At 45.0% G+C, this 144,179-nt stretch overlaps 1 protein-coding gene across 4 annotated transcripts; it reads right to left on the reverse strand.

The window, feature by feature from the left end:
- Positions 1-17,333: 17,333 nt before the first annotated feature.
- On the reverse strand, positions 17,334-93,643 carry LOC130295631 (ETS translocation variant 3-like protein). 4 transcript variants are annotated; one of them, XM_056546547.1, is made up of 7 exons: positions 93,523-93,643; positions 66,710-66,938; positions 64,822-64,870; positions 44,386-44,623; positions 19,533-19,689; positions 19,249-19,369; positions 17,334-18,380 (listed from the first exon to the last, which is right to left on the reverse strand). In XM_056546547.1, exons 3-7 carry the CDS (start codon positions 64,868-64,870, stop codon positions 17,911-17,913), a joined length of 1,035 nt encoding a protein of 344 aa, XP_056402522.1. In that variant the 5' UTR covers positions 66,710-66,938; positions 93,523-93,643; the 3' UTR covers positions 17,334-17,910. The 4 variants fall into 4 exon arrangements, with proteins under 4 accessions (XP_056402522.1, XP_056402521.1, XP_056402524.1 ...); XM_056546546.1 differs by having other exon boundaries at positions 66,700-66,938; XM_056546549.1 differs by lacking the exon at positions 66,710-66,938 and having other exon boundaries at positions 93,523-93,535.
- Positions 93,644-144,179: the final 50,536 nt, after the last annotated feature.

Consider the following 144,179-nt stretch of genomic DNA (forward strand, 5'->3'; position numbering starts at 1 on the left):
CTCCAGATTTTCCCTGGAAATATGATAAAAGGACGTGATTGTGTTACACCTGTAGGTAATAATAAGTTAAAAAGTTAAATTCTAGAAAGTAAAAAGTGTTGTTTACTTTTAAACAATCCCTTTTTATTTGGTTCTTCAAAAAAACTGACCTGTTCTAATCGGTGGGGAAACCAGGCATTAAAGGTGTATTCCAGGATTTTTTTTATTTGGCTATGCTGCAGGGGCTGTAAAGTTAGTGTACTTCAAAATATAGTGTCTGCATTGTCAGGATCCGGATACTGTGAGGATACTGGTGGTGGATCCTCTGTGTCAGTGGGGTGATGACGTGGGCCGTACCAGGGGAATGGAGTCTAAGGGGTTACTGGTTTTCACCAGAGCCCGCCGCAAAGCGGGATGGACTTGCAGCGGCAGGTAACCCCCAGGTCGTTCCACCCGATAGGGACTCAACCCCAACTGACGGCAGAGACAGGCACGATACAAGGGATTAGGCAAGAGCAAGGTCGGACGTAGCAGAAGGTCGGGGCAGGCAGCAAGGATCATAGTCAGGGGCAACGGCAGAGGGTCTGGAACACTGGCTTGGGACATACACAGGAACGCTTTCACTGGCACTGAGGCAACAAGATCCGGCAATGCTGGGAAGGGGAAGTGAGGTTTTATAGAGAGGGCACAGGTCTGAGCACTGATTGAGCCAGGCGCCAATCAGTGGCGCACTTGCCCTTTAAATCTCAGAGAGCCGGCACGCACGCGCCATAGGGAGCGGGGCCGCGCGCCGGGACTGAGCCGTCAGGGAACAGGATGGGTGAGGTGACCGCAATGCGAGCCGCGAGCGGGCGCATCCCGCTACGCGGGTCGCATCCCAGCCGGTAACATTAATGCAGCGCTCCCGGTCAGCGGGTCTGACCGGGGCGCTGCAAGAAGGTGAACGCCGCGAGCGCTCCGGGGAGGAGCAGGGACCCGGAGCGCTCGGCGTAACAGTACCTCCCCCTTGGGTCTCCCCCTCTTTTTGGAACCCAAAAACTTGCGAATGAGCTCCTTGTCGAGGATATTATCCTCGGGTTCCCAAGACCTCTCTTCGGGGCCACAATTCTCCCAATCTACGAGAATTTTTTTTTTTACCTCTGACCATTTTGGACGCGAGGATTTCCTTAACAGCGAAGACATCGGAGGAGCCAGAGACAGGAGCTGGAGCAGCAACCTTGGGAGAGAAGTGGTTAAGAACAAGAGGTTTGAGAAGAGAAACATGAAAAGAGTTAGGAATACGGAGAGAAGGGGGAAGAAGAAGTTTGTAGGAGACAGGATTGATTTGACTCTTGATTTTAAAAGGTCCAAGATAACGTGGTCCCAGCTTATAGCTGGGAACACGGAAGCGGATATACTTGGCAGAGAGCCACACTTTGTCCCCAGGAGCGAATACAGGAGGAGTTCTTCTCTTCTTATCAACAAAAACTTTAATGCCCAGGGCGGGAAAAGGGGTTAAATAAACCAAGAAAAACCTCCAAACCCCAGTCACCAAGGTGACGGGGTAAAAAACCCTTATTGAAAATTCCCTCCCTAACTGTAAATATAAAACTTCACTTTTATTTCACTATTATTAAAAAAGTCCCCTGTAGTGAATAAAATTAGCAGGCTATTCCCTCAACTAGTGTAACTTCTCCTATCTGGATTTCACAGTAATATGTACTTGACAGTGGCTGCAGACCACTGTCGATTGGGGAAAGTGCTGCAAATAAAATATAATCAATCTGTCTCCCCTACATGTTTCGTGGTATGACCCACGTCCTCAGGGGTTAAGAGACAAATGGCCATTTGTCTCTTAACCCCTGAGGACGTGGGTCATACCACGAAACATGTAGGGGAGACAGATTGATTATATTTTATTTGCAGCACTTTCCCCAATCGACAGTGGTCTGCAGCCACTGTCAAGTACATATTACTGTGAACTCCAGATAGGAGAAGTTACACTAGTTGAGGGAATAGCCTGCTAATTTTATTCACTACAGGGGACTTTTTTAATAATAGTGAAATAAAAGTGAAGTTTTATATTTACAGTTAGGGAGGGAATTTTCAATAAGGGTTTTTTACCCCGTCACCTTGGTGACTGGGGTTTGGAGGTTTTTCTTCTCTTCTTATCGGCATGTTTCTTCATACGAGACAAGGCCAGTAGGAGAGACTTTTGAGTTTCCTTCCAGATGATAGAGAAGTCCCGGGTAACTTCATCAACGACAGGCAATCCAGAAGAAGTGGGAATGGGGAGGGGGGGCAGAGGGTGATGGCTGTACACCACAAAGAACGGGGATTTGGCGGAGGATTCAGAGTTTTTGAAATTGTACGAGAATTGAGCCCAGGGTAGAAAGTCAACCCAATCGTCTTGTCGGGAGGGAACAAAATGTCGCAAATAGTAACCATGGATCTGGTTAACTCTCTTTACTTGCCCATTGGATTGGGGATGATAGGTGGATGAGAAATTTAATTTGATTTTTAATTGATTACAGAGAGCTCTCCAAAATTACGATACAAATTGGACGCCTCTATCCGAGACGATATGCGTGGGTAGCCCGTGAAGGCAAAAAATATGCATTAAAAATTGCTTCGCCAACTGTGGAGCAGAAGGAAGACCTGGAAGCGGAATGAAATGTGCCATTTTGGAGAAACGATCAACAACCACCCAGATGACGGAGTTGCCATGGGATACAGGAAGATCTGCTCAGGAACAGGTAAAGGAAGGAGGAGTCCAGCAGGCTTCTGGCGAGGGGTCTTGTCCCGGGCACAAACTGTACAGGCCCGAATGAAATCAGCGACATCACCCTCCAGCGTAGGCCACCAATATAAACGAGAAATAAGTTGGATGGACTTCTTGACGCCAGCGTGGCCAGCGACGTGAGAGGAATGTCCCCACTTGAGGATCTTGAGGCGCTGGCGTGGAGGGACAAAGGTCTTTCCAGGACGAGTTTGTCTAATAGAAGCTGGAGCAGAGGAGACCAGGCACTCAGGAGGTACTATGTGTTGTAGAGGGGCTTCAGATTCGGTAGCATCAGAGGAACGTGAAAGGACGTCAGCCCTGGCGTTTTTGTCAGCAGGACGAAAGTGAATCTCGAAGTTAAAGCGGGCAAAAAGCAACGACCACCAAGCCTGGCGAGGGTTCAGACGTTGGGCAGACTGGAGATACGAGAGATTCTTGTGATCAGTGTAGATGACAATGGGGTGTTTGGAACCCTCCAGTAGATGCCTCCATTCTTGGAGAGCTAACTTGATGGCCAGAAGTTCACGATCACCAATGGAGTAATATTTTTCCGCCGGAGAGAAGGCTTTAGAAAAGAAACCACAAGTAATATTATGTCCGGTAGAGTTTTTTTGGAGGAGTACGGCTCCGGCTCCGGCTCCGACTGAGGAGGTGTCCACTTCCAGCAAGAAGGGTTTCGATGGATCAGGTCTGGACAGCACTGGAGCAGAAGCGAAGGCAGTTTTGAGGCGATTGAAGGCCTCATCCGCTTGAGGAGGCCAGGATTAAGGGTTGGCATTCTTCCTGGTTAGGGCCACAATCGGAGCCACAATGGTGGAAAAATGGGGAATAAACTGTCGGTAGTAGTTGGCAAATCCCAAGAAGCATTGGATAGCACGGAGTCCAGAAGGGCGTGGCCAATCTTAAACCGCTGACAGTTTGTCTGGGTCCATTTGAAGTCCCCGGCCAGAGACTAGGTAACCTAGGAAGGGAAGAGATTGGCATTCAAAGAGACATTTCTCCATTTTGGCATACAGTTGATTTTCGCGGAGTCTCTGGAGCACTAGGCGGACATGACGACGGTGTTCCTCTAGACTAGAGGAGAAAATCAAGATGTCGTCCAGGTAAACCACAACACAGGTATATAACAAGTCCCGAAATATTTCTTTATCGAAGTCCTGGAAGACTGCAGGGGCGTTGCAGAGCCCCAAAGGGCATAACAAGATATTCAAATTGTCCGTCTCTGGTATTGAATGCGGTTTTCCACTCATCCCCTTTCCTGATGCGAATGAGATTATATGCGCCTCTTAAGTCCAATTTAGTGAAGATGTTGGCGCCACGAAGGCGGTCAAAGAGTTCCGAGATTAGAGGCAGGGGATTGCGGATTTTGATGGTGATTTTATTTAAACCGCGGTAGTCAATACATGGCCGTAGGGTACCGTCTTTTTTCGAAACAAAGAAGAACCCAGCTCCGGCAGGGGATGAGGACTTGCGAATGAATCCCCTCTTTAAATTTTCCTGGATGTAGTCAAACATGGCTTGAGTCTCAGGGGCGGACAGAGGGTAGATCCTGCCCCGGGGTGGAGTAGTACCAGGAAGGAGGTCAATAGGGCAGTCACAAGGCCTATGAGGTGGCAAAGTCTCTGCTTGTTTTTTACAGAAAACATCAGCATAGTCCTGGTAGGCCTTGGGAAGTCCTGTTATAGGTGGAGCCACAGGGGTTTGACTGACGGGAGCAGACATGAGGCATTGTTTGAGACAAGAAGAACCCCAGTTCTTGATCTCCCCGGTGGTCCAGTCAAGGGTGGGAGAATGACGTTGGAGCCATGGCAAGCCGAGGTGAATTTCAGAGGTGCAGTTGGGTAGGACAAGAAATTAAATTTTTTCGTGATGCAGTCCAATGTACATTAGCAGGGGCTCTGTGCGGTAACGCACAGTGCAGTCCAATTTTTCTCCATTGACTGAAGAGATGTAGAGTGGTCTGACGAGACTGGTCACTGGGATGTTGAACCTATTAACGAAAGAGGCCAAAATAAAATTTCCAGCAGAACCAGAATCCAAGAAGGCCACAGCTGAGAAGGAGGAGTTAGCAGAAGGAGAAATCCGCACAGGCACAGTAAGACGTGGAGAAGCAGAATTCACACCTAGAGCTGTCTCACCTTTGTGAGGAATCGGAGTGCGTTTTTCCTGACGCGGAGGGCGGATAGGACAGTCTTTTAGGAAGTGTTCGGTACTAGCACAGTACAGGCATAGATTCTCGTTACGGCGGCGAGTCCTCTCTTGTAGGGTCAGGCGGAACCGGTCCACTTGCATAGCCTCCTCGGCAGAAGGCACAGGAACAGATTGCAGTGGACTTGAGAAGAGAGGAGCCGGGGAGAGAAATCGCCTGATGCGAACAAAGTCCTTCTCCTGTCGGAGCTCCTGGCGTCTTTCAGAAAAACGCATGTCAATGCGGGTGGCCAAATGGATAAGTTCAGACAGGTTAGCAGGAATTTCTCGTGCGGCCAGTACATCCTTGATGTTGCTGGATAGGCCTTTCTTGAAGGTCGCGCAGAGGGCCTCATTGTTCCAGAATAATTCAGAGGCGAGAGTACGAAATTGGATGGCGTATTCGCCCACAGAAGAACTTCGTTGGACTAGGTTCAGCAAAGCAGTCTCGGCAGAAGAGGCCCGGGCTGGTTCCTCGAAGACACTACGAACCTCAGCGAAGAAGGACTGGACAGTGGCAGTGACAGGATCATTGCAGTCCCAGAGCGGTGTGGCCCATGACAAGGCCTTTCCAGACAGGAGACTAACCACGAAAGCCACCTTAGATCGTTCTGTGGTAAATTGGTCCGACATCATCTCCAAGTGTAGGGAACATTGAGACAGGAAACCACGGCATAGTTTAGAGTTCCCATCAAATTTGTCCGGCAGGGACAAGCGGAGGCTGGGAGCGGACACTCGCTGCGGAGGAGGTGCAGGAGCTGGCGGAGGAGATGGTTGCTGAAGCTGTGGCAGGAGTTGTTACAGCATGACAGTCAGTTGGGTCAGCTGTTGTCCTTGTTGCGCTATCTGTTGAGATTGCTGGGCGACCACCGTGGTAAGGTCAGTGACAACTGGCAGCGGGACCTCAGCGGGATCCATGGCCGGATCTACTGTCAGGATCCGGATACTGTGAGGATACTGGTGGTGGATCCTCTGTGTCAGTGGGGTGATGACGTGGGCCGTACCAGGGGAACGGAGTCTAAGGGGTTACTGGTTTTCGCCAGAGCCCGCCACAAAGCGGGATGGACTTGGAGCAGCAGGTAACCCCCAGGTCATTCCACCCGATAGCGACTCAACCCCAACTGACGGCTGAGACAGGCGCGGTACAAGGGATTAGGCAAGAGCAAGGTCGGACGTAGCAGAAGGTCAGGGCAGGCAGCAAGTATCGTAGTCAGGGGCAACGGCAGAGGGTCTGGAACACTGGCTTGGGACATACACTGGCACAAAGGCAACAAGATCCGGCAATGCTGGGAAGGGGAACTGAGGTTTTATAGAGAGGGCACAGGTGTGAGCACTGATTGAGCCAGGCGCCAATCAGTGGTGCACTGGCCCTTTAAATCGCAGAGAGCCGGCGCGCGCGCGCCCTAGGGAGCGCCGGGACTGAGCCGTCGGGGAACAGGACGGGTGAGGTGACCGGGATGCGAGCCGCGAGCGGGCGCGTCCTGCTACGCGGGTCGCATCCCCGCCGGTAACATTAATGCAGCGCTCCCGGTCAGCGGGTCAGACCGGGGCGCTGCAAGAAGGTGAACGCCGCGAGCGCTTCGGGGAGGAGCAGGGACCCGGAGCGCTCGGTGTAACATGCATCCATGTTTCATGGTAGTCTCCCAATACTTCTGTGATTTTAGCCTAATTTTAAACAGCATTCAAAATGACTGTTTCAGTCTCAGGCTTTCCCTGGTTGCAGTGCAGCCCAAGACATTACATAACTAGTCAGGTGATCAGAGAGAGCCTGTCTTTGTCTCAATAGGAGGAGTGACCGCTGAGTGGGAGGAAGATCATTCTGTTTTTGCAACAGCTGGAGGCACCCTGGTCAGAAAACACTGGTCTATAACATGGAAAGGATCACAGGTGTGACATAATAACATAGTTCATAAGGTTGAAAGAAGACCAGAGTCCAACGAGTTCAACCAATATCCCTAATGAGTCCCTACTGAGTTGATCCAGAGGAAGGCAAAAAAAAAAAAAATTACTAGAGGTAAAAATTCTTTCCCGACTCCAAATATGGCAATTAGAATGAATCCCTGGATCGATGTTCTGTCCCTATAAATCTAGTATCCATAACCTGTAATGTTATCACTCTCCAAAAATGCATCCAGGCCCCTTTTGAACTCTTTTTACCGACTTCACCATGACCACCTCCTCCGGCAAAAAGTACCACAGTCTCACTGCTCTTACAGTAAAGAACCCCTGTCTGTGCTGGTGTAGAAACCTTCTTTCCTCTAAACCAAGAGGATGCCCCCTTGTTATTGATACAACTCTGTACTGCCCCCTGATATACCATATTTATCGGCGTATAACACGTATTTTTTTGGCTAAAATTTTTAGCCTAAAGTCTATCTGCATGTTATATGCCGATAAGCCGCTGCAGTTCAATGATTTAAAGAATCAATGAACTGCAGCGGCTTTTGCAGGTCCAGAGACCTGCTGTTGCTGCCCGCTTCTCTGCCCCTGCCTATCCTGGGGTCCAGAGACTGCCGGCACCGCTGTCCCATTACCTCCCCATCACCCCCGGTTTTTCTGACCCCGCAGAAGCCCCTAGGTAAGGCATGGGGAGAGAGGCCGTCGCTGCCTGCTTCTCTCCCCCTGCCTTTCCTGGGGTCTATAGCCCTGCTGCCACCGTTCTCTCCACCTGGCTATCGGCGCCGCTGCCTTATTGCCGGCGCCGCTACCCCATTGCCTCCCCCATCCCCGGTTTTATGATTAACTATTGCCGGGGTCGGGTCCGCGCTGCTTCTGGCTCCGGTGTGGCGTCTATGCATCGTTGCAATGAGCTGCGAGGTGCAATGACGAGTGACCCAAATATCCTTAATAAAATGAGGGTGCATGTTATAGGCCGGTGCGTGGTATACCCCTATAAATACGGTATCTATACATAGTTATTAGGTCGCCCCTAAGCCTTCTTTTTTGTAAACTTAATAACCCTAATTCTGATAATCTTTCTGAGTACTGTAATCCTCCCATTCCCCATATTAGGCTGCATTCACATCTCGTTTTTGCAATATGGTTCCCTTATCAGGTTTTATGTAGAAAAAAAAATGCATGTCTCAAAACCGGACCGAACTGTATACAACCGTGTACAATCGTATATAGCTCTGTACAGTTTTAAATTGTATACGGTTTGAAAACGGATGTCCGATTGCATACGGCTTAATACATTTTTTTAAATAAAAATAACGGATACTGTTTTATGTTTGTCCTTAATTAAAGAAAGTTCTTCTTGTTCTATTTGTGGGAAGAACTTTCGGCGTGCACTACGCATGTGTAAACTGCAAAACCACATGGTGCCGACCGGATGGAACCGTACGCACATACGGTTCTGTACGGTTCCCATTGACCACCATTTAAAAAAAAACGTATGTGGGTTGTATATCCGGTTTTTCACCCGGACATAAAAACGTAGTAGACTATGGTTTTGTGTACGGGAAAAAAACCTGATAAAACCATAAATGATGCAAAATCTACACAATGGATGCTACGGTTGGCATACGGTTTTCAATGACATGTCTATACATACGGTTTGCAATACAGTTCCATATGGTTTTTACACTGAAACCGGATACGGGAACTGTATTGCAAAAACGAGATGTGAATGCAGCTTTACCCTGAACTCTATTACCGTCTTTGAACTCTCTCCAACTCCACTATATCTTTCTTGTACACTGGTGCCCAGTACTGTGCACAGTATTCTATGTGTGGTCTGACTAGTGATTTGTACAGCGGTAGAATTATTTCCTTGTCATGGGCATCTATGCCCCTATTGATGCACCACATGATTTTATTAGCCTTAGCAGCAGCTGCCCGACACTGGTCACTACAGCTAAATTTACTGTTAACTAAGACACCCAAGTCCTTTTCCACGTTAATCGTCCCAAGTGTTCTCCCATTTAATACATATTCCCAGCCCAGATTTTTCCTCCCCATGTGCATTACCTTACATTTGTGGTCGTTGCTACATGACTGAAATGCGTAAAACCCTAATACTAACCTAACAACCAACTGTAACCAATAATCTATCAACCTCAACTAAGCAGTTTGGAGTGTGCCATAACTGCGGCGTAAAGAATATGCCTGGAAAAGAGGGCATACCCTGTGGTAAGTGTGATGGAATGAAAAGAAGGGGGGGCGGGTGGGAGCGAAGAACCCACGGCGTCATTGAAGGGGGGAGAGCCGTGAGTTTTATAGTCATCCCGCTCCTCCCACAATTACAGGCCAGCTGCGCAGGCCTTTCCATTTGTGGTCGTTGCTACATGACTGAAATGCGTAAAACCCTAATACTAACCTAACAACCAACTGTAACCAATAATCTATCAACCTCAACTAAGCAGTTTGGAGTGTGCCATAACTGCGGCGTAAAGAATATGCCTGGAAAAGAGGGCATACCCTGTGGTAAGTGTGATGGAATGAAAAGAAGGGGGGGGCGGGTGGGAGCGAAGAACCCACGGCGTCATTGAAGGGGGGAGAGCCGTGAGTTTTATAGTCATCCCGCTCCTCCCACAATTACAGGCCAGCTGCGCAGGCCTTTCCATTTGTGGTCGTTGCTACATGACTGAAATGCATAAAACCCTAATACTAACCTAACAACCAACTGTAACCAATAATCTATCAACCTCAACTAAGCAGTTTGGAGTGTGCCATAACTGCGGCGTAAAGAATATGCCTGGAAAAGAGGGCAAAACCCGGATTTAAACAAACATTTGTTTATTGCGGATTACAACACAAGAGACTGGAATGCGCTAGCCATTTCTTTGCGAGGGTTAGGGAAATACTGCATGTAGCATCCGCATTTCCAACATCCTAATTTCATGATTACGTGGGCTGGGACCCCGTGCTTAGAATTGGCTGTAGCTGCGCCAATACGGAAGGAGTGACCGGATAATGAAGTCGGGACTCCTCCCAGCGACCCGACCGAAATGCGTAAATGTTTGATGAACTGAGAAGTAGTTAGCGGGTTGGACCTGAAATGGAGTAAAAGGTCGTCAGCTGATAGGTTAACACAGGCATTCAACAATTCACGGAGGACTGTGGCAGGACACCCTTTGTGCATGGTGGGGAAAACCGAACAACCACAGTTTGACCCGGTGACGAGGTCTTGGTCTGACTGGGGGACAGCTGGAAATGATCAGAGACATGTGACAGCTGACTGACCTTAGGATAGGGCGCGTTAATGGTCCGAGTAATACACTCACCCGGTCTGAGAAACCCATAACAGGCAAGGTACATGGCCGCTTTTAATGTGAGGCTATCATGGATACCCAATGGTGTGGAGTCTAACAAGTCGGACAACTGCCTGAACATGTTGCCTGTGATTGGTTGTCTGACTGGGCTGCGAGGGACTTCCTTCTCAAGGATGCCCTTCAGAGCGGACTTCACCAAGCGAGAAGAGAGTATAGAGTAACTACGGGAATTGGTCAAGGATAAATGGTGTTGGATACCGGCTAGATAACTCTTAATAGTATTGTGGGATAAATGCAGTGTGGAATGGCAAAACCCGACATATGCTAATAGGAAGGGAACTGAAATCTTGTCGCCCTCGGCGTGCTTGGATCTGGATTTGGAAAACGAGTTCCACGCTGTACCATAAATTTTTGCGTATTTGCGGACAAGGCATCTGCTGCAATATTCTGGACTCCTTCAACGTGAGCACATGTGAAAGTAAATGTATGTAGTAGGGACAGCCAAACTAACCGTCTAGCCAAGCTCATTTATCTATAACATAGCTGACCGTCTAACACCAGGACAGAGAGAGAGTATCCGAAGACGTGACGGATGAGAATTGTATACGTGACTGGACCTAGACAAGTATGTGCCCGGTGACAAGAGCCAAACGTTATACAAGTACCTTAACAACCTAGAACACCCTGAAGAGCATCTTTAGGAACGAGACTACACAGAGAAAGGAGCGCATCGACAACGCAAGCAATCACAACCTGAAAGCGTATCAGGTTCATGAGGTGATTACTTGGACAACAATAATCAACTCTTTAAACCAGGACAGAGGGAAAGTATCCGAAGACGTGTTGGACGAGAATCGTATGCGTAACCGGGCCTAGACGAGTATGCGCCCGGTGACAAGTGCGAAACGTTATACGAGTATCATATCAACCTAGAACACCGTGAAGCACATTTTTGGGACATGACTACACATAGAAAGGAGCGCATCGACAACGCAAGCAATCACAACCTGAAAGCGTGTCAAGTTCATGAGGTGATTACTTGGAGAACAATGTACGACACTTTAAACCAGAACAGAGGGAAAGTATGCGAAGACGTGTCGGACGAGAATCGTATGCGTAACCGGGTCTAAACGAGTATGCGCCCGGTGACAAATGCGAAACGTTAAACGAGTACCATATCAACCTAGAACACCATGAGGTACATTTTTGGGACATGACTACACGGAGAAAGGAGCGCATCGACAACGCAAGCAATCACGACCTGAAAGCGTGTCAGGTTCATGAGGTGATTACTTGGACAACAATAAGAAACTCTTTAAACCAGGAGAGAGGGAAAGTATGCGAAGACGTGTCGGACGAGAATTATATGCGTAACTGAGTCTAGATAAGTGTGTGCCCAGTGGTAAGTGCGAAAGTTCATACGAGTACCATTACAACCCAAAACATCGTGAATTCCGTTTTTTAGAACGTGACTATATCGTAAAAGAGGTGCACCGACGACACAAGTAAACACAACCTGAAGACGTGTCAGGTTCATGAGGTGATTACTTGGATAATAAAACAAATCTTATCACCTATGTGTGGCGTTATTGCTGTTCTGAAGGCGTGTCAGTAACAACCGTGCAACGTACTCCCTGCAGGCGTGGGAGGCATGATGGGTATACATCACCTATGTGTGGCGTGTCAGTCATAACAATTATGCGACGTACCCTTTCTGTAACACGACAGGCTTAACAGGTAAATACCACCTATGCGTAGTGTCAGTGTCGTTCAGAAGGCATGTCAGTACCAACGATAATGAGACATACCCCGTCTGCAACGGTTTACTGGGTAAGCCCCGCCTGTGCGTCGTGTAATTGTCGTTCTGAATATGTGTCAGCAGCGACAACTGCTATGTATCACCCTGCCTATATAAAGATGCGTGCAGAACGACTACGTGTGAAACTGTCGTGAACCGCTATGCATGGCTATACCACCAACTTGATGAACCTATACTCGGGCCAACCATATACGCGTATAGACCACCAGTGAATGCCTGAAGCTAACCACGACCTGATGGCAGAGAATATGCCGGCAAGTAGTAACTATTATAACCACATACCTGCGTACAGGGCCACACCCCATGTGCTGTATGAGCATGTGCGCTGCACAAAACTGCGGGCGTATGAACTTCACAAATAGCGTAAGTGCATGTACAGAACACATGCCACGAGTGCACACGCAGCCTGATTCCCGCGTGCACCCGAGTAATATAACCCTACAAACACGCGTGATACAGGTCCTGCGAGCGGGTGTGCAGCACGAACCTTATGAGTGCATGCTCAGTAGTAATTCTATGAGCGTGGGCCATGTAATACTATAAACGTGCGTACAGTGAGACTCGTATGAGCGTGTACAAAGTATGAATCCTATGAGTGTGTACCACATGACTCCTACAAGAGTGTGTGTAGTATGAACCCTGCAGGCGAGTACAAGCGTGTATACCACGTAAACCTACGAGCAAGTGTACAGAATGGATGCTACATTGGTATGCACCGCATGAACTTTATGAATTATGCAAGCGAGTGTACCGTATGAAAGCTACCGCGAATGTACTGCATAATCCTAACGCGTGTAAAGTAAGAATCCAACGAGCGTGTGTACAGTGTGTACTGTGTACAGCATGAATCTTATAAGTGTGTACGCAGCATAATGCTACAAGTATGTACAAGCGTGTGTATAGAGTAAATGCTACAAGCATGCACCCCCCAACTATGCGCAAGTGTGAGTGCAGTATGAATGCTACAAGCAAGCGTACAGCATGAACCCTAAGGGTGAATGTACAATATAATCCTACAAGCGAGTGTACAGTATGAAACCTGTAGGCAAGTAAACGGTATAAACACTACAAGTGTGTACTGTATGAATCTTACAAGCGTGTGTGCAGTATAAACCTTACAAAGGGGGTGTACAGTATGACCCTAAAAGCGTGTGTACGGTATAAAACTACAAGTGCGTAGAGAACGAATGAACCCTAAATGCGTGTGTGGCGTATAAATGTTACCGGCATGAATCCTACCAACGTGCATGGGTACCAGGATGTGTACAGCATGAACCCTACGGCATGATTCCTATAAGTGAGAATCGTAGCTTCACAACAGCTGGAGGCACACCGCCCAGAAACACAGAAATATAAAATAAATGAAAAGAAAACTGTGAGGAAGTTAGTTAAGAGACAAAGGTTGGAAGTGAGCGCAGCTGTTGGTGTAGCGTACCTTAGACTGACCAGATTGGCAGCTGTGGGGGTGAAGCATAAGCCCACAGGGTGGGGCGGAGCGGTGAGACCGATTGAGTGTAAAGGTGTGCGAGTCTTAGTATACCGGAGACACATATAGATCCTCCCAGCAGCACCGAACTACAAAATGTGATAATGATATATATGTGCAGGAGACTGTTCACATAGAGCGGTAATGATATACATGTGCAGGAGACTGTTTACATAGAGCGGCAATGTTATACATGTGCAGGAGACTGATCACATAGTGCGGTAATGTTATACATGTGCAGGAGACTGTTCACATAGTGCGGTAATGATAAACATGTGCAAGAAGCCTAACACATAGTGCGGTAATCATATACATGTGCAAGAAGCCTAACACATAGTGCGGTAATGATATGCATGAGCAAGAAGCCTATCACGTAGTGCGGTAATGATATGCATGAGCAAGAAGCCTAACACATAGCGCGGTAATGATATGCATGTGCAAGAAGCCTATCACATAGTGCAGTAATGATATACATGTGCAGGAGACTGTTCACACAATGCAGCAATCAAATACATATGCAAGAAGCCTAACACATAATGCGGTAATGATATGCATGTGCAGGAGACTGTTCACACAATGCAGTAATCATATACATGCGCAGCAAGCCGTTCACATGGCGCGGCAATGATATGCACGTGCAGGAGGCTGTTCACATAACAAAGTAATCGTATGCATGCGCAGCAAGCCGTTCACATAGTGCGGTAATGATATGCACGTGCAGGAGGCTGTTCACATAACAAAGTAATCGTATGCATGCGCAGCAAGCCGTTCACATAGTGCGGTAATGATATGCACGTGCAGGAGGCTGTTCACATAGTGCGGTAATGATATGCACGTGCAGGAGGCTGTTCACATAGTGCGGTAATGATATGCACGTGCAGGAGGCTGTTCACATAACAAAGTAATCGTATACATGTGCAGCAAGCCGTTCAAATAGTGCGGTAATGATATGCACGAGCAGGAGGCTGAACACATAATAAAGCAAGCCATAAGAAAACACATACATGCGCAGCAAGCCGTTCACCTAGTGCGGTAATGATATGCTCGTGCAGGAGGCTGTTCGCATAACAGAGTAATCATATACAGCTGAAAACCGTAAAATGCTACCGGCGAATGCCGGAGTCCGGAGTCCGGGAACCGCCAGCGTTACCCCCGGTCAGCCACAGCCACTTACCCCCACCATGCCGGCTGAAGCGAGGTTCCTGTCAGCTGACTCGTGCAGTCAGCTGACCGGTGGGAACGTGACTCCACCTCCTGCCGACATCACGTGACAACCCTCAAGCGAAGAACCCACGGCGTCATTGAAGGGGGGAGAGCCGTGAGTTTTATAGTCATCCCGCTCCTCCCACAATTACAGGCCAGCTGCGCAGGCCTTTCCATTTATCAGTGTTGAACCTCATCTGCCACTTTTCAGCCCAAATTTCCAACCTATCCAGATCCATTTGTAACAGTGCACTGTCCTCTATTGTGTTGACCACTTTACAGAGTTTAGTATCATCTGCAAAGAGTGCTACTTTACTATTCAACCCTTCTACAAGGTCATTCATAAATATATTAAATAGAACAGGACCCAAGACGGACCCCTCTGGTACCCCACTAGTAAAAGTCACCCAATCAGAATAAGTACCATTAATAACCACCCTCAGTTTCCTGTCACTGAGCCAAATACTTACCCACTTACACACATTCTCCCCCAGCCCAATCCTTCTCATTTTATGCACTAAACTTTTATGTGGCACCGTATCAAATGCTTTGGAAAAATCAAGATACCGTATTTATCGGCGTATAACACGCACTTTTTAGGCTAAAATTTTTAGCCTAAAGTCTATGTGCGTGTTATACGCCGATACACCCCCAGGAAAGGCAGGGGGAGAGAGGCCGTTGCTGCCCGCTTCTCTCCCCCTGCCTTTCCTGGGGTCTCCCCCTGCTGCCAGCCCTTCTCTCCCCCTGGCTATCGGCGCCGCTGCCCGTTCTGTCCCCCTGACTATCGGTCGGGTACGCGCTGCTGCAGGCCTCCGGCGTGCGTCCCCTGCGTCGTTGCTATGCACGGCGCGGCGCACTGACGTCATGCGCCACGCAGCGCATAGCAACGACGCAGGGGACGCACGCCGGAGGCCTGCAGCAGCGCGGACCCGACCCCGGAAACAGGTAATTATGCCACCGGGGATGGGGGGAGGCAACGGGGCAGCGGCGCCGGCAATGGGTGCCGCTGCCCCTTCTCTCCCCCTGGCTGTCGGCGCCGCTTCTCTCCCCCTGGCTATCGGCGCCGGCAATGGGGCGCCGGCACCGATAGTCAGGGGGACAGAATGGGCAGCGGCGCCGATAGCCAGGGGGAGAGAAGGGCCGGCAGCAGGGCTCTAGACCCCAGGAAAGGCAGGGGGAGAGAAGCGGGCAGCGACGGCCTCTCTCCCCCTGCCTTTCCTGGGGGTGTATCGGGGTATACACGTGCACACACGCACCCTCATTTTACCATGGATATTTGGGTAAAAAACTTTTTTCACCCAAATATCCTTGGTAAAATGAGGGTGCGTGTTATAGGCCGGTGCGTGGTATACCCCGATAAATACGGTATATATAACATCCAGCGATTCCCCCTGGTCCAATCTGGAGTTTACCTCCTCATAAAAGCTGATCAGGTTAGTTTGACAGGACCGATCCCTCATAAAACCATGCTGATATTGGGTCATACATTTATTTTTATCAAGATACTCTAAAATAGCCTCTCTTAGAAAACCCCCAAACAATTTACATACAACGGAGGTTAAACTAACAGGCCTGTAATTCCTGGGGTCACCTTTTGACCCCTTTTTAAATATTGGCACCACATTTGCTATGCGCCAGTCCTGGGGAACAGTCCCTGTCACTATAGAGTCCTTGAATATAAAAAATAGGTCTCTGTCTATTACATTATTTAATTCCTTTAGAACACGGGGTGAATGCCATCTGGACCTGGTGATTTGTCTATTTAGATTTTTTGTAGGCGGCACTGTACTCTCAGGCTGGGGGCACTGAAGATCCGGCAGGGAAGTGGGGGAGGAGCGGTCCCAGCGGGTGCGGGAGACGGCGGGCGCTCATGGTTGGGGTGCGCTTACACTTTCATTTTTAACCTTTTTGCTATTTTTATAGTTAAAGAACATTTTGGGGTTAGTTTTACGCTCCTTGGCAATGAGTCTTTCTGTCTCTACTTTTGTGGCTTTTATCTGTTTTTTACATATTCTCCATTTTTCTCTATAGCTTTTTAATGCCTATTCACTGTTGTCCTGTTTTAGTAGTTTAAATGCTTTAGTTTTGTCATTTATTGCCCCTTAACATTTTTTTCATCCACATTGGTTTTCTTCTATTTCTGACCCTTTTATTCCCCTAAGGTATATACATTTTACAGTGGAATTTAAAGGGGTACTCCGGCACTAAACATATTATGCCCTATCAAAAGGATAGGGGATAAGATGTTAGATCACGGGGATCCCGCCGCTGTGGACCCCTGCGATCTCTCCTGCAGCACCCCTGTTTTTCAGCTGCACAGAGCGAGGATCGATCTGTGGCTGATGACGGGTGGAGCAGGGGACGGAGTATTGTGATGTCACGGCCCCACCCCTCATGACATCACGTCCCCCCCTCAATGCAAGTCTATAGGAGGGGGTGTGACGGTCTCAGTCTCCCAGTTTATATCAGGATAGTTTAAGTCCCTCATTATTATCACCTCATTGTGATTTGCTGCCTTGTTTATTTACCTCAGTAATTGATCTTCCATTATATTTGGTGGCTTAGAGTAAAAGTGACCTCACACTTACAAAAAAGGAATCATGGGATTTGTAGTTTAAGGGAACAAACTCCAACAAGAAATAGGAAAAAAACTCAGCTTTATGGTAATCTCACAACACATTTAGCCCCAAGACAAGCACAGATCCTTCCTAAGCATAGCTATTACATTCTGGCAGGTACATACTAAAATCACCTAATGGTGGATAACCTTTAAGTATTCAATTTCCCAGCAGTGCCACTTGAGAAAAAGGGCCTTACCTGATGTCCATTAAAATCAAATGGTCTCACATTAATGTACAAACCAGCTGGGTCATCCAAGGCAAGAGATTGGGTTGTCCTGAATGACAGCCCCTGTGGAAGCCATATTAGTTCTCTTTCATGGTCGACACCTTTGTAGTCTTTTTTACTTACTGACAATTCCCATTTTACCTTTTAACATCAAATGCATGAAATTCATGGAATGCAGATTTTTATTATTACAGATTATTAAGTGTAAATGATATAAATATACATACAACCTATATACAGGCAGTGGAAAACTGCAACCCGATGTACATTTTAATTAAAGCTCCATCTCTGGGGCCACATTAGCCATACACATTTTGCACTTTTGGCTGAAGTGTTACTTCAGGGAATTGCTGGTTCAGCATTACTTGTTGTTAACTACATTCTAAAAACCAGGTGGTGCTTTTAGTCTGAGGATTTAGGCTGGTTCCAGTAACCAGGTCTTCCTGCTGAGGTTTATGTGCTCAATGTCAGGAGGAGAATACAGCTTACTGCTCACATTGTGGCTTTCAGAGAGACTTAGGCATGTTTTTGGAGACTCAATGAGGTCTTCGAACTTGTTCCTCGCTTCTAAACCTCCAGTCATGGAATAGGATGTCAACACAGGTAAGTTGTCTATGGAGGACACAGTCGTATGCCCCAGATAGGGGTTAGAAACAATTCCTCCAGTTATCCTGTTATGTAGTCCTTGATGGATCAGGCGGTTTGCACATAGCTGCCATTCGGTTGTGCCCGATAGAACTTGAGCAGGTAAGTAGAGAGATCGACTAGGTTGAAGAGGTAACTCAGTACTGTGCTGAGAGGGTGAGGCTGATAAATATAAGCGCCTACTGCTTTCAAAATTACAGCAAGTTCCAGGAAAGCATGAAGTAGACATGATGCTATGCCCTAGGAAAAAAAGAACTCCTTTAATACCTAATTATAGGATTACATCACTGATCTTTTAACCACTAAGTTGCTTCTGATGCTGCCGTTTAGTTAATCAGCAGGCACATAACTGTAGCAATAAACAGCTGCTATGAGGCACATAAGTTGGGAAAAGGGTCCCACTCAGGTTCAGATGAACATTGCACCTTTTTGTAGGGAATAAAAAGTTGGTGGTGACCTTTTGCTATCTAGCACTATACACTATGGCCCTGATTTACTATTGTTAACCCGACATGCACCGGGTTGTGTGCCACATTCTGGCGCATTGCGCCAGAAATTCTGTCTGCGCCAGAATGTGCGCCAGAACTGAAAAAAAAACATGACTCTCCATTTTACTGAGAAAACCCGAAAAAGGGGTGTGGCTGCCGAAAAGGGGTCGTGTCCCTGGCATTTTCACAAAAAAACACCATATTTACTAAGGTTTCCACAGAAAATGTGGTAGATTTGAGCTGAGGAATACCAGACAGATTGGAGCATGTGTAAAAAATGCAAAGTGTAGGGAAAAGTGCTAAATGTAGGGAACCCTTAGTAAATACCGTGGAAAAAAAATTGTAGGGAATTAAATCCCACAAAGAAAACTACACTTCACTCTTGGTAAATCTCCCCCTATGTGTTTTTTTCTCATACATGCATGCCACTGTTATCCAAACCATTATTATAACTACTTTATGCTGCTATTTAAGTGACCTATCATTAGGTGGGGCAGGCCCATCTCATTTTACTATGGGTTCCTATGTTCATTTCATCTCTGTGATTCACACCTTCCAAATTTCTATGCTGCCTTCTGTTCTAATAAATTAAATACAAGCCTAAGCCTGTCCAGACTTACTGCTTATTCCCAATGGGTTCCTGTTTGAGTTGCTGTCATATTCCACTGGATTGTGGAGCAGCCTGCGGCAGGCAAGTTGGTTGGCCACGAGCTTGTGCGCAAGGATGGTATTATGCAACACCTAAACAGATTTGAAAAATCTAAACATTTTACAGAAATATCAGAGACCCCTGTCCTGATGCCCCACATCAACCTCTCCCCCACCTATGAATCTCTCATATGATTATTGTTCCTTTAATTCCTTTTTGTACAATTGAACAGACTGTATAATAAAATTGTATTACCTCTCTCTGAACACCTGATGGCAGCGCAGCTGTATGGCACATGCTGCTCCCCAGCATTGCCGCAGGATAGTTAACAAACACCAGTTTACCGAAGTTAAATTTATAAGTAAATCTCTTCCCTTTTGTCTTGTGCAGAATTCGTTTGTTGTAATAATATCTAAAAAAAAAAAAAAATGCAACAAGTACAGGTCATTAAATCTCAAAACTATTGTATAATCAAATATATTGTATACATCTTTCACCAAGATGCCAACAAAGCAATATTAGTAGTACTAGTTTGGTTGGTCATTTTTATATGAATTACAGTTGCTCCAGTATCCAGTGGCGTCTCTAGGGGGGTGGGCCAGAGCGGGCCACGGCCTCACCTACATCAAGATTGGCCACCCCTTGTGCCCCCCCTAGCAGCAGTAGGTCACTAGCAGCTCTCATGGCCCTCAGGGGGGTACAGCTAGTTCACCAGTAAGGGGCCCGAGCCCCCGCTGCACCCCCCGCCCCACGGAGCCATCTACTCCGGCATCCTTTTTTTAAAATAAATCTTCAGCCAGCAGCCCTGTCACCACGCAGGGGCCGCGCTATGCAGACTGGGAAGAGCAGACAGGAAGCTCCTCCCCCTCTCTCACTCCCCTGTATACTGGACCTTGTGGAGCAGGCCCGCTGTGTGTATACAGGCCCGGACACCACCAGTATGGAAGACTTACCTGCCCAGTGCCCACTGCTGATGCTGCCCTTTTAAAGTAAGTAACTTGCTTGGGGGAGAGGGGGAAAGTTGTCGTTCGGGAGACAGTGGGAGGTAGTTCAGTGTTTCCCAACCAGGGGGCCTTCAGCTGTTGCAAAACTACAACTCCCAGCATTCCTTTGGCTTTATGAGCATACTGGGAGTTGTAGTTTTGCAATAGCTGGAGGCCCCCAGGTTGGGAAACACTGATCTATCTATCTATCAATCTCCTATCTATCTATTTCCTATCTATCTATCTATCTATCTATCTATCTATTTCCTATCTATCTATCTATCTCATATCTATCTAGCCATATATCTCATATCTATCTCCTATCTATCTATCTATCTATCTATCTCATATCTATCTATCTATCTATCTATCTATCTATCTCATATCTATCTATCTCATATCTATCTATCATCTATCTATCTATCTATCTATCTATCTATCTCATATCTATCTATCTCATATCTATCCATCCACCCATCCATGCATCTAACTTTCTATCTATCTGTCTATCTATCTATCTATCTATCTATCTATCTATCTTTCTCATATCTATCTATCTAACTCAGATAGATGAGAGATAGATAGATGAAACATAGATATGAGAGATAGATAGGTAGATAGATGATATATAGATAGATAGATACATAAATATATATAGATAGATAGATATGAGATAGATTAATAGATGATATATAGATAGAGAGATGATATATAGAAAGATACAAAAATAGATGGATAGATAGATGATAGACAGATCGATAGATAGATGATAGATACATAGATATGATATAGATAGATGATGGATAGATATGATATAGACAGATAGATAGATGATAGATAGATTAGATAGATAGATAGATAGATAGATAGATAGGAGATAGATGGATATGATATAGATAGATGGATATGATATAGATACATTTATATGATATAGATAGATAGGAGAAAGATAGATAGATAGATAGATAGATAGATCAGTTTCCCAACCAGGGGGCATCCAGCTGTTGCAAAACTACAACTCCCAGCAGTCCTTTGGCTTTATGAGCATACTGGGAGTTGTAGTTTTGCAACAGCTGGAGGCCCCCCTAGTTGGGAAACTCTGATCTATCTATCTATCAATCAATCAATCCTCTATCTATTATCTATCTATCTATCTATCTATCCATCTATCTCCTATCTATCTATCTATCTCATATCTATCTCATGTCTATCTATCTATATCATATCTATCTATCTCATATCTATCTATCTATCCATCTATTTATGTATCTATCTTTCTATTTATCTATCTATCTATCTATTTATCTCATATCTATCTCAGATAGATGAGAGATAGATGAATGATAGATAGATATGATAGATAGACAGATAGATGATATATAGATAGATAAATGCATAAATAGATGGATATATAGATAGATATGAGATAGATAGATAAATAGATGATAGATAGATGATAGATAGATATGATATAGATAGATAGATAGATATATAGATAGATAGGAGATAGATGGATATGATATAGATTGATATGATATAGATAGATAGGATATAGAAAGATAGATAGATGATATATAGATAGATAGATACATAAATAGATGGATATATAGATAGATATGAGATAGATAAATAGATGATATTGTTCTTTGTCTGGATTGAGGAACCAGTGGACCCAGGTTCCAAGTATGCGGGCATCCCGACTTCTCTCTAATCTCTGGATTTTGGTTGTGCCGTTTTTATTTGTTTTAGATAGATAGATAGAAAGAGATAGTATCTATCTATCTATCTATCATCTATTTATCTATCTTTCTATCTATCTATATATCAATCTATTTATGTATCTATCTGTCTATATTTCATCTATCTATCTATCTCTCATATCTATCTATCTTTCATCTATCTATCTATATCCATAGGCGTGTGCAGCCTATTGCATTAGGGTGTGCACCCTAAAGCACAAACTCACGCAGCGCACGCGTGTGTGTGATATATATACACACATACACACTCTTGCTTGCATGCACACATACATAAACATACCTACACTCATAAATATCAATACAAACAAAATGAAAAACTTTATTAAAACTTTTTTTTGGATTGGAGGCTTTTTTTTGGATTGGAGGCTCCATTATACATACACTGTACAGCAATCATACCTCCATTATACATACACTGTGACTGTACAGCAATCATACATCCAATCCATTAATAATGGATTGGATGTATGATTGCTGTACAGTCACAGACAGTGTATGTATAATGGAGGTATGATTGCTGTACAGTGTATGTATAATGGTGGTATGCTTGCTGTACAGTGTATGTATAATGGCGGTATGATTGCTGTACAATGTATGTATAATGGCGGTATGATTGCTGTACAGTGTATGTATAATGGCGGTATGATTGCTGTACAGTCTATGTATAATGGCGGTATGATTGCTGTACAGTGTATGTATATTGGATGTATGCTTGCTGTACAGTGTATGTATAATGGTGGTATGCTTGCTGTACAGTGTATGTATAATGGCGGTATGATTGCTGTACAGTGTATGTATAATGGATGTATGATTGCTGTACAGTGTATGTATAATGGAGGTATGCTTGCTGTACAGTGTATGTATAATGGATGTATGCTTGCTGTACAGTGTATGTATAATGGCGGTATGATTGCTGTACAGTGTATGTATAATGGCGGTATGATTGCTGTACAGTGTATGTATAATGGTGGTATGATTGCTGTACAGTGTATGTATAATGGCGGTATGCTTGCTGTACAGTGTATGTATAATGGTGGTATGCTTGCTGTACAGTGTATGTATAATGGTGGTATGCTTGCTGTACAGTGTATGTATAATGGTGGTATGCTTGCTGTACAGTGTATGTATAATGGAGGTATGATTGCTGTACAGTGTATGTATAATGGATGTATGCTTGCTGTACAGTGTATGTATAATGGCGGTATGCTTGCTGTACAGTGTATGTATAATGGCGTTATGATTGCTGTACAGTGTATGTATAATGGCGGTATGCTTGCTGTACAGTATGTATAATGGATGTATGATTGCTGTACAGTGTATGTATAATGGCGGTATGCTTGCTGTACAGTGTATGTATAATGGTGGTATGCTTGCTGTACAGTGTATGTATAATGGATGTATGATTGCTGTACAGTGTATGTATAATGGCGGTATGCTTGCTGTACAGTGTATGTATAATGGTGGTATGCTTGCTGTACAGTGTATGTATAATGGATGTATGATTGCTGTACAGTGTATGTATAATGGATGTATGATTGCTGTACAGTGTATGTATAATGGATGTATGATTGCTGTACAGTGTATGTATAATGGATGTATGATTGCTGTACAGTGTATATATAATGGATGTATGATTGCTGTACAGTGTATGTATAATGGATGTATGATTGCTGTACAGTGTATGTATAATGGATGTATGCTTGCTGTACAGTGTATGTATAATGGCGGTATGCTTGCTGTACAGTGTATGTATAATGGCGGTATGCTTGCTGTACAGTGTATGTATAATGGCGGTATGATTGCTGTACAGTGTATGTACAATGGCGGTATGCTTGCTGTACAGTGTATGTATAATGGAGGTATGATTGCTGTACAGTGTATGTATAATGGAGGTATGATTGCTGTACAGTGTATGTATAATGGTGGTATGATTGCTGTACAGTGTATGTATAATGGAGGTATGATTGCTGTACAGTGTATGTATAATGGTGGTATGCTTGCTGTACAGTGTATGTATAATGGTGGTATGCTTGCTGTACAGTGTATGTATAATGGCGGTATGCTTGCTGTACAGTGTATGTATAATGGTATGCTTGCTGTACAGTGTATGTATAATGGAGGTATGATTGCTGTACAGTGTATGTATAATGGATGTATGCTTGCTGTACAGTATGTATAATGGATGTATGATTGCTGTACAGTGTATGTATAATGGCGGTATGCTTGCTGTACAGTGTATGTATAATGGTGGTATGCTTGCTGTACAGTGTATGTATAATGGATGTATGATTGCTGTACAGTGTATGTATAATGGCGGTATGCTTGCTGTACAGTGTATGTATAATGGCGGTATGCTTGCTGTACAGTGTATGTATAATGGATGTATGATTGCTGTACAGTGTATGTATAATGGCGGTATGATTGCTGTACAGTGTATGTATAATGGCGGTATGCTTGCTGTACAGTGTATGTATAATGGCGGTATGCTTGCTGTACAGTGTATGTATAATGGCGGTATGCTTGCTGTACAGTGTATGTATAATGGTGGTATGCTTGCTGTACAGTGTATGTATAATGGATGTATGATTGCTGTACAGTGTATGTATAATGGATGTATGCTTGCTGTACAGTGTATGTATAATGGCGGTATGCTTGCTGTACAGTGTATGTATAATGGCGGTATGCTTGCTGTACAGTGTATGTATAATGGCGGTATGATTGCTGTACAGTGTATGTACAATGGCGGTATGCTTGCTGTACAGTGTATGTATAATGGAGGTATGATTGCTGTACAGTGTATGTATAATGGAGGTATGATTGCTGTACAGTGTATGTATAATGGTGGTATGATTGCTGTACAGTGTATGTATAATGGAGGTATGATTGCTGTACAGTGTATGTATAATGGTGGTATGCTTGCTGTACAGTGTATGTATAATGGTGGTATGCTTGCTGTACAGTGTATGTATAATGGCGGTATGCTTGCTGTACAGTGTATGTATAATGGTATGCTTGCTGTACAGTGTATGTATAATGGAGGTATGATTGCTGTACAGTGTATGTATAATGGATGTATGCTTGCTGTACAGTATGTATAATGGATGTATGATTGCTGTACAGTGTATGTATAATGGCGGTATGCTTGCTGTACAGTGTATGTATAATGGTGGTATGCTTGCTGTACAGTGTATGTATAATGGATGTATGATTGCTGTACAGTGTATGTATAATGGCGGTATGCTTGCTGTACAGTGTATGTATAATGGCGGTATGCTTGCTGTACAGTGTATGTATAATGGATGTATGATTGCTGTACAGTGTATGTATAATGGCGGTATGATTGCTGTACAGTGTATGTATAATGGCGGTATGCTTGCTGTACAGTGTATGTATAATGGCGGTATGCTTGCTGTACAGTGTATGTATAATGGCGGTATGCTTGCTGTACAGTGTATGTATAATGGTGGTATGCTTGCTGTACAGTGTATGTATAATGGAGGTATGATTGCTGTACAGTGTATGTATAATGGAGGTATGCTTGCTGTACAGTGTATGTGTAATGGAGGTATGATTGCTGTACAGTGTATGTATAATGGCGGTATGATTGCTGTACAGTGTATGTATAATGGAGGTATGATTGCTGTACAGTGTATGTGTAATGGAGGTATGATTGCTGTACAGTGTATGTATAATGGATGTATGATTGCTGTACAGTGTAAGTATAATGGATGTATGCTTGCTGTACAGTGTATGTATAATGGAGGTATGATTGCTGTACAGTGTATGTATAATGGCGGTATGATTGCTGTACAGTGTATGTATAATGGCGGTATGATTGCTGTACAGTGTATGTATAATGGATGTATGATTGCTGTACAGTGTATGTATAATGGACAGGGCTGTCTTTAATTTTGATTGGACCCTGGGCAAGCAATTTTTTTTGGTCCCCCCGGTCCCCCACCCCAATCCCACACACACTCGGGATCAGTACAGGATCAGTAATGTAATGTATGTACACAGTGACCTCACCAGCAGAATAGTGAGTACAGCTCTGGAGTATAATACAGGATATAACTCAGGATCAGTACAGGATAAGTAATGTAATGTATGTACACAGTGACCCCACCAGCAGAATAGTGAGTACAACTCTGGATTATAATACAGGATATAACTCAGGATCAGTACAGGATACGTACGGGGGAGGGGATTATCAGATTATGCATGTGAGGGTAGGATAATAGTGATTATTATAATCCTCCACTCACATATATGTAACATCTCCCCCTCACATGTATAATCTGATAATCCCCTCCTCACATTGATTATCCCCTCACATATATATATATAATATCATACTCAGATTATATGTGAAGGGATTATCAATGTGAGGAGGGGATTATCAGATTATACATGTGAGGGGGAGATGTTACATATATGTGAGGGGAGGATTATAATAATCACTATTATCCTACCCTCACATGCATAATTTCCTCCCTTCTCACATTATATAATAAATCCCCCCCACCCCCACACTATATAATAAATCCCCCCTCACATTATATAATAAATCCCCCCCACACTATATAATAAATCCAACCTCACATTATATAATAAATCCCCCCTACACTATATAATAAATCCCCCCTCACATTATATAATAAATCCCCCCCACACTATATAATAAATCCCCCCCACCCCTACACTATATAATAAATCCCCCCTCACATTATATAATAAATCCCCCCCACACTATATAATAAATTCCCCCTCACATTATATAATAAATCTCCCCCCACACTATATAATAAATCCCCCCTCACATTATATAATAAATCCCCCCTCACATTATATAATAAATCCCCCCACACTATATAATAAATCCCCCCTCACATTATATAATAAATCCCCCCTCACATTATATAATAAATCCCCCCCACACTATATAATAAATCCCCCCTCACATTATATAATAAATCCCCCCCACACTATATAATAAATCCCCCCTCACATTATATAATAAATCCCCCCTCACATTATATAATAAATCCCCCCCACACTATATAATAAATCCCCCCTCACATTATATAATAAATCCCCCCCACACTATATAATAAATCCCCCCTCACATTATATAATAAATCCCCCCTCACATTATATAATAAATCCCCCCCACACTATATAATAAATCCCCCCTCACATTATATAATAAATCCCCCCCACACTATATAATAAATCCCCCCACACTATATAATAAATCCCCCCTCACATTATATAATAAATCCCCTCCACACTATATAATAAATCCCCCCACACTATATAATAAATCCCCCCTCACATTATATAATAAATCCCCCCCAAACTATATAATAAATCCCCCCTCACATTATATAATAAATCCCCCCTCACATTATATAATAAATCCCCCCCACCCCACACACACACACACACACACACACTCACTATATAATAAATACCCCCCACACACACACATTATACATACTCACATATCCGGCGGTGGGTCCCCTGCTGCGGCCTGGATCCTGGAAGCGGCCGTGTGGGGACTGAGAGGAGCGGGAGACTCTCTCTGCTCCGCTCCTCTCTATGATGCCGCCCGTGACGTCGCACGTCACGTCACGTGACCATCTCCCAGACAGCCATTGCGGTACTGGCTGCCTGGGGATGAGTGACGGGGACGGCGAACATAAAAAGGTAGCGTGCGGCGCAAACCCCCCCCCGGGCCCTCTCCTTCCCCCTGGGCCCCCTCCCACTAACATTTTGGCCGGGCCCCTGACGCCTGGCCCGCCAGCCTTTATCAGCTTTATCAGGGCCCATGGGGCGAAAGGGGCGAGCTGCTTTTGGGCCCCCAGGAATTACAGGGCCCGGGGCAGCTGCCCCTTTTGCTCCACGGCCGCGGTGATTAGGGTGTGCCTGGGCACACCCGGCACACCCTGTGCGCACGCCTATGTCTATATCTCATCTATCTCTCATCTATATGAGATAGATAGATAAATAGAAAGATAGATAGATACATAAGTAGATAGATGGATATAGATAGATGGAGGGATAGATAGGAGATAGATGGATAGATAGATGATTGATAGATAGATAGATAGATAGATCAGTGTTTCCCAACCAGGGGGCCTCCAGCTGTTGCAAAACTACAACTCCCAGTATGCCCATACAGCCAAAGACATGCTGGGAGTTGTCGTTTTGGAATAGCTAGAGGCCCCCTGATTGGGAAATACTGATCTATCTATCTATCTCATATCTATCTATCTATCTCATATCTATCTATCTATATCTATCTATGTATCTATATCTATCTATCTATCTATCTCATATCTATCTATTAATCTATATTATCTAAGTGTTTTATTCCCCCATGTATGTGTGACGTTCCGATAGCATCCCGCCATCTTTATCATACGTACAGTTGTACATTCTGTAGTCTCTGTGACATCACTGTGCTTCATAATAAACTGTGACATCACTGTGCTTCATAATAAACTTTGACATCACTGTGCTTCATAATAAACTGTGACATCACTGTGCTTCATAATAAACTGTGACATCACTGTGCTTCATAATAAACTGTGACATCACTGTGCTTCATAATAAACTGTGACATCACTGTGCTTCATAATAAACTGTGACATCACTGTGCTTCATCCTGTAATTTGATGTCACTGTGTATAACAACCCTGTAGTGACATCACAGTTTATTATTCTTGAACGCTGACTTCACTGTGTATATTTTCCCGGTACAATGACATCACTGTATAGTTACCCTCTACTGTGACAACACTGCGTTTATTAACCCTGTAGTGGCAAAACTGTTTATTGTCCCTGTACAGAGACATTACTGTTTATATTAACTCTGAGCTGTGATGTCACTGTGCATATTTACCCTGTATTGTCACTCGCAGTGCAAGGTAAATATGTACAGTGACATTAGGGTATACAGGCTTATGTCACAGTACAGGGATAATACACACAGTGATGTCACAGTACAGGGATAATATACACAGTGATGTCACAGTACAGGGATAATACACACAGTGATGTTACAGTACAGGGATAATACACACAGTGATGTCACAGTACAGGGATAATACACAGTGATGTCACAGTACAGGGATAATACACACAGTGATGTCACAGTACAGGGATAATACACACAGTGATGTCACAGTACAGGGATAATACACACAGTGATGTCACAGTACAGGGATAATACACAGTGATGTCACAGTACAGGGATAATACACACAGTGATGACAGTACAGGGATAATACACACAGTGATGTCACAGTACAGGGATAATACACAGTGATATCACAGTACAGGGATAATATACACAGTGATGTCACAGTACAGGGATAATACACACAGTAATGTCACAGTACAGGGATAATACACACAGTGATGTCACAGTACAGGGATAATACACAGTGATGGCACAGTACAGGGATAATACACACAGTGATGTCACAGTACAGGGATAATACACACAGTGATGTCACAGTACTGGGATAATACACAGTGATATCACAGTACAGGGATAATACACACAGTGATGTCACAGTACAGGGATAATACACAGTGATATCACAGTACAGGGATAACATACACAGTGATGTCACAGTACAGGGATAATACACACAGTGATATCACAGTACAGGGATAATACACACAGTGATGTCACAGTACAGGGATAATACACAGTGATGTCACAGTACAGGGATAGTACACACAGTGATGTCACAGTACAGGGATAATACACACAGTGATGTCACAGTACAGGGATAATACACACAGTGATGTCACAGTACAGGGATAATACTCACAGTGATGTCACAGTACAGGGATAATACACACAGTGATGTCACAGTACAAGGATAATACACACAGTGATGTCACAGTACAGGGATAATACACAGTGATGTCACAGTACAGGGATAATACACACAGTGATGTCACAGTACAGGGATAATACACACAGTGATGTCACAGTACAGGGATAATACACACAGTGATGTCACAGTACAGGGATAATACACAGTGATGTCACAGTACAGGGATAATACACACAATGATGTCACAGTACAGGGATAATACACACAGTGATGTCACAGTACAGGGATAATACACAGTTGTTACGCTGAGCGCTCCGGGTCCCCGCTCCTCCCCGGAGCGCTCGCTACACTCTCGCTCCCGCAGCGCCCCGGTCAGATCCACTGACCGGGTGCGCTGCGATACTGCCTCCAGCCGGGATGCGATTCGCGATGCCGGTGGCGCCCGCTCGCGATGCGCACCCCGGCTCCCGTACCTGACTCGCTCTCCGTCGGTCCTGTCCCGGCGCGCGCGGCCCCGCTCCCTAGGGCGCGCGCGCCGGGTCTCTGCGATTTAAAGGGCCACTGCGACGCTGATTGGCGCAGTGGTTCTAATCAGTGTGTTCACCTGTGCACTCCCTATTTATACCTCACTTCCCCTGCACTCCCTCGCCGGATCTTGTTGCCATTGTGCCAGTGAAAGCGTTTCCTTGTGTGTTCCTAGCCTGTGTTCCAGACCTCCTGCCGTTGCCCCTGACTACGATCCTTGCTGCCTGCCCCGACCTTCTGCTACGTCCGACCTTGCTTCTGTCTACTCCCTTGTACCGCGCCTATCTTCAGCAGTCAGAGAGGTTGAGCCGTTGCTAGTGGATACGACCTGGTCACTACCGCCGCAGCAAGACCATCCCGCTTTGCGGCGGGCTCTGGTGAAAACCAGTAGTGACTTAGAACCGGTCCACTAGCACGGTCCACGCCAATCCCTCTCTGGCACAGAGGATCCACCTCCTGCCAGCCGGCATCGTGACAGTAGATCCGGCCATGGATCCCGCTGAAGTTCCTCTGCCAGTTGTCGCCGACCTCACCACGGTGGTCGCCCAGCAGTCACAACAGATAGCGCAACAAGGCCACCAGCTGTCTCAACTGACCGTGATGCTACAGCAGCTACTACCTCAGCTTCAGCAATCATCTCCTCCGCCAGCTCCTGCACCTCCTCCGCAGCGAGTGGCCGCCTCAGGCCTACGACTATCCTTGCCGGATAAATTTGATGGGGACTCTAAGTTTTGCCGTGGCTTTCTTTCACAATGTTCCCTGCACTTGGAGATGATGTCGGACCAGTTTCCTACTGAAAGGTCTAAGGTGGCTTTCGTAGTCAGCCTTCTGTCTGGAAAAGCTCTGTCATGGGCCACACCGCTCTGGGACCGCAATGACCCCGTCACTGCCTCTGTACACTCCTTCTTCTCGGAAATTCGAAGTGTCTTTGAGGAACCTGCCCGAGCCTCTTCTGCTGAGACTGCCCTGCTGAACCTGGTCCAGGGTAATTCTTCCGTTGGCGAGTACGCCGTGCAATTCCGTACTCTTGCTTCAGAACTTTCCTGGAATAATGAGGCCCTCTGCGCGACCTTTAAAAAAGGCCTATCCAGCAACATTAAAGATGTTCTGGCCGCACGAAAAATTCCTGCTAACCTACATGAACTCATTCATCTAGCCACTCGCATTGACATGCGTTTTTCCGAAAGGCGTCAGGAGCTCCGCCAGGATATGGACTTTGTTCGCACGAGGCGTTTTTTCTCCCCGGCTCCTCTCTCCTCTGGTCCTCTGCAATCCGTTCCTGTGCCTCCCGCCGTGGAGGCTATGCAAGTTGACCGGTCTCGCCTGACACCTCAAGAGAGGACACGACGCCGCATGGAGAATCTCTGCCTGTACTGTGCCGGTACCGAACACTTCCTGAAGGATTGTCCTATCCGTCCTCCCCGCCTGGAAAGACGTACGCTGACTCCGCACAAAGGTGAAACAGTCCTTGATGTCAACTCTGCTTCTCCACGTCTTACTGTGCCTGTGCGGATATCTGCCTCTACCTTCTCCTTCTCCACTAAGGCCTTCTTGGATTCCGGATCTGCAGGAAACTTTATTTTGGCCTCTCTCATCAACAGGTTCAACATCCCAGTGACCAGTCTGGCCAGACCTCTCTACATCAATTGCGTTAACAATGAAAGATTGGACTGTGCCGTGCGTTACCGCACGGAACCCCTCCTAATGTGCATCGGACCTCATCACGAAAAAATTGAGTTTTTGGTCCTCTCCAATTGCACTTCCGAAATTCTCCTTGGACTACCCTGGCTTCAACACCATTCCCCAACCCTGGATTGGTCCACAGGGGAGATCAAGAGTTGGGGTACCTCTTGTTTCAAGGACTGCCTTAAACCGGTTACCAGTACTCCCTGCCGTGACCCTGTGGTTCCCCCTGTAACCGGTCTCCCTAAGGCCTATATGGGCTTTGCTGATGTGTTTTGCAAAAAACAAGCTGAGACTCTTCCTCCTCACAGGCCTTATGACTGTCCTATTGACCTCCTCCCGGGCACTACTCCACCCCGGGGCAGAATTTATCCTCTGTCCGCCCCAGAGACTCTTGCTATGTCTGAGTACATCCAGGAAAATTTAAAAAAGGGCTTTATCCGCAAATCCTCCTCTCCTGCCGGAGCCGGATTTTTCTTTGTGTCCAAAAAAGATGGCTCCCTACGCCCTTGCATTGACTACCGCGGTCTTAACAAAATCACGGTAAAGAACCGTTACCCTCTACCTCTTATCTCTGAACTCTTTGATCGCCTCCAAGGTGCCCACATCTTTACCAAACTGGACTTAAGAGGTGCTTATAATCTCATCCGCATCAGAGAGGGGGATGAATGGAAAACGGCATTTAACACTAGAGATGGACACTTTGAGTATCTGGTCATGCCCTTTGGCCTGTGCAACGCCCCTGCCGTCTTCCAAGACTTTGTTAATGAAATTTTTCGTGATCTCTTATATTCCTGTGTTGTTGTGTATCTGGACGATATCCTGATTTTTTCTGCCAACCTAGAAGAACACCGCCAGCATGTCCGCATGGTTCTTCAGAGACTTCGTGACAATCAACTTTATGCCAAGATGTAGAAATGTCTGTTTGAATGTCAATCTCTTCCTTTCCTAGGATACTTGGTCTCTGGCCAGGGACTACAAATGGATCCAGACAAACTCTCTGCCGTCTTAGATTGGCCACGCCCCTCCGGACTCCGTGCTATCCAACGTTTTTTGGGGTTCGCCAATTATTACAGACAATTTATTCCACATTTTTCCACCATTGTGGCTCCTATCGTGGCTTTAACCAAAAAGAATGCCAATCCTAAGTCATGGCCTCCTCAAGCGGAAGACGCCTTTAAACAGCTCAAGTCTGCCTTTTCTTCTGCTCCCGTGCTCTCCAGACCTGACCCATCTAAACCCTTCCTATTGGAGGTAGATGCCTCCTCAGTAGGAGCGGGAGCGGTCCTTCTACAAAAAAATTCTTCCGGGCATGCTGTTACTTGTGGGTTTTTTTCTAGGACCTTCTCTCCGGCGGAGAGGAACTACTCCATCGGGGATCGAGAGCTACTAGCCATTAAATTAGCACTTGAGGAATGGAGGCATCTGCTGGAGGGATCAAGATTTCCAGTTATTATTTACACCGATCACAAAAATCTCTCCTATCTCCAGTCTGCCCAACGGCTGAATCCTCGCCAGGCCAGGTGGTCTCTGTTCTTTGCCCGATTTAATTTTGAAATTCACTTTCGGCCTGCCGATAAGAACATCAGGGCCGATGCTCTCTCTCGTTCCTCGGATGCCTCGGAAGTAGAGCTCTCTCCGCAACACATCATTCCTCCTGACTGCCTGATCTCCACCTCTCCAGCCTCCATCAGGCAAACTCCTCCAGGGAAGACCTTCGTCACTCCACGCCAACGCCTCGGAATCCTCAAATGGGGTCACTCCTCCCATCTCGCAGGCCATGCGGGCATCAAGAAATCCGTGCAACTCATCTCTCGTTTCTATTGGTGGCCGACTCTGGAGACGGATGTTGTTGATTTTGTGCGGGCCTGCACTGTCTGTGCCCGGGATAAGACTCCTCGCCAGAAGCCCGCTGGTCTTCTTCATCCTCTGCCTGTTCCCGAACAGCCTTGGTCTCTGATTGGTATGGACTTTATTACAGACTTACCCTCATCCCATGGCAACACTGTTGTTTGGGTGGTCGTTGATCGATTCTCCAAGATGGCACATTTCATCCCTCTTCCTGGTCTTCCTTCTGCGCCTCAGTTGGCAAAACAATTTTTTGTACACATTTTTCGTCTTCACGGGTTGCCCACGCAGATCGTCTCGGATAGAGGCGTCCAATTCGTGTCAAAATTCTGGAGGGCTCTCTGTAAACAACTCAAGATTAAATTAAACTTTTCTTCTGCTTATCATCCTCAATCCAATGGGCAAGTAGAAAGAATTAACCAGGTCCTGGGTGATTATTTACGGCATTTTGTTTCCTCCCGCCAGGATGACTGGGCAGATCTTCTTCCATGGGCCGAATTCTCGTATAACTTCAGAGTTTCTGAATCTTCTTCCAAATCCCCATTTTTCGTGGTGTACGGCCGTCACCCTCTTCCCCCCCTCCCTACTCCCTTGCCCTCTGGTTTGCCCGCTGTGGATGAAATAACTCGTGATCTTTCCACCATATGGAAAGAGACCCAAAATTCTCTCTTACAGGCTTCATCACGCATGAAGAAGTTTGCTGATAAGAAAAGAAGAGCTCCCCCCATTTTTTCTCCCGGAGACAAGGTATGGCTCTCCGCTAAATATGTCCGCTTCCGTGTTCCCAGCTACAAATTGGGACCACGCTATCTTGGTCCTTTCAAAATTTTGTGCCAGATCAATCCTGTCTCTTATAAACTTCTTCTCCCTCCTTCTCTTCGTATTCCTAATGCCTTTCACGTTTCTCTTCTTAAACCACTCATCATCAACCGTTTCTCTCCTAAACTTATCTCTCCCACTCCTGTCTCCGGTTCTTCAGACATCTTTCCTGTAAAGGAGATACTGGCCTCCAAAAAGGTCAGAGGAAAAACCTTCTTTTTGGTTGACTGGGAGGGCTGTGGTCCTGAAGAGAGATCCTGGGAACCTGAGGACAATATCCTAGATAAAAGTCTGGTCCTCAGGTTCTCAGGCTCCAAGAAGAGGGGGAGACCCAAGGGGGGGGGTACTGTTACGCCGAGCGCTCCGGGTCCCCGCTCCTCCCCGGAGCGCTCGCTACACTCTCGCTCCCGCAGCGCCCCGGTCAGATCCACTGACCGGGTGCGCTGCGATACTGCCTCCAGCCGGGATGCGATTCGCGATGCGGGTGGCGCCCGCTCGCGATGCGCACCCCGGCTCCCGTACCTGACTCGCTCTCCGTCGGTCCTGTCCCGGCGCGCGCGGCCCCGCTCCCTAGGGCGCGCGCGCGCCGGGTCTCTGCGATTTAAAGGGCCACTGCGACGCTGATTGGTGCAGTGGTTCTAATCAGTGTGTTCACCTGTGCACTCCCTATTTATACCTCACTTCCCCTGCACTCCCTCGCCGGATCTTGTTGCCATTGTGCCAGTGAAAGCGTTTCCTTGTGTGTTCCTAGCCTGTGTTCCAGACCTCCTGCCGTTGCCCCTGACTACGATCCTTGCTGCCTGCCCCGACCTTCTGCTACGTCCGACCTTGCTTCTGTCTACTCCCTTGTACCGCGCCTATCTTCAGCAGTCAGAGAGGTTGAGCCGTTGCTAGTGGATACGACCTGGTCACTACCGCCGCAGCAAGACCATCCCGCTTTGCGGCGGGCTCTGGTGAAAACCAGTAGTGACTTAGAACCGGTCCACTAGCACGGTCCACGCCAATCCCTCTCTGGCACAGAGGATCCACCTCCTGCCAGCCGGCATCGTGACAACAGTGATATCACAGTACAGGGATAATATACACAGTGATGTCACAGTACAGGGATAATACACACAGTGATGTCACAGTACAGGGATAATACACACAGTGATGTCACAGTACAGGGATAATACACAGTGATGGCACAGTACAGGAATAATACACACAGTGATGTCACAGTACAGGGATAATACACACAGTGATGTCACAGTACTGGGATAATACACAGTGATATCACAGTACAGGGATAATACACACAGTGATGTCACAGTACAGGGATAATACACAGTGATATCACAGTACAGGGATAACATACACAGTGATGTCACAGTACAGGGATAATACACACAGTGATATCACAGTACAGGGATAATACACACAGTGATGTCACAGTACAGGGATAATACACAGTGATGTCACAGTACAGGGATAGTACACACAGTGATGTCACAGTACAGGGATAATACAAACAGTGATGTCACAGTACAGGGATAATACACACAGTGATGTCACAGTACAGGGATAATACTCACAGTGATGCCACAGTACAGGGATAATACACACAGTGATGTCACAGTACAGGGATAATACACACAGTGATGTCACAGTACAAGGATAATACACACAGTGATATCACAGTACAGGGATAATACACACAGTGATGTCACAGTACAGGGATAATACACACAGTGATGTCACAGTTGTTACGCCGAGCGCTCCGGGTCCCCGCTCCTCCCCGGAGCGCTCGCTTCACTCTCCCCGCTGCAGCGCTCCGGTCAGATCCACTGACCCGGGGCGCTGCGATTCCGCTGCCAGCCGGGATGCGATTCGCGATGCGGGTAGCGCCCGCTCGCGATGCGCACCCCGGCTCCCGTACCTGACTCGCTCTCCCTCGGTCCTGTCCCGGCGCGCGCGGCCCCGCTCCCTAGGGCGCGCGCGCGCCGGGTCTTTGCGATTTAAAGGGCCACTGCGCCGCTGATTGGCGCAGTGATTCCAATTAGTGTCTTCACCTGTGCACTTCCCTATATCACCTCACTTCCCCTGCACTTCCTTGCCGGATCTTGTTGCCATTGTGCCAGTGAAAGCGTTCCTTGTGTGTTCCTAGCCTGTGTTCCAGACCTCCTGCCGTTGCCCCTGACTACGATCCTTGCTGCCTGCCCCGACCTTCTGCTACGTCCGACCTTGCTTCTGTCTACTCCCTTGTACCGCGCCTATCTTCAGCAGCCAGAGAGGTTGAGCCGTTGCTAGTGGATACGACCTGGTCACTACCGCCGCAGCAAGACCATCCCGCTTTGCGGCGGGCTCTGGTGAAAACCAGTAGTGGCTTAGAACCGATCCACTAGCACGGTCCACGCCAATCCCTCTCTGGCACAGAGGATCCACTACCTGCCAGCCGGCATCGTGACAGTAGATCCGGCCATGGATCCCGCTGAAGTTCCTCTGCCAGTTGTCGCTGACCTTACCACGGTGGTCGCCCAGCAGTCACAACAGATAGCGCAACAAGGCCAACAGCTGTCTCAACTGACCGTTATGCTACAGCAGTTACTACCACAGCTTCAGCAGTCATCTCCTCCACCGGCTCCTGCACCTCCTCCGCAGCGAGTGGCCGCTCCTGGTCTACGCCTATCCTTGCCGGATAAATTTGATGGGGACTCTAAGTTTTGCCGTGGCTTTCTTTCCCAATGTTCCCTGCATCTGGAGATGATGTCGGACCTGTTTCCCACTGAAAGGTCTAAGGTGGCTTTCGTAGTCAGCCTTCTGTCTGGAAAAGCCCTGTCTTGGGCCACACCGCTCTGGGACCGCAATGACCCCGTCACTGCCTCTGTACACTCCTTCTTCTCGGAAATCCGAAGTGTCTTTGAGGAACCTGCCCGAGCCTCTTCTGCTGAGACTGCCCTGTTGAACCTGGTCCAGGGTAATTCTTCCGTTGGCGAGTATGCCGTACAATTCCGTACTCTTGCTTCAGAATTATCCTGGAATAATGAGGCCCTCTGCGCGACCTTTAAAAAAGGCCTATCCAGCAACATTAAAGATGTTCTGGCCGCACGAGAAATTCCTGCTAATCTACATGAACTTATTCACCTAGCCACTCGCATTGACATGCGTTTTTCCGAAAGGCGTCAGGAACTCCGCCAAGATATGGACTCTGTTCGCACGAGGCGTTTCTTCTCCTCGGCTCCTCTCTCCTCTGGTCCCCTGCAATCTGTTCCTGTGCCTCCCGCCGTGGAGGCTATGCAGGTCGACCGGTCTCGCCTGACACCTCAAGAGAGGACACGACGCCGTATGGAGAACCTCTGCCTGTACTGTGCTAGTACCGAACACTTCCTGAGGGATTGTCCTATCCGTCCTCCCCGCCTGGAAAGACGTACGCTGACTCCGCACAAAGGTGAGACAGTCCTTGATGTCTACTCTGCTTCTCCACGTCTTACTGTGCCTGTGCGGATGTCTGCCTCTGCCTTCTCCTTCTCTACTGTGGCCTTCTTGGACTCTGGATCTGCAGGAAATTTTATTTTGGCCTCTCTCGTCAACAAGTTCAACATCCCAGTGACCAGTCTCGCCAGACCCCTTTACATCAATTGTGTAAACAATGAAAGATTGGACTGTACCATACGTTTCCGCACGGAGCCCCTTCTTATGAGCATCGGATCTCATCACGAGAGGATTGAACTTTTGGTCCTCCCCAATTGCACCTCGGAAATTCTCCTTGGACTTCCCTGGCTTCAACTTCATTCCCCAACCCTGGATTGGTCCACTGGGGAGATCAAGAGTTGGGGGTCCTCTTGTTCCAAGAACTGTCTAAAACCGGTTCCCAGTAACCCTTGCCGTAACTCTGTGGTTCCTCCAGTAACCGGTCTCCCTAAGGCCTATATGGACTTCGCGGATGTTTTCTGCAAAAAACAAGCTGAGACTCTACCTCCTCACAGGCCTTATGATTGTCCTATCGACCTCCTCCCGGGCACTACTCCACCCCGGGGCAGAATTTATCCTCTCTCTGCCCCAGAGACTCTTGCCATGTCTGAATACGTCCAGGAGAATCTAAAAAAGGGCTTTATCCGTAAATCCTCCTCTCCTGCCGGAGCCGGATTTTTCTTTGTGTCCAAAAAAGATGGCTCCCTACGTCCTTGCATTGACTACCGCGGTCTTAATAAAATCACGGTTAAGAACCGCTACCCCTTACCCCTCATCTCTGAACTCTTTGATCGCCTCCAAGGTGCCCACATCTTTACTAAATTGGACTTAAGAGGCGCCTATAACCTCATCCGCATCAGAGAGGGGGATGAGTGGAAAACGGCATTTAACACCAGAGATGGACACTTTGAGTATCTGGTCATGCCCTTTGGCCTGTGCAACGCCCCTGCCGTCTTCCAAGACTTTGTTAATGAAATTTTTCGTGATCTGTTATACTCCTGTGTTGTTGTATATCTGGACGATATCCTAATTTTTTCTGCCAATCTAGAAGAACACCGCCAGCATGTCCGTATGGTTCTTCAGAGACTTCGTGACAATCAACTCTATGCCAAAATTGAGAAATGTCTGTTTGAATGCCAATCTCTTCCTTTTCTAGGATATTTGGTCTCTGGCCAGGGACTACAGATGGATCCAGACAAACTCTCTGCCATCTTAGATTGGCCACGCCCCTCCGGACTCCGTGCTATCCAACGCTTTTTGGGGTTCGCCAATTATTACAGGCAATTTATTCCACATTTTTCTACCGTTGTGGCTCCTATCGTGGCTTTAACCAAAAAAAATGCTGATCCCAAGTCTTGGCCTCCTCAAGCAGAAGACGCCTTTAAACGACTCAAGTCTGCCTTTTCTTCGGCTCCCGTGCTCTCCAGACCTGACCCTTCCAAACCCTTCCTATTGGAGGTTGATGCCTCCTCAGTGGGAGCTGGAGCTGTTCTTCTACAAAAAAATTCTTCCGGGCATGCTGTCACTTGTGGTTTTTTCTCTAGGACCTTCTCTCCAGCGGAGAGGAACTACTCCATCGGGGATCGAGAGCTTCTAGCCATTAAATTAGCACTTGAGGAATGGAGGCATCTGCTGGAGGGATCAAGTTTTCCTGTTATTATCTACACCGACCACAAGAACCTCTCCTACCTCCAGTCTGCCCAACGGCTGAATCCTCGCCAGGCCCGGTGGTCTCTGTTCTTTGCCCGATTTAATTTTGAGATTCACTTTCGTCCTGCCGATAAGAACATTAGGGCCGATGCTCTCTCTCGTTCCTCGGATGCCTCAGAAGTTGAACTCTCTCCGCAACACATCATTCCACCTGACTGCCTGATCTCCACTTCTCCTGCCTCCATCAGGCAAACTCCTCCAGGAAAGACCTTTGTTTCTCCACGCCGACGCCTCGGAATCCTCAAATGGGGTCACTCCTCCCATCTCGCAGGTCATGCGGGCATCAAGAAATCTGTGCAACTCATCTCCCGCTTCTATTGGTGGCCGACTCTGGAGACGGATGTTGTGGACTTTGTGCGAGCCTGCACTATCTGTGCCCGGGATAAGACTCCTCGCCAGAAGCCCGCTGGTTTTCTTCATCCCCTGCCTGTCCCCGAACAGCCTTGGTCTCTGATTGGTATGGATTTTATTACTGATTTACCCCCTTCCCGTGGCAACACTGTTATTTGGGTGGTCGTTGATCGATTCTCCAAAATGGCACATTTCATCCCTCTTCCTGGTCTTCCTTCTGCGCCTCAGTTGGCTAAACAATTTTTTGTACACATTTTTCGTCTTCACGGGTTGCCTACGCAGATTGTCTCGGATAGAGGCGTCCAATTCGTGTCTAAATTCTGGAGGGCTCTCTGTAAACAACTCAAGATTAAATTAAATTTTTCTTCTGCATATCATCCCCAGTCCAATGGACAAGTAGAAAGAATTAACCAGATCTTGGGTGATTATTTGCGACATTTTGTTTCCTCCCGCCAGGATGACTGGGCAGATCTCCTTCCATGGGCCGAATTCTCGTATAACTTCAGGGTCTCTGAATCTTCCTCCAAATCCCCATTTTTCGTGGTGTACGGCCGTCACCCTCTTCCCCCCCTCCCTACCCCCTTGCCCTCTGGTCTGCCCGCTGTGGATGAAATTTCTCGTGACCTTTCCATCATATGGAGAGAGACCCAAAATTCTCTCTTACAGGCTTCATCACGCATGAAGAAGTTCGCGGATAAGAAAAGAAGAGCTCCTCCCGTTTTTTCCCCTGGAGACAAGGTATGGCTCTCCGCTAAATATGTCCGCTTCCGTGTCCCTAGCTACAAGTTGGGACCACGCTATCTTGGTCCTTTCAAAATTTTGTGTCAAATTAATCCTGTCTCTTATAAACTTCTTCTTCCTCCTTCTCTTCGTATCCCTAATGCCTTTCACGTCTCTCTTCTCAAACCACTCATCCTCAACCGTTTTTCTCCCAAATCTGTTCCTCCCACTCCTGTTTCCGGCTCCTCGGACATCTTCTCTGTCAAAGAGATCTTAGCTTCCAAAAAGGTCAGAGGGAAAACTTTTTTTTTAGTGGACTGGGAGGGTTGTGGTCCTGAAGAGAGATCCTGGGAACCTGAGGACAACATCCTAGACAAAAGTCTGCTCCTCAGGTTCTCAGGCTCTAAGAAGAGGGGGAGACCCAAGGGGGGGGGGTACTGTTACGCCGAGCGCTCCGGGTCCCCGCTCCTCCCCGGAGCGCTCGCTTCACTCTCCCCGCTGCAGCGCTCCGGTCAGATCCACTGACCCGGGGCGCTGCGATTCCGCTGCCAGCCGGGATGCGATTCGCGATGCGGGTAGCGCCCGCTCGCGATGCGCACCCCGGCTCCCGTACCTGACTCGCTCTCCCTCGGTCCTGTCCCGGCGCGCGCGGCCCCGCTCCCTAGGGCGCGCGCGCGCCGGGTCTTTGCGATTTAAAGGGCCACTGCGCCGCTGATTGGCGCAGTGATTCCAATTAGTGTCTTCACCTGTGCACTTCCCTATATCACCTCACTTCCCCTGCACTTCCTTGCCGGATCTTGTTGCCATTGTGCCAGTGAAAGCGTTCCTTGTGTGTTCCTAGCCTGTGTTCCAGACCTCCTGCCGTTGCCCCTGACTACGATCCTTGCTGCCTGCCCCGACCTTCTGCTACGTCCGACCTTGCTTCTGTCTACTCCCTTGTACCGCGCCTATCTTCAGCAGCCAGAGAGGTTGAGCCGTTGCTAGTGGATACGACCTGGTCACTACCGCCGCAGCAAGACCATCCCGCTTTGCGGCGGGCTCTGGTGAAAACCAGTAGTGGCTTAGAACCGATCCACTAGCACGGTCCACGCCAATCCCTCTCTGGCACAGAGGATCCACTACCTGCCAGCCGGCATCGTGACAACAGTACAGGGATAATACACACAGTGATGTCACAGTACAGTGATAATACATACAGTGATGTCACAGTACAGGGATAATATACACAGTGATGTCACGGTACAGGGATAATACACAGTGATGTCACAGTACAGGGATAATACATACAGTGATGTCACAGTACAGGGATAATACACACAGTGATGTCACAGTACAGGGATAATACACACAGTGATGTCACAGTACAGGGATAATACACAGTGATGTCACAGTACAGGGATAATACATACAGTGATGTCACAGTACAGGGATAATATACACAGTGATGTCACAGTACAGGGATAATACACAGTGATGTCACAGTACAGGGATAATACATACAGTGATGTCACAGTACAGGGATAATACACACAGTGATGTCACAGTACAGGGATAATACATAAAGTGATGTCACAGTACAGGGATAATACACACAGTGATGTCACAGTACAGGGATAATATACACAGTGATGTCACAGTACAGGGATAATACACACAGTGATGTCACAGTACAGGGATAATACACACAGTGATGTCACAGCACATGAATAATACACAGTGATGTCACAGTACAGGGATAATACACACTGTGATGTGTACAGCTGGTATCTACCACTATAAGGCCAGTGTATGTGGGAGTATTGGTATTTGTAAAATAAATTTTATACAGTAACAATTGGTGTTAGTCGGTCATTAGTCAGTCACAATGGTAGTGGTGGTCATGGTGTGGCAGTATTATTTGTTTCTTGCTAGTAACGCACACAACTAACAGTAAGCACCTTTTGTCTGGAGGTGCTGACCATTTTTATTTTTTTGTGCTGGTATTATCAGTAATATTGGTGTCAGTAACAGTATGACCATAATATGTATAATGACAATATTTTCTCCCTGTATACTGGTATTATTGGTAATATTGTTCTCAGTATACAGGATTTGGTCAGTTACAGTATGATGGTAATATGTATGGTGATAATATTCCTCCTTGTATACTGATATTATTTGTAATATTAGTCTCAGTATACAGGTCATTGTTGGCACTAGCGTCTGGCTCACCGGTGCGGCATGGAGCCGCTTTGCCTGCACACCCTGGAATTAAGGGTACGCTCCCACACGGCGTATTTGCTGCATATTTGCTGCTGCGTATTTTATTTTCCCTGTTGAAGTCAATGGGTAGGAAAATACGCAGCACCAAATACGCAGCAAATACGCAGCAAAATACGCCACGTGGGAATGCACCCTTAATCATGTAGTCTTGCAAAAGATTGGTGAGTTGCCTGTAATTTTTCTACATCATTGCGATTGGATGAACTGTCTTTACCTATATTACATGAGCACCACATTATTACAAGCCTGTGCTGTCTGATACTTTAGAGTCCGGATTATAGGACGAACGTATTTTTTGTGAACCACAAAATACAGGTAGTGCCAGCACGCTTCTATCTACACATATATTACTTATGTTAATGTTTGACAGGGAACTGGCCAAAAAATAAGTGACATGTCACTTCTTCTCCACGTAGACACATTCTGAAGCTGCCTTTGAAGTCAATGAGATCTTCATGGTCCCCCGATGCTGCTCTTGGCTTGGATATAATTTGCACGTGTAATGTATAAATGTGGTGTTGTTATAATTGCCCCCCCTACTTTTGTCCTGGCCCCCAGTGTGCCCCCCCCCCAAAATTTGAAAGCTGGAGACGCCACTGCCAGTATCTGATAAAAATTGTAAAAGTCTGCAAGTGGTTCTGACAACCCAGTGACCACCTCTCTCCTAAGACTGTACCATAGAGGCAGGACACATGAATATCATAGGGCCTGTGATGAAAGTTAACCTAGCATGGATATGTTTTATCTGACACATTATCTACCACCACTAACCAGGGGGAGCTCACTTCATAAACATTTATACAGCTATATAGAGTTTTATTCCAGATGTATTAATCTATATTCAAAACCAAATTTGCTTCCTTTAGTGGTGACTGTATGTTAACGAGATATATAATTTATCAAGTCAGAAAACCAGAGCTCCCCTGAATAGATATATTATAAAAATAAGTGGCTTAAAATTTAGAATAGGGAGTATTAACTTTAATAACATTGTAATATATTCAACAGAGCCTTAAGTGGGAGTGTGTCCTATTTAGGGTACTTTTACCCCTCAGAAGTTTGTGTACACCCCTGCTTATCTGTATCAAGAGTGAAGAATGGATGATGGAACAGTCTCTCTAAACAAGTGAAATTTACTTACCTAAGAGCCCGGCTCAATTTGTCATAGTTCATCTGGGGTTTACATTTCCTCTGGCCCCACAGTCTGGCCACTTCATCTGGATCCTTGATGACAAACTCTCCGTATTCTCCTTGCTGCCAGGCAATGATGTGACGAAACTCCTCTTTCTGCAGCAGCTCCAAGATGAAGTGCCATAGCTGAATCTGACGTGAGCCAGGGCTAGACTCTGCCTTGTATGCCCAGTCTGGGAATGCCAAACCTTATAGGGAGAATGGCAACATTGATGGCAGTTCTTATGTATTGATGAACTGATGTCCTAATTCAGTAGTCTCAGAAGTACTTTTTATTCACACACAAGTAGGGAGGCTTGAGATGTCAAATATTTCAGGATAATAACAAATGAGTAAAGCCAGTGGCAGAGTAGTACAAAATATGTAGCTTGGCCTCTCATTTATAATGTGTTATTTAGAACAACCGGTCTGGTTTCAGTTGACACCTATACACTCCTATAGCTTCACCCTGGCCACTGGTGTGACTTCCAATTGCTCCTCTAACACTTAAAAGGGCACAAGAACTGTAAATGTTCTGTGATGTATGAGAGGGACTTAACACAGATTTTGCATCTGGGCCAAAAACATGAACTAATTTTTATCAAGAGCTCAAAAAGAATGTGTTAATTGGACCAAAAGAATATACACATCTTTTGGGAGATTTATCAAAACCTATCCAGAGGAAAAGTTGCCCGTTATCCGTAGCAACCAATCAGCTCACTTCTTTCATTTTTAACAAGGGCTCTGCAAAATGAAAGAAGTAATCTGACTGGTTGCGATGGGCAACTTTTCCTTTGCACAGGTTTTGATAAATCTCCCCCCGATCCTCTATATTTCACACTCCACCCTTTACTCTACTCTCCAAATTCAAGCCACCACCCATTTGATGCAGATCTTTCTACTTCACAATTTGTTATAGTTAAGCTATTGTCTTGCTTCAAATGGGGTACAACCTCTGAGCTCATGGTATTTAAATTTCTCAGAAATCAAGGTTGATATAATCAGTCACAATTTAGAGGCAAGAGATTTAACCTCTTAAGGACCCAGCCATTTTACACCTTAGGACCCGGCCATTTTTTGAACATCTGACCACTGTCACTTTAAACATTAATAACTCTGGAATGCTTTTAGTTATCAATCTGATTCCGAGATTGTTTTTTCGTGACATATTCTACTTTAACGTAGTGGTAAAAAAAATCTTGTAACTTGCAGCCTTTCTTGGTGAAAAATTTGAAAATTTTATGAAAAATTTGAAAATTTTGCATTTTTCTAACTTTGAAGCTCTCTGTTTGTAAGGAAAATGGATATTCAAAATATTTTAATTTTTTTTTCACATATACAATATGTCTACTTTATGTCTGCATCATAAAATTGACAAGTTTTTACTTTTGGAAGACACCAGAGGGCTTCAAAGTTCAGCAGCAATTTTCCAATTTTTCACAAAATTTCCAAACTCACTATTTTTCAGGGACCAGTTCAGGTTTGAAGTGGATTTGAAGGGTCTTCATATTAGAAATACCCCACAAATTACCCCATTATAAAAACTGCACCCCCCAAAGTATACAAAATGATATTCTGTCAGCCTTTTAACCCTTTAGGTGTTTCACAGGAATAGCAGGAAAGTGAAGGAGAAAATTCACAATCTTCATTTTTTACACTCGCATGTTCTTGTAGACCCAATTTTTGAATTTTTACGAGGGGTAAAAGGAGAAAATGTATACTTATATTTGTAGCCCAATTTCTCTAGAGTAAGCACATACCTCATATGTCTATGTAAAGTGTTCGGTGGGCGCAGTAGAGGGCTCAGAACCGAAGGAGTGACAAGGGGATTTTGGAGAGTACGTTTTTCTGAAATGGTTTTTGGGGGGCATGTTGCATTTAGGAAGCCCCTATGGTGCCAGGACAGCAAAAAATACCCACATGCCATACCATTTTGGAAACAAGACCCCTTGAGGAACGTAACAAGGAATAAAGTGAGCCTTAATACCCCACATGTGTTTCACAACTTTTGCATATGTAAAAAAATAAAATAAAATTTCACTAAAATGTGTGATTCCCCCCAAATTTCACATTTTTGCAAGGGTTAATAGCAGAAAATACCCCCCAAAATTTGTAACCCCATCTCTTCTGAGTATGGAGGTACCCCATAAGTTGACCTGAAGTGCACTACGAGCGAACTACAATGCTCAGAAGAGAAGGAGTCATATTTGGCTTTTTGAGAGCAAATTTTGCTCGGGGGGCACTTCGCATTTAGGAAGCCCCTATGGTGCCAGGACAGCAAAATAACCCCCACATGGCATACCATTTTGGAAACTAGACCCCTTGAGGAATGTAACAAGGGGTACAGTGAGCATTTACCCCCACTGGTGTCTGTCAGATCTTTGGAACAGTGGGCTGTACAAAATTTTTAATTTGCACAGCCCACTGTTCCAAAGATCCGTCAGACACCTGTGGGGTGTAAATTCTCACTGCACCCCTCATTACATTCCGTGAGGGGTGTAGTTTCCAAAATGGGGTCACATGTGGGGTTTTGTTTTTTTTGCGTTTGTCAAAACCGCTGTAACAATCAGCCACCCCTGTGCAAATCACCTCAAATGTACATGGTGCACTCTCCCTTCTGGGCCTTGTTGTGCGCCCCCAGGACACTTTGCGCCCACATATGGGGTATCTCCGTACTCGGGAGAAATTGCGTTACAAATTTTGGGGGCTTTTTTCCCTTTTACCTCTTGTCAAAATGAAAAGTATAGAGCAACACCAGCATGTTAGTGTAAAAAATTTATTTTTTTTACACTAACATGCTGGTTTAGATCCCAACTTCACATTTTCATAAGGGGTGAAAGGAGTAAAAGCCCCCCAAAATTTGTTAGGCAATTTCTCCCGAGTACGGCGATGCCCCATATGTGACCCTAAACTGTTGCCTTGAAATACGACAGGGCTCCAAAGTGAGAGCGCCATGTGCATTTGAGGCCTAAATTAGGGATTTGCATAGGGGTGGACATAGGGGTATTCTACGCCAGTGATTCCCAAACAGGGTGCCTCCAGCTGTTGCAAAACTCCCAGCATGCTTGGACAGTCAACGGCTGTCCAGCAATACTGGGAGTTGTTGTTTTGCAACAGCTGGAGGCTCCATTTTGGAAACAGTGGCGTACCAGACGTTTTTCATTTTTATTGGGGAGGGAGGGGGGCTGTGTAGGGGTATGTGTATATGTAGTGTTTTTTACTTTTTATTTTATTTTGTGTTAGTGTAGTGTAGTGTTTTTAGGGTACAGTCACATGGGCGGGGGGTTACAGCGAGTTTGAGCTGCCGCGCAAAATTTGCTGCATCGCAAACTTGCAGCCTGATACTCACTGTAAGCCCCCTGCCCATGTGAATGTATCCTGTACATTCACAGGGGGGGGACCTCCAGCTGTTGCAAAACTACAACTCCCAGCATGCACAGTCTATCAGTGCATGCTGGTAGTTATAGTTTTGCAACAGCTGGAGGCACACGGGTTGGGAAACACTGAGTTAGGAAACAGACAATGTTTCCCAACCAGTGTGCCTCCAGTTGTTGCAAAACCACTACTCCCAAACATTCTCAGGCATGTTGGGAGTAGTAGTTCGGCAACATCTTTAGAGCCAGATGTTGCCGAACTACAACTCCCAGCATGCTTGGAGTTGTAGTTTTGCAACATCTGGAGGACTACAGTTTGTAGACCACTAATACAGTGGTTCCCAATCTGTGCCCTTCCAGATATTGCAAAACTACAACTCCCAGTATGCCCAAACTGTCCAGGCATGCTGGGAGTTGTAGTTCTGCAACATCTGAAGGGCCAGATGTTACAGAACTACAACTCCCAGCATGCCTGGACAGTAAGGGCATGCTGAGGATGTGTAGTTTTGCAACATCTGGAAGGGCACAGTGGTCTCCAAACTGTGGACCTCCAGATGTTGCAAAACTGCAACTCCCATCATGCCCAGACGCCAAGGGCTGTCTGGGCATGCTGGGAGTTGTAGTTTACAGGGTCCCAATACAGCAATGCATGTCGCTTTACGGCGACGTGCATTGCTGTAAAGGGCCCGGCCGCGGCTGAAGATCTACTCACCTGTCGCCGCCGCCGCCGTCTTCATTGTCTGTATCCGGGTCTTCAGGGACGAGCCGCGTCCTCCGGTCTTCCTCCCGTCCTCTCCGGACTTTCAGGGGCCGGGCAGGACGGGAGGAAGTAACCGCCCCCCCTCCTGCGATTGGTCGGTTAACCAACCGACGGATCGCAGGGGATCGGAGGAGGTGGCAGGCTTGCCACCTCGCTCCTATACGTTAGCATGGTCCTGGCTGTCTGTGACAGCCGGGATCATGCGAAATTACCGGGCGGTCGGGTCCCAGAGACCCGATCAGCCCGGTATCGCCGCAGATCGCAAGGGCGATTTCCCTTGCGATTTGCGGCGATCGCCGACATGGGGGGCCTACATGGCCCCCCTCGGCGTTTGCCCTGGTTGCCTGCTGAAGGATTTCAGCAGGCATCCAGTTCCGATCTCTGCCCGGCGCGCGGCAGAGACCGGAAAACGCCAGGGCGTACTAGTACGCCCTGGGTCCTTAAGGCCCAGGGTGTGAGGGCGTATCCATACGCCCTGGGTCCTTAAGAGGTTAAATGATGATGGGATAGAGAGGTGCTAAGCAACTTTACCACATCTGGTGGAATCAGATGGCAACCCCATATCTAATCTTCTCTATCTTTATCCCTTTTCTAATATGGGGTTGTCAAATTATTCTACCTGATGTGGTAAAGTTGCTTAGCACCTCTCTCACGTTTCATCATTTAAAGGGGTACTCCGCCCCTAGACATCTTATCCCCTATGCAAAGTGCAGCAATTGGCGTTTGTTTAGAACGCTGGGTACAGGCAGTGGGGTCGTGATGTCATGGTCACGCCCCTTGTGACATCATGCCATGCCCCCTCAATGCAAGTCTATGGGAGGGAGCATGACTTGCATTGAGGGGTGTGACGTCATGGGGGGCATAGTCATGACATCATGATCCCGCCACTCGCTCCAAGCATTCAGAAAAAAATGTTCCGGACACTGAGGCAGCGGAGTACCCCTTGGCAATGCCTAAGGGGTCTGAGACCCCCCCATGTTGATTCAGATCGGCAATTTGCGGCGATTCCAGGCTGATCATAGTAACATACATAGTAACATAGTTCATAAGGTTGAAAAAAGACCATCAAGTTCAACCTATAACCCTAATATGTCCCTATTGAGTTGAGTTGATCCAGAGGAAGGCAAAAAACCCTCATACTAGAGGTCAAAATTCCATAGGTAAATGAAGAAAGGTAGTCCAGCAGTCCCTTAAAACGTAGATCCTTTATTTCACTTTTCTATAAAAATACAGAGCACACACCATCCACCTTCACCTGGTCAGCAAACAACTCCTATGGACGCGTTTCGAACGCATGCTTTCGAAACGCGTCCATAGGAGTTGTTTGCTGACCAGGTGAAGGTGGATGGTGTGTGCTCTGTATTTTTAAAGAAAAGTGAAATAAAGGATCTACGTTTTAAGGGACTGCTGGACTACCTTTCTTCATTTGCCTACAAGTTTCAAGCCTGGCCGGGCTCGGGTCCTTGCAGACCGTGGAGGAGGTGAGCTGAGAGAACTTTATTTCTTATTCATTTGTCAAAATTCCATCCCGACTCCAAATATGGCAGTCAGAATAAATCCCTGGATCAACATTCTGTCCCTATAAATCTAGTATACATAACCAGCGATGTTATTACTCTCCAAAAATGCATCCATCCCCTTTTTGAACTCTATTACAGAGTTCACCATGACCACCTGCTCCTGGAGAGAATTCCACAGTCTCACTGCTCTTACAGTAAAGAACCCCCATCTGTGCTGGTGTAGAAACCTTCTTTCCTCTAGACGTAGAAGATGCCCCCTTGTTATTGATACAGTCCTGGGTATAAATAGATCATGGGAGAGATCTCTGTACTGTCCCCTGATATATTTATACATAGTTATTAGGTCTCCCCTAAGCCTTCTTTTTTCTAAACTAAATAACCCTAATTCTGATAATCTTTCTGGGCACTGTAGTCCTCCCATTCCCCATAATACTCTGGTTGCCCGTCTTTGAACTCTCTCCAGCTCCACTATATCTTTCTTGTACACTGGTGCCCAGTACTATACACAGTATTCTATATGTGGTCTGACTAGTGATTTGTGCAGCGGTAGAATTATTTCCTTGTCGTGGGCATCTATGCCCCTATTGATGCACCCCATGATTTTATTAGCCTTGGCAGCAGCTGCCCGACACTGGTCACTACAGCTAAATTTACTGTTAACTAAGACTCCTAAGTCCATTTCCAGGTCAGTCGACCCAAGTGTTCTCCCATTTAATACATAATCCCAGCCCCGGATTTTTCTTCCCCATGTGCATTACCTTACATTTATCAGTGTTGAACCTCATCTGCCACTTTTCAGCCCAAATTTCCAACCTATCCAGATCCATTTGTAACAGTGCACTGTCCTCTATTGTGTTGACCACTTTACAGAGTTTAGTATCATCTGCAAAGAGTGCTACTTTACTATTCAACCCTTCTACTAGGTCATTCATAAATATATTAAATAGAACAGGACCCAAGACGGATCCCTGTGGTACCCCACTAGTAACAGTCACCCAATCAGAATAAGTACCATTAATAACCATCATCTGTTTCCTATCATTGAGCCAGTTACTTACCCACTTACACGCATTCTCCCCCAGCCCAAACCTTCACATTTTATGCACCAACCTTTTATGTGGAACCGTATCAAATGCTTTGGAAAAATCCAGATATACGACATTCAGCGATTGCCCCTGGTCCAGTCTGGAGCTCACCTCCTCATAAAAGCTGATCAGGTTAGTTTGACAGGACCGATCCCTCATAAATCCATGATGATACGGGGTCATACATTTATTTTTATAAAGATATTCCAAAAAAGCATCTTTTAGGAAACCCTCAAACAATTTACATATAACCGAGGTTAAACTAACAGGTCTATAATTCCCGGGGTCACTTTTTGACCCCTTCTTAAATATTGGCACCACATTTGTCATGCGCCAGTCCTGGGGAACAGTCCCTGTCACTATAGAGTCCCTGAATATTAAAAATAGGGGTCTGTCTATTACATTACTTAATTCCTTTAGAACACGGGGGTGAATGCCATCTGGACCTGGTGATTTGTCTGTTTTGATTTTTTGTAGGCGGCACTGTACTTCTTCCTGGGTTAGACAGGTGACCTGTACTGGGGAGTTTACCTTATCACACTTTATTTCACCTGCCATTTCATTTTAGTCAGTGAACACAGTGGAGAAGAATTTGGTTAATATATTTGCTTTTTCCTGATCCCCGTTTATAATTTCTTCCTCATCATTTTTTAAAGGGCCTACACTTTTATTTTTGACCTTTTTGCTATTTATATAGTTAAAGAAAATTTTGGGGTTAGTTTTACTCTCTTTGACAATGAGTCTTTCTGTCTCAATTTTTGTGGCTTTTATCTGTTTTTTTACATTTTTCTCTATTGCTTTGTAATGCTTCTTCACTGCTGTCCCGTTTTAGTAATTTAAATGCTTTATTTTTGTCATTTATTGCCCCCTTAACATTTTTATTCATCCATATTGGTTTTCTTTTATTTCTGACCCTTTTATTCCCATAAGGTACATCTTACAGTACAAATTTAAGATATTTTTAAAAGTCTCCCATTTAGTGTCAGTATTGTTCTTTTTGAGGACATTATCCCATTTTATATTGTTATGGGCTTCTCTGAGTTGATCGAACTTTGCCTTCCTAAAGTTCATTGTTTTTTGTGGCCCCTCGAGAGATTCCCATATTAAAGAACAAGTTATAATGTATTATATTATGATCACTATTTCCTTGGTGTCCATCTACTTGCACATTAATTACTCTGTCAGGTACATTGGTTAATATTAAGTCTAGTAGGGCACCCCCTCTGGTAGGGCCCTGCATAATTTGGGACAGATAATTGTCTTTAGTTATAGTCAGAAACCTGTTTCCTTTATGAGATTCACAGGTCTCAGTCTCCCAGTTTATATCAGGATAATTAAAGTCCCCCATTATTATCACATCATTTTGATTTGCTGCCTTGTTTATTTGCCTCAATAATTGATCTTCTGGCTCTTCCATTATGTTTGGTGGCTTATAGCAAACCCCTATCAGAATTTTTTTTATTTTTATCTCCATATATTTCTGCCCATAATGACTTCACATTATCGTTTCCCTTCCAAATATCCTCCAGCAGTGCGGACTTCAAATTGGACTTTACATAAAGACAGACTCCTCCCCCTTTCCGTTTTGTCTGATCCTTCCTGAATAGACTATAACACTGTATGTTGACTGCCCAGTCACAACTATCGTCCAACCAAGTCTCTGTTATAACTGAAGGAAGCGATGAAGAACGCTGCACTCACCCACTGGAAAGAATTCAACTTTTTCTTTATTTCAGAACATCAAGACACGGTGTGAGGAAGTCCACAAGCAGGGAGTGAGAGACGCCGCTCTCAGTGCAGGGGCGTACCACTGGACGACTAGTTTCGTGTCATCAACTGACGCTTCTTCCGGTCAACAGGTACGCCCCTGCACTGAGAGTGGCGTCTCTCACTCCCTCCTTGTGGACTTCCTCACACCGTGTCTTGATGTTCTGAAATAAAGAAAAAGTTGAATTGCTGCATACACTGGTTTTTGTTACGCTAGCACCCCCACTTATCTACAAGGGTTAACATATCCACTATGTATGGTTGCATCGGGACTTACTCCATTATATATTGTTGCCAGAAGAAGTGCAGTGCCGGTTCACTCCTTGCCTACTCTACAATTGTCAAGTCTCTGTTATACCTACTATGTCATAATCCTCCTCCGAAATTTTCAACTCCAGTTCATCAGTTTTATTGGACAGACTTCTGGCATTAGTCAAAATGCACTTCAATGGTGTATGTTTTTTTTTTTTCCTATGATGCCTATCCCTATTAACTATTCGAAACCCTCCCTCCCAGGTACATTATTAAGTCCCCCCTCTCTTTCTACACTATCTTCCCCAACCTTCTAGCCATCTTCTCCCCAAGCACATCTGCACTCTCCCCATTGAGGTGCAGCCCGTCCCTACGTTAGAGCCGGTAACCGACAGCGAAATCGGCCCAGTTCTCCATGAACCCAAACCCCTCCTTCATACACCAGCTTCTGAGCCACTTGTTTACCTCCTTAATCTCCCGCTGCCTCTCTGGTCTCTGATGACCCGATAGCCCGGAAAATAGGGATGATCGGAGCTGTCAGAGACCAATCCGATCATCCTGAAGGATAGGAGCGAGTTGGCACCTCCTCCTATCCCCTGCCATTAGTCAGTTAGGACTAACTGACCAATGGCTAGCAGTTGGGGGCGGGGGTTAAAGGTGAAATCCCCGCTCTGCCCACCTTTGGATGTCGGGGCAGAGCGGGGGGGGGGGGGGGGGGAGGAAGATGGTGGCAGGTACCTGAAGGACCGGCGAGACAAGCGGCGAGATTGGCGGCGGAGCAGCTGTGAAGGTAACAGTAAAGATCACCGTAAAGTGATCTTTACTGCTGCCTTCTAGGAGTTGCCAAACTACAACTCCCAGCATGCCCAGACAGCCAAAGGCTGGGCATGCTGGGAGTTGTAGTTTTGCAACATCTGAAGGGCCACAGTTTGGAGACCACTGTGTAGTGGTTTATAAACTGTGGTCCTCCAGATGTTGCAAAACTACAACTTTCAGCATGCACTGACTGTCTGGGCATGCTAGGAGTTGTAGTTTTGCAACATCTGAAGTGGCACAGTTTGGAGACAACTATACAGTGGTCTCCAAACTGTAGCCCTCCAGATGTTGCAAAACTACAGATGTTGTAGAACTACATGCCCAGCATCCCTGACTGTCTGGGCATGCTGGGCATGTAGTTCTACAATATCTGGCCCTTCATATATTGCAGAACCACAACTCCCAGCATGAGTGGACAGTCTCGGCATGCTTGGAGTTGTAGTTTTGCAACATCTGGAGGGCTACAGTTTGGAGACCACTACTTAGCGGTCTCCAAACTGTTCTTTCCCAGTTGTTGCATAACTACAACTCCTAGCATGCCCAGACTGCCAGGCATGCTGGGAGTTGTAGTTCTGCAACATCTGAAGGGCCAGATATTGCAGAACTACACGCCCAGCATCCCCGACTGTCTGGTCATGCTGAGAGTTGTAGTTTTGCAACAGCTGGAGGCACACTGTTGGGGTAACACTGAGTTAGGAAACCGACTCTAGCTCAGTGATTCCAACCCATGTGCCTCCAGCTGTTGCAAAACTACTAATTATGTGGTAGTGCCCCAAACCTTCAGCTGTTCAAAACTACAACTCCCAGAATACACTGACAGACCATACATGCTGGGAGTTGTAGTTTTGCAACAGCTGGAGGCACACGGGTTGGAATCACTGAGCTAGAGTCTGTTTCCTAACTCAGTGGTTCCCCACCAGTGTGCCTACAGCTGTTGCAAAACTACAACTCCCAGCATGTACGGTCTGTCAGTGTATTCTGGGAGTTGTAGTTTTGCTACAGCTGAAGGTTTGGGGCATCCCCCCCCCATGTGAATGTACAGGGTACATTCACACGGGCGGGGGTTTACAGTGAGTTTCCTTCTACAAGTTTGAGCTGCGGCAAATTTTCCGCTGCAGCTCAAACTCGCAGCGGAAAACTCACTGCGAACCCCCGCCAGTGCGAATGTACCCTAAAAACACTACACTACACTACCACATAATAAAAAGAAAAATACCACATATACATATACGAATGAAAAACATCTCATATGGCAGTGTTTCCTAAACAGAGCCTCCAGCTGTTGCAAAATAATAACCCCCAGTATTGCAGGACAGCCATTAACTGTCCTGGCAGGCTGGGAGTCTTGCAACAGCTGGAGGCACAATGTTTGGAAAACGCTGCTGTGGGGTTTTGGTGGAGACAAGCCCCATCCTTGTATCCGGGTTCGACCCTATTGAAAATTCCTCATTTAGGCCTCAAATGCGCATGGAGCTCTCTCTCTTTGGAGCCCTGTCGTATTTCAAGGCCACAGTTTAGGGCCACATATGGGGTATTTCCGTACTCAGGAGAAATTGCGTTACAAATTTTGGGGGGCTTTTTCTCTTTTTACCCCTTATGAAAAGGTAAAGTTGGGGGCTACGCCAGCATGTTAGTGTAAAAAAATAAAACCTTTTACACTAACATGCTGGTGTTGCCCCATACTTTTCATTTTCACAAGAGGTAAAAGGAGAAAAAGACCCCTAAAATTTCCAACGCAATTTCTTCCGAGTACGGAAATACCCCATATGTGGACATACAATGCTCTGCAGACGAACTACATGGCTCCGGAATGTGAGAGCGCCGTGTACATTTGAGGCCGAAATTGGTGATTTGCACAGAGGGGGCTGATTGTTACAGCGGTTCTGACATAAATGCAAAAAAAACAACACCCATATGTGACTCCATTTTGGAAACTACACCCCTCAAATTTACGTTAAAAGTTGGACATGAAAATTAAAAATGTGCTTCCCCCCCCCCCCCCCCTTGAAATACTGGTGTTATCCCAAATTTTTCATTTTCAGAAGGGGTAATAGGAAAAAAGCCTCCCAAAATTGTAACCCCATTTTTTCTGAGTATGGAAATACCCCATATGTGGATGTAAAGAGCTCTGCGGGCGAACTATAATGCTCAGAAGAGAATTAGGCTGGAACTGAAGGCCAAGTGCATTTACAAAGCCCCCATGGTGCCCCTACATGTGACCTCATTTTGGACACTACACCTCTCACGGAATGTTATAAGGGGTACAGTGAGCATTTATGCCCCACAGGTGTCTGACTGATTTTTTGAACAGTCATCCGTAAAAATAAAAAAAATTTTTTTCATTTACACAGCCTACTGTTCCAAAGATCTGTCACATGCCAGTGGGGTTTAAATACTCACTGCACCCCTTATTAAATTCTGTGAGGGGTGTAGTTTCCAAAAAGGGGTCACTTGAGGGGGGTCCACGGTTCTGGCACCATGGGGGCTTTGTAAACGTAAAAGGCTCCTGATTTCCATTCCAACCAAATTCTCTCTCCAAAAGACCAATGGCGCTTCTTCTCTTATGAGCATTGTAGTTCGCCCGCAGAGCACTTTACATCCACATGTGGGGTATTTCCATACTAAGAAGAAATGAGGTTACAAATTTTTGGGGGCTTTCTCCTATTACCCCTTGGAAAAATAAAAAATTTGGGGTAACACCAGCATTTTATTGAAAAAATATTTTGTTTTATTTTTATGTCCCAATTTAACGAAATTTCGTCAATCACCTGTGGGGTGTTAAGTCTCACTGTACCCCTTGTTACGTTCCTTGAGGGGTGTAGCTTCCAAAATAGTATGCCTTGTGTTTTTTTTTACTGTTCTGGCATCATGGGGGCTTCCTAAATGCGACATGCCCCCCAAAAACCGTTTCAGCAAAATTCGCTCTCCAAAAGCCCAATGTCGCTCCTTCCCTTTTGAGCCCTCTAGTGCACCCACAGAGCACTTTACATCCACATATGAGGTATTTCCTTACTCAAGAGAAATGGGGTTACAAATTTTTGGGGGCATTTTCTCCTATTACTCCTTGTGAAAAAATGAAAAGTTTGGGGTAACACCAGCATTTTAGTGTTAAAAATCACATTTTTCATTTTCTTGTCCTATTATAACGAAAGTTTGTCAATCACCTGTGAGGTGTTAAGGCTCACTATACCCCTTGTTATGTTCCTTGAGGGGTGTAGTTTTTAAAATGGTATGCCATATGTTTTTTTTTTACCATCCTGGCATCATGGGGGCTTCCTAAATGGAACATGCCCCCCAAAAACCATTTCAGCAAAATGCGCTCTCCAAAAGCCCAATGTCGCTCCTTCCCTTCTGAGCCCTCTAGTGCATGCACAGAGGACTTTACATCCACATATGAGGAATTTCCTTACTCAAGAGAAATGGGGTTACAAGTTTTGGGGGCATTTTCTCCTGTTACTCCTTGTGGAAATGAAAAGTTTGGGGTAACACCAGCATTTTAGTGTTAAAAATCAAATTTTTCATTTTCACATCCCACTTTAACGGAAGTTCGTCAATCACCTGTAGGGAGTTAAGGCTCACTGTACCCCTTGTTACGTTCCTTGAGGGGTGTAGTTTCCAAAATAGTATGCCATGTGTTTTTTTAATGTTCTGGCATCATGGGGGCTTCCTAAATGGGACATGCCCCCCAAAAACCATTTCAGCAAAATACGCTCTCCAAAATGCCATTGTCGTTCCTTCCCTTCTGAGCCATCTAGTGCACACACAGAGCACTTTACATCCACATATGAGGAATTTCCTTACTCATAAGAAATGGGGTTACAAGTTTTGGGGGCATTTTCTCCTGTTACTCCTTGTGGAAATGAAAAGTTTGGGGTAACACCAGCATTTTAGTGTTAAAAATCTAATTTTTCATTTTCACATCCCACTTTAACGGAAGTTCGTCAATCACCTTTGGGGAGTTAAGGCTCACTGTACCCCTTGTTACGTTCCTTGAGGGGTGTAGTTTCCAAAATAATATGCCATGTGTTTTTTTTAATATTCTGGCATCATGGGGGCTTCCTAAATGGGACATGCCCCCCAAAAACCATTTCAGCAAAATGCCATTGTCGTTCCTTCCCTTTTGAGCCATCTAGTGCACCCATAGAGCACTTTACATCCACATATGAGGTATTTCCTTACTCGAGGGAAAATGAATTACAAGTTTTGGGGGGCCTTTTTACCTTTTACCCCTTGTAAAAATGGGGCTACAATAACATTTTAGTGTAAAAATGGAAATTTAGATTTTTCTCGTCCATTTTGCTGCTATTCCTGTGAAATATCTAAAGGGTTAACAAACTTTTTGAATGTCATTTTGAATTATGGGGTCCATTATATGGGGATTTCCAACATAATCACCCTCAAATTCACTTCTAAACTTAACTGGTCCCTGAAAAATTCTGATTTTGAAATGTTCAGGAAAAATTAGAAAATTGCTTTATGATGCAAACATAAAGTAGACATATTGTTTATGTGAGTCAATATATAATTTATTTGGTCTATTTTCCTTACAAGCAGAGAGCTTGAAAGTTAGAAAAATGCAAAATGTTCAAATTTTTTCAGAAATTTTCAAATTTTTCACCAAGAAATGATGCAAGTATCGACATACATTTACCACTAACATAAAGTAGAATATGTCATGAAAACGCAATCTTGGAATCAAATTTATAAGTAAAAGCATCCAAGAGTTATTAATACATAAAGTGATAGAGGTCGGGTCGTGGCTCGACACACTGGAGCAAAGCTCTGACCTGACCGGCCTTTTAACAGGCGACCGACCTGGATATGGGAGGCAGATCTAGGAACAAGAAGAAGCTTGGAGTACCTCAGAACAGCGGGCATCCATCGGACCACATCACTCGCTTCTTTGCCCACGCTCCGGTCCTGCAGCAGCCAGAGAAGTCTGAGCGACCATCCTCTTCAGCGAGTCACCACCAGCCTCCCTGCTATGTCGCTCCCGCAAAGAAGCTCGCTGCCATCGCCACCTCAGGTGGCTCAAGTAAGATCTCTCCCCGCTTCCTCCCTGGGAGATTTTCCTGCGTTGGGCTCGCCACCCTCAGTTGGAAGTGGCGTCCCCTCAGCCCAGAGTCCCCAAAGCTCCACAGCCTCTCCCCCAATGAAAATGGCGGATGCAACTCCCGCTCCAGCCTCCTGTGCTGCGGCGGCAGCAGACATATGTGTGCAGGTGCACAACCCTCCTGGCACCCTCTCCTCCGAAGTCCTGCAAGGCCCCCGACCCCAGCCACAGTGGGCCAACCTCTACAGCAAAATGGAGACTCTGCTGTGCCCAGCATCAGCTATTATCCGCAGCTTCTGTCACCAGCTGCTCCTGAGCCTGCCCAGAACCCCTGTGATACCTTGCCTGATCAATGGCACACGGTTGCCAGGAAGCTAAGACCCCAGAAGCACACGGCCCCTGTACCTGACCTAATCAGGGCAACCTCTCCTCCACTACTAGACCTTCCTGCACCTTTCAGGGGACCCCCAGCTAGAGATGTTACAGATTGGGCTGGTGAAATGGACTCAGATCCCTCTCACTCTGATAAGGGCTCTCATGACTCCTCCGCTGAAAGTGATGTTCGGGAATATTATGGAGATAACCTGCCGGCAAAAAAAAAAAGCTATTTAAAACTCCACTGAATCTCAGCCAATCCCGCCGACGCACTTCTGACTGCTCATCCTCTGATGACTCGCACACCCCAACTGGGGGATCCCTTCTTAAGCCCACTATGGCTAACCTGGCACCGTTGAAGAATACCCGGCCTGCTTACCCCATTGCTCCACCTTTACCTACTCTGCCCTCACCTGAGGCAGCAGTTCATACTCTTAAAGACCACCCAGAATTGCAAGCTCTTCTGACCTTACTCCCGACCAAGGCTGATTTGCATACCTTAACCTCGGAACTCAGGTCTGCCTGGAAACAAGATCTTAAGCCTGTGAAGACGGCCGTCTTATGTTTACAGGATAGAGTACATCAGCTTGAAGACTTACACTGTAAAACTACTTCTCAGCTTCAACGACTTCAGGAAGCCACGGCTAACCTGACTCTGCAACAGGCCCAAACGGTTGATCATATTGACGATATGGACAACAGAAACCGTAGAAACAACAACAGAGTTAAAGGCCTTCCGGAAACAGTGCCCCTGCAGGAACGCTCTACCACTTTGCAGAGGGTTTTCAATGAAATCCTACAGAAACCTGCAGACTTGTCGCTGGAACTTGACCGCGCTCATAGAGCGCTTAAGGCAAAAAACCCAGACCCCTGTAAGCCGAGAGATGTGATCTGTCGGGTACACCACTTCCTACAAAAGGATGAAATAATGCGCAGAGTCCATACTATCAAGAACGTCACCTACAATGAGACTCCACTTATACCCTGACCTGTCTTTACACACCCTTAGACTGCGAGCCTTGCTGAAGCCACTACTCCAGGTGCTCCAGAATGCACAGAATGCTTCTCTGTCACCGACCCTAACGCGCGCTATGTTTTCGCTAACTGCTCACTCTCTGACAAACCCTTCACTATAGCGTCAATCTACGCCCCGAACCATGACCAAGTCTCGTTTCTCATAAATACTCTAGACGCGCTTTCACTCTTTGCAGATGGCCCTGTAATCTTGTGCGGAGATTTCAATCTGCCCCTCTGCCCTACAGTTGACACCTCCTCGGGCCACACCTATCTCTCACACACTAAACTAAGAGCTCTGAAACGCAAGCTTCCCCTTTACCAATTGATAGATGTCTGGAGAGCCCTAAGACCTCAAGACCGTGACTAAACCTTCTACTCATATCCTAGACGCACTTACAGTAGGATTGACTATATATATTTTGCTCGCACTCCCTCCTGCCTAGGTTCTCCTCAGCCGAGATTGGGGTAGTGACCCTCTCGGATCATGCCCCAGTTACCTGCATCTTCTCGCTCCCCTCTTTCGCTAAACCTCATGCCTCCTGGAAGCTAAATGAATCTCTATTACTTGATGAGCTTTGCCTTCGGGATCTCAAGTCAGACATTTCTCACTTTGCTCATGATACCTCTTCCCCCTTAATTAAGTGGGAGACGCTCAAATGCGTGCTGCGAGGCACTCTGGTGAGGCATGGGGCATGGCTCAAGAGGGCAGCTTCAGACAAGCTAACCTCATTACTCCAGCAACTTCACGATGTAGAGTCACAACACAATCAATCTCAGAGTGCGCCAAGAACTCCTGGCATTGCTTAACGCCAAACATAGATATTAACGACAAATCACGGGTAAATTGTTCTACACATGGGGAAACAAGTCAGGCCGCCTCCTAGCGAGAGCTTTGAAAGATAGGAAATCCTCCCTGTACATTCCCGCTGTCCGCTCGATATCTGGACAGACCACATATCTCACTCCGGACATTCTGAACGCCTTCTGCACCTACTACACGGACCTCTACAACCTTCCTAAACCACCAGGCCTTAATTCTTCCCAAACCTCCCTCCCCTCCCTTGCCCAATATTTAACAGACACTGCCCTTCCACGCCTCTCCCCTGAGGTCATTACCACACTTGAGGCTCGGTTCACTCCTGAGGAACTGACCCTTGCCATTTCAAACATGCCTGCGGGCAAGAGCCCCGGACCAGATGGCTACACGGCTAAGTTTTTCAAGGTCCTCAGGGAGGAACTAACCCCTCCCCTACTAGCTGCCTTTGATGATATTTCCGATACGTCCCCCATTCCCAATCCTTCCTTAGAGCCTTTATTACAGTAATCCCTAAAGAGGGGAAGGACCCCCTCCTGTGCCCCAGTTACAGGCCCATATCATTGTTAAATTTGGTCGCCAAAACTCATAGCTAACAGGTTGTCCTGCCACATGGAATTCCTGATCCACCCGGACCAGGTCGGATTCATCGAAGTAGAGAGGCGAGAGATAACACTCTCCGAGCCTTCGCTGCAATACACCATGCGTGCCATAACAACACACCTCTATTCTTGCTCTCGCTTGACGCGGAGAAGGCCTTTGACTGGGTGGATTGGGAATTCCTAGTGGCCACCCTGTCCCAAATTGGACTGGGTTCTTTAATGATACAACGCATCATGGCCCTATATAGATCCCCCCTAGCTCAAATCCGTATCAATGGCCAACTGTCCGAACCCTTTGAGATTTGTAATGGCACAAGGCAGGGGTGTCCCCTTTCACCTCTCCTATACATACTCTGTATGGAGCACTTACTCATTGCCATCCGCAATAATCCAGATATAAGGGGCTTACCCGTGTCTCTTGGCCATTGTAAATGCTCAGCATTTGCAGATTATGTACTTTTATTCCTCTCCTCACCGCTCACCTCACTGCCGTCCTTGTTAGCTACTATCTCTGACTTCTCCAAATACAGTAATTATAAGTTCAATCCCTCTAAGAGTGAAGCCCTGAACATCTCCCTCCACCCTCATATGATCCAAACACTGAAGTCTCTTTATCCCTTTAAGTGGCAACCGGTGTCCCTTAGTTACCTAGGCATCCACGTTCCAGCTGATTTAACAGCCGCGTTCCAAGTTAATTTCCCCCCCCCTGTTGCACGCGTTGCGCTCAGACTTGGCCAGATGGGAATGCAGGGACTTCTCTTGGCTGGGCCGCATTAATATCTTTAAGATGAACGTGCTCCCACGCCTTTTATATCTCTTTGCCTGTGTCCCCACACGCATTCCTCAAACCTTCTTCCGGGAGGTGTCTGCGCTTCAGTCTGGCTTTTTCTGGGCCAATGGCCGCCCGAGGATAGCCCTGAAATTTTTATATAGATATAAGACGGAGGGGGGGGGGGGGGGGGGGTGGCACTGCCAGATTGCCTCTCTTACTATCTAGCGACGGTCCTGGTACGTGTCCTGGATAGCTTTCGAATCCACAATGGAAAGCAGTGGGTACAACTGGAGGGCCAGTCCTACAGCCTGGCTCCCAGGAACCTATTGTGGCTGCCTGACACCCTCTCCGCCATGCGTACTTCTACTATCCTAGCCCCGGTGATGGACTCAATAGCCAAAACATATTCAACATATTTAACCTCTACTGTTCCTCTACTCTCACCTAACGGCCATTTACTACCCCTGTTTGGCAATAAATCGTTTCCCCCTGCTCTCTCTGCCTCTACATTTCTTTCCCTGAAATGGAAAGATGGCCCTACGTTTCAATCATTGCTACTAGACAGTGACCTGAAATCGCTCCCCAACATCTTAAGAGATTCCCCCCACTCCATAATGCACTTGTTTCAATATAACCAATTGCGCCACTTTTACACCGCCCACAAAAGTTCCCTCCTTCTCCATTGCCCACTCACCCAGTTCAAGAGCCTCTGTGCTGCAGACCCGGCAGTCCCGCACGCGATTCGAGTCTCATATTCCCTACTCTTAGACGCAAGTTCCTCGACCTCACTCCCCGTGCTGCCTGGGAGAAGGAACTTGGCCGTACGCTATCGGACGGCAAATGGGAGCGCGCCTTCAGATTCTGCAACAAGTCCTCGATTTCTTGTCGCACACACGAAACCAATTATAAAATCATGTCGCGGTGGTACAGGGTACCTGCTCTCCTCTCACGCATATATCCTTCTGTCCCGGACGCTTGTTGGAGATGCGGGCACACGGGAGGGACCATGACACACATCTGGCTGACCTGCCTGGATCTTGAGGACTACTGGTCCTCGATCCTTCACACGATACAATCCCTCACTTCCTTCTCTCTCCCGAAATGCCCGTCTGCACTGCTACTTTCCATCCTCCCTCACGCATCATCCACTTCTGCCACGAAACTAACCCACTTCCTCCTGCTGTCTGCAAGAGCGGTCATACCTCGCTTATGGAAATCCTCTACTCCCCCAACATACTCGGCTTGGCTCAGGGAGGTTTCTCAGGTGTGTCGCATGGAAGGATTGTTGGCTGATTCCCAGAGCCAGCTCCTTAAATTCCAATCGATCTGGTCTCCTTGGCTGTAGTCCTTATCCTCCCTGAATTTCAGACTCACGTCATGCCAGAGTGATGTTCTACAGCGGTTAGTGTCGATGTCCAGATCCGAGAGGTATGTACACTAACAAACTCATTCCGTCTTCTTCTCTAACCTGTTTCTTCTTCTTGGTTCCCCCCTCGCTCCTACTCACCCCACTCCTCCTTCTTCTTGCTGACCTCCTCTGCCCAACCTCATTTCCTTCCCCCCCCCTTTTTTTTCCTCCATATTCCCCCCCCCTCTCATCCTTTGTCTCCCTCTTCTCCCATGTATGATCGTTCTACTCCTAATACCCTTCCACAACCTTGCTCAATACTGAATGTAATATTACGTTTCTCCTTCTCTCCTGATGATAACAATATATCTGCTTTCCCTGCGGTCATATGAAGGTGTGCACATCCCACCTCTGTACCACTTGCACCAAGGAGTCACCTTCTTCTTCATTGTTCTTCCGAATTTGTTCATTGGAGGTGTATTGTATTCTATTATTTCTACTGTTATTTGTATTTGGTATATGTATACCTGGTGTTCTTACAAAACTTTAATAAAAATTTTACTTCTAAAAAAAAAGTGATAGAGGTCAGATTTGCAAAAAAATGCTCCCGTCCTTACGGTTATAGTGGGCTCCGTCCCCAAGGGGTTAAATCCCTTGCCGCTAAATTGTTGCTGCTTGTGTCCACCTTACATTTTAAGAAATTAAAACATCAGGAGCCCAGAGGTTTTTAACCCATTCAAGTAAGAAGACAGAAGAAGCAAACAGAAAAGTCAGGGAGAATGAGGAACAAGCCCCTGGAATGTGGGGCTTGATGGTGGTTGGGCGCATACATGAGAAATGAAGTTCCCGTACCTGATATCCAATAAGAGTTTGAGGCACATCCACAGTGCATCCTATCCATCTGAGAAAGAAGAAGGAAAAACATCTACAATAATCTATTAACTCAACTTTTCTCCAGAAAGACTATGACATAACTTTATGTGATATCAGGACAATATACTGTATAGTAAGAGATAGGACCATAAGTTAGAAACCAATGTAAATTCTTACAAAGAAAGCGAGAAATCTTTCCAGGTAAGAGATTACCAAAACATATAATCATCTATACAGTGTTTCTTCTGAACTCCCAATGAATTTGCTGACACCTTATTGTGCTTGTCACATACAGAACCACAGAGAAATATTAACAAAGTTTATGAGAAAATGTAATGTTTTGGGTTAGGATACATTACTGGAAAATTATTGACATTTACAAGAATGACATGAATATACCACAAGTTTTTTTTTTTTTTTTTTTTTACAGTTTGGCCACTTTCGCAGAGCAGTATTTAGGTCACATAGTTTATATTAGTATTTGTAAGTCAAAACTAGTAGTAAATGTAAAACACAGAAAAAAAATATTGATTATTCTATTATATTTTTACTGGGTAGGTTCTACATGATTGGTTTTGACTTACAAATTTCAAAATAATGATCAAGCCATTCAGGAATCCTGACAAGATGGATGTTTCTGCTGCTAATGAGAGTTAGGTGGAGTATGGGCTTTGAAGGTTCTACCTTCTTCGTCAGGTTCATTGACAAACCTAATGAAGAAGGTAGGAGTTTCAAAATGCATTGTTCTTGTAAAAAATTTATTTTTGCAATAAATTTATAAATCTTACTGTGATCCATTGCCTATGGAGTGACTTGCCATGCATTGTTATACAAGTACCAGCGTTTTCCATAAATCTCATATCCTGCTCCAGACAGACAGCAGCAGGACCAACAACAAGCTATTAAACAAGACTGAAATAGCAGTTGCGGCTATCAAAACTAACTTAGGTGAGAGTACTACCTAGGAAAAGAGGTAACAGCTCCCCCTCTGTGCTTTGTCTATCCATGCACACTGAAGCACTCTTTTCCCAAAAGTTGACTTAAAAATACAAATAAAGGTACTGTCATGTGAAAATGCCCTTACCACTATTTTAACACACATAGTAAAATCTCACATTAGAAATGCCTTAAAATAGAAAGTGTTATGGTATTTCTATTTTTGTTTCACTGTAACTATGAACAATGATTATAACAATAAATATAAACATTTTAAAAAATGGTGCTCAAGATACTGTCATATGAAAGTGCCCTTACACTATTTTAATACACACGGTAAAATCTCACATTAGAGATGCCTTAAATTAGAAAGTTTAATGGAATTTCAAGTTTTGTCTCACTGTAAATATAAACAATAATTATAACATTAAATATAAAAAATGCACAAAATAAAAATATTATACTATATACGTTATACTAAATGTAAAGCTTTGGTTCTTAAATATGTTAATCCATTATGATCATACAAAAAGAAAAACTATTGTTTTATATTTATAGGATAAATAATAAATAAATAAAAGACTGTAAAAAGTAATAAAAATGTAATACAAAAGAACTATGAAAATTCTAGAATCCTAACTGAATTGAGTTGTAAAAAATACAAGAAAAGCAGCACATTTAAGGATGTAGCAATTAGAAGAGCTATGATCCAAAGTCCAATATTCAAATAGTTCAGCAGAAACTGCAACTACACAAAAATGGTGGTAAAAAAAGGGTGCTTTATTGCATTTGACATTAGAACATAAAGTGTCTTACAAAAAAGCCCCTATTCCCTCTTCAAAAATATTTCCAATGGGTGTGGAAAATTTGAAATAAATAAAGAAAATAAAACATGAAGAAGTTACAATTACATGCACTTACCCGTACTTACTCAGAGCAATTGTTTATTATGATTTCTTTCACGTGGAAGTAAGAGGACAGGAGATTTCATTTCCATAAAATCTGTGATATATATAAGATGACCAGGGAAGGAGGGGTGGGGGCTTCCACTCTTATCTTCTTATCTGGCCCAAAATAATACGTAATTTACACCAGGCTTAAACTTATCCTGCTATAGTTGGCTTTAAAGGGATTTTGGATTCATCACTTTTTTCTTATCACTGACCAAAGAAAATAAATCATTAGATTAATCCTATTTGCTTAAGGGATATTTAATTATGTCAGTCAAAATAATATGTAAATATAAATGAATTGGCTAGCAGTACATGCACTTAATCTGGCATAAACAGAACCCAACATGATGATCAAAAATTCTGTTATATTGGATGGACATGCAAAAGGCGAATAAAAACTGCAGAACTTCTTTCTTACTGCTTTTTTATTTTTCCTAACCAAAATATACCATTCATGCAAAGTAAAACGAAAAAAGGCTTACAGCTGGCCACATTCCTTAAAACAATAGGCTTTATTTTAAAAGCTTGTTCCATACAAAGAGATAACATTTTAAAAACTCTAACACGTTTCAACCATGGGGGCCTTAGTCATAGATCTATGACCTATGGCGAAGACCACCATGGTCTTAGTCTGCCCACCCCCGCCCGCCCCTGTCATGAATATGTTGATATCTTCAATATCAGATCACTAGGAAGCGAAAGCCTGCTAGTGCTTGAGCGCTTTGCTTTCACCCAGAAGTCAGGTGAAGCAAGGCAGCGGCGCCTTTGCTATGCTCAGATAGCAAAGTGATCATACACCAGCAGTGACATTAGCATATTTATGATAGTGGCGGGGAATGTTGAGGAGGCAGGGAGTATGGCAAGCCATCTCCCTGTCTGAGCTGCGCACAGCAGCACAAAAGCAATAGGCGGTTAAACTTACATAACTTTGGCAATACTGTATCTGTTAAAGTAAGTATATAACCCAGTATATTGGGGTTAGTGTGGGTGAACAGCTTGTCAGTTTCCCTTTATTTGCTTGGTAAGACTATGTAAATAAAATGCCTGATCCAACAGTCACATATGATGTTCACGATCAGGTGGACTTGCAGCTCCTAATCTATGGATCAATTATATGGTGGTCCAGGTGCAATAATTGCAGGAATTGGCAGATAGGAATGTCTTGGGTCCTAGTATCAGTTTGGTAATGCAGAGTGGACAGCGTTTTTACTATTTACATTCTATAAGTAGCCGCTCAGCTTCTGGACACCCCCTAACCCCCCTCTCATCTTTAGACTGTGGCAACATTTTTAATCTTTAGCGCGCTATGAGGGATTTAACACATATACGCCCTTATGGGTTAGCTCGAATTTGGTGGTACTGAGAGGATTCTTGAGGAGCTCATTGTGGATTTTAAGTGGGGATAACTTTGTTTAGGCACCGTATTAAAAAAATTCTCCCAACCACAGGAGGAGTTTCTATGAGCTCATTCCTCCTTTTTCAGGTATTTGTAGCTGTGTCATGCAGTTGAGGCTCAAGACCTCACTGTCCATTCAATCCTACACTTTGGTGAAAACCATATTGAAATCTAATTATACTAGAGGTACTATTTCTGCACTTTACAAGGATCTCATCTCTTTTTATAGTCAGGCATATTCTTTCACTATGAGTATGAGGGAGGCGGATGTGGGCCTGCTTACTAACTAACAGTGGAGGGAATGATTGCCCAAGACTCCGGCCTTAGCCTTTTCTGAAGCACATAAGTTATTACAGTTATTTTTGTAACGCCATGTGTACCAGACCCCGCACATTCTACAAAGAATTGCTTGGCATCCTGATCCCATTGTTCTCATTGTGTTATGGATGATGCTCATCCGTTACATGTTAATTGGGAATTCTCTCTCTATTGGGAATTTCTGAAGGGAGTTTTTAGGTTATCGGGTATATAGTATTACTAGTAAACATAAGGTATACAGCATTACTCTATCTGCAACACCTTTTGTCTGTGTACTGGGTTCCTTAGCAGACAGTGATTAACCTGTACAGGACCCAGGGCGTATGGATACGCCTTCTGTACCTGGGTCTTAAGGACCCAGGGCATACAGGTACGCCTGTGGGAATTCCCGTCTCCGCCACGTGCCAGGCGGGAACCGGACCAGGGTGACTGCTGATATCGATCAGCAGGCACTCCGCGCAAATGCCCATGGGAGTCATCAGACCCCCCCATGTCGGCGATCGCGGCAAATTGCAAGTGAATTCACACTTGCGATTTGCGCGATTACGGGTCTATGGTGACCCGGTGACCCGGAATATAAGGGGGATCGCGGTTGTCCAAGACACCGACGATCCCCCTGAAGGGATAGGAGTGAGGTGGCAGGGGTGCCACCCCTCCTATCCCTGCTATTGGTTGTATAGATGCGACGACCAAGGCGGGGGGGGGGGGGGTTACTTTCAGTTTCCCTCTTCTGCCCACCCACAATAGGCGGGGCAGGAAACTGACAGGGACCGGCGCCGAAGGTCACTTACCGATCTGCGGAGGCTGCGGGCGACAGTGATCGGCGGCTGACTCCCTGGATCCTACGGAAGCCGGTGAGTTGCCTAGCAACATCTGGAGGGCTACAGTCTGAGACCATTATACAGTGGTCTCTAAACTATAGCCCTCCAGATGTTGCAAAACTACAACTACCAGCAGGCCCAGACAGCTGTTTGGGCGTGCTGGGAGTTGTAGTTTTGCAACAGCTGGAGGTCTACAATTTAAAGACCACTGCACAGTGATCTCCAAACTGTAGCCCTCTAGATCTTGCAAAAAATCCTAGCATGCCCACACAGTAGTTTTCTGTCTGTGCATGCTGGGATTTGTAGTTTTGCAACATCTGGAGGTCCACAGTTTGGAGATCACTGTGCAGTGGTCTCTAAATTCTAGCCCTCCAGGTGTTGTAAAACTGCAAATCCCAGCATGCCCAAACAGCAAACAGCTGTCTCGGCATGCTGGGAGTTGTAGTTGCGTACCTCCAGCTGTTGCATAACTACATCTCCAAGCATGCCCTTCGGCAATCAGTACATGCTGGGAGTTGTAGTTTTGCAACAGCTGGAGACACACTGGTAGGAAAATACTGAGTTAGGTAACAGAACCTAACTGAAAGTTTTCCAACCAGTGTGCCTCCAGCTGTTGCAAAAGAACAACTCCCAGCATGCACGGTCTGTCAGTACATGCTGAGAGTTGTAATTTTGAAACAGCTGGAGGTTTGCCCCCCATGTGAATGTACAGGGTACATTCACATGGGCAGGTTTACAGTAAGTTTCTTGCTTGAAGTTTGAGCTTTCGCAATTTTTTTGCTGCAGCGCAAACTCCTAGTGGGAAACTCACCGTCACCCGCCAGTGCGAATGTATGCTAAAAACGCTACACTACGCTAACACATAATAAAGGGTAAAACACAACATATACACCCCCTTACACTGTCCCCCCCAATAAAAAGGAAAAACGTATTGTATGGCAGTATTTCCAAAACGGAGCCTCCAGCTGTTACAAAACAACAACTTCCAGCATATCCGGACTGTCAAGGCATGCTGGGAGTTTAGCAACAGCTGTAGGCACCCTGCTTTGAAATAACTGGCATAGAATACCCCTATGTCCACCCCTATGCAATTCCTATGTAGTCCTCAAATGCGCATGGCGCTCTCTCACTTCAGAGCCCTATTTCAAGGAAACAGTTTAGGGCCACATATGGGGTATCTCCGTACTCGGGAGAAATTGCACTACAAATTTTGGGGGGCTTTTTTTCTTTTTACCACTTATGAAAAGGAAAAGTTGGGGGCTACACCAGCCTGTTAGTGTAAAAAAAAAATTACATTCTTTACACTAACATGCTGGTGTTGCCCCATACTTTTTGTTTTCACAAGCGGTAAAAACAAAAAAAGACCCCCAAAATTTGTAACACAATTTCTCCTGAATATGGAAATACCCCATATGTGGACGTAAAATGCTCTACGGGCGCACAACAAGGCTCAGGAGTGAGAGTGCACTATGTACATTTGAGGCCTAAATTGTTTGTTTTTACAGCGGTTCTGACATAAACGGAAAAAAAAATGATATCCACATGTGACCCCATTTTGGAAACTACACCCCTCACGGAAAGTAACAAGGGGTATAGTGAGCCTTAACACCCCACAGGTGTTTGATGAATTTTCATTAAAGTTGGATGGGAAAATGAAAAAAAAAATTCACTAAAATGCTGGTGTTTCCCTAAATTTTTCATTTTCACAAGGGAAAATAGGAAAAAAGCCCCCCAAAATTTGTAACCCCATTTCTTCTGAGTAAGAACATACCCCATGTGTGGATGTAAAGTGGTCCGTGGGCGAACTACAATGCTCAGAAGAGTAGGAGCGCCATTGAGATTTTGAAGAGAAAGTTTGTCCGGAATTGAAGGCCACGTGTGTTTACAAAGCCCCCATAGTGCCAGAACAATGGACCCCCCACATGTGACCCCATTTAGGAAACTACACGTAATGTAATAAGGGGTACAGTGAGCATTTATGCCCCACAGGTGTCTGACAGATTTTTGGAACAGTGATCCGTGAAAATAAAAAAAATTATTTTTCATTTGTACAGCCCACTGTCCCAAAGATCTGTCAAACGCCAGGGGGGTGTAAATACTCACTGTACCCCTTATTAAATTCTGTGAGAGGTGTAGTTTCCAAAATGGGGTCACATGTGGGTGGTCCACTGTTCTGGCACCACGGGGGCTTTGTAAACGCACATGGCCCCCGACTTCCATGCCAAACAAATTCTCTTTCAAAATGCTCAATGGCGCTCCTTCTCTTCTGAGCATTGTAGTTCACCAGCAGAGCACTTGACATCCAAACATGGGGTATTTCCATACTCAGAAGAAATGGGGTTACAAATTTTGGGGGGCATTTTGTCCTATTATCCCTTGTAAAAATTTAAAATTTGAGGGAAAACTAGCATTTTAGTGAAAAATAATAATAATTTACTCATCCAACTTTAAAGAAAAGTCGTCAAACACCTGTGGAGTGTTAAGCATCACTGGACCCCTTGTTACGTGCCTTGAGGGGTGTAGTGGTGTAGTTTCCAAAATAGTATGCCATGTGGGTTTTTTTTTTTTTTTTTGCTGTCCTGGCACCATAGGGGCTTCCTAAATGGGACATGCCCCCAAAAAACATTTCAGCAAAGTATGCTTATCAAAATCCAAATGTGACTCCTTCTCTTCTGAGCATTGTAGTTCACCCGCAGAGCCTTTTATGTCCTAACATGGGGTATTTCCATACTCAGAAGAGATGGGGTTACAAATTTTGGAGAGCATTAATTTTTCATTTGCACAGCCCACTGTTCCAAAGATCTGTCAAACGCCAGTGGGGTGTAAATACTCACTGCACGCCTTATTAAATTTTGTGAGGGGTGTAGTTTCCAAAATGGGGTCACATATTTTCCCTTGTAAAAATTTTAAATTTGAGGGAAAACCAGCATTTTAGTGAAAAATTATAATAATTTACACATCCAAATTTAACGAAAATTCGTCAAACACCTGTGTGGTGTTAAGACTCACTGGACCCTTGAGGGGTGTATTTTCCAAAATAGTATGCCATGTGTTTTTTTTTTTTGTTTTTTTTTTTTGCTGTTCTGGCACCATAGAGGCTTCTTAAATGTGACATGCCCCCCAAAAACCCTTTCAGCAAAATTTGCTTTTCAAAAGCCAAATGTGACTCCTCTTCTGAGCATTGTAGTGCGCCAGTATAGCACTTGACGTCCACACATGGGGTATTTGCATACTCAGAAGAGATGGGGTTACAAATTTTGGGGGGCATTTTGTCCTATTATCCATTGTAAAAAAAATTACATTTGAGGGAAAACTAGCATTTTAGTGTAAAAAAAATCATTTACACATCCAACTTTAACGAAAAGTCATCAAACACCTGTGCGGTGTTAAGGCTGACTGGACCCCTTGTTAAGTGCCTTGAGGGGTGTAGTTTCCAAAATAGTATGCCATGTGTTTTTTTTTTTGTTTTTGTTTTCTGTTCTGGCACCATAGAGGCTTCCTAAATGTGACATGCCCCCCAAAAACCATTTCAGAAAAACTCACTCTCCAAAATCCCACCATCGCTCCTTCCCTTCTGAGCCCTCTACTGCGCCCGCTGAACACTTGACATACACATATGAGGTATTTTCTATGAGGATTACACATTTTAGGAAGATTTCTCTCCTGTTACCCCTTGTAAAAATTCAATAACTGGGTCTACAAAAACATGCCAGTGTAAAAAATGAAGATTTTGAAATTTTTCCTTCAATTTGCTGCTATTCCTGTGAAACACCTAAAGGGTTAACAAACCTTTTGAATGTCATTTTGAATACTTTGAGGGTGCAGTTTTTATAATGGGGTCATTTATAGTGTATTTCTAATATGAAAGCCCTTCAAATCCACTTCAAAACTGAACTGGTCCCTGCAAAATTTTGATTTTGCAAATTTTGTGGAAAATTGCTGCTGTACTTTGAAGCCCTCTGATGTCTTCCAAAAGTAAAAACTTGTCAACTTTATGATGCAAACATAAAGTAGACATATTGTATATGTGAATTAATATATAATTTATTTGGAATATTCATTTTCCTTATTTGCAGAGAGCTTCAAAGTTAAAAAAAAATGCAAAATTTTCAATAGTTTTCATCAAATTTTGGAATTTTTCATCAAGAAATTATGCAAGTAACGACAAAATGTTACCACTAACATAAAGTAGACTGTGTCACGAAAGAACAATCTCGGAATCAGAATGAAAGGTAAAAGCATCCCAGAGTTATTAATGCTTAAAGTAAAAGTGGTCAGATGTTCAAAAAATGGTCGGGTCCTATAGTGAAAATTGGCTGGGTCCTTAAGCGGTTAAGCAGAAGGGGTGCAATTAGGTATATGCTGTATTTTATATCAATCCCAAAAACTAATTGCTAGACATTCGTTAGATCCTACCTTACCGACATTAGCTCAATTAACTGATATATTGAATCACATTTTCCATTAAGATAAGAGAGTCTACAAAAAGCATAAATCAGAGCGTAAATTTGAGTAAATTTGGGGCCCAGGCCCATGGTAGGATATGGCAGGTTTTTCGTTAATACATGTTACACGTTCTTCATTGTAAGCATTCCTGCTACTGTCTTGGCCATCCACTAGGAGGTCACAGAAAGGCTGTCAGTAATTAATTAGCTGGTAGTCCGAAGAGTTCTTCTTGATTTATTTTACATGCAAGTTCACAATTGGTGCTGCCTAAGGACTCTATGCCCATTTATTTGAGTAATTTTATTGTTATGTATCTATTTCCTATCCCATGTGTTGTGACATCACCACTTAGGATGCACTGTGCAGAAATGTTTTATTTGTATTTTATCCTTTTATGGTGACCAAACTGGGTCAAGTGTGTTGGGTGGGGGCTGGTTGGAGACATGTCTGTTTATTGGGGTGCTTTTGTTTTGTGTGGCTCTGTTTTTTTTTTTTTTTTTTCCGTCTATGTGTGTACAAAAACAGTTCATTAAGACAAATGAACTTAAAATGAACTTAAAAAAAAAATAAAAAAATACATGATGTCAGAAATAAAGCTCAAGATTTGGCCCACCAGACTTATATCTATTAATTTTTAAACTACTGCTTCCACTCGGTAATATGGAATAAGGATGGGGGGGGACAAAGGATTCTAGAAGCTGGATTACTTATTTTTTCTCATACAGAACACATGCAAGCTTGGCCAAGCTAAACTGCATGCATTGGGAGGTCACTAAATTGTGGACCTATGTTTCTTTGGTTTGATATTTGTCACTATTATGTCACAAATTATAGTTACTATTGCTTTCTGCTTTTAACCCCTTAAGGACCGGAGGTTTTTCCGTTTTTGCATTTTCGTTTTTTGCTCCTTGCCTTTAAAAAATCATAACTCTTTCAAATTTACACCTAAAAATCCATATGATGGCTTATTTTTTGCGCCACCAATTCTACTTTGTAATGACGTCAGTCATTTTGCCCAAAAATCTATGGTGAAGCGGGAAAAAAAATCATTGTGCGACAAAATTGAAAAAAAAATGCTGTTTTGTAACTTTTGGGGGCTTCCGTTTCTACGTAGTACATTTTTCGGTAAAAATGACACCTGATATGTATTCTGTAGGTCCATACGATTAAAATGATACCCTACTTATATAGGTTTGATTTTGTCGGACTTCTGGAAAAAATCATAACTACATGCAGGAAAATTAATACGTTTAAAATTGTCATCTTCTGACCCCTATAACTTTTTTATTTTTCCGTGTATGGGGCGGTATGAGGGCTCATTTTTTGCGCCGTGATCTGAAGTTTTTAACGGTACCATTTTTGCATTGATAGGACTTATTGATCACTTTTTATTCATTTTTAAATGATATAAAAAGTGACCAAAAATGCACTATTTTGGACTTTGGAATTTTTTTGCGCGCACGCCATTGACCGAGCGGTTTAATTAATGATATATTTTTATAATTCGGACATTTCCGCACGCGGTGATACCACATATGTTTATTTTTATTTTTATTTACACTGTGTTTTTTTTTTTATTGGAAAAGGGGGGTGATTCAAACTTTTAATAGGGGAGGAGTTAAATGATGTTTATTCACTTTTTTTTTTCACTTTTTTTTTGCAGTGTTATAGGTCCCATAGGGACCTATAACACTGCACACACTGATCTTCTATGTTGATCACTGGTTTCTCATAAGAAACCAGTGATCAACGATTCTGCCGGATGACTGCTCATGCCTGGATCTCAGGCACTGAGCAGTCATTCGGCGATCGGACAGCGAGGAGGCAGGTAGGGGCCCTCCCGCTGTCCTGTCAGCTGTTCGGGATGCCGCGATTTCACCGCGGCTATCCCGAACAGCCCACTGAGCTAGCCGGGATGCTTTCGGTTTCACTTTAGACGCGGCGTTCAACTTTGAACGCCGCGTCTAAAGGGTTAATAGCGCGCGGCACAGCGATCAATGCCGCGCGCTATTAGCCACGGGTCCCGGCCGTTGTTAGAGGCCGGGCCCGACCCGCTATGACGCGGGGCCACGCCGTGGCCCCGCGTTATAGATCGGGAGTGGACACATGACGTTCCAGTACGTCATGTGTCCTTAAGGGGTTAATGCATATCATTAAAGTTTACCATTTTAGGAAAAGGGTTTTTTTCAGTTGCTGTGACCTGGTAGAGAGTAGAACCTTGTTTTGATTTAGTTTTTGCTGTGAAAAAAAATACACTCCACAGATGTCAACATCAGCAATGCAGTGGGTCATGGAACAGTTTCATTTATCCCTTTAAGGACCCGGGCTTTTTCCGTTTTTTCATTTTCAATTTTTCCTCCTTAAATTTAAAAAATCATAACTGGTGAAACGGGAAAAAAAATCAATGTGCGACAAAATTGATTTTAAAACACTATTTTGTAAGTTTTGGAGGCTTCCGTTTTTACGCAGTACATTTTTCGGCAAAAATGACACCTTATCTTTATTCTGTAGGTCCATATGGTTAAAATGATACTCTACTTGTATAGGTTTGATTTTGTATCACTTCAGAAAAAAATCATGAATATATGCAGGAAAATTTATATGTTTAAAATGGTCATCTTCTGATCCCTATGACTTTTTTTATTTTTCTGTGTTCAGGGCACTATGAGGGCTCATTTATTGCGCCGTGATCTGAAGTTTTTAGCGGTACCATTTTTGTTCTGATCAGACTTTTTTATCACTTTTTATTCACTTTTTTGTGGTATAAAAAGTGATCAAAAATGCGCTATTTTGAACTTTTGAATTTTTTTGCGCGTACGCCATTGAACGTGCGGTTTAAAAAGCGGTATATTTTTATCATTCGGACATTTCCCCATGCGGCGATACCACATATGTTTTTTTTTTTTTTATTTACACAGTTTTTTTTTTTTATTCTTGGAAATGCCGGGTGATTAAAACTTTTATTAGGGGAAGGGATAATTCAAAGGGTTAATGATTTTTTTACACTTTTCATATGCAATATTATAGCTCCTATAGGGGGCTATAACATTGCACTAACTGATCTTTAAAACTGAATGATGCATCTCCATAGGAATGGATCAATCAGTGTTTTCGGTGAATGATTGCTCAAGCCTGGATCTCAGGCTAGAAGCATTCATTCGGCGATCGGACAGCGCAGGAGAAGGTAAGAAGACCTCCTCCTGTGCTACAGCTGTTCGGGATGCCACGATTATGCCGCGGCAATCCCGAACAGCTCCCTGAGCTAGCCTGGCACTTTCACCTTCGTTTTTAGCCGCGCGGCTCAGCTTTGAGCGCATGGCTAAAGGGTTAATAGCGCGTGGCACCGCGATCGGTGCTGCGCACTATTAGCGGCGGGTCCCGGCTTCACTATGACGCCGGGCCTGCCGCAATATGATGCGGGGTCGCCGTGTGACCCCGCGTTATATCGCAGGATCGGGACTCATGACGAACGCGTACGTCATATGTCCTTAATTAATGTGTTAAAAATGTCACACACATTTTTGCATGCACACTGTAAAGATGCTACGTGTAAAAGCTCCAACAGTTGGAAAGGTTTGGACTCCCAGGAGAAGTCTTCTCTAAATGGTGGCATCCTCTTTCCTTTTCTATCTGGCTTTCTATCTATCTTTCCTTTTCTATCTATGATGATTTCTTCCAGCCATAACTAATTTCTTCAGAATTGACAGGCAAACATATTAGGCACAGCAGTTTCCCAGAACCCTAGGCACCTCTATACAAACACCCCATCTATAGTACCCAAATTGTAATAATTCCCCCTTTTGTGCTCCCATACAATAGGTGGGTAGACCACCACACAATAAGTAGACCGCCCATTGAGTAGGCAGAAAGGAAAAGCCTGCATTATTGATCCCATTGTGCCAATTATTCCCCATATTAAGTAGGTCCACTGTTACGCCGAGCGCTCCGGGTCCCTGCTCCTCCCCGGAGCGCTCGCGGCGTTCCTCTCTCTGCAGCGCCCCGGTCAGACCCGCTGACCGGGAGCGCTGCACTGACATTGCCGGCGGGGATGCGATTCGCATAGCGGGACGCGCCCGCTCGCGAATCGCATCCCAAGTCACTTACCTGTCCCGGCCCCCGGCTGTCATGTCCTGGCGCGCGCGGCTCTGCTCCTTAGGGCGCGCGCGCGCCAGCTCTCTAAGATTTAAAGGGCCAGTGCACCAATGATTGGTGCCTGGCCCAATTAGCCTAATTAGCTTCCACCTGCTCCCTGGCTATAATACCTCACTTCCCCTGCACTCCCTTGCCGGATCTTGTTGCCTTGTGCCAGTGAAAGCGTTTAGTGTTGTCCAAAGCCTGTGTTTCCAGATCTTCTGCTATCCACATTGACTACGAACCTTGCCGCCTGCCCCGACCTTCTGCTACGTCTGACCTTGCCTCTGCCTAGTCCTTCTGTCCCACGTCTTCTCAGCAGTCAGCGAGGTTGAGCCGTTGCCGGTGGATACGACCTGGTTGCTACCGCCGCAGCAAGACCATCCCGCTTTGCAGCGGGCTCTGGTGAATACCAGTAGCATCTTAGAACCGGTCCACCGACACGGTCCACGCCAATCCCTCGCTGACACAGAGGATCCACATCCAGCTAGCCGAATCGTGACAGTAGATCCGGCCATGGATCCCGCTGAGGTGCCGCTGCCAAGTCTCGCTGACCTACCCACGGTGGTCGCCCAGCAATCGCAGCAAATTGCCCAACAAGGACAGCAGCTGTCGCAGCTGACCGCCACGTTACAGCAACTTCTGCCACTGCTACAGCAGCAACCATCTCTTCCGCCAGCTCCTGCACCTCCTCCGCAGCGAGTGGCCGCTCCTAGCCTCCGCTTGTCCCTGCCGGACAAGTTTGATGGGGACTCTAGACTCTGCCGTGGCTTCTTGTCTCGATGTTCCCAGCATATGGAGATGTTGTCGGACCACTTTCCTTCAGAACGGTTTAAGGTGGCGTTCGTAGTGAGTCTTCTATCTGGAAAGGCTTTGTCTTGGGCCACACCGCTCTGGGACCGCAATGATCCTGCCACAGCCACAGTCCAGTCCTTCTTCGCTGAAGTCCGTAGTGTCTTCGAGGAACCAGCCCGAGCTTCTTCTGCCGAGACTGCCCTGCTGAACCTGGTCCAGGGTAATTCTTCAGTAGGTGAGTACGCCATCCAATTTCGTACTCTCGCTTCCGAACTATCTTGGAATAACGAGGCTCTCTGCGCGACATTTAAAAAAGGCCTATCCAGTAACATCAAGGATGTGCTGGCCGCACGAGAGATTCCTGCCAACCTGCAAGAACTTATCCATTTAGCCACCTGCATTGACATGCGTTTTTCTGAGAAACACCAAGAGCTCTGCCAGGAAAAAGACCTAGATCTCTGGGCACCTCTCCCACAGTATCCTTTGCAATCTACGCCTGTGCCTCCCGCCGAGGAGGCTATGCAAGTGGATCGGTCTCGCCTGACCCAGGAAGAGAGGACTCGCCGTAGGGAAGTAGACCGCCCATTGAGTAGGCAGAAAGGAAAAGCCTGCATTATTGATCCCATTGTGCCAATTATTCCCCATATCAAGTAGGTCCACTGTTACGCCGAGCGCTCCGGGTCCCTGCTCCTCCCCGGAGCGCTCGCGGCGTTCCTCTCTCTGCAGCGCCCCGGTCAGACCCGCTGACCGGGAGCGCTGCACTGACATTGCCGGCGGGGATGCGATTCGCATAGCGGGACGTGCCCGCTCGCGAATCGCATCCCAAGTCACTTACCTGTCCCGGCCCCCGGCTGTCATGTCCTGGCGCGCGCGGCTCTGCTCCTTAGGGCGCGCGCGCGCCAGCTCTCTAAGATTTAAAGGGCCAGTGCACCAATGATTGGTGCCTGGCCCAATTAGCCTAATTAGCTTCCACCTGCTCCCTGGCTATAATACCTCACTTCCCCTGCACTCCCTTGCCGGATCTTGTTGCCTTGTGCCAGTGAAAGCATTTAGTGTTGTCCAAAGCCTGTGTTTCCAGATCTTCTGCTATCCACATTGACTACGAACCTTGTCGCCTGCCCCGACCTTCTGCTACGTCTGACCTTGCCTCTGCCTAGTCCTTCTGTCCCACGTCTTCTCAGCAGTCAGCGAGGTTGAGCCGTTGCCGGTGGATACGACCTGGTTGCTACCGCCGCAGCAAGACCATCCCGCTTTGCGGCGGGCTCTGGTGAATACCAGTAGCATCTTAGAACCGGTCCACCGACACGGTCCACGCCAATCCCTCGCTGACACAGAGGATCCACATCCAGCTAGCCGAATCGTGACAGTAGATCCGGCCATGGATCCCGCTGAGGTGCCGCTGCCAAGTCTCGCTGACCTACCCACGGTGGTCGCCCAGCAATCGCAGCAAATTGCCCAACAAGGACAGCAGCTGTCGCAGCTGACCGCCACGTTACAGCAACTTCTGCCACTGCTACAGCAGCAACCATCTCTTCCGCCAGCTCCTGCACCTCCTCCGCAGCGAGTGGCCGCTCCTAGCCTCCGCTTGTCCCTGCCGGACAAGTTTGATGGGGACTCTAGACTCTGCCGTGGCTTCTTGTCTCAATGTTCCCAGCATATGGAGATGTTGTCGGACCACTTTCCTTCAGAACGGTCTAAGGTGGCGTTCGTAGTGAGTCTTCTATCTGGAAAGGCTTTGTCTTGGGCCACACCGCTCTGGGACCGCAATGATCCTGCCACAGCCACAGTCCAGTCCTTCTTCGCTGAAGTCCGTAGTGTCTTCGAGGAACCAGCCCGAGCTTCTTCTGCCGAGACTGCCCTGCTGAACCTGGTCCAGGGTAATTCTTCAGTAGGTGAGTACGCCATCCAATTTCGTACTCTCGCTTCCGAACTATCTTGGAATAACGAGGCTCTCTGCGCGACCTTTAAAAAAGGCCTATCCAGTAACATCAAGGATGTGCTGGCCGCACGAGAGATTCCTGCCAACCTGCAAGAACTTATCCATTTAGCCACCCGCATTGACATGCGTTTTTCTGAGAAACACCAAGAGCTCTGCCAGGAAAAAGACCTAGATCTCTGGGCACCTCTCCCACAGTATCCTTTGCAATCTACGCCTGTGCCTCCCGCCGAGGAGGCTATGCAAGTGGATCGGTCTCGCCTGACCCAGGAAGAGAGGACTCGCCGTAGGGAAGAAGATCTTTGTCTGTACTGTGCCAGTACCGAACATTTCTTGGTGGATTGCCCTATTCATCCTCCACGTCTGGGAAACGCACGCACCCAGCTCACGTGGGTGTGGCGTCTCTTGGTACGAAGTCTGCTTCTCCACGTCTCACGGTGCCCGTGCGGATTTCTCCTTCTGCCAACTCCTCCCTCTCAGCCGTGGCCTGCTTGGACTCTGGTGCCTCTGGAAATTTTATTCTGGACTCTTTGGTGAATAAGTTCTGCATCCCGGTGACCCGTCTCGTCAAACCGCTCTACATTTCCTCGGTCAACGGAGTTAAATTGGATTGCACCGTGCGTTACCGCACAAAACCCCTCTTAATGTGCATTGGACCCCATCACGAAAAGATTGAATTGTTCGTCCTTCCCAACTGCACCTCTGAAGTCCTCCTCGGTCTGCCATGGCTCCAGCATCATTCTCCCACCCTTGACTGGACCACCGGGGAGATCAAGAATTGGGGCCCTGCTTGCCGCAAGAAATGCCTCACCTCTGCTTCCAGTCCCGTCTGTCGGGCCTCAGTGTCTCCTCCTGTGCCTGGTCTCCCCAAGGCCTATCGGGACTGTGCCGTGCCTCCTCATAGCCCCCGTCCTGGTGACTCCCTGCCCCGTGCCAAGCTTCACCCTCTGCCCTCCCTCCCCATTCCCACTCCTGCTGTACTGCCTGCCTTTGAGGAAACCCTACAATCGCTCCCAGTGTCCTCGTCCCATTTGAAGCAATTGCCGGACAAAAAAAGGGGGAGACCTATGGGGGGGGTACTGTTACGCCGAGCGCTCCGAGTCCCTGCTCCTCCCCGGAGCGCTCGCGGCGTTCCTCTCTCTGCAGCGAACCGGTCAGAGCCGTTGCCGGTGGATACGACCTGGTTGCTACCGCCGCAGCAAGACCATCCCGCTTTGCGGCGGGCTCTGGTGAATACCAGTAGCATCTTAGAACCGGTCCACCGACACGGTCCACGCCAATCCCTCGCTGACACAGAGGATCCACATCCAGCTAGCCGAATCGTGACATCCACCTTATAGAGTCCCGTGTGCAATACCACTTTTCCCCACATCAGATAAATAGGTATATCGACATGTGGCTTCTAAGTGCAACCTCATGGCTCATGTTGTACCTCTAGGAATTGTTAGCTGTTAGGTACAGTGATATATGGGTACGTCTGTGGTCTCTGGACCTGACTGAAGGGAATCACCACAGAAAGTGCTATAAGAAGATAGCTTAACCCCTTGGGGACAGAGCCCATTATGACCCTAAGGACGGGAGCATTTTTTTGCAAATCTGACCACTGTCACTTTAAGCATTAATAACTGGGATGCTTTTACTTATAAATTTGATTCCAAGCTTGTTTTTTCGTGACATATTCTACTTTATGGTAGTGGTAAATTTTCGTAGATACTTGCATCATTTCTTGGTGAAAAATGCAAAAATGTTATGAAAAATTTGAACATTTTGCATTTTTCTAAATTTGAAGCTCTCTGCGTGTAAGGAAAATAGACATTCCAAATAAATTATATATTGATTCACATATACAATATGTCTACTTTATATTTGCATGTTTTTACTTTTGGAAGACATCAGAGGGCCAGTTCAGGTTGGAAGTGGATTTGAAGGGTCTTCATATTAGAAATACCCCATAAATGACCCCACTATAAAAACTGCACCCCTCAAAGTATTAAAAATGACATTCAGTAAGTGTGTTAACCCTTTAGGTGTTTCACAGGAATAGCAGCAAAGTGAAGGAGAAAATTAAAAATCTTCATTTTTTACACTCGCATGTTCTTGTAGACACAGTTTTTGAATTTTTACAAGGGGTAAAAGGAGAAAAATCCTCTAAAAATTTGTAACCCAAATTCTCTCAAGTAAGGAAATACTTCATATGTGGATGTAAAGTGTTCGGTGGGCTCAGAAGGGAAGGAGCGACAATGGGATTTTGGAGAGTGAGTTTTTCTGAAATGGTTTTTGGGGGACATGTCACATTTAGGAAGCCCCTATGGTGCCAGGACAGCGAAAAATAAAAACCCACATGGCACACTATTATGGAAACTACGCCCCTCAAGGAACGTAACAAGGGGTACAGTGAGCCTTAACACCCCACAGGTGTTTGACGACTTTTCGTTAAAGTTGGATGTGTAAATGATTTTTTTTTTGTTTTTTTTTACTAAAATGCTGGTTTTCCCCCAAATTTTACTTTTTTACAAGGGGTAATAGGAGAAAATGCCCCACAAAATTTGTAACCCCATTTCTTCTGAGTATGGAAATACCCCATGTGTGGATGTCAAGTGCACTGCGAGTGCACTACAATACACAGAAGAGAAGGAGCGCCATTGAGCTTTTAGAGAGAAAATTTGTTTGGAATGGAAGTTGGGGGCCATGTGCATTTACAAAGCCCCCCGTGGTGCCAGAACAGTGGACCCCCCCCCACATGTGACCCCATTTTGGAAACTACACACCTCACGGAATGTAATAAGGGGTACAGTGAGCATTTACACCCTACTGGCGTTTTACAGATATTTGTAACAGTGGGCTTTGCAAACGAAAAATTACATTTTTCATTTTCACGGACCACTGTTCCAAAAATCTGTCAGACACGTGTGGGGTGTAAATGCTCACTGTACCCCTTATGACATTCTGTCAGGGGTGTAGTTTCTAAAATGGGGTCACATGTGGGGGAGGTTCCTTGTTCTGGCACTATGGGGGCTTTGTAAACACACGTGGCCTTCAATTCCGGAAACATTTTCTCTCCAAAAGCCCAATGGCGCTCCTTCTCTCCTGAGCATTGTAGTTTGCCCGTAGGGCACTTTACATCCTCATATGGGGTATTTATATACTCAAAAGAAATGGGGTTAAAAATTTTGGGGGGGCTTTTTTCCTATTTTCCCTTGTGAAAATGAAAAATGTATGGTAACACCAGCATTTTAGTGAAATTTTTTTTTTCCCATTCAACTTTTATAAAAATTTGTCAAACACATATGGGGTGTTAAAGTTCACTATACCACTTGTTACATTACATGAGGGGTGTAGTTTCCAAAATGGGGTCACATGTGGGTATTTATTTTTTTGCGTTTATGTCAGAACCGCTGTAAAATCAGCCACCCGTGTTCAAATCACCAATTTAGGCCTCAAATGTACATAGTGCGCTCTCACTCCTGAGCCTTGTTATGCGCCCGCTGAGCATTTTACACCCACATATGGGATATTTCCGTACTCAGAAATTGCGCTGCACATTTTGGGGGTCTTTTTCCATTTACCTCTTGTGAAAATAAAAAGTAAAGGGCAACACCAGCATGTTAGTGTAAAAAAGGCTGGTGTAAGCCCCATCTTTTCCTTTTCATAAGGGGTAAATGGAGAAAAAGCCCCACAAAATTTGTAGTGCAATTTCTCCCGAGTACGGAAATACCCCATATTTGGCCCTAAACTGTTTCCTTGAAATACGACAGGGCTCCAAAGTGAAAGAGCGCCATGCACATTTGAGGACTAAATTAGGGATTGCATAGGGGTGAACATTGAGGTATTCTACGCCATTGATTCCCAAACAGGGTGCCTCGAGCTGTTGCTAAACTCCCAGCATGCCCGGATAGTCAGTGGCTGTCCGGAAATGCTGGGAGTTGTTGTTTTGCAACAGCTGGAGGCTCCACTTTGGAAAAACTGCCGTACGATACGCTTTCATTTTTATTTGGGGGGGGGGGGGCAGTGTAAGGGGTAAGGGGTACATGTAGTCTTTTACCCTTTATTATGTGTTAGTGTAGTGTTTTTAGGGTACATTCGCACTGGCAGAGGTTTACAGTGAGCTTACCGCTCTGAGTTTGTTCTGTGGCCAAAAATTTTCCGCAGCTCATACTTGAAGCAGGAAACTTACTGTAAACCTGCCCATGTGAATGTACGCTGTACATTCACATGGGGGGGGGGGCAGACCTCCAGCTGTTTCAAAACTACAACTCCCAGCATGCACTGACAGACCGTGCATGCTGGGAGTTGTACTTTTGCAACAGCTGGAGGCACACTGGTTGGAAAACCATCAGTTAGGTTCTCTTACCTAACTCAGTATTTCCAACCAGTGTCCCTCCAGCTATTGCAAAACTACAACTGTTTGCTGTTTGGGCATGCTGGGATTTGCAGTTTTGCAACATCTGGAGGGCTAGAGTTTAGAGACCACTGCACGGTGATCTCCAAATTGCTGACCTCCAGATGTTGCAAAACTACAAATCCCAGCATGCCCAGTCAGCAAACTGCTATGTGGGCATGCTGGTAGTTGTAGTTTTGCAAGATCTAGAGGGCCACAGTTCACTGCACAGTGATATCCAAACTGTAGTCCTCCAGCTGTTGCAAAACTACAAATCCCAGCATGACAGCTTGTCTGGGCATGCTGGGAGTTGTAGTTTGCAACATCTGGAGGGAAACAGTGTAGAGACCACTGTATAGTGGTCTCAAACTGTAGCCCTCTAGATGTTGCTAGGCAACTTACCGGCTTCCGTCGGATCCAGGGAGCCAGCCGCACGACATGCTGCCCGCCGATCTCCGACGCCGATCGTCGCCCCCTGCCTCTCCCGCCGGGTAAGTGGACTTCGTCGCTGGTCCCCTTTGGTTTCCCCGTTCTGCCCCGCCTATTGTGGGTGGGCAGAACGGGGAAAACAAAAGTTAACCCCCCCGCCCCCGATCTGCTATTGGACGTCGCTTCTAGATGCCCAATAGCAGGGATAGGAGGGGTGGCACCCCTGCCACCTCACTCCTATCCCTTCAGGGGGTGTCTTGGACATCGTGGGTGTCTTGGACAACCGCGATCCCCCCTCTATTTTCCCGGTTACCCAGAATAGCTGCAAATCGCAAGTGTGAATTCACTTGCGATTTGCGCCGATCACCGACATGGGGGTTTGATTACCCCCCTGGGCATTTGCGCGGGATGCCTGCTGATCGATATCAGCAGTCACCCCAGTCCGGTCCCCACCACGCGAAATTCCTATTCCATACCACGCGTATCCATATGCCCTTCATCCTTAAGTACCAGGACGCAAGGGCGTATGCATACGCCCTTCGTCCCCAACAGGTAAATGAAGCCTCAAATGAGGTACAAATTCCCAGCACTAGTAGGCAATGACTCAGTTAAAACTTCCAGCTTTATTTCATATTTTAAAATTCCAAAAAAGGGGGATTGTCACGATTCGGCAGGCTGGAGGTGGATCCTCTGTGCCAGAGAGGGATTGGCGTGGACCGTGTCAGTGGACCGGTTCTAAGTTGCTACTGGTATTCACCAGAGCCCGCCGCAAAGCGGGATGGTCTTGCAGCGGCGGTAGCAACCAGGTCGTATCCACTGGCAACGGCTCAACCTCTCTGACTGCTGAGATAAGCACGGTACAAGGGAGTAGGCAAGAGCAAGGTCAGACGTAGCAGAAGGTCGGGACAGGCGGCAAGGTTCGTAGTCAATGGTGGAATAGCAGGAGGTCTGGAACACAGTATGGGTAACACAGTAAAGCTTTCTCAAGGCACAAGGCAACAAGATCCGGCAAGGGAGTGCAGGGGAAGTGAGGTATAAGTAGGGCAAGGAACAGGTGCAAGCTAATCAGGGTGATTGGGCCAGGCACCATCATTGATGCACTGGCCCTTTAAATCTCAGAGCGCTGGCGCGCGCGCGCCCTAGTGAGCGGAGCCGCGCGCGCCAGAGCATGACAGCCGGGGACCGGGACAGGTAAGTGACCTGGGATGCGATTCGCGGGCGGGCGCGTCCCGCTATGCGAATCGCATCCCCGCCGGCCATGTCAGTGCAGCGCTCCCGGTCAGCGGGTCTGACCGGGGCGCTGCAGGGAGAGAAACGCCACGAGCTTCGGGGAGGAGCAGGGACCCGGAGCGCTCGGCGTAACAGTACCCCCCCCCTTAGGTCTCCCCCTCTTTTTGTCAGGATGTCGCTCCACAGAGGATGAGGACATCGGGAGCGATTGTAGAGTCTCCTTCTGGGGGACAGTGAAGTCCTGGGTATAAACATGAACGGCAGACCGGTCAGAAGGAGCGGGAATGGGGAGGGGGGGCAGAGGGTGAGGCTTGGCACGGGGCAGAGTGTCACCAGGACGGGGACTATGAGGGGGCACGGCACAGTCCTGACAGGCCTTGGGGAGACCAGGCACAGGAGGAGACACTGAGGACCGACAGATGGGGCTGGGAGCAGACGTGAGGCACTCCTTGTGGCAAGCAGGACCCCAATTCTTGATCTCCCCGGTGGTCCAGTCAAGGGTGGGAGAATGGTGCTGGAGCCATGGCAGACCGAGGAGGATTTCAGAGGTACAGCCGGGCAAAACCAAAAATTCAATTTCCTCGAGATGCGGTCCAATGTTCATAAGCAGGGGCACTGTGCGATAACGCACAGTGCAGTGCAGCTTGACCCCGTTGACCGAAGAAATATAGAGCGGCTTGATGAGACGGGTCACCGGGATGCAGTACGTATCAAGCAAAGAGGCCAGAATAAAATTTCCAGAAGAACCAGAGTCCAAGACGGCCACAGCAGAGAAGGAGGAGTTGGCAGAAGGAGAAATCCGTACGGGCACAGAGAGAGATGGAGAAGCAGACTCCGTACCCAGAGACGCCAGGCCCACATGAGCAGGTTGCGTGCGTGCATTTTCCAGACGTGGAGGACGAATAGGGCAATTCACCAAGAAATGTTCGGTACTAGCGCAGTACAGACATAGATTTTTATCCCTACGGCGAGACCTCTCTTCAATAGTCAGGCGAGACCGATCTACTTGCATAGGCTCCTCGGCGGGAGGCACAGGGGTAAATTGCAAGGGATACCGAGAGAGAGGTGCCCAGGGATTAAGGTCTTTTTCCTGGCGGAGTTCCTGGTGTCTTTCCGAAAAACGCATGTCAATGCGGGTGGCCAAATAGATAAGTTCATGCAGGTTGGCAGGAATCTCTCGTGCGGCCAGTACATATTTGATGTTACTGGATAGGCCTTTTTTAAAGGTCGCGCAGAGAGCCTCGTTGTTCCAAGATAATTCGGAAGCGAGAGTACGAAATCGGATGGCGTACTCGCCTACTGAAGAATTACCCTGGACCAGGTTCAGCAGGGCAGTCTCGGCAGAAGAAGCTCGGGCTGGTTCCTCGAAGACACTGCGAACCTCAGAGAAGAAGGAGTGTACAGAGGCGGTGACAGGGTCATCGAAGTCCCAGAGCGGTGTGGCCCAAGACAAAGCCTTCCCAGACAGGAGACTGACCACGAAAGCCACATTCGACCGTTCTGTAGGAAATTGGTCCGACAACATCTCCAAATGAAGGGAACATTGCGACAGAAAACCACGGCAGAGTCTAGAGTCCCCATCAAATTTGTCCGGCAGGGACAAGCGGAGGTTAGGAGCGGCCACTCGCTGCGGAGGAGGTGCAGGAGCTGGTGGAGGAGATGGTAGCTGCTGTTGCAGATGCTGTAGCTGCGACTGAAGTTGCTGTACCATGGTGGACACTTCCGACAGCTGGTGACTTAGATGGGCGATCTGTCGGGATTGCTGGGCGACCACCGTGGTGAGGTCAGAGACAACTGGCAGGGGAACCTCAGCGGGATCCATGGCCGGATCTACTGTCACGATTTGGCAGGCTGGAGGTGGATCCTCTGTGCCAGAGAGGGATTGGCGTGGACCGTGTCAGTGGACCGGTTCTAAGTTGCTACTGGTATTCACCAGAGCCCGCCGCAAAGCGGGATGGTCTTGCAGCGGCGGTAGCAACCAGGTCTTATCCACTGGCAACGGCTTAACCTCTCTGACTGCTGAGATAAGCGCGGTACAAGGGAGTAGGCAAGAGCAAGGTCAGACGTAGCAGAAGGTCGGGACAGGAGGCAAGGTTCGTAGTCAATGGTGGAATAGCAGGAGGTCTGGAACACAGTATGGGTAACACAGTAAAGCTTTCTCAAGGCACAAGGCAACAAGATCCGGCAAGGGAGTGCAGGGGAAGTGAGGTATAAGTAGGGCAAGGAACAGGTGCAAGCTAATCAGGGTGATTGGGCCAGGCACCATCATTGGTGCACTGGCCCTTTAAATCTCAGAGCGCTGGCGCGCGCGCGCCCTAGTGAGCGGAGCCGCGCGCGCCAGAGCATGACAGCCGGGGACCGGGACAGGTAAGTGACCTGGGATGCGATTCGCGGGCGGGCGCGTCCCGCTATGCGAATCGCATCCCCGCCAGCCATGTCAGTGCAGCGCTCCCGGTCAGCGGGTCTGACCGGGGCGCTGCAGGGAGAGGAACGCTGCGAGCGCTTCGGGGAGGAGCAGGGACCCGGAGCGCTCGGCGTAACAGGGATCCTTAAAAATACACATGCTTACCAACCCTTTGTGAAGACCTTTGTGAGACACAGGACAGATTTAAAAAATTGGGCTTGGTCATTAACGTAAGGTAAGCCTTTGCCACCCACTCAAGAATAATGGCCTCATATTTAACCCTGTACTCTATTATAATGCCTTTTGAGTGACCATAATCACAAATAATGCCCCCATGTATCTTCATGCAGAAATAATGTCCCCCTGAAAGAGACAGAGGGGTCTGAAACGAGACAGCGGGGACTGATCAACAAGTCAAAGTTTTTTGGAATGACAGGGACACTTTAAAGGGTCTGCTGCTAATGCATTGGTGCCGCATATCGGAGGACAACTTCAGAGACGTTCCTGAGTCAGAACTGTTTTAATATTAGAGGTTGGTTACAATATAAAGACTGAATACCTGCATCTCTGTTCTAGTCATTGTTGCATGCAGACTTACTAGCAACTATTCAGTATAAAGAGGTTAAAAACATTTTATAGTCTACCAAGCATACAGATAATGCTTGGTAGATGTAATAAATACAGAGCTGCATGACCTTCATCTTTATTCTTGACCTTAATAGGACAATGTTCAGCATTGAATTATCACCTTGGTCTCATGACTTTAATCCTTGCTGTGATTTTCTCAACAAGCTATTACACTAAGCAACCTAAAAAGATGATTATTAGGTGGATAGCAGCATTAGGGCTTGGGAAAGGAAAGTGTCTCAGACTGGATAGTATCATGTAAACAGACATGGCACTGTCAGAGGTAATCCCCGCTCCTACTTCACTTTATCCATGTAAATCCCATGCTGAGCTCATTAATTCCCTCAAGGGGGATGTCCAGGATCATCACAGGTGATTGGCCATTCCCCGGTTAATATAACTGAAGGCCGAGGTCAATACTTTTGTTTGCTTAAAGCTGTTTAATGCTATTAGGTCAAGAAGATTATGAGACAGTGCGAGAACCAACAGACTGGGCAGGAAGGATTCTGGGATGGTCATTTACAATTGTACACATAAGATCAACAGATTTAACAGTGAAAAATTATAGATTTGTTTGCAACAGTAATAAACTACGTAGATAGACATGAAACTCTCCTCTATGTACAAGACTGCCCCCTATATACAAGAATAATATAAAGTAGCAACTACTTTTGTTGGTTATTTTTAGGTAGTGAGTTTTTGTATTTTGTGGCTTCAGGAAAACACCAGTGACCTGATAACAGAGATGTCTCCTAAGACATAAATAACAGTGAATATCTATTTTTGATTCTTGACGTCAGTGTAAGAATGCTGTAATGTAGATATAAATAATATTGCAATTGAGCCAAGGCTTCACTTCAACACCTTCTGTACATTATGCTAGGAATTACTGGGCAAAACATGCCAATGTGCTCTTGACATCATTCCTGATGCAGAATGCCAGCAATTAATACAAAGCTCCTGACTCTAGGCTGTTTCTAGCAGGCCTGTGCTCCTGACTCCTCTTCATTTCCTTGCTTTGTGTCTCTAGGGGAAGTAGGATTTAAAAAGCTTTTGTACTCCAGTCAAACAAGAAATCCTAAATGAGGTAAGAAAATATCAGGAAGGTCGTCTGAACGATGCAGAGACAGGGGCAATGCATGGCAAGACTAAATATAGAGTAGCAACATTCTCCTAAGATGGTAAGATGAATTGTTAGCTCTCATGCTTAACATATTTGTCTGTATATGTTGTATGAAACATGTTCCTAAGGCACCCATATAGGGAGCTTTAATGCTTCCGGTTATAGAGCTAAATAGTAACTGTCATTTAAATCTGTCTTTAGTTATGGAGACAGCAAAACAGGATACAGAAAGTCGGACTTGGCTTCTGCTTTGTGCAGGAGAGGGGAGAAAGAAAGTCATTCTCTGCTGTGTGCATTCATGCGATGAATTTCTCCATCCTCCAGAGAAAGGTAAATCAAGAGAGCAGCAGTAGGTCAGTGCTTAATATGACCCCTTCCTTACTGGGTTGCTATGCTATCTATGAAGGATAGATCAACGATTCATCAGCAGCAACAGTTCAGTGCTTATTGCAACACCTTCCTTGCCGTCCTGCCTGTTTTTTCCTTTCTGCTTACAAAGCACCATGCAAAGCCACTGCATCACTAACCCCTTCTTCCTCCACATGCCATCTATAATAGTATACTGTAAATAATTCTCCAGAGGAGCAAGTGTTGTGAATGGGTAGAGTAATAAGGGAAGAAGTACGTGTGTGTACTACTGGCAAAAACCCAGGCCAGTCCCAGTGAAGACCAAAGCATGGTATTTACTGGTACCCATAATTTACCAATCCAACACACATGTAGGGAAACATTAAAGGATTTCTCCAGAAAACAATAAATAAAGCTAGTGAAAGGAGTATTTCTAGCTATTTGTATGATTTATTTTTGATACCCACATTTAAGTCAATAATGTCAACCACTGTCATGTAAATCCCATAGATATGAAAGAACCCTCAAAGATACATTTTGCTTTGTCTGTCATATCTATGACATTTTATTAGATTTTAACTTAGGAGGAAATAGCAGACAAAAGAGTAAACTGTATGGAAACTGAACTAGTAACTTTAAAAAAAATGTCATTTCTATACACTGATGACATTATGAAAGTTTATGAAGTTTATGATATCATCTGAACAACAAAATCAGACTGGTTGTTGAAATCCATGTCAAGCAATGATAAAGGAGATGGTTTTATCTAAAGTGAATGGCCGATTATGGTACTGCTTGTCTCCATTACCTATAAAGGGGGAAATATTTAATAGATGTTTTTTATAATCCCAAACTACAGGGTGATATATAACAAATGTAATGATTGTCCAGCACAAATAAAGTTCAGATGCTTGTGTCCTATATTTTATCAAACCATGAACAGTGAGGTACAAAAAGTAACATGTTTCAGACACCCTTATTCCCCCTTTAAATAAACTTCTGAAGGCTTAAAATATTGGTGGAAAATAATTAGTCTAAAAAGCTGGACCCTAAAAAAATGTACCTACTTACAAACATTTAAATCCCAAATCATTGGACACAGGAGTGTTCCCTGATGCGCAGGATTTGATGCAGAGGATTTTCTACTGCAGATTTCAATGTAAACTAAATGACTGAGCACAGCTTCTAATCTGCTGTTACAAATCCTGCGCATCAAACCTGGGCAGGATCCTGTACGTGTGAACGTACCCTTAAGCAATATTTTCATACTTCCTTATCCTTTTAGGTCTAGTGTCTCAGTGATTGGCTATGTTATGCCAGGATATCTCACTTAAAAGGGAATTCCATCTATTTTTATATTCTATCTTACCAAATATTTTGCTGAATTAAACCAAGCAAACCATTTGCTTAATTGCACTATAATTAATTCATAACAGAAGCAGTTTAATTCTTAAGTTAAAAAATAAGGCAATTGTAAAATATCATGCATTAACCCACATATTTTTAAGGTTAATATTTTGAGTCCACATACAACCGTAAAGATTAACGCTAACTGCTCAGTAAACCATTTAGATGGAGAATGGACTCACCCCCTAGATCCACAGTGGTCTGTGTCCATAGAATAATATTACAAACTTTAGTTTGTAAACAGAAAAATCCATAGCAGCTCATGAATACAAACTTCTTTATTGCTCTTGGTTCATTTGCACATTCTCCCATTTGTATCAGCTGAAGTGCAAAAAAAGAAGGTATGTATTCACGAGCTGTCATGGATTTTACACTTTACAAATTAATGCTTGGAATGCTATTTCAAGATTATAGATAGGATTATATTATAATTGTCCATGTTTTTTCAGTTGAAAGCATCTCAATATTCTGTCACTTATTTCTGTAGAATTAAAATTACAAGTTAATTGGACATAAACACTTATTCTACAGGGCACAATATAATAACCTGATTAATAATGTATAATTTTGTTATTGTTGAATATTGGTATAGGATTCTAAACATGGATATTAAGGTGATAACTAAATCATCCTATTTGGAATCAGGTATTTAAAAAGAATGGATTTAAATAATAGCTAAAAAGATTCATATTTAAAATGGAAGAATGTAAAGTGACAAAAACATTAAATAAGAATAAGAATTACAGTATTAAAAAATAACAGTAACTAATGCTACTAACAAAAAAATGCTACTAACAAAAAAATATATCAATACTTAATTATATTAATAATGATAATAATGAATCAATAAAAAAAAAAATAACAAAACACTTTACTGATTGTGGCTGCTTGTAATCACAATGCAACTTTTTTTATGTTGCTGTTGGTAACCATACAGTCCACTACCATCCATTCAAGTCTCTAAAAACAGCAATTTGCATAGGTTGTGCTGCAAAGTCTTACCTTAGAAGGCAAGCAGTCTTGTCTCTCATCTGTTCTGCAAGGATCTGTCACCAGCGAGTGGCACTTTTCATCACACACTGCATTAGAGTTACTTAAAATGATAACCCGGTGTTCAAAATCCCAGGGGACCAGTGCTGTGTCTGAGACAGATACTTTAACCCTTTAAGTAAGGCAGTGGCGGTACAGAGTTTATAAAGGATATAACGGTCGCATTATCAAGTGGCCCTTTGTCCTGAATCAGTATTGATCGGAGGCCTCATCATACTCTGTCACTGTAATTCCTATTTATTTGATTGCCATACTGCCTTCCCTCTGGAGGGGCAACCACATTTTAATTCCTATTGACACTAAGTGCATCGAACTCTAAACCTGCATCACCCTAAGGCTGCTAAATTGTTTTTGGAGTGATGCAGCTCTGAAAATTAACTGGATGTCACCTGTGTGCAAAATGGGCCAACACCTATACAAAGAGTCCATTAATGAAGATGACATATCCGGAAGGAAAAATCAACATGGGCCTACATGTGCTAAATATCATGTAATGTGTCATGTATGTCTATAATAAGAGTAAAACTTTATCCATTTTTTTTACACAGATGTAGCAAAGTAGAGTTTGTCATTTGGATGATTTGCGTCACTTAATTATTTGCAGTTTTACAGAGGACCATGGTTAGAAGTACTGTATTAATGCCAATGGTTTACAATAGATGAACATCAAGTACTTATTACAACATATTATTGGTGATTCAAGTCTAGTGAACAGACTTAACAAGGCCAGAACGAAGACAAACACATGTTGTCATGGAAACAGAAGTAAAGTACTGTGCAAAAGTTTTAGGCAGGTGTGCAAAGTGAGAATGCTTTCAAAAATATTAAATGAGTACTCCAGTGCAGTAAAACTATTCAAAGTGGATAAGTTCTAGATTGTGTGTGGGAGGGGGGGGGGGCAGTGTTTCCGACCGCTGGGACCTCACGGGATCTCCAGCACGGCATCCCTGCAGTACCCAGGAAGGGGGTTTGTCAACCCCGCACAAAGCGGCGGCCGACACGACCCCTCCATGTATCTCTATGGGAGAGCCAGAGATACAGCATTCAGGTATCGCCAACTCTCCCATACAGATATATGGAGGGGGAGTGTCAGCCATTGCTTTCCGTGGGGGTCGACACGCCTCCTTCCTGGGCAGTGCAAGAGATCGCAGAGGGTCCCAGCGCTCAGACCCCTTTCGATCTAAAACTTATTCCTCTAGTCTTTGCAAAGGGGATACGTTGTACTGCACTGGAGTACTCCTTTAATAAAGTGTTAATCTTTAATTTTTATCAATTAAAAAAATGCTAAGGTATTGAACAAAAGACCACCCTTTGCCTTCAAAAAAGCTAATTTTGAGAGGAAGGGAGAAAAATCCCCGACTTCAAATCTGACAATCAGAATTAATCCGCAGATCAAAAAACCTTATCAGAATCTAGTAACTATAATGTTTAATATTGTTTACATTCTAAAAAGCCATGCAGGTCTGTTTTGATCTTTTAGAAACTTTCTCTGACAGATAGCCATAGCTTCACTGGCTTTATTAACTGTAGGAGCACAGAAGGAGGCAACATCAACTGCAGTGGCCCAGAAGAGGGTTGAGTCGATGGGCTGTCTGAAGTGCAAGATTTTGTGGTCTGAATAAAAAGTAACAGGATGTACAGAGCCTTCCAAGAGGTGACACCATTCTTCTAACGCCAACTTAATGTCAAAGAGCTCGCGATTTCCGATGGTATAGTTTTTTTCTGCAGGGGAGAAGGTTTTAGAAAAAAATCAGCATGTTAAAGTTTTCCCCTAGAAGACTTTTGCATTAAAGGACAACTGCAGCGGCATTACACTTATCCCCTATCCACAGGATAGGGGATAAGTGTTTGATTGCGGGGGGTCCGACCACTGTGACCCCCCCCCCCCCGATCTCCCTAACGGGGCACCACCATAAGCGCTCATGGTGAGCGCTAAGGCGCGTAGCGTCGACCTAGAGGTTGACGGTGACGCCTCATCTGCTCCCCGTCCCCATACAGTTCTATGGGGGAGATGGTGAGGCACGAACGCTGCCTCCCCGCCTCTCCCATAGAGATGTATGGAGGAGGCGTGCCGGCCGCAACATCATGCTGCGGCTGGCACGCCCCCTGCACAGGAGAGCCGCGGCCCCAGCGTTCGGACCACCTGCGATCAAACACTTATTCCCTATCTTGAGGATAGGGGATAAGTGTTTGTAACGCTACAGATGTCCTTTAACACTGCACCTGACCCAACTGAAGAAGCATCCACTTCCAAGATAAATGGTTTGCTTCTTCAGCCTCAGGAGTCCAAACTTTTGGATTAGCAGTCTTCTTGGTCAGTGCAACGATGGGAGCTACCAGAGTGGAGTAATGAGGAATGAATTGCCGATAGTAATTGGCAAAGCCGAGGAAGCACACCAGTAGGTTGTGGCCAATACAGAACTGCGGATAACTTGTTGGGATCCATTTGAAGACCTTGACTGGTAACAATATAGCCCAGAAAAGGGAGGCAGGTCTTTTCAAAAGTACATTTCTCTAGTTTAGCGTAGAGATGATTTTCACGGAGACACTGTAACACTTGGCGTAGGTGAGAGCGATGAGACTGGACATTGGGCGAGTAAATTAGTATGTCATCCAAATAAACAATGACACAGGAGTACAGGAGGTCACGGAAAATATCATTGACGAACTCCTGAAAGACGGTTGGAGCATTACAGAATCCGAATAGCATCATTAGATATTCCAAATGTCCATCACAAGTATTAACCCCTTAAGGACTGAGGGCGTATGGGTACGCCCCTGAGAATTTTGGTCCCCGACGCTTGCTGGTCGGGGACCGGGATGCCTGCTGATATCTATCAGCAGGCATCCCATGCATATGCCCGGGGGGGTCCTGAGACCTCCTCATGTCAGCGATCGCCGCAAATCGCCGGTCAATTCAGACTGGAAATCTGCGGCGATTCCGGGTCAAACGGGGCTCCCTGCTGCAGACTACGGAAGCCAGTGAGTTGCGTAGCAACATCTGGAGGGCTACAGTTTGAGACCACTATGCAGTGGTCTCTAAACTGTAGCCCTCCAGATGTTGCAAAACTACAACTCCCAGCATGCCCAGACAGTTGTTTGCTGTTTTGGCATGCTGGGATTTGTAGTTTTGCAACAGCTGGAGGGCTACAGTTTGGAGATCACAGTGCGGTGGTTTCTAAACCGTGGCCCTCTGAATATTGCAAAACTACAACTCCTAGCATGCACAAACAGCAAACAGCTGTCTCGCCATGCTGGGAGTTGTAGTTGCGTACCTCCTGCTGTTGTATAACTACATGTAGTTTTGCAACAGCAGGAGGCACACTGGTAACTGAACCTAACTGAAGGTTTTCCAACCAGTGTGCCTCCAGCTGTTGCAAAAGTACAACTCCCAGCATGCACAGTCTGTCAGTGCATGCTGGGAGTTGTACTTTTGCAACAGCTGGAGGTTTGCCGCCCCCCCCCCCCCCATGCGAATGTACAGGGTACATTCACACGGGCGGGTTTACAGTGAGTTTCCTGCCTCAAGTTTGAGCTGCGGCAAATTTATAGCCGCAGCTCAAACTCCTGACTGTCCAAGCATGCTGGGAGTTTAGCAACAGCTGGAGGCACCCTGTTTGGGAATCATTGGCATAGAATACCCCTATGTCCACCCCTATGCAATCCCTAATTTAGTCCTCAAATGCGAATGGCGCTCTCTCACTTTGGAGCCCTGTCGTATATCAAGGAAACAGTTTAGGGCCACCTATGGGATCTTTTCCGTACTCAGAAGCAATTGCGTTACAAATTTTGGGGGGCTTTTTCTCCTTTTACCCCTTATGAAAAGGAAAAGTTGGGGTCTTTTAGGTGTCCCCAATAATAATACATTATAACTTGTTCTTCAATAAAGGAATCTCTCGAGGGGCTACAAAAACAATGAACTTTAGGAAGGCAAACTTTGATAAACTCAGAGAAGCCCTTAACAATATAAAATGGGATAATGTCCTCAAAAACATGAATACTGACACTAAATGGGAAACTTTTAAAAATATCTTAAATTTTCACTCTAAGATGTATATACCTTATGGGAGTAAAAGGGTCAGAAATAAAAGAAAATCAATATGGATGAATAAGAACATTAGGGGGGCAATAAATGACAAAAATAAAGCATTTAAACAACTAAAACGTCCTGTTTTAGTTGTTTAAATGCTTTATTTTTGTCATTTAGTGAAGAAGCATTAAAAAGCTATAGAGAAAAATGTTAAATATGTAATATGTAAAGGGGTACTCCGCCCCTAGACATCTTATCCCCTATCCAAAGGATAGGGGATAAGATGTCAGATCGCCGGGGTCCCGCTGCTGTTGACCCCGGGGATCGCTGCTGCAGCACCCCGTTATCATTACTGCGCAGCGCGAGATCGCTCTGCACATAATGACGGGCAATACAGGGGCCGGAGCATCGTTAGTTCATGGCTCCGCCCCTCATGACATCACGGCCCGGCCCTGTCAATACAAGTCTATGGGAGGGGGCGTGACGGTCGTCACGCCCCCTGCCATAGACTTGCATTAAGGGGATGTGCCGTGATGTCATGAGGGGCGGAGCCATGACGTCACGCTGCTCCGGCCCCTGTATCGCCCGTCATTACGCACAGAGCGAACTCGCTCTGTGCTGTAATGATGCCGGGGTGCCGCAGCGGCGATCTCCGGGGTCCCCAGCAGCGGGACCCCGGCGATCTGACATCTTATCCCCTATCCTTTCGATAGGGGATAAGATGTCTAGGGGCAGAGTACCCCTTTAACAGATAAGAGCCGCAAAAATAGAGACAGAAAGACTCATTGCCAAAGAGAGTAAAACTAACCCCAAAATTTTCTTTAACTATATAAATAGCAAAAAGGTAAAAAATTAAAGTGTAGGCCCTTTAAAAAATGATGAGGAAGAAATTTTAAACGGGGATCAGGAAAAAGCAAATATATTAAACAAATTCTTCATCACTGTATTCACCGAGGAAAATGAAATGCCAGGTGAAATACAGCGAGATAAGGTAAACTCCCCAGTACCAGTCACCTGCCTAACCCAGGAAGAAGTACAGCGCCACCTACAAAAAATCAAAATAGACAAATCGCCAGGTCCAGATGGCATTCACCCCCGTGTTATAAAGGAATTAAGTAATGTAATAGACAGACCCCTACTTTTAATATTCAGGGAATCTATAGTGACAGGGAAGGTTCCCCAAGACTGGCGCATGGCAAATGTGGTGCCAATATTTAAAACGGGACCAAAAGATGACCCCGGGAATTAATAGACTTGTTAGTTTAACCTCTGTTGTATTTAAATTGTTAGGGTTTTCTAAGGGATGCTATTTTGGAGTATCTTGATAAAAATAAATGTATGACTCCATATCAGCATAGCTTTATGAGGGATCGGTCCTGTCAAACTAAGGCTGGGTTTACACCACGTTTTTCAAATACGGTAACCGTATGCGGTTTTCCGCAAAAAAACGTATACGACCGTATCCGAAACCGTATGCCTAGAGAATGCAATGTAAACCGTATTCCAAATGTTGTGTACGGTTGCATCCGTTCTGCCTCGGATACGGTTTTGCCGATTTTTCAACCGTAGGCAAAAACGCGGTCGACCACGTTTTTGCCTCCGGTTGGAAAATCGTATGCGGTTCTTTTAACATTGTTGTCTATGAGAACCGTACACAGATTTTCAGAATACGGTTGCACACTGTTTTTCTAATCCGTTTTTGGAGTTGACACATGGAATTGGAATTTCAATAGAACAATAGTAACTTTATTAACCCCTTAAGGACCAAGCCCATTTTGGCCTTAAGGACCAGAGCGTTTTTTGCACATCTGACCACTGTCACTTTAAACATTAATAACTCTGGAATGCTTTTAGTTATCATTCTGATTCCGAGATAGTTTTTTCGTGACATATTCTACTTTAACATGGTGGTAATTTTTTGTGGTAACTTGCATCCTTTCCTTGTGAAAAATCCTAAAATTTGATGAAAAATTTGCATTTTTCTAACTTTGAAGCTCTCTGCTTGTAAGGAAAATGTATATTACAAATAAAAAAAAATATTCACATATACAATATGTCTACTTCATGTTTGCATCATAAAATTGATGAGTTTTTACTTTTGGAAGACACCAGAGAGCTTCAAAGTTCAGCAGCAATTTTCCGATTTTTCACAAAATTTTCAAACTCACTATTTTTCAGGGATCAGTTCAGGTTTGAAGTGGATTTAAAGGGCCTTCATATTAGAAATACCCCACAAATGTCCCCATTATAAAAACTGCACCCCCAAAGTATTCAAAATGACATGCATGTCATTGTAGACACAATTTTTGAATTTTTAGAAAATGTATACTTATATTTGTAGCCCATTTCTCTTGAGTAAGCACATACCTCATAGGTCTATGCAAAGTGTTCGGCGGGCGCAATAGAGGGCCCAGAAGCGAAGGAGCGACGAGGGGATTTTGGAGAGTACGTTTTTCTGAAATGTTTTTTGGGGGGCATGTTACATTTAAGAAGCCCCTATGGTGCCAGAACAGCAAAAAACCCTCACATCGCATACCATTTTGGAAACTAGACCCCTTGAGGAATGTAACAAGAAATAAAGTGAGCCTTAATATCCCACAGGTGTTTCACGACTTTTGCATATGTAAAAAAAAAATAAAAAATTTTTCACTAAAATGTGTGTTTCCCCCCAAATTTCAAATTTTTCCAAGGGTTAATAGCAGGAAATACCCCCCAATATTTGTAACCCCATCTCTTCTGAGTATGGAGGTACCCCATAAGTTGACCTGAAGTACACTACGGGCGAACTACAATGCTCAGAAGAGAAGGAGTCATATTTGGCTTTTTGAGAGCAAATTTTGCTCGGGGGGCATGTCGCATTTAGGAAGCCCCTATGGTGCCAGAACACCATAAAAAACCCACATGGCATACCATTTTGGAAACTAGACCCCTTGAGGAACGTAATAAGGAATAAAGTGAGCCTTAATACCCCACAGGTGTTTCACGACTTTTGCATATGTAAAAAAAAAAAATATGTTTCCACTAAAATGTGTGTTTCCCCCCAAATTTCACATTTTGCAAGGGTTAATAGCAGAAAATACCGCCCAAACTTTGTAACCCCATCTCTTCTGAGTATGGAGGTACCCCATAAGTTGACCTGAAGTGCACTATGGGCGAACTACAATGCTCAGAAGAGAAGGAGTCATATTTGGCTTTTTGAGAGCAAATTTTGCTCGGGGGGTATGTCGCATTTAGGAAGCCCCTATGGTGCCAGAACAGCAAAAAAAAAAAACATACGGCATACTATTTTGGAAACTAGACCCCTTGAGGAACATTACAAGGGGTACAGTGAGCATTTGCCCCCCACTGGTGTCTGACAGATCTTTGGAACAGTGGGCTGTACAAGTTTTCATTTTCACGGACCACTGTTCCAAAGATCTGTCAGACAACTGTGGGGGAAAATTCTCACTGTACCACTCATTACATTCTGTGAGGGGTGTAGTTTCCGAAATAGGGTCACATGTGGGGTTTTAGTTTTTTTTGCGTTTGTCAAAAACGCTGTAACAATCAGCCACCCCTGTTCAAATCACCTCAAATGTACATGGTGCACTCTCCCTTCTGGGCCTTGTTGTGCGCCCCCAGAGCACTTTGCGCCCACATATGGGGTATCTCCGTAGTCGGTAGAAATTGCATTACAAATTTTGGGGGGCTTTTTTCCCTTTTACCTCTTGTGAAAATGTAAAGTATAGGGCAACATCAGCATGTTAGTGTAAAAAATAATTTTTTTTTACACTAACATTCTGGTGTAGACCCCAACATTTCCTTTTCATGAAGGGTTAAAGGAGAAAAAGCCCCCCAAACCTTGTAACACAATTTCTCCCGAGTACGGCGATACCCCATATGTGGCCCTAAACTGTTGCCCTGAAATACGACAGGGCTCCAAAGTGAGAGAGCGCCATGTGCATTTGAGGCCTAAATTAGGGATTTGCATAGGGGTGGACATAGGGGTATTCTACGCCAGTGATTCCCAAACAGGGTGCCGTGCCTCCAGCTGTTGCAAAACTCCCAGCATGCTTGGACAGTCAATGGTTGTCCGGCAATACTGGGAGTTGCTGTTTTTCAACAGCTGGAGGCTCTGCTTTGGAAACAGTGGTGTACCGGACGTTCTTATTGGGGGAGGGGAGGGGGGCTGTGTAGGAGTATGTGTATATGTAGTGTTTTTATCTTTTTATTTTATTTTGTGTTAGTGTAGTGTAGTGTTTTTAGGGTACAGTCACATGGGCGGGGGATTACAGTGAGTTTCCCAGCGCAAAATTTGCTGCATCTCAAACTTGCAGCGAGAAACCCACTGTAAAACCCTTGCCCATGTGAATGTACCCTGTACATTCACAGGGGGGTGCACCAGCTGTTGCAAAACCACAACTCCCAGCATGTATGGTCTGTATAGTTTTGCAACAGCTGGAGGCACACAGGTTAGGAAACACTGAGTTAGAAACAGACAATGTTTCCCAACCAGTGTGTCTCCAGTTGTTGCAAAACTACAACTCCCAGCATGCTCAGACAGCTGAAGGGCATGCTGGGAGTTGTAGTTCGGCAACATCTGAAGGGCCATCTGAACTAAAACTCCCAGCATACCTGAACAGTCAGTGCATGCTGGGAGTTGTAGTTTTGCAACAGCTGGAAAAGCACAGATGGGAGACCATTATACAATGGTCTCCAAACTGGGGCCCTCCAGATGTTGCAAAACTACAACTCCCAGCATGCCCAGACAGCCAAAGGTTGTCTAGGCATGCTGGGAGTTGTAGTTTTCAGACTCCTAGTAGCAGCAGTGAAGATCTTCACTGCTGCCTCTGAGGACCATGTACTTACCTGCCGGCCCCGTCGCTGCTCGTCCACGTGGCCGGTCCCGCGCTGCTCCTCGGTCCTGCCGCTGCTCCAGGTAAGGCTGCGGTCCCCACGTGTTCCCCTCCTATGCCGCAGGTCCCTGCGAGCCCCCGCAGCAATCGTCCCCCGTTCTGCCCGACTTCCAGGGGCGGGCAGTGCGGGGGATCTGAACTTTCACCCCAGGTCACTGTGATTGGTCCACAGGGACCAATCACAGTGATCGCTGACCAGGACCATCAATTGATGGTCCTGGGGGGTGAAGCATAAGTTGTCCCCTGCTGGAAACAGTGGGACTTCTGCTGGTTAACCCGTGCGATGCTGCGCATCACCGGGTTAACTTAATGTCATTTAGAAACGTCGGGATGCGCGAACGCACTGCACAACCCGGCGTTTATATATGACATTCTGCGGGAAGGGGTTAAATTGCTGGAAAACTAATTCCAACAAAAAAGCAAAACCGTTGGCAAAAACTGATGCAAACGGATAGAACCGTACATACGTTTTGGAACCGTATACGGGGAAAAACCGTATACGTTTTATTTTGGAGTCATACGGTTGTATATGGTTGCATACGGTTTTTGCCATACGTTTTTTAGCGGAAAACCGTATACAGTAACCGTATTTGAAAAACGTGGTGTGAACCCAGCCTAACCTGATACGCTTTTATGAGGAGGTGAGCTCCAGACTGGACCAGGGGCAATCGCTGGATGTTGTATATCTGGATTTTTCAAAAGCATTTGATACGGTTTCACATAAAAGGTTGGTGTATAAAATGAGAAGGATTGGGCTGGGGGAGAATGTGTGTAAGTGGGTAACTGGCTCAGTGATAGGAAGCAGAGGGTGGTTATTAATGGTACTTATTCTGATTGGGTGACTGTTACTAGTGGGGTACCACAGGGGTCTGTCTTGGGTTATGTCCTATTTAATATATTCATTAATGACATTGTAGAGGGGTTGAATAGTCAAGCAGCAATCTTTGCAGATGATACTAATCTCTGTAAAGCGGTAAACACAATAGAGAACAGTGCACTGTTACAAATGGATCTGGATAGGTTGGAAGTTTGGGCTGGGAAGTGGCAGATGAGGTTCAACACTGATAAATGTAAGGTCATGCACATAGGGGGGAGAAATCTGGGCTGGGATTATGTGTTAAATGAGAGAACACTTGGGACGACTGACGTGGAAAAGGACTTGGGAGTCTTAGTTAACAGTAAATTTAGCTGTAGTGACCAGTGTCGGGCAGCTGCTGCCAAGGCTAATAAAATCATGGGGTGCATCAATAGGGGCATAAATGCCCACGACAAGGAAATAATTCTACCGCTGTACAAATCACTAGTCAAACCACACATAGAATACTGTGTAAAGTACTGGGCACCAGTGTACAAGAAGGATATAGTGGCGCTGGAGAGAGTTCAAAGACGGGCAACCAGAGTAATACAGGGAATGGGAGGACTACAGTACCCAGAAAGATTATCAGAATTAGGGTTATTTAGTTTAGAAAAAAAAAGACTTAGGGTAGACCTAATAACTATGTATAAATATATCAGGGGACCATAAAGAGATCTCTCCCATGATCTATTTATACCCAGGACTGTATCTTTAACAAAGGGGCATCCTCTATGTGTAGAGGAAAGAAGGTTTCTACACCAGCACAGATGGGGATTCTTTACTGTAAGAGCATTGAGACTCTAAAATTCTCTGCCTGAGGAGGTGGCCATGGTGATCTCTGTAAAAGAGTTAAAAAAGGGTCTGGATGCATTTTTGGAGAATAATAACATCGCTGGTTATGTATGCTAGATGTATAGGGACAGAACATTGATCCAGGGATTTATTCTGACTGACATATTTGGAGTCGGGAAGGAATTTTTACCTCTAGTATTAGTTTTTTTTGCCTTACTCTGGATCAACTCAACTCAGTAGGGACTCATTAGGGTTATAGGTTGAACTTGATGGACTCTGGTCTTATTTCAACCTTATGAACTATGTTACTATGTTACTATTTGGTCTCTATGATAGGGTCTGTATGATCGATTTTATTCAATAACAGTATGTGGCATTATTCATTCACTGTGTGGTCTTGTTATTTGTCACTTTTATAGTGGTTTTAGTTAGTCACTATGTGGTGATTATGGTGTGGAGTTATTATTTTGTAACATTATATTAGTCACTATGTAGTGGTAAGATGTGGTCAGGATGTGGTGGTATTTTTTTACCTTGTATGTTAGTATTTTTTGTAATATCGGTATTATGGCAATACAGCTGTGAACAAAAATGTTGGTACCCTTCCGATAAAAACAGAAAAACCCACAATGAAGCATAAAAGAGGCTTGGCTATGGTTTTGGACTGCTTGATTCTGTGGGAAAAACAATTTAAAAGCAATGTTTGATTTTTTAGCAATTAATTTTCAGTATTTTTTTTATTTATTATTATTTTTGTCAGTTTTAAGTTATTTCAGGGAGCATTGTGATTTTTTTCTGGTTTTATCGGAAGGGTATCAACAATTTTGTCTATATCTGTGCGCATGATTTGGTCTTTGTAATCTTGGTAACCTTATACTTATTATACGTGAACAGTATTGTCATACACAGAAAATGTTTTAGAAATTAACACTGCTCCAGAAGAAGAAAGAAGAAAGCTGACTCTCTAGTGCCACCTATTGGAGGTAGCTTCACTAAAAATGAACTAATTATGCCCAACATTAAAAGTCACACCCTATCTACAGGCTAGCGGAGAACAAAGTGATTAGTGGTGTTTAACCTGTTAAGGACCCAGGACGTATGGGTACGTCTTGGGTCCCGGTCCTGGGACCCCGCATCATATGTGACCCCGCATCATATGGTGGCGGGCCCGGCGTCATAGTGAGCCGCTCGGCTAAAAACTAAAGTGAAAGTTGCCGGTTAGCTCAGGGAGCTGTTCGGGATCGCTGCGGCATAATCATGGCATCCCGAACAGCTGTAGTGCAGGAGGAGGTCTTCTTACCTTTTCCTGCGCTGTCCGATCGCCAAATGAATGCTTCAAGCCTGAGATCCAGGCTTGAGCATTCAATCGCCGAAAACACTGATTGATCCATTCTTATGAGATGCATTCCTATGGGGGCTATAAGATTGCAAAAGAAAAGTGTAATCATTAACCCTTTGAATTATCCCATCCCCTAATAAAAGTTTGAATCACCCGGCATTTCCAAGAATAAAAAAAAACTGTGTAAATAAAAATAAACATATGTGGTATCGCCGTGTGTGGAAATGTCCAAATGATAAAAAAATACCGCTTTTTAAACCACACGTTCAATGGCGTACGCGCAAAAAAATTCCAAAGTCCAAAATATCGCATTTTGAATAAAAAGTGATCAAAAAGTCTGATCAAAACAAAAATGATACTGCTAAAAACTTCAGATCACGGCGCAAAAAATTTGCCCTCATAGCGCCCTGAACACAGAAAAATAAAAAAGTTATACGGCTCAGAAAATGACAATTTTAAATGTATACATTTTCCTGCATGTATTCATGACTTTTTTCTGAAGTGATACAAAATCAAACCTATACAAGTAGGGTATCATTTTAACCATATGGACCTACAGAATAAAGATAAGGGGGGACATTTACTAATCTAGTCTATTCTGGGTATGCTTATAGACCAGCGTATGTGGTAGTCTCCTGTCTATTGTGCTCCTAATTTATCAAAGGTTTCACAGCCCTTGATAAATTCTGTGCTCAGACTTCAGGGTCTACAGCTTAAACTGCATTTAGACCTGCTCCAACATGGTCTGACATTTCAGCGCATTTTGGGCAGATGCGACTTGTCGCACAAAAGTCGCACTTGATAAATTTAGCACCAATGCATTTTCCAATGCATTTCCATCTAAAATAGACTTGCATGCATCATGGGGGAGATTTATCAAAACCTGTGCAGAGGAAGAGTGGTGCAGTTGCCCATAGCAACCAATCAGATTACTTCTTTCATTTTCCACAGGCCTCTAAAGAGGCCTGTGGAAAATGAAAGAAGCAATATGATTGGTTGCTATGGGCAACTGCACCACTCTTCCTCTGCACAGGTTTTGATAAATCTCCCCACATGTTCTAAAAATCCTCTACAGCAAAAGTCACAGAAAAGTCGCACATATTTAGACTGGGACTTTCTGTGAGACAAATTTAGACAGGAAAAACCAGTCTAAATCCTTTGATAAATCTCCCCCAAGGTGTCATTTTTGCCGAAAAATGTACTGCGTAAAAACGGAAACCCCCAAAACTTATAAAATAGAGTTTTTTCATCAATTTTGTCGCACAATGATTTTTTTCCCGTTTCACTGTAGATTTTTGGGTAAAATGACTAATGTCATTACAAAGTAGAATTAGACGCTAAAAATAAGCCATCATATAGAATTTTAGGTGAAAATTTTAAATAGTTATGATTTTTTTAAGTTAAGGAGGAAAAATTGAAAATGAAAAAACGGAAAAAGCCTGGGTCCTTAAGGGATTAACAACTACCAACAACACCACACCAACAAGAATGAGATTCAGCCGGTTCTCCCTGGTTTGTTAAAATAACAGCTGGCTCAACAAACTGGGAGAAGTGACATCTCCTTACCAGTCCCCTCCCTCTAATGAATTGTAAAAGCATCTTTAGGACTCAAATTCAATTGACTTATCAATGGCTGGCAGTGTATGGGAGCCATAGGCTTCCAGCACCACCGCTTGCCACTCACTCCAGAATGTAGGGATGCTTGCATCTAGGTACCAGACCTTGTTAGCTGAGGCCAGATTGGCATCTAGTGAGGACAGTGCAGGAGAGGACATGGGGCAAGTATCTTATGTAGGAGGCACAGTATATAATTAATTTATAGGGGCACAGTGTAGGTAATTACTTCATATTAGGGGAGACAGTATGTAATTCATATATGGAGCACAGTATATTAATTCATATATGTGGGAAAAGAAAATGAATCCATGTATAGGGCACGGTGTATAATTTAATTACTTATAGAGCACAGTATATTAATTCATATATGGTGGGACTGTGTATAATTAAATCACACACATGGGGGCACAAAATATTAATTTATTTAAGGGGCACAGTATATGAATTCATATATGTGGGCACACTGCATAAATAATCCACATTGGACCACAGTATATTAATTCATATATAGGGCACAGTGTATAATTAATTCATGTATGGTGCACAGTGTATAATAAAAAAATTTATGGGGGCACAATATATAATAGTTCATATATAAGGGCATATTGTATTAATTTATATATAAGACACAGTATATAATTAATTTATGGGTCACAGTATAATTAACAGGGGGCACAGTATATTCATATATGGAGGCACAGTATATAATCAATTTATATATGTGGCACAGTGTATTATTCATATGTGGGGGAATAGCATACAGTTATACATATATGGGGGCATAGTATATAATGCATACATGCGGCAGGGAATATCATTAATTTATATATGTGGCACACTGAATTATTCATATATGGGGGCATATTATATAACCAGCATATTATTTAACCAATTCATTTATGGGGGCACAGTATATTGATATACTGGCAAAGTATATAATTTATGGGATACAGTATAATATTAACTAATTTGTGAGGCATAGTTTCAGGGGGCAGCGTGTATTTTAAATATCAGGGGTATTGAGTATATTGGAAAAAGATTTTAGGGAGCATAGTTTGAGGGACTGCAGTATGTGGCAACATTGTATTCAGAGGGTACAGTGTGTGACAGCATTATATTTAGGGGAAAAGTGTGTGGCATCATTATATTTAGAGGGAACACAGTCTGTTAGTGTTTTATTAAGAGTTATATTTAGATTGCACTGTGTGGCAGACTTGTATTCAGAAGGTACACTCTTTGCCAGGGTTATATTCAGAGCGTACTGTGTGTGGTCGGGGTACATTGAGTGGATATCACATGTGTCAGGGTTATATTCAGGGGGTACAGTGTAGCAGGGTTATATTCAGGGGGCACAGTGTCTGGCAGGATTATATTATGTGTCACTGATATCATTGTGCAGTCTGCCTATGTCCTATTAGTGCCGTAGTTAACAGTAAGGTCTATGTTTGGATCATATTGAGGAGCTGTAGTTTCAGATACAAACAAGGAGAAATCCAGCGCTTGACAGGTGGAGTAAAATCTCATACTTTATTTTCTTCTTTAAAAGGTGCAGTAACAAACATGTACAATGAGGCAGGGCTCAAGCTTGACACGTTTCATGGTGTCCCACAGTTTCACATGGTTAAAACTTTTTTAGTGCTTTCCCCTTACCTGGCAATTGGTATATTTGATTATTATTGTCAAAATACGGTATTTTCCACGATATGGTGGTTGACAGTTACACCGAGTAGGGCATTGTTAACCTGTTGTTAAAATTTTTTAATCCCACCCCTGCCCACCAAACCCATGATGAAGAAAAATTGTCCCCCAAATAAATGAAGTGCAGCAAGCGTCCTGTTTCTACTCTGTGGGTCTTCTGGACATTGCAAAGCACAAGGTTTGCTGTGATCTATTTAATGCAAGGGACATTTTCCTTAGCTTGGTAGGGGTCCCAGCAGTTAGACCTCCACTAATCAGCTAGTTATCTCCTATCCTGTGGATAGGGGATGCCTTTTGATGTTAGGAATGCCCCTTTATGAATCTCCTCCACAAGGAAACCTCCCTCATTTGTAGACATGAAGGGGGGGGGGGGGGGTGTTCACCCTTCAGCACAGAGCAGAGTACTGGTTGACTGCATAAGCGCCCTCTGAAGTAACATTCTTTTTCAAATATTGACAATGAGCCCATGTAAATTAAAATGTGAAAGCTAGATATCTATATCTTCTATCATGGGGAATGCATATATGTGTATACGTGTTTCCCCGAAAATACACCCTACCCTGAAAATAAGCCCTAGCAGTATTATTGGGGTGGGCTGCAATATAAGCCCTACCCTGAAAATAAGACCTAGGCCAGTGGTCTTTAACCTGCGGACCTCCAGATGTTGCAAAACTACAACTCCCAGCATGCTGGGAGTTGTAGTTTTGCAACATCTGGAGGTCCACAGGTTGAAGACCACTGACCTAGGCAATGCCCGGGCTGCAAATATTAAAAAACAAACTTTAACTTACCTTCGTCCTCAGTTCCCCCGTTGCTAAGGAACCGGCCTCACTGTTCTCCGCTGCTCTTGCTGCTTCCTGGTGTTGGGACGTCTCAGAGCTTTCAGCCTATCACCGGCTGCAGCGATGTCCCGCCTCTGCCGATGATAGGCTGAACGCATTGTCATGTGAGGAGTCGGCCGGCTTCTTACATGACAGTGGGTTCAGCCTATCATCGGCAGAGGCAGGACATCGCTGCGACCGGTGATAGGCTGAAGGCTCTGAGATGTCCCAACACCAGGAAGCAGCAAGAACAGCGGAGGGACCATGAGGCCAGTTCCTTAGCAACGCGGAAACGAAGAACAAAGGTAAGTTAAAGTTTGTTTTTTAATATTTACAGCCCGGGCACAGGAATAGAAAGTACAGCGCAGCGGCTGAAAATTATTTGGCAGGGGGGAGAGAAGCAGCGCTCGCGGGTGACATTCGATTAGTCCCCCGATGTGGGATGCAGAGCTGAGCTGATAAACCGGAGGGGGGGGGGGGATGTTGGGGGGGGCAGAGCTGCGCCCATCACATGATGATGATGATGTGGGGGGGGGGGGAGTAAATACCGTTAAATGTTGTTCAATGTACATTCGGTACCGTAAAAAATAAGCCCTGCCCTGAAAATAAGCCCTAGTGTGTTTTTGGTGACTAAAATTGATATAAAACCCGGTCTTATTTTTGGAGAAACGCGGTGTATATATACATATATATATATATGTATATATATATATATATATATATATATATATATATATATAATATGTATATACAAACACACATTGTGTATTGAGGCTAAATGTCCACATCACATTCCAATGGAGTGTCTGGGCCAAATAATGTAGATTTGCATTTTGAAAACCCAGTTTGCCCTTATAGTTATCCAGTAAATAGATAAATGTTATTTTATCTCTGTTCCATACTAGGCAGGTAGATGCGTGTTGAACCAATTATGGTGTTATAATTGCTATTAGGGAATGAAAGCAGCCAAGAGTAGCATCCAAAAATGAGATCCCAGCATAAAAATGAAGCCAAAGTGAGAGATTATATTGAAGGAGAGAAACACAGAAGCTCTGGTTACTGAAGTCTTTTCATATCCCATTAGCACCAATGAAAAGTGACAGCTTAGGATCAATAACAATCCAGACAAACAGATTGAGTAATGAACTCATTCCAGGCAGATTTAGGTGTTGGCTCCATGACGGACCCTTTTCTGTGTTGATCAAGAAAATACCAAACTGAGTTTTCTAAGGGACTTTTGACTTGTGAAAACTTTTCCACAGAATACAAAAAGCTGGTCCAAAGAGTGAGCCAACTGACATGATTTTTCTCTAGTACAGTGGAATCTCTATACATTGTAAGAACACTACAAAGAGAAAAGTTAGAGCTACTTCCACACTTGCTAAATCCTAAGCTGCACAGAGCGAGTCCAATAGTGAGAGAAGGCTGTAGATATCTCATTCAATCAACGATTTTCACTAGTGTAGTTGAGCATCAGGAAAAAGTGCCCATTATAAATTAAGTTTGAGAGGTGATGTGGGTTGTAAGTGGAGGAGGCAGAGGAAAACATGGAAATTAAGAGAGAGACCAAGAAAAAGAAACTACAAGAATCTCCTAGCAGTTTGTATAAAAAGATCCTATGTATACCTGTGTTTCTGCACTAGGGACGATGTCGTGGATTAAAAAAGTAATACCTGATGTTAGTGTCATACAGCTGGTAAATGCTAGTTATCCAAAGTTTTTCTTTTTATTACCCAATATGCCCGGGCTGCAACAACAAAAATAATAAACCTTATCTTACCTCCCGCCACTCCCCCAATTAGCTGATACCAGTCTTCCATTCATTGGCCCCTGTCTTCTCCTATATTGTGGAGCCCAACACGTCACACTACGCTGAGCTTATCAGTGGCTGTAGTGATGTTTCGCCTTAGCCAGTGACACCCTAAGCAGCAGTGTTGCCCGGGCCCGTTACATCACATTGGCGCTCAGCGTATCACTGGCCGAGGCGGAACATTGCTGTGGCCGCCGATAAGTTTAGCGCAGTGTGACGTGTTGCACCCCAGAATACAGAAAAAGACCAGGGCCAGAGAATTGGAGACAGATATCGGCGCGTGTGAGGAGCGGCAGGAGGTATGTTAAGGTTTTTTTATTTTAGAAAAATCAGTGCAGCTCACAACTTCCAGCCGAGGTATAGTGATTTTACACCTACACCAGGTGTATTAAATATGCAAAAGAGAAAGAAAAAGTATAATCACAACCTCAAGGCTAGTATCAGGCAACCTGATACATGATAAGCCAAAGGAATTAGATAAAATTTGTGCTTCAATTTTTTAATGTAAGAATTCACAAAATTGTATTCAATAACATAGACAGATAAAATATCTAAACAAATAAAATAGATAAAACAAAATAATGCATCCACAGATATAAAACCATGCAATAAATGTAATGGTATATGCAAGTTTCTGCCAAACCTATTGCCACAGGGCCCTTGTGGAATGGTATAATGTCCCGCACTGAAAATGTATAATTAATGCTAGTTTGTTTGATAGTCCGGCATCTGGTGAATCAGAATGATGGAGTGACAGTTCACAATATTACTCTGTGTCTCCCAATCCAAATAGATAAATATAATTATCGGCTGATGGTGTTACCTTCGGCACATTTATATTGTCAGTTCCGCATTTGGGACGATGGTATTCTGGTGTCGGGACGCTGGCATGCGTCCCCGCAGCTGGTCTGCCTGCCACAGACCTGTAGTTTACCGCTGTAGTAATGTGGTTAGAAGGTGACCCCTTGGTGATGTCCTGGCATGGACCTCGTGTAGTTCGATGGCGTCTGACGTCAGATACACATGATAGATGATTGAAGTAAGTTGCCGGGGTGAACTGCCGAATAAGTCGCAGGTAGTGGGCTGCAAACTGTATTGATTACATTTTGTGAATTCTTTCATCAAAAAATTGAAGCACGTATTTTATCTAATTCCTTTTGCTTATCATGTATCAGGTTGCCTGATACTAGCCTTGAGGTGTTGATTATGTTTTTTTTTTTATTTTAGTTGATGCATCCAAAACATATAGGATAAAAAAATGCTGGAAAACCTCTTTAACCCAATGTGAACCACAACCGTTTTTCTAAGTAAAGCCGTTCCTGTAGGAAGTCATGAGGTAGACAAAGGCACACCCTAAAGGCTCCTCTCCCGGACCTGGACATGCAGTATGATGCGGCCCAGGAAGAACGGCCTTCCCTCAGGAACAGCTAGAACAGCCCGGTACAATGTCTACAGACATGGGAGCACAAGGTGCCACTGTGGTCCATGGAGGCACTACCCAGTCTAAGATGGTATGTGGCAGCAGCAGCGTCCGAAAGAAAATAACAGAAAATAAGGCCACACTTACTGATTAAAGTTTACTGATACAAGGGTAGGCAAGGCTTCTATTCACATTAAGATGCAGACCAACCACAATGCTAAACAGTATAAGGGGAGGTTACATCTTTCTTGTGCCCCCCACAATACACTGACACCCCGGGCTCCCCCAGCATCACAAGGCCAAACCACATCACAAAATATATATATATATATATATATATATATATATATATATATATATATATATATGTATATATAGAATACAAGTTAGAACAAGAGGGAACCTTTTAAAACTCAACTTTTATTATATTACTTTAAAAACTGCACGATATTACATTCTTGTGAAAAAAAAACGCCAGAGTTTATAGTGTAGTCTCTTGTTGTGCACCGTATATCTCTTGTCTCATTTTATGTGCGTTTTTTTAATTTATTTTTTTACCATAAATGGATGTGCAGATGTGCGTTTTAAATATCCAAATGTTTCCTCAAAGAGGATACTGGTGTCCATATACCGTATTTGTGATTATCACCATTGAGCATGAAATGTGCTAATATTACTGGTCAGATATGTGCTTGTATATCCAGAATATATTATTGCATATAGTCCCACATAGTAAGTGCAGTAGTGCTGTGCCTGATGTTTGTTGCTGCTGACTTGATACATGCATTAATTAAACAGTGTTCATGTTCGCATTTCTCATAGTCCACTCAGCATATTATAGTCCACTCTATATTTCAATTCATTCATATTCCATATAGATAAGCTATAAATTAATAATGCACTTTTGATATTGCACTTATATTATTGCACTTTAAATATGAATTGCGCTTCCTATATTGCACAAGTTCAGGTATTGCACATATTCCACATTTCATTTATTGCACATTTCATTTTTTGCACTTAGCTTTCCAGATCAAGGTGCTCATGTTTAGTAGTCCTGGTCGGTGTTCACATGGTACGCTCCCGTCCTACGTGTTTCCTTCATTTAGGATTCTTCAGGGACTTGTACGAGCGGACTTATCAATCCATCTGATGCGTGTGGCTCTGATGGCTGCCATTTTATTCAATGTAGCTTGCATAAGATATATAATCATTCAGTCCTCCTGGTTTGGCTTCCAATCTAAATGTCCAATAGGTTTCCCTCTGTAGGAGGGTTCTGTCCCAATCACCTCCTCTTTTTGGTGGTGGGACCACCTCAATAATCTGTGCTTTCAGACTTATCACCTCACTTTGATGATGACTGGCAAAATGAATGCCCACCGGTGTGTCTCTTTCATTGGCAATGTCTCCAATATGTTCTTGCAGTCTCTTGCGAAATGTTCTGAAGTTTTCCCAACATAGTTTTTGGGGCATGAGCACGTTAGTAGGTATATCACCCCTTTAGTAACACAGTTCACAAAATGATGAATGTCATATTCAGTTTTTGTAACTGGAGAATTTTCTTCCTTTCAGAACATATTTGCAGACACTGCATTTTCCACATGTGAACATTCCTTGCGGTTTTGTAAGCCAATTTTTCCCAGTCTTTTCAGGTTCAAAAGAGCTTTTAATTAGTGATGTCGCGAACATAAAATTTTCGGTTCATTGACTTCAATGGGCAGGCGAATTTTAAAACCCACAGGGACTCTTTCTGGCCACAATAGTGATTTAAAAGTTGTTTCAAGGGGACTAACACCTGGACTGTGGCGTGCCGGAGTGGGATCCATGGCAAAACTCCCATGGAAAATTACATAGTTGATGCAGAGTCTGGTTTTAATCCATAAAGGGCATAAATCACCTATTATTCATAAATGGTTTGGAATAACATGCTTTAGGCATCACATAGTTAGAGCCTCCCTTTAGGCAGCACATAGTTAGATCCCCCCTTTAGGCATCACGTAGTTAGATCCCCCCATATTAGGCAGCACATAGTTAGAGCCCCCCTTGAGGCAGCGCAAGGTGGGATTTGAACCAAGGCCCCAGCACTGCAAGGCAGCAGTGCTAACCTCTGAGCTACCATGCTACCTTTAGCATACATCTATCATCCACGGTTGCTAAAATGGACAGAGTTGTCAGCAGAGAGTACCAGAAAAATGAGGCATGTACACATGCCTGAAAAATGTGGTATTGTTGCAGCCGCTTCTGTAGCAGCAGCCTGAAAAATTGCAGCACCATAACAAGTGCAGCAGCAGAGGCCAGAAAAATTAGGCATGTACACCTGGCTGGAAAATTTGGTATTGTCGCAGCTTTAGCAGCGGCCATAAAAATTGCAGCACCATAACAAGTGCAGCAGCAGAGGCCAGAAAAATTAGGCATGCACAGATGGATGAAAAATTGGGTATTTTCGCAGCCGCTGCTGTAGCAACGGCCAGAAAAATTTCTGTTTGTTTCGCCAGGCAGAAAGTGCCCTAAAACTTTGCAGCTTGAACCCTAGTTGGTGGCGGATAAGTCACGCAAGTCATCCGGCATTCAGAGTTCAAATACAGCAGTGTGTGGACCATTTTTAGCCCAAGGCATCTCATCTGATCAGGCCTTGTTCAGTTAAATGTATCGCCCAGTGTCAATCCCTTCGGGATCCATCCCTCATTCATCTTAAGAAAGGTGAGGTAATCCAGACTTTTTTGACCAAGGCGACTCCTCTTCTCAGTGACAATACCTCCTGCTGCACTGAAGGTCCTTTCTGACAGGACACTTGAAGCGGTACAGGCCAGAAGTTCGAGTGCAAATTGGGATAACTCAGGCCACAGGTCAAGCCGGCACACCCAGTAGTCAAGGGGTTCATCGCTCATCAGAGTGTCGATATCTGCGGTTAAGGCCAGGTAGTCTGCTATCTGTCGGTCAAGTCGTTCCCTGATGTTGGACCCCGAAGGGCTCTGGTGATGCGTAGGACTTAAAAAGCTTCGCATGTCCTCCATCAACAGCATGTCTGTACAGCATCCTGTCCTTGCCGGCGGGTTTGTGGGAGGAGGATTACTTTCACCTCTTCCCCTGTTAGATCCCTGTTGTGCTGTGACATGACCCTTATACGCTGTGTACAGCATACTTCTTAATTTATTTTGGACCTGCTGAATCCTTTCCGCCTTGCTGTAATGCGGTAACATGTGAGGTACTTTATGTTTATACCGGGGGTCTAGTAGCGTGGACACCCAGTACAGGTCGTTCTCCTTCATCCTTTTTATACGAGGGTCCCTCAACAGGCATGACAGCATGAAAGACCCCATTTGCACAAGGACGGATGCCGAGCTACTCATGTCCCGTTCCTCGTCCTCAGTGATGTCAGGGAAGGTATAATCTTCTTCCCCCCAGCCACGTACAACACCACGGGAACCAGATAGGTTACAATGAGCACCCTGGGATGCCTGCTGTGTTTGGTCTTCCTCCTCCTCTTCAGATGACCAGGAACTACTCAAGGCGAGAGACGGAGAGGCGGATGGTTGAGAGGGGACAAGGAGGGCAGCAGTGGTTGACCTGGCTGAAGATGCTGGACCAGGAGGAGGATGGCGGCTTTGACTTTGTGTGCTGCTTGTACTGACGTGTTGATCCCATAGGCGTTTGTGATGTGACATCATGTGCCTTCGCAAAGCAGTTGTGTCTAGGTGGGTGTTGGACTTCCCACGACTCAGTTTCTTCTGGCACAGGTTGCAAATGGCCTTGCAGTTGTCAGAGGCAGACACACAAAAAAAATGCCACACTGCTGAGCTCTGCGATGATGGCATTCTGGTGGTGGCAACAGCATGCGTTGATTGGCGTCCCGTCTGGCTGACCCCGGGTGTCGATGGATGCTGTCTGACTGTGCCACTAGCTCCTTGCGACAACCTCCCCCTGCTTCCAACTCATCTCCTCCTCCTCTCTGTCTCCCCATCTGAACTTTCCCCCTCTTCTTCTCTTCTAGCGGGCACCCACGTGGCATCCACGGACACATCGTCATCATCAACACCTTCACCGCTATCTGACACCTCAAGAAAGGAAGCAGCAGCGGGTACAACATCATCATCACACTGTACGTCCATGTGTGTAATGCTGCCTGACTGAGACATATCCCTGTTAACTACATCCTCTGGCAATAATGGTTGCGCGTCACTCATGTCTTCAAACTGATGTGTAAATAACGCCTCTGACGGATCAAGTAAGGCTGCTGTGGTGCTAGTGTTGGTGGTGGCGGCAGGCGGGCAAGTGGTAGCATGAGAGGTTCCCGAAGCTAAGCTAGAGAAGGAGAAGGACGGTGCGTCAAGGTTCCAAGCGGAAGCTGTAGTAGATTGGGTGTCTTGTGAGAGCCAGTCAACTAAGTCCTCAGAACTTTGGGGGTTCAGGGTACATGAACACTGGCCATTCTAGGGCCAAAGGGAATCCCAGCAACACGATGGCCCCTGCGGGTGGCCTTCCTCTGCCTGTCATTTTTTTTGTTAAATTTGCACAAGTGTCACACCTAATGTTATTTGCACTAGGGTGACACAATTTGCCCTGCAGGCAAAAAAACTGGCAACCGTGACGTGAACTGACAGTGACGACTGGTTTTATTTAACAGCCAAAAAAGGTAATTTTTTTTTTATTTGCACAACTGTCACACCTAATGTGATTTGCACTAGGGTAACACAATTTGCCCTGCAGGCAAAAAAACTGGCAACTGTGACGTAAACTGACAGTGACGACTGATTTTATTTAACAGCCAAAAAAGGTTTTTTGTTTTTTTTGCACAACTGTCACACCTAATGTGATTTGCACTAGGGTGACACAATTTGCCCTGCAGGCAAAAAAAATGGCAACTGTGACGTGAACTGACAGTGACGACTGATTTCATTTAACAGCCAAAAAAGGTATTTATTTTTTCAATTTGCACATCTGTCACACCTAATGTGATTTGGACTAGGGTGACACAATTTGACCCGCAGGCAAAAAAAAATGGCAACTGTGACGGGAACTGACAGTGACGACTGATTTTATTTAACCCCTTAAGGACCGAGGGTTTTTTCGTTTTTGCATTTTCGTTTTTTCCTCCTTGCCTTTAAAAAATCATAACTCTTTCAATTTTGCACCTAAAAATCCATATTATGGCTTATTTTTTGCTCCAACAATTCTACTTTGTAATGACGTCAGTCATTTTGCCCGAAAATCTATTGCGAAACGGAAAAAAAATCATTGTGAGACAAAATTGGAAAAAAAAATGCTGTTTTGTAACTTTTGGGGGCTTCCGTTTCTACGTAGTACATTTTTTGGTAAAAATTACACCTTATCTTTATTCTGTAGGTCCATACGATTAAAATGATACCCTACTTATATAGGTTTGATTTTGTAGTACTTCTGTAAGAAATCATAACTACATGCAGGAAAATGTATACGTTTAAAATTGTCATTTTCTGACCCCTATAACTTTTTTATTTTTGTGCATATGGGGCGGTATGAGGGCTAATTTTTTGCGCTGTGATCTGAAATTTTTTGCGGTACCATTTTTGCATTGATAGGACTTATTGATCGCTTTTTATTCATGATGCACTATTTGGACTTCAGATTTTTTTTGCGCATACACCATTGACTGTGCGGTTGAATTAATGGTATATTTTTATAATTTGGACATTTCTGCATGCGGCAAAACCATATATGTTTATTTTTATTTTTATTTACACTGTGTTTTTTTTCATGGGGAAAGGGGGGGGGATTCAAACTTTTAATAGGGAAGGGGTTAAATGATCTTTATTCACTTTTTTTTAACTTTTTTTTTTGCAGTGTTATAGCTCCCATAGGGACCTATAACACTGCACACACTGATCTATTACATTGATCACTGGTTTCTCAGGAAACCAGTGATCGATGATTCTGCCGCTTGACTGCTCATGCCTGGATCTCAGGCACTGAGCAGTCATTCGGCAATCGGACAGCGAGGAGGCAGGTAGGGACCCTCCTGCTGTCCTGTAAGCTGTTCGGGATGCCGCGATTTCGCCGCGGCTATCCCGAACAGCCCACTGAGCTAACCGGCATACTTTCACTTTAGATGCGGGGTTCAACTTTGAAAGTCGCGTCTAAAGGATTACTAGCGCACGGCACCGCGATCAATGCCGCGCGCTATTAGCCACGGGTCCCGGCCATTTTGACGCTGAGCCACGCCGTGTAGATCGGGAGCGGACACATGACGTTCCAGTACGTCATGTGTCCTTAAGGAGTTAACAGCCAAGGAGTTTTTTTTATATATTTTTTTTAATTAGCAAAACTGTCACACCTAATGTGATTTGCACTAGGGTGACACAATTTGCCTTGCAGGCAAAAAAAAATGGCAACTGTGACGTGAACTGACAGTGACGACTGATTTTATTTACAGCCAAAAAAGGTTTTTTTTTTAATTTTATTTGCACAACTGTTACATCTAATGTGATTTGCACTGGTGTGACAATGAGCAAAAAAGCTTGCCAGCAGAGTTCCCCTTTTAAGCAGTGGTCCCCAACCAGGGTGCCTCCAGCTGTTGCAAAACACACGGACTGATATATTTCAGCCCTTTGAATACTGTAGTAGTTAGTTGCTTTAAAGAAAAAAAGCTTGCCAGCGGAGTTCCCCTTTTAAGCAGTGGTCCCCAACCAGGGTACCTCCAGCTGTTGCAAAACACACGGACTGATATCTTTCAGCCCTTTGAATACTGTAGTTAGTTGCTTGAAGGAACTTAAGTTTTATACTGGAGTACCCCTTTTAACCAGCGGTTCCCTCCCAACCAGGGTGCCTCCAGCTGTTGCAAGACACACAGACTGATATCTTTCAGCCCTAAAAAGGGCTTTTTTGGGTGCTGTCCTTAAAGCAAATGTTGCACTAGTGCTTTAGTAAACTGGACCCTGAATACACCACCTAGCAGCAACCTAGCTATCACTTTCCCTATACAGCTGGAGCAGCTTCTCTGACCCTCCACTTCCTAAGCCTGCAGCATGCATCCGTGCAAGAGGCAGGAGGGTCTGGAAGGGAGGGACTGCTGCTGATTGGCTGTAATGTGTCTGCTGACTCTGACTCACAGGGTCAAAGTTTACTGCAATGTTAAAGTATAGGGGGCGGATCGAACTTCACATATGTTCGCCCGGTGATGCGAACGCGAACATGCTAAATTCGCCGGGAACTGTTCGCCGGCGAACAATTCGCGACATCTCTACTTTTAATTAGTTGGTCCTTCAAATTCTTTCCTCGCCTATAGGTTATTAGAGGTTGTTCTCATATAATTTGTGACAGTGTGGTGTCCAACTTTAGTATATCCCAGTGTTTTTGGAAAATGTTTTTATGTTTTGTGCTTGTTCATCAAATGTGCCTATTATTCTAGAGACATTATCCCCCACTGTTTGCTGTTTCGGGATTAATAACTGTGACCTCTGTGATCTCATTGCTCTATGATAGGCTGTTTTTAACACAACTAATTAAAAGCTCTTTTGAACCTGAAAAGACTGGGAAAAATTGGCTTACAAAACCGCAAGGAATGTTCACATGTGGAAAATGCAGTGTCTGCAAATATGTTCTGAAAGGAAGAAAATTCTCCAGTGCAGTTACAAAAACTGAATATGACATTCATCATTTTATGAACTGTGATACTAAAGGAGTGATATACCTACTAACTTGCTCATGCCCCAAAAACTAAGTTGGGAAAGCCTTCAGAACATTTCGCAAGAGACTGCAAGAACATATTGGAGACATTGCCAATGAAAGAGACACACCAGTGGGCATTTATTTTGCCAGTCATCATCAAAGTGAGGTGATAAGTCTGAAAGCACAGATTATTGAGGTGGTCCCACCACCAGAGGGAAGCCTATTGGACTTTTAGATTGGAAGCCCTCAAACCAGGAGGACTGAATGATTCTATATCTTATGCAAGCTACATTGAATAAAACATCAAAGAAAGATACAACGGTAAACTAAACTGTGAATAAAAACAGTGAAAATATACGAAGTTCTAATATAACAACAACGAACAACAAAAAAAGACTGGGAAGCTAAGAGTTAAACAAATACGGAGAATACCTACCTGGTATGGACACAGCCGCGGTGATTGGTGCACAGACACGGAGCTCAGAATGAGGCTGTCACGATGCCGGCTGGCAGGTAGTGGATCCTCTGTGCCAGAGAGGGATAGCGAGGACCGCGCTAGTGGGCCGGTTCTAAGCCACTACAGGTTTTCACCAGAGCCCGCCGCAAAGCGGGATGGTCTTGCTGCGGCGGTAGTGACCAGGTCGTATCCACTAGCAACGGCTCACCTCTCTGGCTGCTGAAGATGCTGAAGATAGGCGCGGTACAAGGGAGTAGGCAGAAGCAAGGTCGGACGTAGCAGAAGGTCGGGGGCAGGCGGCAAGGATCGTAGTCAGGGGCAACGGCAGGAGGTCAGGAACACGGACTAGGAACAGACAAGGGAACGCTTTCACTAGGCACAAGTGCAACAAGATCCGGCAAGGGAGTGCAAGGGAAGTGAGGTAATATAGGGAAGTGCACAGGTGGGAGCCAATTAAGCTAATTGGGAAGATTGGGCCAGGCACCATCATTGGTGCACTGGCCCTTTAAATCGCAGAGACCCGGCGCGCGCGCGCCCTAGGGAGCGGGGCCGCGCGCGCCGGGACAGGACCGAGGGAGAGCGAGTCAGGTACGGGGGCCGGGGTGCGCATCGCGAGCGGGCGCTATCCGCATCGCGAATCGCATCCCGGCTGAAGGCGGGACCGCAGCGCACCCGGTCAGTGGATCTGACCGGGGCGCTGCAACAACGAAGATGAGGCGAGCGCTCCGGGGAGGAACGGGGACCCGGAGCGCTCGGCGTAACAGTACCCCCCCCCTTGGGTCTCCCCCTCTTCTTGGGGCCAAAGAACCTGAGGAAAAAAAACTCAATTTTTCCGTGATGAGGTCCGATGCAAATTAGGAGGGGTTCTGTGTGGAAACGTACGAGACAGTCCAATCTTTTATTGTAAAAACAATAGATGTAGAGGGGTCTGGCGAGACTGGTCACAGGAACGTAGAACCTGTTGATGAGAGAGGCCAAAAAAATTTTTCCTGCAGATCCGGAATCCAAGAAGAGCATAGTAGAGAAGGAGAAGGTAGAGGCAGATATCCGCACAGGCACAGTAAGGCGTGGAGAAGCAGAGTTGACATCAAGAACTGTGTCACCTTTGTGCGGAGTCAGCGTACGTCTTTCCAGGCGGGGAGGACGGATAGGACAATCCTTCAGGAAGTGTTCGGTACCGGCATAGTACAGGCAAAGATTCTCCATGCGGCGTCGTGTCCTCTCTTGAGGTGTCAAGCAAGACCGGTCAACTTGCATAGCCTCCGCGGCGGGAAGCACAGGAACAGATTGCAGAGGACCAGAGGAGAGAGGAGCCGGAGAGAAAAAACGCTTTGTGCGAACAAAGTCCATATCCAGGCGGAGCTCCAGACGCCATCCGGAAGAACGCATGTCAATGCGAGTGGCTAGATGAATGAGTTCATGTAGGTTAGCAGGAGTCTCTCGTGCGGCCAGAACATCTTTAATGTTGCTGGATAGGCCTTTTTTAAAGGTCGCGCAGAGAATCTCACTATTCCAGGACAACTCGTCAGCAAGAGCACGGAACTGAATGGCGTACTCGCCAACGGAAGAAACACCCTGGGCCAGGTTCAGCAGGGCAATCTCGGCTGAAGAAGCTCGGGCAGGTTCCTCAAAGACACTTCGAATTTCCGAGAAGAAGGAGTGTACAGAGGCAGTGACGGGGTCATTGCGGTCCCAGAGCGGTGCGGCCCATGACAGGGCTTTTCCAGACAGAAGGCAGAACACGAAAGCCACCTTAGACCTTTCAGTAGGAAACTGGTCCGACATCATCTCCAAGTGCTGGGAACATTGCGAAAGAAAGCCACGGCAATACTTAGAGTCCCCATTAAATTTGTCCGGCAAGGACAGGCGGAGGCTAGGAGTGGCCACTCGCTGCGGAGGAGGTGCAGGAGCTGGCGGAGGAGAAGATTGCTGGAGAAGTTGCGACTGAAGTTGGTGCGAAATGGTGGACATTTCCGACAGCTGACGGGTTAGAAGGGCGATCTGTCGGGCTTGCTGGGCGGCCACCGTGGTGAGGTCAGCGACAACTGGCAGAGGAACTTCAGCGGGATCCATGGCCGGATCTACTGTCACGATGCCGGCTGGCAGGTAGTGGATCCTCTGTGCCAGAGAGGGATAGCGAGGACCGCGCTAGTGGGCCGGTTCTAAGCCACTACAGGTTTTCACCAGAGCCCGCCGCAAAGCGGGATGGTCTTGCTGCGGCGGTAGTGACCAGGTCGTATCCACTAGCAACGGCTCACCTCTCTGGCTGCTGAAGATGCTGAAGATAGGCGCGGTACAAGGGAGTAGGCAGAAGCAAGGTCGGACGTAGCAGAAGGTCGGGGGCAGGCGGCAAGGATCGTAGTCAGGGGCAACGGCAGGAGGTCAGGAACACGGACTAGGAACAGACAAGGGAACGCTTTCACTAGGCACAAGTGCAACAAGATCCGGCAAGGGAGTGCAAGGGAAGTGAGGTAATATAGGGAAGTGCACAGGTGGGAGCCAATTAAGCTAATTGGGAAGATTGGGCCAGGCACCATCATTGGTGCACTGGCCCTTTAAATCGCAGAGACCCGGCGCGCGCGCGCCCTAGGGAGCGGGGCCGCGCGCGCCGGGACAGGACCGAGGGAGAGCGAGTCAGGTACGGGGGCCGGGGTGCGCATCGCGAGCGGGCGCTATCCGCATCGCGAATCGCATCCCGGCTGAAGGCGGGACCGCAGCGCACCCGGTCAGTGGATCTGACCGGGGCGCTGCAACAACGAAGATGAGGCGAGCGCTCCGGGGAGGAACGGGGACCCGGAGCACTCGGCGTAACAGAGGCGTGGAGCCTCCTGAGTTGGACTGCATACCCCTCCCTGTACGTACCTGTGAAACAAAGTCCCGACGGCAATGATGGAAGTTACCGATAGGATGAGCGATGTTACGTAACAGATAGGAGGAGGAGTCTTTAGATATAAAAGAAGGCGCAAATTTCAATATGAGTATGGCCGCCATCAGAGCCACACGCACCAGATGGATTGATAAGTCCGCTTGTACAAGTCCCTGAAGAATCCTAAATGGAGGAAACGCGTAGGACGGGAGCGTACCATGTGAACACCGACCAGGACTACTAAACATGAGCACCTTGATCTGGAAAGCTAAATGCAAAAAACGAAATGTGCAAAAAATGAAATGTGGAATATGTGCAATACCTGTAATGTGCAATATAGGAAGTGCAATACATGTTTAAAGTGCAATAATATAAGTGCAATATCAAAAGTGCAACATTAATTTATAGCTTATCTATATGGAATATGAATGAATTGAAATATAGAGTGGACTATAATATGCTGAGTGGACTATGAGAAATGCGAACATGAATACTGTTTAATTAACGCATGTACCAAGTCAGCAGCACCATACATCAGGCACAGCACTACTGCACTTACTATGTGGGACTATATGCAATAATAAATTCTGGATATACAAGCACATATCTGACCAGTAATATTAGCACATTTCATGCTCAATGGTGATAATCACAAATATATGGACACCAGTATCCTCTTTGAGGAAACATTTGGATATTTAAAACGCACATCTGCACATCCATTTATGGTTAAAAAAAAAACCGCACATAAAAGGAGACAAGAGATATATGGTGCACAACAAGAGACTACACTTTTTTTTCACAAGAATTTAATATCGTGCAGTTTTTAAAGTAATATAATAATAGTTGAGTTTTAAAAGGTTCCCTCTTGTTCTAACTTGTATTCTAAATATTGGGAGACCTCTACCATACCATTGGTTTATATAACCGGTCAGGGTGATATATATATATATATATATATATATATATATATATATATATACTCATATGATAAACATGAGGTCTTAACTGTGTACTAAAACCTCATGTTTATCATATGATCTGTGTTCAATTTTTATTACCAGGCAACTACCCTCCTCTTGCATAGAATGCATGTGTGTGGTTGTTCATCAGTATTTTGCTCCTGTGCAACTTCCCATTATATAGCATTGTGGCTGATCTGCATCATAATCATTAATCAGTAAGTGTGGCTTTTTTTCAGTTTTTTTTTTTCTTTAATTTTAGCAGCAGCATCTGCCAATGCTTTCTTGCTCATCCAGCGCATGTACTGCTGCTTTACCTGAGGTAATTGCCCTGAGCCTAATCGTCGATCCCGCTACTGGAGTAACGTCTGGCATGGACCTCGTTCTCTTTTGGCATGTAAAAGTACACTTTGCTGAAGGGAATGTAGGGAGGAAAGCTTTCTGGCAAGTTAAAGCTGTAGCTCCAATGCTCCTAGTTAATTGTATGATATTACAAATTAATCATAGTTGCATATCCACCTTAAAAAAGTGATAGGAAAAGGGTATTCATACTAGTTAAGAGGCTGTAATGAATGCATATTTAAAGCATTGTCTACAAGATGTTTTATCAGGGGGGACTGTTTGGTGGGACCCTAAATATGATGCATTACTGGTATGATGCTGGCTTGTGCCAGTAGAATGCACAGTAAAGTAGTAATGGGCTGTTGGAAAAGAGAAACATAATTGTCTCCTTACTGAAAGGCCTCCACTGAAATTGAAACCTGTGTTCAAAGAAGGCACCAGATGGGTGTCTGAATGTTGGCCAACAGGAACATGGTAACTTCTCTTACAAATACAGTCATGGGCAGAAATGTTGGCACCCCTGAAATTTTTTCTAGAAAATGAAGTATTTCTCACAGAAAAGGATTTCAGCAACACGTTTTGCTATACACATGTTTATTCCCATTGTGTGTATTGGCACTATACCAAAAAAGGGAGGAAAAAAAGCAAATTGGACATAATGTGACACCAAACTCCAAAAATGGGCTGGACAAAGTTACTGTCACCCTTTCAAAAATTGTGGAAAAATAAGATTGTTTCAAGTGTGGGATGCTCCTTTAAATTCACCTGGGCAAGTAACAGGTGTGGGCAATATACAAATCACACCTGAAAGCAGATAAAGAGGAGAGAAATTCACTTAGTCTTTGCATTGTGTGGCTGTGCGTGCCACACTAAGCATGGAAAACAGAAAGAGGAGACGAGAACTGTCTGAGGACTTGAGAACCAAAATTGTGGAAAAATATACACAATCTCAAGGTTACAAGTCCATCTCTAGAGATCTAGATTTGCATGTGTCCACAGTGCTCAACATTATCAAGAAGTTTGCAACCCATGGCACTGTAGCTAATCTCCCTGGGCGTGGACAGAAAATAAAAATTTCTGAAAGGTGTCAACGCAGGATTGTCCAGATGGTGGATAAGCAGCCCCAAACAAGTTCCAAAGATATCAAGCTGTCCTGCAGGTTTAGGGAGCATCAGTGTCAGTGCGAACTATCCAACGACATTTAAATGAAATGAAACGCAATGGCAGGAGACCCAGGAGGACCTCATTGCTGACACAAAGACATAAAAAAGCAAGACTACATTTTGCCAAAATGAACGTCTTGTGGACAGATAAGACCAAGATAGAGCTTTTTGGTAAAGCACATCTGTGGTGTCCCAGTACAGGTACATTGTGTCAAGGTATTGTAGGCCCTGTCAGATTGAGACCTCCAGTGTCCTGGGGGGTCCCCTGCAGGGACTCCACCATTTCTAATGTGTATTTGCACTGTTATAACTTAGCAATTCGTTATTAGGTGTCTGTAGCTTTAAGTATGTTACCTAGCAACCTCATGATTATTCAGGGTAAGTGAGAGTGGAGGACTGAGGGCTAGACTAGACTTTTGTGTAAGGTGTTGTATTATGTTATTACTGGTATGTAACTTTATTGTAAATCCTAAAGGGGATACAGACAACTCTATGATCCACAGCTGCCTGGCCAATGGGCTTTAGTTTCGCCTTCCCTGATAAGGGGTGGCATTTCCTGTGTAGTGCAGTTCAGAAGTGGAGTTCAGAAGGGTTCAGAGTTCAGGTGTGGAGAGAAGCTGAGTGGAGACGAGTGCAGGAGTTCAGAGTGAAGAAACAGCAACTCATTTCAGTTCAGAGTACAGAGTGGAGAAATATCAAGCCTTTACTTCAGCCTTGATCAGAGAATTCCTAAAGGACATAGTTACATAGTTACATAGTTAGTACGGTCGAAAAAAGACATATGTCCATCAAGTTCAACCAGGGAATTAAGGGGTAAGGGTGTGGCGCGATATTGGGGAAGGGATGGGATTTTATATTTCTTCATAAGCATTAATGTTATTTTGTTCCAGGAATGTATCTAATCCTGTTTTAAAGCTGTTAATTGTTCCTGCTGTGACCAGTTCCTGAGGTAGACCGTTCCATAAATTCACAGTCCTCACGGTAAAGAAAGCGTGTCGCCCCTTGAGACTAAACTTTTTCTTCTCCAGACGGAGGGAGTGCCCCCTCGTCCTTTGGGGGGGTTTAACCTGGAACAGGTTTTCTCCATATTTTTTGTATGGGCCATTAATATACTTATATACATTTATCATATCCCCCCATAAACGTCTCTTCTCAAGACTAAACAATTGTATGTAACATGCCCCATATTAGTTTAGTCGCGCGTCTCTGCACCCTTTCCAACTCCGCAGTGTCCCTTTTATGGACAGGTGCCCAAAACTGAACAGCATATTCCAGGTGAGGCCGTACCAATGCTTTATGAAGGGGGAGTATTATGTCCCTGTCCCTTGAGTCCATGCCTCTTTTGATACATGGCAATATCCTGCCGGCTTTGGAAGCAGCAGCCTGACATTGCATGCTATTCTGTAGTCTGTGATCTACAAGTACACCCAGATCCTTCTCTACCAGTGACTCTGACAGTTTAATCCCCCCTAAGACATACGATGCAAAGTTACCCAGATGCATAACTTTACATTTATCCACATTGAACCTCATTTGCCAAGTGGATGCCCAGACACTTAGTCTATCCAAGTATCCTGTAACTTATGCACATCCTCTATAGACTGTACCGTGCTACAAAGCTTGGTGTCATCTGCAAAGATAGAAACAGAGCTGTTAATACCATCCTCTATATCATTGATAAATAAATTAAACAACAGCGGGCCCAGTACTGAACCTTGGGGTACACCACTAATTACCGGGGACCAATCAGAGTATGAATCATTGACCACCACTCTCTGGGTACGATCCATGAGCCAGTGTTCAGTCCAGTTACAAACTAAAATTTCCAAACCCAAAGACCTTAACTGACCTGTCAGACGTCTATGAGGGACAGTATCAAATGCTTTAGCAAAATCCAGAAACACTATATCCACAGCCATTCCTCTGTCAAGGCTTCTTACTCACCTCTTCATAAAAGCAAATTAGATTGGTTTGACAACTTCTATCCTTAGTAAACCCATGCTGGCTATCACTTATAATACTATTATCCCCTATGTATTCCTGTATGTAATCCCTTATAAGTCCTTCAAACAATTTACCCACAATGCACGTTAAACTTACCGGTCTATAGTTTCCTGGGGAAGACCTAGAGCCCTTTTTGAAGATTTGCACCACATTCGCCTTGCGCCAGTCCCTTGGCACAATTCCAGACACCAGAGAATCTCTAAATATCATGAACAGGTGTACAGATATTACTGAACTTACCTCTCTAAGAACTCTTGGGTGCAATCCATCTGGCCCTGGAGATTTGCTTACATTTATATCACTTAACTTACCTTGTACCATCTCTACATTAAGCCAGTTCAGTACATTACATGATGTGTTACCAGCACTGACCTGGCCAATGTCAGCTCCTTTTTCCATAGTGTATACAGAACTAAAGAACCCATTCAGTAGCTCCGCTTTCTCTTGATCGCCTGTGACAACCTCCCCATTATCATTATTAAGGGGTCCTACATGCTCTGTCCTTGGTTTTTTTGCATTTATATATCTAAAAAAATATTTAGGATTAGTTTTGCTTTCTTTGGCCACCTGTCTCTCATTTTGAATTTTTGCTGTTTTTATTACATTTTTACAGATTTTATTAAGCTCTTTGTACTGTTTAAATGTTATCGCTGGCCCATCAGATTTGTATTTTTTGAAGGCTATTTTTTTGTTGTTTATTGCTCTTGTAACATCATTTGTCAGCCATGTAGGATTTAGTTTTAATCGTTTATATTTGTTCCCCTTTGGTATATATTTAGCTGTATAGTTATTTAGAGTTGATTTAAAGATGTCCCATTTACCTTCTGTATCAGTATTTGACAACACCTCCCCCCAGTCTATGTCCTGTAGTGCAGCCCTCAGCCCAGGGAAGTTTGCCTTTTTAAAGTTATATGTTTTTGCCTTCCCCGCCTGTCTTTGTTTTCTACATTTTAAGTCAAAAGTAACTATATTGTGGTCGCTATTACCAAGGTTTTCCCGCACAGTTACATTACCAACCAGCTCTGCTTTGTTGGAAATGATCAGATCCAACAAGGCATCACTTCTTGTTGGGTCCTCCACAAACTGGCCCATAAAATTATCCTGCAATAAATTTAGAAATTGACGCCCCTTTGTAGTTTTAGCCAACCCCGGACCCCAATCTATATCTGGATAGTTAAAATCTCCCATTATTACCACTGTACCTGCCCGGGCGGCCCTCTCTATTTGTTTATGAAGCCGAACTTCTATCTCTTCAGTGATATTAGGGGGGTCTGTAGATTACACCAAATATTATTTTTTCAGTATTTCCCTCCTTTTGTAATTCTACCCACAGTGATTCCACCTCCTCAAAATCATCACACACTATGGCATCGTTCACACTGACTTTCATACCACTTCTTACATACAGACAGACTCCACCACCTTTTCTGTTCATTCTATCCTTGCGAAACAATTAAACCCCTGCAGATTGACAGCCCAGTCATGCGAGGAGTCCAGCCATGTCTCAGTGACCCCAACTATATCAATATGTTCCTCCAGTATGAAAGCCTCAAGCTGCCCCATTTTATTTGCTAGGCTTCTGGCATTTGTGAACATACACTTTACATTTCCATCCTTTATGTTATTGGGGTTAATGGGATTCAAGGGTGTAAGTTTTATTTTCCTATGAAGCCTATTCCTATTAACTATTCTAACCCCTCCCTCCGCTCCACCCCCAGGTACATTTATAATTCCCACCTCTCTATCTACACTATCTTCCCCCTCTTTGCTGTAGGTTCCCTCCCCCCAAGTCCCTAGTTTAAACACTCCTCCACCCTTCTAGCCATCTTCTCCCCAAGCAAAGCTGCACCCTCCCCATTGAGGTGCAGCCCGTCCCTACGGTAGAGCCGGTAACCGACAGCGAAGTCAGCCCAGTTCTCCATGAACCCAAACCCTTCCTTCCTACACCAGCTTCTGAGCCACTTGTTTACCTCCCTGATCTCCCGCTGCCTCTCTGGTGTGGCTCGTGGTACTGGTAGTATTTCAGAAAATACTACCTTGGAGGTCCTTGCCTTAAGCTTGCGGCCTAAGTCCCTGAAATCATTTTTAAGGACACTCCACCAACTTCTTACTTTGTCATTGGTGCCAATATGTACCATGACTGCTGGGTCCTCTCCAGCCCCGCCCAGCAACCTGTCAACCCGATCCGCGATGTGCCGAACTCGTGCGCCAGGCAGACAACACACTGTTCGGCGATCCCGGTCTTTGTGACAGATTGCCCTGTCTGTCCCCCTAATAATTGTGTCCCCCACCACTAGTACCTGTCTGGCCTGCCCTGTACTCCTCCCTCCCTCCTTACTGGAGCAGACACCCCCCTGGCAGTCAGAGGCGGTATCCTGCTGCAGTTCTGCTTGCTCTGTAATGGCATCCCCCTCATCTGCCAAGCGGGCAAACTTGTTGGGGTGTGCCGGTTCAGGACTAGCCTCCCTGACACTTTTTCCCCTACCCCTCTTTCTAACTGTAACCCAGCTAACTGCCTTACTGTCCTGCAACTCCGTCCCACTGTCCTCCCCCACCTCTATTCCCGAGAGTGCCTGCTCAGTGAGCACGAGACTCCTCTCCATGTTGTTAATGCTTCTCATTGTTGCCAGTCGCCCCTCTAGATGCAGGATCTGGGCTTGCAAACGGACAACTAGCACACATCTCGCACAACAATATGCATCCTCAAACTGTTGTTCAAGGATTGCATACATTGAACAGGATGTACATTGGACTGCATTTTCCAACATGGAGGCCATCTAGTTATGGGGATTTCACAAATGTATAGGAAAAAACCGACAGTCAAAATTATACTTAAAATTTTTTGTAGACCTTGTGGGTTCAGAAATTAACACTCACAGCGATCTCAACACAGGACAATTCATTATCTTCCAGCAAAAAGCCACAAATCTACCGACACTTCAGTAAGCGACTTTAATCTCAAGCCTAATATAGCGCAGACCTAAAACTCCTAGTCCGGCCGTAAGAGCCAAGCATATATGCAATATCAAGTCCAGGCACTGCAAGCTGTGTGATCCTCTAGAGACTGTCTGTTAAACCTTTGGGAGACTTTGGTTGAGCGCTGTGGAGATTGTACCACCTATCTTAAAGTTAGTAAAGCCTCCGTTAAACTGCAACCTAGTGTGGAGTCAATTCTTTCCTTGCTAGCCTGTGGGGAGACGGAGTTCCCCGGACCTGTAGTACCCCGGGAGATACCAAGACTACAGTGGCTTCACGTGACATTAAGGGTTAATATCATCCGACCCTGGGTTCATAACCCCCCCAAGAACCAAGTAGCTAACCCCAGCGAAGCGGTGGCTGCGGACCTCACCTGTGGCCACCACACATCATTCTACTGTTTACCAAAAACGGAATGATGCCTACAAATAAAGAACACAGTACCTACAGTGAAATATGTTGGAGGTTCTATGATCTTTTGGCGTTGTTTTGCTGCCTCTGGCACTGGGTGCCTTGAATGTGTGCAAGGCATCATGAAATCTGAGGATTACAAACGGATTTTGGGTCGCACTGTACAGCCCAGTGTCAGAAAGCTGGGTTTGCATCTGAGATCTTGCGTCTTCCAGCAGGACAATGACCCCAAACATATCTCAAAAAGCAAAAATGTATGGCAACAAAACGCTGGTGATTTCTGAAGTGGCCAGCAATGAGTTCAGATCTAAATCCCATTGGACACCTGTGGATAGATCTTAAAATTGCTATTGGGGAAAAGCGCCCTTCCAATAAGAGAGACCTGGAGAAGTTTGCAAAGGAAGAGTTGTCCAACATTACGGCTTAGAGGTGTTAGAAGCTTATTGAGGGTTATAGGAAGGGTATGGCACATGAGGAAATAACAATAACCATAACCCACAGCTTCTATAGTCAATGCTCGTTAAAGTTAAACAAATTAATGTTGCAATTTTGGACCCTTCACAACAGGTGGAAAAGCTAATTACAGATGTCCCACTCATTAGAGAGGATATTAACAAAATCTATTAGAGAATAATGGATATTGAAAAATCGGTGCCCTGGAGGACCCTTCACCCAAATTAGGAAGTTTTCTCATGTTTCATCTCTACCTACCAGGAAGGTTTAAAACTTATGGGAGCATAAAATATGAATCCAGATTGTTGTCAGACCATGTTTCTATGTTATTAGAACTAGATTGGGGGGGGGGGGGTGTTGCAGTATGGCAGCTAATGAGAGGGTCTTAGTTGTAACCTCTATTGGCTAAAAATAATAGACAGGAAAGAATTGATCTTTGTCATTGTTTTCTAAAATGTTCAGACTGTTTAATGAATAATGTCAAAAAATTACCTTCCCCACTCTAAGAGAGGCCAACATAGTGTTATTGCTTACCTGTACAGTGTACCTGGCATTAGCAAAAACTTTATATACTGTTGAAAATACTATTACATGTATATTTGTAATATACATTTTTGTCCCTGCAGCTATTGCCCATTTGTCAAAATACAGGAAGTGTGGGCGGACAAGCAGGGCTCTGTGACACGCCCCTGGCTCACACAGCAGGTTGATTGAGCCAGGGGTCTGCACAGCGTCCTGTTTGTCTTGCCCTCACTTCCTGTATTTTGTCTCTGCAGAGACACAGGCAATAGCAGCAGGGACAGCATTTCTTCACCCAAAAATATATACATTTTCTATCCAATGTAATGTTATTTTCTATATCATATAAAAAGATTTTGCCAATGACAGATACACTTTAAGAAGGATATGGACCCATTGAAGAATGAGCAGAATTGACCAATCTCTGTTAAAGTGTTCCTGTCGTCAACAAAAACTTTTTATAGAATGTAGATAATACCGTAATATGTTTATTTGTAATATACAATGGTTAAAAAAATGTGTATATTTTTGTTCCTGCAGCTATTACATGTAAGTCCAAATACAGAATGTTTGGGTTGACAAGCAGGGCTCTGTGCAGTGAGGACAAGGAGGGCTCTGTGCACTGAGGCTCTATGACATGCTCGCGGCTCACACATCAGGATGATTGATAAGCCAGGAGTCTGCACAGAGCCCTGCTTGTCCTGCCCTCATTTCCTGTATTTGGATTCCTCATACAGACACACATGCAATAGCTGCAAGGACAACATTTTTTTCACCCAAAAATATACAATTTTTTTTAACCAATGTATATTACAATTATACATCTAATAGTATTATCTACAATATATTAGAAGTTTTTGTTCACGACAGGTACGCGTTAAATTCAGCCAGATATTGGCCAAGGTATTGAGAAGACTGCGAGAGTATTGGGAGCATGGCTCTGTGCAGACTTAATTGATAACAATTAATTAAGATCAATCTGTTTCTGTTCCAGGAAGACTTTTGCTGGACAACATCACCAGGCTCTTCGCAAATATACAGGTTGGCAATCTTCTCCGTCCTGTCTCTAGATGCAATGAAGCTTTTCGCCATGGTGGAGTAGAGATTCCTATGGAACATGGTGGAGTCCTTCGAGTTGGGTTTAGAATTTATAAATTGGATGAAATTGCTAAACAACATATCGACTGCATTTTAAATTAATGGTAGATTGTCTTTGGAATTCTAGTTTGAGAGAGGCACCCGTCAAGGGCGTCCTTTCTCTCCTTTACTCTTTGTATAATATATTGAGTTATTAGATCAAGCTATAAGGAAGGCTAAAGACATTATAGAATTTGGAATTAGTGGGGGATAGGAGAAAGTGTTACTTTCAACATCCTGCTTTTCGTACAGGGAGTCTAAATAAACAGAGCTGGTAGAGGGTTTCAGGAAATTGTCTGGACTCAAAGTTAATTGGAAAAGTGAATTCAAATACAAAACAGAATTCAAATACAAAACAGACATGGTCGGACATCCAAAACATGCACAATGATCTAAATGCTTCTCAGCAACATTTATTAAACTAACAGGTCATTAGTGTACTTTATGATCATGAAGTGCAAGCCCACTAGCCACGTCATGGCCACCTGTAAGTAGTGGGTCCCTAACGTCCCTAGCATAAAATGGCATAGCACTGAGCGGCTACCCCCACCGCTGCAACACCAGTGCCCACAGGGGGAACGACCCACTGGCAGAGCAGCCTCAATGCCACTCAAACCAGTCCCAGGGCCGTGCCTCCCCATAGACACAGTGCCACGGCAGCAATGGACTCTGCACAGCACCACACCAGTGGGAACAAGGTGTAAAAGCTCACTTACCATGTGCTCCAAGTCAGACTGGGAGGCTGCCAGAACGGAATGATCTAATAATGATCTAATGCTTCTTAGCAACATTTATTAAACTAACAGGTCGTTGGTGTACTAACTGGTGTGGTGCTGTGCGGCGTCCATTGCTGCCGCGGCACTGTTTCTATGGGGAGGCACGGCCCTGGGACTGGTTTGAGTGGCATTGGGGCTGCTCTGCCAGTGGGTCGTTCCCCCTGTGGACACTGGTCTTGCGGCGGTGGTGGTCGCTGCCCAGTGCTACACCATTTTATGCTAGGGACGTTAGGGACCCACTATTTACTGGTGTCTGTGACGTGGCTAGTGGGCTTGCACTTCATAAACATAAAGTACACTAACGACCTGTTAGTTTTATAAATGTTGCTGAGAAGCATTAGATCATTGAGCATGTTGTGGATGTGAGACCATGTCTGTTTTCTCTATTTGAATTTACATTTTAATTTGAAAAAGTGATCTTTCCTTCCCTTGTGAAAGAGAATGGCATGCAAATTGAATTGAATGAGGTCAGATATTAGCGAGCTCAGAGAAATTATATTATCTGGGTATCCCAATCAGTCCAGATTCTTTGCACTTTCCAAATATTAATATGATAAAATGAATTGATATTTCTGTATTCTTTTTGATTTTATCTACCACTCTCTATGTTGGACCGTGCAACATTTATCAAAAGGTGCTGCAGGTGTTGTATTTTATGTATGCCTCACCAATATAGATCTCAAACAAATGGTTAGGAGCCCTAGAAATGTTGGTAAACAAATTAGTGTGGGGGTGGAAAAGGGCAAGAATCAAATTTAACCCCTTAAGGACACAGGGCGTATCTATACGCCCCCGTTTCCAAGTCCTTAAGGACACAGGGCGTATGGATACGCCCTGCGCATTTCCTGCCCCAGCCGCTAGCCAGAGGGGAGCCGTAGCAGGATGCCTACTGAAATCGTTCAGCAGGCATCCCGGCATTTTGCCCAGGGGGGTCATTATGTCCCCCCATGTCGGCGATGGCCGCAGATCGCTGTACAATTCAGTCCAGCGATCTGCGGCGGATTCCAGGTCAATCGGGCCTCCAGTGACCCGGTGACCCGGAATTACTGGCTGATCGGGGCGTCAGAGACGACCCCGAACAGCCAGAGCCAGCAGGGGTGAGGTGGACGGTTTCGTCGGACGGTTTCGTCGGCCGGGTGTCACTCCCGCAACCCGCTCCGCCCCGTGAGCGGGTGCGGGAAGAAGACCCCGGGTGCTGGGGACCCCGATCCCCGGCGTCCCTGTTGGGATCGGGGCCCCAGGAGCTACGGCGGCGGCGAGGGACTGACCTGCGCGGCAGCGTGGAGCAGCAGCAGTAGGAGGTGAGTGACAGCCTTCTGCTGTTGCTTAGCAACAGCTCCCAGCATGCAAAAAGGGCATGCTGGGAGCTGTAGTTATGCAACAGCAGGAGGCAGACCACCACAACTCCCAGCATTCCCTTATGGGCATGTTGGGACTTATAGTTTTGCAACAGCTGGAGGCACATTTTTTCTATGGAAAAGTGTATCTTCAGCTGTTGTATAACTACAACTCCAATCTTGCACAATCAGCTAAAGTGCATGCGGGGAGTTGTAGTGGTGCATCTGCTGGTTGCATAACTACAACTCCGAGCATGCCCATGGCTGTCGGTGACTGCTGAGAGTTGTAGTTTTGCAACAGCTGAAGGCACACTGAGTTAAGTAGCAAACCAGTGTGTCTCCAGCTGTTGCATAACTACAATCCCCAGCATCCCCAGCCAAAGTAGCATGCCTCCGACTGTTGCATAACTACAAGACCCAGCATGCCCTTCCGCTGTCCGTACATGCTGGGGGTTGTAGCTTTTGCAACAGCTGAAGACACACTGGTTGCAATACACTGAGTTTGTTACCAAACTCGGTGTTTCACAACCAGTGTGCCTCCAGCTGTTGCAAAACTACAACTCCCAGCATGCACTGATAGACCGTACATGCTGGGAGTTGTAGTTTTGCAACAACTGGATGTTTCCCCCCCCCCCCCCCCCCCCGGTTTACAGTAAGTATCCGGCTGCAAGTTTGAGCTGCGGCAAATTTTCTGCCGCAGCTCAAACTGCCAGCGAGAAACTACTGTGAACCCCCACCCGTGTGACTGTACCCTAAAAACACTACACTAACAAAAAATAAAATAAAAAGTAAAAAATACTACATATACACATACCCCTACACAGCCCCCCTCCCCAATAAAAATGAAAAACGTCTGGTACGCCACTGTTTCCAAAACGGAGCCTCCAGCGGTTGCAAAACTACAACTCCCAGCATGCACTGATAGACCGTACTGTGAACCCTCGCCCGTGCGACTGTACCCTAAAAACACTACACTACACTAACACAAAATAAACTAAAAAGTAAAAAAACACTACATAAACACATGACCCTACACAGCCCCCCTCCCCTCCCCAATAAAAATGAAAAACGTCTGGTACGCCACTGTTTCCAAAAGGGAGCCTCCAGCTGTTGCAAAACAACTACTCCAAGTATTGCAAGATGGGAGTTTTACAACAGCTGGAGGCACCCTGTTTGGGAATCACTGGCGTAGAATACCCCTATGCAAGTCCCTAATTTAGGCCTCAAATGCGCATGTCGCTCTCACTTTGGAGCCCTGTCGTATTTCAAGGCAACAGTTTAGGGTCACATATGGGGTATCGCCGTACTCGGGAGAAATTGCGTTACAAATTTTGGGGGGTATTTTCTGCTATTACCCTTTTTAAAATTGTAAAATTTTTGGGAAAACAAGCATTTTAGGTAAAAAAAAATAAAAATTTTTTACATATACAAAAGGCGTGAAACACCTGTGTGGTATAAAGGTTCACATTACCCCTTATTACGTTCCCCGAGGGGTCTAGTTTCCAAAATGTTATGCCATGTGGTTTTTTTTTTTTGCTGTTCTGGCACCATGGGGACTTCCTAAATGCGGCATGCCCCCAGAGCAAAATTTGCTTTCAAAAAGCCAAATGTGACTCCTTCTCTTCTGAGACCTGTAGTGCGCCAGCAGAGCACTTTTCACCCCCATATGGGGTGTTTTCTGAATCGGGAGAAATTGGGCTTCAAATTTTGGGGGGGTATTTTCTGCTATTACCCTTTTTAAAAATGTAAACATTTTGGGAAACCAAGCATTTTAGGTAAAACTTTTTTTATTTTTTTAAATATGCAAAAGTCGTGAATCACCTGTGGGGTATTAAGGTTCACTTTACCCCTTGTTACGTTCTCCGAGGGGTCTAGTTTCTAAAATGGTATGCCATGTGTTTTTTTTTGCTGTTCTGGCACCATAGGGGCTTCCTAAATGCGGCATGCCCCCAGAGCAAAATTTGCTTTCAAAAAGCCAAATGTGACTCCTTCTCTTCTGAGACCTGTAGTGCGCCAGCAGAACAAATTTCACCCCCATATCGGGTGTTTTCTGTATCGGGAGAAATTGGGCTTCAAATTTTGGGGGGTATTTTCTGCTATTACCCTTTTTAAAAATGTAAAATTTTTGGGAAACCAAGCATTTTAGGTAAAAAAATGTTTGTTTTTTTTTTTTACATATGCAAAAGTCGTGAATCACCTGTGGGGTATTAAGGTTCACTTTACCCCTTGTTACATTCCCTGAGGGGTCTAGTTTCTAAAATGGTATGCTATGTGTTTTTTTTTTTTTGCTGTTCTGGCACCATAGGGGCTTCCTAAATGCGGCATGCCCCCAGAGCAAAATTTGCTTTCAAAAAGCCAAATGTGACTCCTTCTCTTCTGAGACCTGTAGTGCGCCAGCAGAGCAATTTTTACCCCAATTTGGGGTGTTTTCTGTATCGGGAGAAATTGGGCTTCAAATTTTGGGGAGTATTTTCTGCTATTACCCTTTTTTTAAAATGTAAAATTTTTGGGAAACCAAGCATTTTAGGTAAAAAATATATATTTTTTTACATATGCAAAAGTCGTGAATCACCTGTGGGGTATTAAGGTTCATTTTACCCCTTGTTACGTTCCCCGAGGGGTCTAGTTTCCAAAATGGTATGCCATGTGTTTTTTTTTTTTTGCTGTCCTGGCACCATAGGAGCTTCCTAAAAGTGACATGCCCCCAAAAACCATTTGTCGCTCCTTCCCTTCTGAGCCCTCTACTGCGCCCGCTGAGCAATTAACATAGACATACGAGGTATGTGCTTACTCGAGAGAAATTGGGTTTCAAATACAAGTAAAAATTTTCTCCTTTTTACCCCTTGCAAAAATTCAAAAATTGGGTCTACAAGAACATGCAAGTGTAAAAAATGAAGATTTTGAATTTTCTCCTTCACTTTGCTGCTATTCCTGTGAAACACCTAAAGGGTTAATACACTTACTGAATGTCATTTTGAATACTTTGGGGGGGTGTAGTTTTTATAAGGGGGTCTTTTATGGGGTATTTCTAATATGAAGACCCTTCAAATCCACTTCAAAACTGAACTGGTCCCTGAAAAATAGGGAGTTTGAAAATTTTGTGAAAAATTTCTAAATTGCTGCTGAACTTTGAAGCCCTCTGGTGTCTTCCAAAAGTAAAAACTCATAAATTTTATGATGCAAACATAAAGTAGACATATTGTATATGTGAATAATTTTTTTTTATTTGTAATATACATTTTCCTTACAAGCTGAGAGCTTCAAAGTTAGATAAATGCAAAATTTTCATTTTTTTCATCAAATTTGGGGATTTTTCACCAAGAAAGGATGCAAGTTACCATAAAATTTTACCACTAAGTTAAAGTAGAATATGTCAAGAAAAAGCAATCTTGGAATCAGAATGATAACTAAAAGCATTCCAGAGTTATTAATGTTTAAAGTGAAAACGCTCTGGTCCTTAAGGTGTAAAATGGCCTGGTTCTTAAGGGGTTAAACCATGGACGCTACCAGAAGGTGAAGGGGATATTCGTCCTCCCTGACCTCTGTTTGTAAATTTAAATCATGGTCATGAAGTACAAAGAATTAGGCGCAATAACAACTCTGCACTGCTTAACTAGATTGAAAAAACCTGAGAGATAATTTTTTCGAAATATTGGAATCAGATATTTTAAGAGCACGGGAAAATTAGAGTCTCACATTTACAGCATTATTTTGATAAGGTGTGGATGGGCTGCAAAAAATAGGTAAGAATAGGGGGGGGGCTTCTCTTCACTATGGCACAATTGTTATTTGAAAGAATTTGAGTAAGGGGTCCAAATTTTGGGAAGTAAGGCTGGGTTCACATGACGTTTTCAGCCATGCGGGACCACATACAGTCAGCTCATTTTTGCCCCGTATGCGGTTTTCCCACCGGACCTAAAACAGTGGTCGACCACCGGAGTTAGCGTTTCACTCTGGTCGGCTCATTGAAATTAATTACATACAGGCGGCATACCATTCCAGTATTGCTGAAAACGTGATGTGAACCCAGCCTAAGAAGGGTATGTTATGTAGATCACTTATGTGCAGAAAAGGAAAAAAGAAAGGAAAGAAAGGGGCGCTATCTAAGTGCCGTAAATGATGGTGATCGCAACGGATGTAAAATTGCGCATACAGGAATTAAGGAGCCAAATGAAAGTGTGTATTGGCACACTCACCTTCTAGTGTTGTGCAAGCTCAGGCACAACACTGATGTGGGCTTTCTGAGTGCATGCACTCTAAACGTTCTCCTCTGGGCTGCCGAGCATCTGTCCCGATACTCCGTGGTGTCGGTCTGGTAGATAGTGATATGGATGCTGGATAACCTCGGCAAGGTGCTTGTCCAGTCCTGGTGAAAATGGTAATGCTTTTCTGGGGCGCCTGCGGATGCGTGGATGTTTCAACTCCCGACCCAGGTGAGGGTTGGAGAAGGAGGAAGGTGCAGGAGCAATTGAAAGTTTTAAAAAGCTCAAGCAAGGGACCCCTTGCGAAACGCGTCATCTGAATAAAGCTTTTTAAAACTTTCAATTGCTCCCGCACCTTCCTCCTTCTCCAACCCTCACCTGGGTCGGGAGTTGAAACATCCACGCATCCGGAGGCGCCCCAGAGAAGCATCACCATTTTCACAAGGACTGAACAAGCACCTTGCCGAGGTTATCCAGCATCCATACCACTATGTAGATCACTTACTCACACAAGGGTAGTTAATTGAGTTTAACAAAATTAAGAGATTGTATGTTATCTATTATGTATAAGCTTTTAGTTAAGGAATCTCCAGTAGATTTCCATGTGGGTATTTGAGAGATATGGGAGAAAGAGGTGGGGTTTTAGGGAATGAAATGAAAGGAAATAATAAAGCTAGGAGGATAATAAAGCAAAGAAAGCAGACAGTGGGATGGATAGGTTAGAGAGCGGTCAGGACATAATGGTGGGTGGAGAGGAGTCCTGTGGGGCGAGGTTAAGAGCAGGGGATAAGGAGATCCATAGGTTACAAACCAACCGTAAAAATAAATGTAGCCCGAAAAATTGTAACCCCAATAATTCAAAAAATTCCATTAGCCCCAATAACTCAATAACTACAATAAGCCCTATTAACTCAAAAAATACCATTAGCCCCAATAACTTAAATAATAACGTTAGACCCAATAACGCAAAAAATCCCATTAGCCGTAATAACTTAAATAGTACAATTATCCCTTATAACTCAAATAATAACATTAACCCCAATAACTCATAAAACCCCATTAGTGAGACTATATGTGTAAAACTTAATGGAAATGTAAAGTGTATGTTCAAAATGCCAGAAGCCTAGCAAATAAAATGGGGGAGCTTGAGGCCTTGATACTGGAGGAACATATTGATATAGTTGGGGTCACTGAGACATGGCTGGACTCCTCGCACGACTGGGCTGTTAATCCGCAAGGGTTTACATTGTTTCGCAAGGACAGAACAAACAGAAAAGGTGGTGGAGTCTGTCTGTATGTTAGAAGTGGTATGAAAGTCAGTGTGAACAATGCCATAGTGTGTGATGATTTTGAGGATGTGGAATCATTGTGGGTAGAATTACAAAAGGAGGGAAATACTGAAAAAATTGTATTTGGTGTAATCTACAGACCCCCTAACATCACTGAGGAGATAGAAGGTCAGCTGCAAAAACAAATAGAGAGGGCTGCCCGGGCAGGTACAGTGGCAATAATGGGAGATTTTAACTATCCAAATATAGATTGGGGTCGGGGGCTGGCTAAAACTACAAAGGGGAGAAAATTCCTAAATTTATTGCAGGATAATTTTATGGGCCAGTTTGTGGAGGACCCAACAAGAAGTGATGCCTTGTTGGATCTGATCATTTCCAACAACGCAGAGCTGGTTGGTAATGTAACTGTGCGGGAAAACCTTGGTAATAGCGACCACAATATAGTTACTTTTGATTTAAAATGTAGAAAACAAAGACAGGCGGGGAAGGCAAAAACATATAACTTTAACCCCTTCCTGCAAATACATACAAGTGCATACACGTCCATTTTTTCTGTGACTTATCGCAAATGGACGTGTATACACGTCCAATACATTTTCTATCACCATGTCCGTTGGCATGGTGATAGAAACGTCATCTCAGCTGTCCTGGACAGCTGACCGATGACTATGCAGCAGGGGACCAATCAGACTGGTCCCCTGCTGCAGATCGTTGTCATTAGTCAGTCAGTTAGTCCCCGACTAATGACAATGATGGTGACCCGATGGGCCGGAAAATAGGGATGATCGGAGCAGTCAGAGACCGCTCCGATCCATCCTGAGTGATAGGAGCGAGGTGGCAGCTGCCACCTCGCTCCTAAACCCCTTCCATTGGTCGTTAGGACTAGCGACCAATGGCAGGAGGTTAGAGGTGAAATCCCCGCTCTGCCCCACCCCTGGATGTCGGGGAAGAGCGGGGAGAAGATGGCGGATGGTCCCAGGACCAACGATCATGTCCCGGGACCGGCGATCGTGTCGGGACCCGCGGCGGTATCCGGACAGACAGCGCGGGACCGGCGGAGGCAGCGGCGGACGCAGCTGTGAAGATCAGCGGTAAGTGATCTTCACTGCTGCTTCCAGGAGTTGCCAAACTACAACTCCCAGCAAGCCCAGACAGCCAAAGGCTTTCTGGGTTTGCTGGGAGTTGTAGTTTTGCAACATCTGGAGGCCCACAGTTTGGAGACCACTGTGCAGTGGTTTCCAAACTGTGCTCTTACAGATGTTGCAAAACTACAACTCCCAGCGTGCCCAGACAGTCCAGGCATGCTGGAAGTTGTAGTTCTGTAACATGTGGCCCTTCAGATGTTGCAGAACTACAACTCCAAGCATGCCTGGACAGTCTGGGCATGCTTGGAGTTGAAGTTTTGCAACATCTGGAGGGCTACAGCTTGTACACCACTGCACAGTGGTCACCAAACTGTGACCCTCCAGATATTGCAAAACTAACTCCCAACATGTCTTTCGGCGGTCTGGGCATGCAGGGAGTTGTAGTTTTTCAACAGCTGGAGGTATCCTTTTTGGGAAACACTTAGTTAAGTAACAAACTCAGTGTTTTGCAACCAGTGTGCCTCCAGCTGTTGCATAACTACAACCCCCAGCATGCACGGACAGCCAAAGGGCATGCTGGGAGTGTTAGTAGTATGCCTCCAGCTGTTGCATAACTACAAGTCCCAGCATGCCCTCAGTTGTCACTGCATGCTGAGAGTTGGAGTTTTTGCAACGGCTGAAGGCACACTGGTTATGAAGTTTGTTACCTAACACAGTGTTTCACAACCAGTGTGCCTCCAGCTGTTGCATACTACAACTACCAGAAGGCACTGATAGACCGTACATGCAGGGAGTTGTAGTTTTGCAACAACTGGAGGCACACTGGTTGCGAAACACTGAGTTAAGTAACAAACTCTGTGTTTTGCAACCAGTGTGCCTCCAGCTGTTGCATAACTTCAAACCCCAGCATGCACGGACAGCCAAAGGTCATGCTGGTAGTGGTAGTTTTGCAACAGCTGGAGGTTTTTCGCCCCTCCCCCCCATGTGAATGTACAGGGTACATTCACACGGCCGGGGTCTAAAGCGAGCTTCCTGCTACAAGTTTGAGATGCAGCAAGTTTTCCGCCGCAGCTCAAACTCCCAGCGGGAAGCTCGCTGTAGACTCTGGCTGTGTGAATGTACCCTAAAAACACCACACTATACTACATTACACAAAATAAAAAGTAAAACGCTACATACACATATCCCTACAAAGAATGCAAAACTAATCCTAAATATTTTTTTAGATATATAAATACAAAAAAAACAAGGACAGAGCATTTAGGACCCCTTAATAATGATAATGGGGAGGTTGTCATGGGCGATCAAGAGAAGGCGGAGCTACTGAATGGGTTCTTTAGTTCTGTATATACTATGGAAGAAGGAGGAGCTTACATTGGACAGGTCAGTGCTGGTAACACATCATGTAATGTACTGAACTGGCTTAATGTAGAGATGGTACAAGATAAGTTAAGTAAAGTAAATGTAAGCAAATCTCCAGGACCAGATGGACTACACCCAAGAGTTCTTAGAGAGGTAAGTTCAGTAATATCTGTACCCTTGTTCATGATATTTAGAGATTCTCTGGTGTCTGGTATTGTGCCAAGGGACTGGCGCAAGGCGAATGTGGTACCAATCTTCAAAAAGGGTTCTAGGTCTTCCCCAGGGAATTATAGACCGGTAAGTCTAACGTGCATTGTGGGTAAATTGTTTGAAGGACTTATAAGGG

The sequence above is a fragment of the Hyla sarda genome, chromosome 11 (genome assembly GCF_029499605.1).
Source record: "Hyla sarda isolate aHylSar1 chromosome 11, aHylSar1.hap1, whole genome shotgun sequence".
NCBI classification, from domain to species: Eukaryota; Metazoa; Chordata; class Amphibia; order Anura; family Hylidae; genus Hyla; species Hyla sarda.

Coding starts and splice junctions, on each gene's coding strand:
- LOC130295631 (XM_056546547.1), bottom strand. CDS start 64,870: ATGGATAGGATGCACTGTGGATGTGCCTCAAACTCTTATTGGATATCA. Junction 44,624..64,821: donor AAACTCTTATTGGATATCAG/GTACGGGAACTT, acceptor TCTCCCTATAAG/GTTTGGCATTCCCAGACTGG. Junction 19,690..44,385: donor AAATTGAGCCGGGCTCTTAG/GTAAGTAAATTT, acceptor TTTTTTTTTTAG/ATATTATTACAACAAACGAA.